General features: G+C 46.6%; 2 protein-coding genes across 2 annotated transcripts; both read right to left on the bottom strand.

The window, feature by feature from the left end:
* Positions 1 to 50,679: 50,679 nt before the first annotated feature.
* On the bottom strand, positions 50,680 to 96,991 carry LOC149362474 (scoloptoxin SSD14-like). The gene is made up of 12 exons (XM_089569721.1): positions 96,885 to 96,991; positions 95,117 to 95,335; positions 79,962 to 80,084; positions 79,026 to 79,123; positions 76,003 to 76,198; positions 73,022 to 73,185; positions 65,251 to 65,455; positions 64,904 to 64,982; positions 62,979 to 63,169; positions 62,109 to 62,349; positions 51,787 to 51,900; positions 50,680 to 50,826 (listed from the first exon to the last, which is right to left on the bottom strand). Exons 1-12 carry the CDS (start codon positions 96,989 to 96,991, stop codon positions 50,680 to 50,682), a joined length of 1,884 nt encoding a protein of 627 aa, XP_089425847.1.
* A 12,616-nt stretch (positions 96,992 to 109,607) lies between these two features.
* Positions 109,608 to 134,294, bottom strand: LOC149362473 (high-affinity choline transporter 1-like). Its single transcript, XM_089568308.1, has 9 exons — positions 134,045 to 134,294; positions 133,324 to 133,431; positions 132,421 to 132,576; positions 127,538 to 127,686; positions 121,714 to 121,863; positions 118,551 to 118,680; positions 116,114 to 116,331; positions 111,270 to 111,471; positions 109,608 to 110,671 (listed from the first exon to the last, which is right to left on the bottom strand). The coding sequence occupies exons 1-9, from the start codon at positions 134,292 to 134,294 to the stop codon at positions 110,040 to 110,042; spliced, it is 1,995 nt and encodes a 664-aa protein (XP_089424434.1). The 3' UTR covers positions 109,608 to 110,039.
* Positions 134,295 to 144,179: the final 9,885 nt, after the last annotated feature.

Here is a 144,179-nt window from a genome sequence, read left to right as displayed (position 1 = left end):
AGTCGGGCCACTAGCAACGTTGTCGTTGTTGCTAAGAAAACTCGGGCCACTAGCAACGGCGTACGCCGTCGTTAGCGTCGTTGTTGCTAGGGGCCCGAGTGTTTCTCGGTGGCTGTGGACGGGCTTTCGGCACGGTGGGCTCGGCCTTGCGTGTTAAAGTCTACATGCCTGGCGTCGTGACGTTACGCACGTATCTTTTAAATGCAGCAAATAACCGCTTATTTGATATTTTGTTCGTCAAACTTGGTGTCGTTCCGCGGAGCGATCGATACATTGAAATGAATCTCGCGAAAAGGTGCCACTCCGGAACCGCGCTTCGACACGCGAAGAAGCGTTGATTGTTTTGATCAGCGAACTTTCGCACCTCACCAAACAGCACAGAAACGTGAAGCCGCTCTCGTCGATGCTGAGCTGCGTTTCGAAAGCCACACGGTGGGTGTACGGTAGCCCGAGGAGGATGGTGAGCTGAGCTATAAGCGGCGCGCAATGTCGTCTTTCTTCGCCTGGCGTCGGAAAAGCTTCACCGCACCTGTGCGCCGGTCTGTGTCTAGGTGTTGTTGGGTTTGGGATGCCCCCCCCCCCCCCCACCCTCTTGCCTAAGTGGATTAAGGCAGCGGACCCTGACCGGCGAAGGCCGAAGATGCGGCGGGGGCTGGCAAAGACGGCAGCAGCAGCAGAAGCAGCGGCGAAGGTCAAAGAGGGGTGCTGTAGCGCCTGTGATGCCTCCCCTCCTGCCTAAGTGGATTAAGGCAGCGAACTTCCAGGACCGTGGGATCTTGGTGGCAGCGGCGAAGGTCAAAGACCGCCGAAGGCCGAAGATGCGGCGACGATGGCGGCGTCCCGTGACCGAGTCGACCCTCGGGTCAACGGACATAGTGGTGGTGGGTGTGCTGAGTGAAAGACAGCAGTGTTTAATTACTGAGCCTCTACCCTCTCCCATCAACCGAGCTGCGAGGGAGCGGGACAGCCAGCACCGCCCAGCCGTGGGTGGTACCCCCGGAGTCCACGTCTGCCCGTGCGATTGGACGTCATTCTTCGAACTATTTCCCCAGACAGGGATCTGGGGAATCCGTGCGCTATTTAACGATGTTGTTTTGAGGACTCGAGGGCACTCCTGTTGACTCCTGAAGACGTTCTCTTTCACTGAGAATCCCTCTCAATTACCATTTTGTAAATAATGTAAATATCCCTGCATAAAGTCCTCCTTCCTTGTTTTATCTCGTCGTAACCCCGTCTCCCGCCTTCCTCGTCCCTTCTCCGGCCCGACCACGCGCACCCGATCCTAATAGTGTCTAGGTGCGTGTTTGCGGGGAGGGAGGTGTAGGAGTGTAGCGGCGAGCGGCGCGGTTTTTTTTTTATACCTTTCTTTTACGAAGCGCTTGCGAGCCGCACTCGATCCCCGCCTCGTAGCTCGGTGGAGAAGGAAGATAGTGAGGAGAGCCGAGCCAACTTCCGGTTGCGGGGCGGCTTCACAAAAAGTGACGTCAGGGCCTCTCCTTAGTTGTTGTTGTTGTTGTTGTAGCCTACGACAGAATGGCACATACCCACTCTGGGGGATCGGCCAAGAATCGGGCTCCTCCATGTCTCTTCCCGTCTTCTTCCTTCCCTGCACTCCGCGCTCAGTTACGCCGAGGCCGGGGTACACCGCTCAAAATAGGAACGGGCGTCTAAGAGCTGCGGTCTCACAATTCGGATTGTATACTTTTTTTCTCAAGGCTGATCAATGTTAGTCAAATGTGTTTCAATTATTCTCTCTCCGTATGTGCAGTACCCTACTAAAGTCCGTGAAGGAAGACTGTATTTAGATTATGATAATGATGACACCTATGCCTTCTTGTGCATTATTACTAGCGATGGAGCAGTATGCTGTAGAGGAGAGTACACATGGCAAACAAGAAGCACTACGATGCGCACTGACTGGTCGTAACGCTGGACTGAATTCCAGTATTTCACCCTAGTACCCTTGTCACATTGTAATTGTATGTTTTAAAGAATTCTGAATACGCAGTATTAGTCCTTTCTTTTATAAGAGCACTTTCTGCTTTCAAACCAAATAATACATTTTTTGTTACAAAGAAAACAAAATACGGTCTCACAAACGCGTAAATAGGAAGAACGTTCATGAGAGTGTTTAATCCCCAGCGACTCGGTCAGGGGTTAACAAAGAAAAAGACGGTCGCCACGTAGCACACTTGACCGTTAGCGTTCACCCATGAAGTGGAGTGGGTAGACAGAAATGTAAGTGCGTCCACTAACAGCTCTATTGAAAGTGTTGTTTAATCTTGACTGCTGCTCTTAACGTGGGTGTCTTATCCTTGTTGCATTTAATGGAATAATGCCGCGTCAACGCGTTCTCCGTCCACACAAAGGGTTGCTGCAAACTGGTAACAACTTAAAGCTCGTTATTTCAGAAAGAGATCTTTAGTACGATGCTGGCCGTAATCGATTACATGTTCTCAACACTTTTCCTTAGGTATTGGCAATAATAGAGAACGTCCAAAAAATGCTAACAAGCCGTTTTTTACGCGGCTGGCGTACGCAGCCGAGCAGTCTTCTGTTTCAGGAGATATGTAAACTATTACATACTGTAAGTCCCTCAGACATTAATAGCTTCTTTATGCCTAGGCAGAGGCACGTAATATAGATAAAAATTATGAAAATGGCGCCTGTTTTGTTCTTCCTCTGCTAAGTTAGTGAATGAGTTATTGCTGAAATGAATTCCCCTCCAGGAACTACTTCATTACACTGCCCCTTCCTTTGTGACACTTGGAAAGCAAGAACCTTTTTCCATGAACAAGAATTTTTTAAAGATAATTGTAGCTTGCGTCTTCCCAACCAACCCGGGCCAATCTTGTTTGGTTTAGTTTGGTTTATGGGGTTTAACGTCTCAAAGCGACTAAAGGCTAAGAGAGACGCCGTAGTGGAGGGCTCCGGAAATTTCGACCACCTGGGGTTCTTTAACGTGCACTGACATCGCACAGTACACGGGCCTCAAGAATTTCTCCTCCAAAGAAATTCTAGCCGCCGCGGCCGGGATCGAACCCGCGTCTTTCGGGTCAGCAGTCGAGCACCATAACCGCTGAGCCACAGCGGCGGCAATCTTGTACTGGCTGGTTTTGTCCGCGTATTAAAAGGTCTTGGGTATCACTACCATTGTGGCTAGAAGAAAGCCCTGTCAATGGTAACCTCATCGTGCTGATTACGCTTAGGCAAAATATTGCCAAGAAAGTTAAGAGAGCTACGGTTAGGTCAGAGTTAGTTTAGAGAACCATCACTTCGGTGGGCATGCCCCACAGTCTCTCTTTTTTTGCCAGGTTTTGGAAGCACGTTTATGTCTACCGTGTTGTCGACTGTTCCTGGCCGTGGTACTAAGGTACTGAGCAGAGAGCAATAAGGGTGGGCCTATTGAGTGGCATCTGTAAGGCCACTACTACTGCCGCGAGCAAATGGTAGATGGAGAGGAGAATTGCCGAGTTTAAACAAATAACGGTAAACTAGAATCAGCTTTATTTATGCGCACTCCTTTGTATTAGGAGAAACGAGGGTTCTTCAAGGCAGACAAAGGTCGAAAATACTTGAGACCGCGAACTTCAAATGCCCATTGCTGTAAAGTGTTAAGCGAGATTTTAGGTTTCAGGGTAGTTTATCACCCAGAAACGATCAGAATAAGCTGCAGAAATCCGAGAGCCCGAGTAAGTTTATATATGTTACGGCATGCACACTCACACACAGTAGCTAGTGAAGAGAAACCGTAAATGGAGCCAATATAACGTTACCATCACAAAATAATCAAAACGTCAAGTCGGTGGTGAGGTACTCCCGATAGTATTTGCACGGCCTGAAGCAATCTGAAGAGCCAAGTCTGCTTTAGTCTGATTTTACAGAAAAGTGGCCATTTTTCTTTGATTCCAGCCGGGTATTTTATGCGGCACCCACCACCTCCTGGCTTTCGACCTCCTCAAGGGCCACCAAAGAGTGTACGGTTCGCCGTTGCGGAATCTGCTACCACTCGCACAAGCGAAGTGAGCCCAGGTCCACAAATTCCCGCAGCGCCCGTGACTGTGCCATCTCCAGCAATGAACCCATTTGAGCGCACACCAGGTTCCATCGCTTCTCCGTATTCCCCAACAGGTACGATTTATGCTTGCGCCACTTTATGTAGCTCCGCCTCATGCACAAACACTCTTCAGACCTGACCGAAGGTTCGGTTAGTCAGTTTTAAAAAAAAGCGTAATTCTCAAGACAAAGTGCTCGTACGAACCTATAAAACCATTCTTCAGTTACACGCCCAACAGTTGTTTCTCTAAGATTTTTCTATGAATTAGAAACATGCAAGAACATCTTATGACACAGATTTAGTTAAACAGATACACGGCAGAACACGCTAATCATTACAAGTAATTTCGTTAATAGACAAATTTTGGGAATTAAGATAATTATGAATCCGAAACTTGGCTGATACTGAGGCGCTAATAGCAAGCTGCTGATTTCGCAAACCGATCAACAGTGAAGGCTTCTGAGATGGCTTGAATCGCTACACAGTGTACTTATTAATATATTTTATTCTCCTGAGAAAGCATTACAGAGGATAGTAGGTAGTACATAAAAACACTGGAAAATACACAGCAAGTGCAGAGAACATAAATCACAAAGACAAAGAAGACAGTCCGATTAAGTGTGTAACACAATATTGCAGAGTATAAATGGCAGCAGCAGAAGTGAAAATTCAGATATTCTCGCAGTGGAAGGAGGAAGGCCGTTCAAAACATTTGACGTACGAGGAATTAAAGACTCTTAGACAGCTTTATATATTGTGGAAGCCAACAATCAGCGAACCCGAGGAAAGCATAAGGGAATGTTTCTGTCTTACGTTTTTGTGCTTAGTACCTTAATCAACGGGAAATTAGTAATATAAATATTTTCTGGCGGAAAAACAATTCATTAGTAAGTGCAGTGCCCTGACAACTCACCTAAGTCGGCGGCTGTCCAATCTTCTATTTTGGGGGGTATTTATGTTCCGTGTAACCTAACCTTGTGTTCACCAGCGCCACCCTCCTATTACCGTATTATCGCTAGTGTGACGTGGGACGTGGTCGAACGGTGAAGGCGGAAGCTGTACGCGAACATTCGTATGCTACCTATTGCATCAAGACTGCCAGAACGAAGGCTCGTATTCAGCAGACGACAGAAGGGAAATGAGAGCTCGTTACGATATATATATTAAAGAAGCTAACAGTCATCGATACGAAGGAAAGCAAATGGGATTCTTAGTACCTGTTGTTCTTTAATATGTACTAATAATAAACGGGAAACTAATAATCAAATTGCTGTCTACTGAAAAATAATGGATAAGAAAATGAAAATAGAAGACAAAAACGGCGACATGCCGCAACCTACGACCTCTGAATGCCTTATTTACGTGTGCAATTTATAAAATTATGATAGGAGAGAAGCTAACTTTTAGCGAATGGACTCGTCACCATACATTTTTTTAATCATCATGGGGGGTACAACGCGAAGAAGAAGGACGAAGAAAGAAGACACACAGACGAGCACTGACTCGAAACTAACTTCTTTATTGAAAGGAGCAAACATATATACACAAAAAATCACGCGGAAAAACAGAGCAAAGAGCATTGGTCCAGCAAAATCAAGATCAAAACAATCACAACTCATCCGAACACGTGCCGACGTCCGCTCAAAGGCCCCCTGAAAACCCAAGTGAAAATGTCAAGAATTATCTAAAAATGCAGGGGGCACTTTGGCTCTCTAAAGTGCTGCAAGGCAAAAGCGTTTCCTGGCGCACTGTTTGTTTGTATTTATTATTTTTCGTATTTTGTTTTTCGCTTTTTTCTCTTATTTTTATTGTTTTATTTATATTTTCATTTGTTATTATTATTTTGTTTTTATTTTTGTTTATTTTCTTATTTTTATTCTTATTTTCCCTTTCCTTCACTTTATTACTTTTATTTTATTTATGAAACCCATGCATTCACTAGATGCGCCTTTATTCATGCTCGAACCTTGAGCCTTCGTGGCGCAGTGGTAGTGTCTTCGCTTCAAATGCCAAAGGCCCTGGTTCGATTCCCACCCTCGGCGCAGTTTCTTTTTAAGCAGTGACGCCGAAAGGCGGAGAAATCTGCCGACGCGCCTGTCCACACGGCTGCCGACAGCGTCAGCTAACGAAAATATGAGGCATTAAAGGCTTTGGCCTTAAAAATGAAGCCTCCTTACCAACTAATGCCAGTGAAGGCTGGCTGACACACTGTGACTGCTTCATTCTGATGGAATAAGCTTCCAATATTTTCCTGGTCATTTTATCCCGGTGGCGAAACAAAATTTTAGTTTTCGTGACCATGGGGCGGCACTTTTTATGTTTCTTTCTATCGTTTTCTTTTCCACAATCGCGGCAGTGATCTTTAAGATGTGAATGTCTGGAGTCTGAAAGTGAGTTAAGGTGTTCCCGCAGGCAAACATTAATACAGCGACCGGTTTGACCAATGGAGACTGTTTTGCATGATAGTGGATAGTGGAAGTTTGAGCGGACGTCGCCTCGTGTCGGATGAGTTGCGATTGTTCGATCTTGATTTTGCTGGACCAATGCTCTTTGCTCTGTTTTTCCACGTGATTTTTTGTGTATATATGTTTGCTCCTTTCAATAGAAAAGTTAGTTTCGAGTCAGCGCTCGACTGTGTAGTCTTCTTGCTTCATACTTCGTCTTCTTCGCGCTGTACCCCCCATGACGAATTATTACAAACTCACCCAGCTTTCCATCCTTCTTCAATACATTTTGTTGATAAGACAGGCGTCCTATTTTGCTTCGTGATGCAAACCAAATTTGGCCCAAGGCAGACTTTACGCTTGAATTACGCTGATAGGCAGAGTGGATAAAGTGCGCTGATTTGTGCAGTGCCTTTGCAGACAGGTCAGTCAAACCTTTAACGCAAGGTTGAAGGGTCCCAGTCTGATGAAGTCTATTCTAGCGCTTCAGCGTAGAAGTATGTTAGGTGTAAGAAGTTTGATGTTAGTATCGGCTGCGCGAAATCTGCGTCTGAAACATCCGAGCTTGCGATTGGATTCTTTAGTAAAGACCGTTGTGCCTGTGCGCCAGCTAAGATTAAAGATAATTCGACTTCCAAAACACTTGTATGTTTTCACAGGTTCAAGCAACACACCACTAAGAGTTTATGCGCAGAAATCAATAGTAACTCGATTAATACGCATACGTTTTACACTTGTCAGCATTCAACGCCATAAGCCATGTTTTGGACCGGGAGGAATAGCGTTAATGTTAGATTATATCGTGTGCTTGTCTCTCTCTCCTGTATATATTTTTCGCCACCTGGTGACTATGCGACTTTCTTTAAATGCCGGAAAAAAGAACTAACACAAGGCATGTCACTGCAATAAGCCGATTAAGCCCGATTAAGTGTCTCAAATAAAAAAGAAAGAAAGAAAGAAAGAAAGAGAGAAAGAAAGAAAGAAAGAAAGAAAGAAAGAAAGAAAGAAAGGAAGAAAGAAAGAAAGAAAGAAAGAAAGAAGGAAGGAAGAAAGAAAGAAAGAAAGAAAGAAAGAAAGAAAGAAAGAAAGAAAGAAAGAAAGAAAGAAAGAAAGAAAGAAAGAAAGAAAGAAAGAAAGAAAGAAAGAAAGAAAGAAAGAAAGAAAGAAAGAAAGAAAGAAAGAAAGAAAGAAAGAAAGAAAGAAAGAAAGAAAGAAAGAAAGAAAGAAAGAAAGAAAGAAAGAAAGAAAGAAAGAAAGAAAGAAAGAAAGAAAGAAAGAAAGAAAGAAAGAAAGAAAGAAAGAAAGAAAGAAAGAAAGAAAGAAAGAAAGAAAGAAAGAAAGAAAGAAAGAAAGAAAGAAAGAAAGAAAGAAAGAAAGAAAGAAAGAAAGAAAGAAAGAAAGAGCCCTCTTTCAAACCGAAATAATTTTTTTCTGGCCTGAAATTTGAATTCAAAATCATATAAGTGATCATTATCAGGTACTAAGAAAAATATTTAAATTACTCATAATTAAATTAGAATTAAGCAGTTTTAGTTCATCTCCAGTGCAAAAGTTTGTCGCAAGTCTTCGTTCAAGTTACCTAACCAAAAGTCATTTGTTTGATCCCGCCTGCGCCGGCTGCATTTCGATAGCAGCAAAATAAAAAAAAAACTCCCATGTGCTGCGCGACATTAGGTGACGTTAAACAGCCCAAGGTGGTCCAAAATATTTCGAAGCTTTCCGCTATGGCTTCTCTCATGGTTCATGTGTCGCATTCGAATGTTTTACCCCATACCAGTCCCTCCTTTATTCCTTCCCTTTCTGCGCGATACAGGTGTCCACAGAGAAGTGAGACACTTACTCCGCCGTTCCCTTTAATAACTAAAAAAAAGCACTAGCGAAAGCAAGGACTTTACCCAGGGGTTCTTGTGAACATCACTGCCAAAAAAAAAAAGAAACAAATCCAGTCGCCGTAGTTGGGCTGCGCTTACTTTGCAGTCGTCGATCTGTTAGTTATTGTGCATAATGTGCACTTGTCAAAGCTGGCAGTTGTGATGATGCGCTTGGTGTGTGGTGCCATATCTATAAAACGACTCCCGTTTCTCGACCCATTCTGCGGAATAGTACGGCAACATTGCTTCTCCGAGCATTTCGAAGCAGACAGCGACCGCATGTAAGACAACGGCGACTACACTGGTGTTGACCTGCTTCTGTCCCCGCTGTGAAAGTGCGGTTGAGTAAACCAACGATACTCTCATGCAATAACTACAATCGCATTCAAATCCGCGTCATCTGTCGCTCTGAATATTGATTTAATCGATACAAAGTAGCGCTGTCAGTGCTCTACACCGATTACAACACAACGCAAGGAGTTGCGGCGGTGGCCCATAGTTGCGTCGCCGGGAGTCAAATATACCCGATTTTAGAAACCGTTGGGTCGAATGCCGCTCAGCGTGCTGGAAAGAATTCTTTTTGCTGGTCACAGTAATGACGGAAATATCGGCTATTCATGTCTTTCAATTCGACATCACTTTTCGCGCTAACTTCGAGCCAACTTTGGGATGATGTTAACTGAGTTTGTGAAGTATGCTAGCTAAAATATTTTGCTCTGTTTCATGCCCCACTTTCTGCAATACGGCTGGGTCAAGCTTTCAATCTGTAGAGTGTGATATGTTAATTGTGAGAAACATTTTTCGCTTACTCTGCACAGAAGAATTTTTTCTCGTTATTCCTTGCACTCCCTCCTGCAGGTTTTCGAAAATGTTCCCCAGACTAACACATTCTCTTTGTTCCCACCTGAATATACTGTTTAGGCATAAAAAAAGCTTATTTTCAATGCGAACAAAAAATAGCTTGTCAAATGGTTAACGTGCACTGACATCGCACAGAACATGAGCCTCTATCATTTCGCCTCCATCGATGTTCGAGAACCGCCGCCGCGCTTCGATTCCGCATCTTTCCGGTCAGCAGCCGAGTACCACAAACACGGAGTCACCTAGGCGGCTATCTACTAAAGAATCTCGCTACCGTTTTGCGCTATGTTCTCAGCAGCACAGTTTTCCTGGCCAGCTGTACACGTGCTGTTAATCATACAACGTTGACATTGTGGCTTTCCGGGGTTGTCACTGATATATTCTGAATGTTGACTAACAAGTAATAAATAGTTCAGATCCCGTGAATGCCACAACATTAGAGCGACGGCTGTTGGCCCCGCTCACCCAGCTGGCGAATTATTGCTGCACATACTGCTTAACTGCAAAAATTACTTACGTAAATCCCAGGGGACACTCGAGCTACACCTTAATGATATGACGCGATAGCTTTAATGGCTCCCTTGAGTAGAATGGTGTCGCCTTAGCATAATCGTTCGCAGAAAAGCAAAAGGACACAAGAAGACACGCAAGGATTCCCTTCAACCAAATCGACCGCAACGTGCCTCAGGGGCCCAGGGGTATTGTGTCTGACTACTTCAAACGTAAGGGGCACGGGTTCGATTCCCATCTCACCAGAATTTTCTTTTCACTGCGCTAATCTTATTTACATTTTGCATTTGATAATGGCGTTTCAGTCATGTCGCGACCTTATTCTCACAATTTATCTGATGTCTTACACATTTTTCAAATACTTCGCTCCACTTGTAATGTCACTGCCTTTTCAACCAATCCGCATCCCCTCGCCTCGCCGCTAGGTTCTCCGCTGAGAAGGAGCCTTAACGCTCTTGCGTTAATAAGCTGTGTAAGTTCACAACTGGCCAATGAGACAGTAACACTTTATAATTCACTTCGAACGAATAACTAAGAATTGCAAAGGACCTTACGAAATCCACGACCATGGACACAAAAGTAACGCGGAACGGGCACAGGCGCTGTTTCTTTTCATTTTTATCACACACTGGTCATCAGTTGGTGGCAACTTTGAATGAGTTAGCAGTACAATCATCTTTCCGCGAAGAAGCCACCGTGTTTGTGAGGGCTCCCTCTCCAAACAAGAAATCTCCATCCTCCAGGAACTCACCCACCCCCATCCTCCGCTCATCTCCGGAGGCACCCGTACATTGTAAAACATAACACTATAGAATACAACATAATGCAATGCACCCTCTAAGATGACAGGGTTAATAATTAGAGAGGGATGGGAGAGGCCTTTGTCCTGAAGTGGGCACAGTAAGGCCCAAGATGATGATGATCTGTAGCCCACCTAATGCAGGAAAAGATAACGGAGAGTTGAGCTGCGCACCAGGAAGAAAAAACCAATACCAAAGCCTCCTCAATTTTCTGCGCTGCTAGTGCGTGCCTGTTACACAGATATAATGTCTGAGAATGACTATCCTATTTCCTGCAGGTACAAACCAAGACTTTTACCTGGACAGCAGCTCTCGGATTCCCATGCAGGGAGCAGTTGCGGCACCAGGCTTTCTCACTACAGATGAGAGAAGTAAGTCTAGCCATACTCATCGCCTTCAGGTCATTCTGAGATACAGGTAGCTCCAACATGAAAGCGAACACAATACCTGAATTCAGCCAGTCACTGCTGCGTACGTATGGCAGAAAAGGACGTTTATTCTCCTACGCAAAGTCACTGTTCTGTTTCATGCTGGAGCTACCTCTGCAACGTGCGAAAGTTAGGACTGATCACTCAATCTTATCCTGAAATTGGGCGCACTTTTTCTTTCATAATAGCTTTGTCACCACCGCCAAGTACCCTTGGAACGGAACGGAATGGATACCAAGACACATCAACGGACCCCTCACTTCACTCACAGGGAAGTTACGGTGGTAGTGGGATGCCACTACCAGCGTCTGCTACTGCCTTTCCCGCACCATCCTCTGGAATTGTGCATGCTACTTCTGGCGCGCAAGACTTCCCGCCGCCTCCAACAGATACCTTTGGACATGAACGAAGTGGATATTATCCTGCATCAGCAATTTATCCACCAGTGCATGATCAGCTGAGAGAGATCAATGCTGTGATTTCCTCACCAGGAGTCAAAAGCGGTTGTCCCTCAGCACCTCCTGGCCCTGTGCATGCTGTTTCTTCCGCGGCAACTCTACACCTGCCGTCTCCGCCACTGCTAGGTGCCTTTGCATCGGAACGAAGTGGATATTATCCTACATCGTCGATTTTCCCACCCGTGCATATTGAGCCAAGGGACATCACTGCTGCGATGCCTTCACCAGGAGACGCCAGCGGCTGTCCCTCACCATTTCCTGCACCTGTGCATGCTGTTTCTTCCTCGGCTGCTATAGAGCTGCGGCCTCCGTCACCGCCAGGTACCTTTGAAGCGGAACAAAGTGGATATTATTCCACATCGTCAGTTTTCCCACCAGCCCAAGATGAGCACAGGCAGCTCATTACTACGATGCCGTTGCCAGGACCTCCCGCACCCTCTCCGTCACGATCTCCTGAACTTCCGTATGCTGTTCCTCCGGCGGAAGCTCTGCCACTGCAGCCGCCGCCACTGCCAGGTATATTTGGATCAGAGCCAAGTGGCTATTACCCTACATCCTCGATTTTCCCGCCCGTCCATCATGAGTCAATGCAGGTCACTAGTGCCATGCCGTTACCAGGAGCTGCCAAAGGCTCTCCGTCACCACATCCTGCATTTCCGCATTCTGTTTCTTCCTCGAAAAATCTGCCACTGCCGCCACTACCAGGTGAGACGGGATTGGAACAAAGTGGATATTATCCTGCATCGTCGATTTACCCTCCAGTGCATGACCAACAAACGCAGCTAACTTCGGCGAAGCCGTTACCAGTTCTAGCCACAGGCTCTCATTTTCCATCGCCTGGATTAGTGCACGGATTTTCTTCCACGAAAGTTTCGCCGCCAAGTGCATTTGAACCTGAACGCAGCAGATACTCTCCTACGTCGCCAAACCACCCTGCACAACATGATCGGCCGACAGAGGGCGCATGTGCAATGCCGCTACCAAAGTTTTCCACCGGCTGTCCTTCCTTAGGCAGCGATGTATCCCGAGTTCAACCAGCAAACCGAGTGGGAACTGTTCCGGCATCGAAAACAGTATCAGCTAGAGATATTCTGGATACTCCTAAACCTCGTGCGATACCAAGCACTGCTCAAAGAAGCAGCATAGAAGAAAAGATGGAACACACTTCGAAGATGAAGCAAAGCACTCATGAGCGTACAGGCACAAAACAGGGCTCTTCAGCTGAACAACCAGACGAAAACTATCTCCTCGAAGCAATGAAGAAGTTGGATGAGCTCCTCTGTGATGATGATTTAGGGGTAGTCAAAAAAGAGTGGAGCAAGAAGCTTAATTGAAGACTTTTCTTTCGATCATTTATTTTCTTCTTTTGCACCACGGCAGTAACGGTAGCGAAGAATCTTGTATGCGGCTTTGCATGGGGTGACACGACAGAGCAATAAAACACACTGTTCACTTCAACTCACTGTATATTCCTCAAAGGGATCAGACAATAACTTTTACGAATTTTAGTTCATAGTAAAAATCGATAGCTTCGCTTTGTGTCAGTTTAAATGTTTCTATCACAGCAAATTAAAAACGCATCTTCTTCTGAGAAAGTGGGACTTGAAAACGATACTTTTTTGTCAATCGATTAAGTCTGGGCGTTAGTAACGGTAACAACTCGCGGATTACCGTTTGCAGTTGAGTTATAGGTTAACCTCGCTACAAAAAGAAATTGCTGCCGTTGTATATGCTACTCTAGAACGGCATGTTTATATATAATAAAGCCATGTTTATCCTACCTTCTTTCCGATCATATTTCTTTTTGGTACATTTTTTATTTTGCACTCTATTTACAAACTTATGGGTATACAGAAATTCTGCTCATGTATTATTTTTTCCCCTGAGTCGAGTATCAACGTTTTTCTGCTATGTTTTGATTATCCTTTTTTGGTACGTGTGATACTCCACTAAAGGTCGTGATAGGAAAATACAGTTCATCTGCGATAACATAACTCATGGCTTCTTGTGCATTAGAACATGCCAATTAGTAGTATATTCTAGAGCATAGGGTACATGGAAAACAGACTAGTATGCGGATTGACTGTTTGCAATGCAGGTCCCAATTATAGTATTTTAGCCTAGTTCCCCTGTCTCAATGTCATTGCGATTCTAACGAATTTTCATTCCTCAGTGTCTTTCCCTACATTTCGAAAAGCAGTGCAGGGTTTTAAACAAACGAATATGATTTATTGCTATAAAGAGAACAATTTTTCTTCAATAAATCATTAAATTCTATTCTTATTTCCTTTTATCATTTTTATTTTTTCCTTTCTAGTGACACACCTACCAATTAGCGTATAGTCTTAAGTCAACTAATGTACTATGTTCACCTGTGTAGTCTAGAACGAACGCGGCTTTGATGCGAAAGGATTTCTTCGCTCTTCAGTGGCGCTCATCCGACAAGACCGATCCATCGCCAATTCAACACCAGCCACATAAAAATCCATACATTAGCTAAACTGCCTAAACAGTCCTTTCATGGCTCGTAAAAACTAATAAGCATTAAATAAGAGAAAATAAAAGCAAAATAATGGTAAAAACTAAAATAAATACAAAAATATGAAAACAAAACAGCGAAATCCACAGAAAACAGCAAAAATAAAAACAAAAAACGATAAAAATTCAAAACAAGAACAATGACCAAAAAAAGAAAAATTGAGGGAGAACGAGAGGACAGGGAAAGGCTTTCGCGTTTTCGCTCTTAAGCAGACTTAAGTGGAATCCTGTAATTTTTGTGGCCTGTGTGTTGTGTGCTCGCCTCGCAGTCTAAAAGTCCTGAATTCAATCTTCCGGACATTCGGAAGAAATTTCATGGTTTATGGGGGTTTAACGTCCCAAAGCGACTCAGGCTACGATGGACGCCGTAGTGAAGGGCTCCGGAAATTTCGACCACATGGGGTTCTTTAACGTGCACTGACATCACACAGTACACGGGTCTCTAAAATTTTGCATCTATCAAAATTCGAGCGTCGCGGCCGGGCTCGAACCCATGTCTTTCGTGTCAGCAACCGAGCGCCATAACCACTGAGCCACCACGGCGGACAGGCAGAAATTTTATTTTTCTTTCCCTCTTACATGCGTTTACGGAATGCACTGTTTCTGGACGTTGGGTTTCGTTGCTGATGATTCATATAATGCTCTCGCAATCAAAACAGGCCTCACAGACACCTTAGTTGGATAAACGCTCGGGACAGTATATGAGCCAGAGCCTGGTCACGTTTCTTGAAGACAATCTCCTCAACCACCTACTCCAGCTTACCTACAGCCTTTCTATGCCATATATCACAAGTGTTCGAAATAAAAAAAACCCTAGCGCTTCGGTCAGTGCTTAACAAAGAAGAGAAAGACGGTTTTCACATAGCACACTTGCCTGTTATCGTCTTAGGTGAATTCTGCCCAGCTACATCAAAACAAGTAGCTTAAATTGCACAAGACATCTGTCATCCATGAAATCGAACTCGTAGACGGAAATGTAAGTGAATTCATTGAAAACGCTATTGCAGGGACTATTTTTTCTTTACTCGCTGTTCTGATCGTACATACGTTATTATAGTTGCAGTTCATAAAACACACCGCTACAATACGTTCTGCGGGAAGGCAGAGGAGCATACAGACTGGTAACTGCTTAAACTTCGGCTGCGCCGAAGTTACGCTTGCTTGTTCTCAACACTGATCAGTATATATTAGTATAATACTTTTTCGGTGCTTTCTTGTTATGAAACTTCCCTGTAACGCTAACAAATGGGTTTGCACATGGGTGGAGAACGCAGCCGCGCAGTGTCTTCTCTTTCAGGAGATATATGTACTACAGTATTCTATACAATGTGTACCCTGGCCATCCTCGACTTCTTTTTGCCTAAAGCCGCAACCCCAACGACACTTACTGTGCGTACGCGCTCAGCTTCGGCGCTCTTGGCGTACGCCCGAACAGGCGTCTAAAAGGGGCATGCATCTCCATGTCCCTGGTGCTGGCTCGCTCCCCATCTCGAGTCGAGGGAAAGGATATCAAGCCGTGAAGAAACGGGATTAGGGGGTGCTGGAAATACCAATTAAGCCACGAAGAAACGTTCAGGGGACCCGAAAGAGTTTCAAGCCATGTAAGAAATAGTCACCGAGACTTCCGCGGTCCTCCGATTGTTGTAAACAGGACCCGGCTTCCGACGCGTACGCGAGCGCCCGTGCGCTGGCGCTGATATCTAGCACGGGCAGATATCGGCGCATCTCCGAGGTTCGCTGGCGTCTCCTGCAGTGCGCATGCGTAGATCGGTTCTGGCGTACACCAAGAGCGCCGACGCTGAGCGCGTACGCCCAGGAAGGGCTCTTGAGTTGGCCTTTAAGACTAGATGCGTAAAAGCACTAAGAGATCGTAAAACTTGCGCCTAAATTGTCTTTTCTCTGTTAAGATAATAAATTTGTTGTTGTTGAAGTGAATCCCACTCCTGTTCGACTCAATTACGCTGTCCCTTCTGTTATGACACTACGAAAGCAACGACCTTTTCCCATGGGCAAGAGCTCTTTCATGACACAACGGCAGCTTGTGTCCTCCCTACTAACGTGGGCGACTGACGTACTCGCTGAAGGTGTCTCTGTATTGAAGGATGTTTGGTCTCACAACTAGTAAAGCTAGCAAAAGACTCTGTGACAGCCTCATCGTACACCCTACTCTTCCACAAAGCCACGAAGAGAAGGCTAAGAAAGCTACGGTTAGCTCAGAACGCGTCCGATTACCGTTAATGAGGTGGACACGTTCCACAGCCGACCTTTTTCCGTGAGGCTTTAGAAGCAAGTTTTGCGTTTTCGTTGTTGGCGAGAATTCCTGGTAGTTGCACTCAGGTAATCTTGCTAAACAGACAAAAATGAGGACGGGACGAGTCTACTCAGTGGCATCAATTTGGCCACTATTCTTTTCGCGAGAGAATAGCAGATAGAGAGGAAGATTGAGAGATTGAAAAAATAAATATAAATTAGAATCCGCTTGGTTTGCGCGCAATTTTATATCATGTGAAATTAGTCGCGTCCTTCAAGGTGCCAAAAGCTCCAACTAGTTTAGTTAGCTCAGAACGCGTCCGATTACCATTACCATTAACATTACATTAACATTAAATGTCAATTGTTCTATATGAACGTTCCCAAAGGGCTTCAGAATTACGTGTATTTATTGTCACCCAAACAAGGTCAGAGTTATGAGCACCATTCCAACAGTCCGAGTAATTTATACATGTTATCGCATACACACCTTATCTGCGTCGTTCAACCAACTTACGTATAAATAAGACTACGACGCTGGTGCGAGCGACTGTTTTTCGCACCTCGCGAAGAGAAACCGCAAATGCACACACTGTGTCATGCCCATAAGGCACTCAAAGCAATACTGCATGTTGCCCAAGTAGAAGTGAATTTATGACGATGTCAAGTGGGGGGTGAGAAACCCCTCAAAACATTTACACGGCCTAAAGCTTTCCGTAGAACGAAGTGTACTTTAGTCTCATATTCAAAGAGAAGTGCGCGATTCTCTGATTCCAGACTCGCATTCGATGCGGTACCCGCCTCCTCCTGGCTTTCGTCCTCCACAAGGGCCACCAAAGAGTGTACGGTTCGTCGCTTCGGGATCAGATTGCACTGGCACAAACGAAGTGCGTCCAGACCCACAAACTGCGTCAGCGCCTCTGAGTGTGCCAACACCACTGATGAAACCTGTGCGATTGCCAGGATCTGCCGCTTCTCCGTATCTACCAACAGGTACGCTTTGAAAGTACGTTTGCGCTGCTTTAATGGAGCTTGATCTTGAAAATATTATTCGACAGACTGGACCGAAAGTTGGGTTTGTCACCTTTAATCAATATATTTTTCTATGATCTTGGTGTTATATGAACTCATAGAACCATTCTGCAGCCAGCCGTCCAAGATTTCTTTCTCTGTGGCCACTGTATGAATTAAAAAACGTACAAGAACGTCTTATGAAGCAGATGTAGTTAAACAGAGACACAAGTACAAATAACCTCATACCTAAAACCATAGTGAAATGAGGTGCTCGTTAGACTCATGTTAAAGTACACGAAACTTGCCTTATACTGAGGCGTTAATAGCAGGAAGTTGATTTCACAAACCGATCAACAATTAAGGCTGCTCAGAAGGCCCCAATCGGCACTCAGTTTGCTCATTTATGTTGCCCTCGGGTCAAATCATTTTAAAGCAGTGTGGGTGACATAAATACACTGAAAAATACGCAGCAAGAGCAGAGAACTGTAAACCACAAAATCAAGGAAAACAGCCCGAAGGAGTAACCATCATGATATCAGACACTGAAAATGGCAAGAGCAGTACGTAAAAGAAAGGATCAGAAATTCTCGAAAAAAGAAAGGGGCTCGTTCCAGACATAACACGTACGAGGAATAAAAGAATCTAGGACGGTTTTTTATATGGAGGAAGCCAACACTCATCGAAACCAAGGAAAGCATAGTGGATTGCTTCTGTCTTTTCGTTTTGTACTCAACGATCGTAAATTGATAGTTTAATTGTAATATGGCCGAAATATAATTGATTAGCAAGTAGAAAAGAAACCGCACGTCGCCGGTGGAATCCGAATATACAGCTTACAAATGCCACGTACGGCGCTCTACCCAGTGAGCAACGCGGCCCCTGTCTAGCCTTCAGTTTCCAGGGATATTTATGTTGCGGTTCACCTAACTTTCAGTCTCCCTGGCGGCGGACGTCGTGCGTCCTGTATTACCGCGAGTCTGACGCTGAACGTGCGTGCAGAGTGAGGGTCGAAGCTGTGCGAGAACTCTCTAATGCTACCTATGGCACCAAGACTGCCAGAACCGAGGCCCCCGTAAAGGTATTCAGCAGACAGTGGTATGAAATGAGGGCTCATTATGACATAGGTAAAACGAAGCAAACGGTTACCGAAATCAATGAAAGCATAGGGGAATCTTTCTATCTGTTTTTTTTTCTTCTTCATTCGTTGCTGTTAATCAATGGTAAAAACAAACAAATCAATTTATGGGTGAAAAACCGCAGATTAGAAAGTAGAATAACCGCATGCCGCTTGTGGCGCCAGGACCCACGAGCACCGGATGCCTGTGTTAAGTATTTAATCTGTGGTAGGTGAAATGTTGAAAGGGAAAAAATAAATCATAGCGAATGGACTCGGACTGAAATATTTCGTGGATAAGACCCAGGCCTTCAATTTTCGCCTTCTCGCCCCTTCCTCAGGGGCCGATGTATCCCGTGGTCAACCAGCAAGCCGAATGGGAACTGTTCCACCACTGCCAAGTACCTTTGAAGCGGAACGGAGCGGATACTCTCCTACGTCATCAAATTACCCACTACTACACGGCCAGCCAGTACAGAGCGCCTATGCAATGCCAAAACCAAGATTTTCCGCCGGCTGTGCTTCTCCCTCAGGCACCGATGTACACCGAGTTCAACCAGCAAGCCTAGCGGGAACTTTTCCACTGCCGCCGAGTCCCTTTGGACCCGAACGGAGCGAATACCCTCCTACGTCATCAAATAACCCGCCACTGCATGAGCAGCCAACACAGAGCGCCACTGCAATGCCGCAACCAAGGTTTTACTCCAGCTGTCCTCCTTCCTCAGGCCCCGATGTATCCCGTGTTCAACAAGCAAGCCGAGTGGGAACTTTGCCACTGCCGCCAAGTCCCTTTGACCCAGAGCGTAATGAATACCTTCGTACGTCATCAAATTCCCCGCCACTACATGGACAACCAACACAGAGCGCCCATGCAATGCCGCAGCCAAGTTTTTACTCCAACTGTCCTCCTTTCTCAGGCCCCGATGTATCTCGCGTTCAACCAGCAAGGCCGGTAGGAGTTTTGCCATCGCCGCAGAGTACGTTTGAACTGGAACGGAGTGCATACTCTCCTACGTCACTAAACTGCCTGCCACTTCATGACCAGCCAACACAGGGTGCCTATGCAATGCCGCAACCAAGATTTTACCCCAGCTGTCCTCCCTCTTCTGGCACCGATGTATCCCGAGTTCAGCCAGGAAGCCGCGTGGGAACTTTGCTACCGTCGCCAAGCAACTTTGAACCGGAACAGAGCGGATACTCTCCTACGTCACCAAATGACCCGTCATTACATGACCAGCCAACACAGTGCACCTATGCAATGACGCTACCAAGGTTTTCCACCACCTTCCCTTCTTCCTCAGGCACCGATGTATCCCCAGTTCAATTAGCAAGTCGAATGGGAAGTGTTCCTTCATCGAAAATAGTATCAGATAGAGGTATTCCTAATCCTCCTAAAACTCGCAATATACCCAGCAGTGCAGAACGAAGCGTCTTGGAAGAAAATATGGGACACACTTCAAAGACGAAGACACGCACGGACGAGCCCGCTGGCACAAGCCAGCGCTCTTCAGCCGACCAAGCAGAAGAAAAACTCCTCGAAGCAATGAAGAAGTTCGATGAGCTGGTCTATGATGATGATTTAGGGGCAGTCAAGAAAGAGTGGAGCAAGAAGCCTAATTGAAGACTTTTTTCTACCATCTCATATTCTTATCACGACAGTAGTTATGAGGAGCGAGAATCTTGAATACGAAAGCCAAAAATAAATATTATTCGATTCCACGGGGTTTGCAGGTGGCAGCAATATAAACACCCTTTTTTCTCACTTCACATGATTTTATATTCTTCAAAAAAGCCCAGAAAATAATTTTTGCAATTTTTTTTCTTCTTAGTAACAACCTGTTGCTTCCCTCTTTGTGTCCGCACTAATGTTTCCACATATTAAGCCGTATTTGTTTCTGAGAAAGCAGGATTAAGAAAATGAAACATTTTCGTCACGCCATTTTTTCGATTTAATTTGTATGCCCTTCCCTCCACCCATGTACCGCTCTGTGTATTTTGGTTTATAGGAACATGTCGTTCCCAAACGAGCACGTTTGGGATAATCCCTGATTCACACTTGTAATTATGCGCTTTCCTACTACTTTATCTATATGTTCCGTCCTCTCTACCACTCCTGCAATGTCCCAATTCATGGGACAGCAGTATTTGTAAATAAATAAATATAACGTAAAATTCTACTCCCACCGTGTAGCAAGAATAAGTTACATAGTGAGGCATTGCTGGTTAAAACATGGTTAGGAAAAAAAGCGCATTTTTGTGACCAAGGTAAATAGCAGCCTTCTTGATGTTCCAGAAATGATTGAGCATTGTATCATCGATTGCAAAGGTTCAATACTCTTTTGGGATATTTATCAACCGTCATTACGCTGCACTGCCATTTGTTGACGAACTGTAGGCGTGTTCTTTCTGATCTGACTACGTAGCGTCTGGAAAATGCGCATGATGGACCGACATTGTGGATATGTTGTTTCTTCAAAAGTCCACTTCAGCACAATCATTGTTGATCTAAAAGAACTGTATGTTCATATCGAGTCTGAACCGGAATGGCAACCACTCCTAGTGCTATGCTCTCCATTGCATTTTTTCTAGTGCATTATTGCTTAGGTGTGTCGTATTACTCATGTTATTAATTTGTGATTGTTTTCTTCATGGTTCTCCATAGTTCATCAACACAGACCATTGCTTCACTGCAATAAATGCCATGTTAAAAAAAAAACGTCGATAGCAAGTGGTCTCGTGCAGACGCCAGCGAAGGTGATCTGTTCGCGCCACTGCGAGTTCAAATCCTAGTCACCCTAATATTCATTTATTTATTTATTACTTATTCATTTATTCTATGTCAAGTGAAGGCTTCAGCGATAGTCCGGCTATTGCAGCTTTGGTCACAAAGTAGAGCTTTCGTTTAAAAAGAGCTACCCGCTGTAGAAGTGCAGAAGAAGCGGTTGCAAGATTTTTGTTGGAAAGATGGAAAGATACGAAATCAAAAAAGATTCAAGAGCGAAATTTAGTGTAGCTAAACCGCTGCCAGAATGAATATTTCACAGAATGATGAATACTAAGATAGTTTCTATTTAGTTCAACTGCTCAAAATGTAGAAAAAAAAAACGAATGTTTCACTTAACTCTCATTTTTTTAAACCACCACAGGTGCAGAGGAACGTAAACAAAAATCCGCTAAATGGGCCTGAGTACTCGCGGCAAACGGCAATACAAACACTTGGAAAAAAGACATACAGGGAAGGGGCAGAGTTTTGAAACATCGGGTGTGAACTACATGTAGAAGAGGAAGAAGGAGCTTTTATTTAAAGGTACTACGTTCGGCCACAAATGTTTACGGCATGCGTGTTCTCGGCGAAAAAAAAAATTGTTGCGCGTTCTCACGATCCAGCCGCCTGATAATGTTAGCAGCCGATCCAGCATGTTGGTGCCCATCGACCTTCACGCGGTTCAAGCGATTGCCTTGCGTGCCTGGTTGGGAATCTTCTTACTCCCATATACGACATCCAGTAAGCGTGTGGTTGGTGGTATTCTAAGATGAATTACCAAAAAAAGTATGACAAAAGGGGGGAAAATAAAGTATAGTGCTGCGATTACGTAGCATCTTGCTTGCTAAGAATCAATAGGAGCATACTGTTTAGCATCTAGCATCCATAGTTAGTGTGTGCCAGTGGTATTTGCTAGGGTTTAAAATTGGAGGTGTGTGAGCGTAGTAACGAATCAGATTTCCACTAGAGCGAGGGAGGTGTCGGTCTGGTTGTACTGTAGGGAGTGAAACAGTGGGAGAACAGGAACAAAAAGAAAAGATGAGACGAACACGAGCGCTAACTACGAACTAACACTATTTCGGAACAAACCGTTTAAATAGGTGCAGGAAGAAATGGAAAAGGATGTGTTGCTGCACGATGGCCCCAAGTAGTTCCACCGAGTCAGAGGTAAAAAAAAATTATTTAAAATCCAGCGTAGCCTGTCTCTTTCCCGCGCAGCTTCTTTGTTAGCCAGGTCCCTGCGTTGCTTTTCAACCTGGCTGCTTCCAATTGCGTACTCACTGTAGCATTGCTGCCCGTGTGCCAAAATGGACTTAAAGGCGATAAAAACAGACGGCGTGAAAAGACCGGACAGAATAACAAAAGACAAACAAAATAAAAATGCGGCGAAAAGGCATGTGTCAAAGGGAAATAAACCATAGATGACACATAGCAGAATAAAAGCTTGAAGATTTCTTTAAAGCATTCATAAAGAAGAAAATGCAATAGCGTTTGGAAGGTAGCCCACCTTCCAAAGTTCCAAAGAACATCCAATGTTCTAGAGGTAGGCCCACCACAGAAAACCAAATACTGCGGATTTGTGGGTGGATTAAGGCGAATTTCTGGATGGTTAAGGTGTATTAGTTGAGATTAGTGGGTGGATTAAGGTGGTTTCCTGGGTGGCGAAGGTGTATTACTGGTGATTAGTAGGTGGATTAGGGCCGATCAATGGTTCGGTAGTGTAATGATAGTCCAATGGAAAGTTCTCGAACAATCTAGTCCTTAGATTTTCAAATTTGGCAGTGTTGATTACGTCGCGACTCTGTCGACCAATCAGGGAATTTCGTTACCCAGAAACAGGAAATTTTTCGCAGGACCACCACCAACCTTATTAAACAAGGTCAAAGAAGTGGTTAAAAACTTGTAAAAACAAGAGGCCAGTGATTCATCCAAACATGAATGTGCATGTGGAGAATACTGCATTTACCGCGCCATCGAGAAATCTCGGCTCCTTCGTAGGCAATACATAGTTTCTGTGCTTATGCATTCATCATTGGCATGATAAATTTGGAGTGCTTCTATGATTTCCCTTGGTAACCTGTCTCGATCTTTGGCATTAATAATGCCGCTATTTAAATTAGGAAGGAAATTCTCACTTATGCACTTCTTGCAATGCTTGACGAGATGCCCGGAAATCGCTACACTGCTGGCATTATTCTCATGTTCTTTATGTCTGACCCAGGGACTGGCGGCTAAGAGGAGCGCGCTAAATGTGAATACGTGTAATGTTATTTTGAATTAATACTGCATGAATTCACGAATTCTTGAGCGAGCGCAAAAGCACTTGGAAAAGTCCACTTCCTCAAAATGATTCGAAAAAGAAACAGAAACAAGACTTACGGAAGACGAGCCAAGCCAAGCAAGGTACAGTAGGGCCCGGTGATCCCATACAAAAAAAAATTGACTGTGGTTTAGCTCTGGTTAAACCTGGAGGATTGCGAAAGCAACATCTGCGCGTAGCCATATATTGTTGCGTGAGCTACACAGCCCACAGTCTCGCCGTTTCGCGTGCTCTTGCACGACCATACTGCGCATGCGCGAGGAGCAAGTGATATCACTACGCACAGCTGGCGTGCGTCGCCACGCGCGCTCGCCTTCGTTTCCTTAAAATGATCGGAGTGTAAAACGTTGACAACGCTAACGCCAATCAACACAATGAACGCCGATGGCTTATGGCTTCAGCGCCGCGTTTCTAGCATAACCTTGTAATGCTGCAGCTCATATCTCTCTCTCATCACTACACGTACCTACAAGCACGATTCAGGCGTCCACTGACCCAGTGAGTCATTATGCACACTCCCTTTCCTTAAAATGATCGGAGTGTAAAACGTTGACAACGCTAACGCCAATCAACACAATGAACGCCGATGGCTTATGGCTTCAGCGCCGCGTTTCTAGCATAACCTTGTAATGCTGCAGCTCATATCTCTCTCTCATCACTACACGTACCTACAAGCACGATTCAGGCGTCCACTGGCCCAGTGAGTCATTATGCACACTCCCTTTCCTTAAAATGATCGGAGTGTAAAACGTTGACAACGCTAACGCCAATCAACACAATGAACGCCGATGGCTTATGGCTTCAGCGCCGCGTTTCTAGCATAACCTTGTAATGCTGCAGCTCATATCTCTCTCTCATCACTACACGTACCTACAAGCACGATTCAGGCGTCCACTGACCCAGTGAGTCATTATGCACACTCCCTTTCCTTAAAATGATCGGAGTGTAAAACGTTGACAACGCTAACGCCAATCAACACAATGAACGCCGATGGCTTATGGCTTCAGCGCCGCGTTTCTAGCATAACCTTGTAATGCTGCAGCTCATATCTCTCTCTCATCACTACACGTACCTACAAGCACGATTCAGGCGTCCACTGGCCCAGTGAGTCATTATGCACACTCCCTTTCCTTAAAATGATCGGAGTGTAAAACGTTGACAACGCTAACGCCAATCAACACAATGAACGCCGATGGCTTATGGCTTCAGCGCCGCGTTTCTAGCATAACCTTGTAATGCTGCAGCTCATATCTCTCTCTCATCACTACACGTACCTACAAGCACGATTCAGGCGTCCACTGACCCAGTGAGTCATTATGCACACTCCCTTTCCTTAAAATGATCGGAGTGTAAAACGTTGACAACGCTAACGCCAATCAACACAATGAACGCCGATGGCTTATGGCTTCAGCGCCGCGTTTCTAGCATAACCTTGTAATGCTGCAGCTCATATCTCTCTCTCATCACTACACGTACCTACAAGCACGATTCAGGCGTCCACTGGCCCAGTGAGTCATTATGCACACTCCCTTTCCTTAAAATGATCGGAGTGTAAAACGTTGACAACGCTAACGCCAATCAACACAATGAACGCCGATGGCTTATGGCTTCAGCGCCGCGTTTCTAGCATAACCTTGTAATGCTGCAGCTCATATCTCTCTCTCATCACTACACGTACCTACAAGCACGATTCAGGCGTCCACTGGCCCAGTGAGTCATTATGCACACTCCCTTTCCTTAAAATGATCGGAGTGTAGAACGTTGACAACGCTAACGCCAATCAACACAATGAACGCCGATGGCTTATGGCTTCAGCGCCGCGTTTCTAGCATAACCTTGTAATGCTGCAGCTCATATCTCTCTCTCATCACTACACGTACCTACAAGCACGATTCAGGCGTCCACTGACCCAGTGAGTCATTATGCACACTCCCTTTCCTTAAAATGATCGGAGTGTAAAACGTTGACAACGCTAACGCCAATCAACACAATGAACGCCGATGGCTTATGGCTTCAGCGCCGCGTTTCTAGCATAACCTTGTAATGCTGCAGCTCATATCTCTCTCTCATCACTACACGTACCTACAAGCACGATTCAGGCGTCCACTGACCCAGTGAGTCATTATGCACACTCCCTTTCCTTAAAATGATCGGAGTGTAAAACGTTGACAACGCTAACGCCAATCAACACAATGAACGCCGATGGCTTATGGCTTCAGCGCCGCGTTTCTAGCATAACCTTGTAATGCTGCAGCTCATATCTCTCTCTCATCACTCCACGTACCTACAAGCACGATTCAGGCGTCCACTGACCCAGTGAGTCATTATGCACACTTCCTTTCCTTAAAATGATCGGAGTGTAAAACGTTGACAACGCTAACGCCAATCAACACAATGAACGCCGATGGCTTATGGCTTCAGCGCCGCGTTTCTAGCATAACCTTGTAATGCTGCAGCTCATATCTCTCTCTCATCACTACACGTACCTACAAGCACGATTCAGGCGTCCACTGACCCAGTGAGTCATTATGCACACTCCCTTTCCTTAAAATGATCGGAGTGTAAAACGTTGACAACGCTAACGCCAATCAACACAATGAACGCCGATGGCTTATGGCTTCAGCGCCGCGTTTCTAGCATAACCTTGTAATGCTGCAGCTCATATCTCTCTCTCATCACTACACGTACCTACAAGCACGATTCAGGCGTCCACTGACCCAGTGAGTCATTATGCGCACTCCCTTTCCTTAAAATGATCGGAGTGTAAAACGTTGACAACGCTAACGCCAATCAACACAATGAACGCCGATGGCTTATGGCTTCAGCGCCGCGTTTCTAGCATAACCTTGTAATGCTGCAGCTCATATCTCTCTCTCATCACTACACGTACCTACAAGCACGATTCAGGCGTCCACTGGCCCAGTGAGTCATTATGCACACTCCCTTTCCTTAAAATGATCGGAGTGTAGAACGTTGACAACGCTAACGCCAATCAACACAATGAACGCCGATGGCTTATGGCTTCAGCGCCGCGTTTCTAGCATAACCTTGTAATGCTGCAGCTCATATCTCTCTCTCATCACTCCACGTACCTACAAGCACGATTCAGGCGTCCACTGACCCAGTGAGTCATTATGCACACTTCCTTTCCTTAAAATGATCGGAGTGTAAAACGTTGACAACGCTAACGCCAATCAACACAATGAACGCCGATGGCTTATGGCTTCAGCGCCGCGTTTCTAGCATAACCTTGTAATGCTGCAGCTCATATCTCTCTCTCATCACTACACGTACCTACAAGCACGATTCAGGCGTCCACTGACCCAGTGAGTCATTATGCACACTCCCTTTCCTTAAAATGATCGGAGTGTAAAACGTTGACAACGCTAACGCCAATCAACACAATGAACGCCGATGGCTTATGGCTTCAGCGCCGCGTTTCTAGCATAACCTTGTAATGCTGCAGCTCATATCTCTCTCTGATCACTCCACGTACCTACAAGCACGATTCAGGCGTCCACTGACCCAGTCAGTCATTATGCACACTTCCTTTCCTTAAAATTATCGGATTGTAAAACGTTGACAACGCTAACGCCAATCAACACAATGAACGCCGATGGCTTATGGCTTCAGCGCCGCGTTTCTAGCATAACCTTGTAATGCTGCAGCTCATATCTCTCTCTCATCACTCCACGTACCTACAAGCACGATTCAGGCGTCCACTGACCCAGTGAGTCATTATGCACACTTCCTTTCCTTAAAATGATCGGAGTGTAAAACGTTGACAACGCTAACGCCAATCAACACAATGAACGCCGATGGCTTATGGCTTCAGCGCCGCGTTTCTAGCATAACCTTGTAATGCTGCAGCTCATATCTCTCTCTCATCACTCCACGTACCTACAAGCACGATTCAGGCGTCCACTGACCCAGTGAGTCATTATGCACACTTCCTTTCCTTAAAATGATCGGAGTGTAAAACGTTGACAACGCTAACGCCAATCAACACAATGAACGCCGATGGCTTATGGCTTCAGCGCCGCGTTTCTAGCATAACCTTGTAATGCTGCAGCTCATATCTCTCTCTCATCACTCCACGTACCTACAAGCACGATTCAGGCGTCCACTGACCCAGTGAGTCATTATGCACACTTCCTTTCCTTAAAATGATCGGAGTGTAAAACGTTGACAACGCTAACGCCAATCAACACAATGAACGCCGATGGCTTATGGCTTCAGCGCCGCGTTTCTAGCATAACCTTGTAATGCTGCAGCTCATATCTCTCTCTCATCACTCCACGTACCTACAAGCACGATTCAGGCGTCCACTGACCCAGTGAGTCATTATGCACACTTCCTTTCCTTAAAATGATCGGAGTGTAAAACGTTGACAACGCTAACGCCAATCAACACAATGAACGCCGATGGCTTATGGCTTCAGCGCCGCGTTTCTAGCATAACCTTGTAATGCTGCAGCTCATATCTCTCTCTGATCACTCCACGTACCTACAAGCACGATTCAGGCGTCCACTGACCCAGTGAGTCATTATGCACACTTCCTTTCCTTAAAATGATCGGAGTGTAAAACGTTGACAACGCTAACGCCAATCAACACAATGAACGCCGATGGCTTATGGCTTCAGCGCCGCGTTTCTAGCATAACCTTGTAATGCTGCAGCTCATATCTCTCTCTCATCACCCACGTACCTACAAGCACGATTCAGGCGTCCACTGACCCAGTGAGTCATTATGCACACTTCCTTTCCTTAAAATGATCGGAGTGTAAAACGTTGACAACGCTAACGCCAATCAACACAATGAACGCCGATGGCTTATGGCTTCAGCGCCGCGTTTCTAGCATAACCTTGTAATGCTGCAGCTCATATCTCTCTCTCATCACTCCACGTGCCTACAAGCACGATTCAGGCGTCCACTGACCCAGTGAGTCATTATGCACACTTCCTTTCCTTAAAATGATCGGAGTGTAAAACGTTGACAACGCTAACGCCAATCAACACAATGAACGCCGATGGCTTATGGCTTCAGCGCCGCGTTTCTAGCATAACCTTGTAATGCTGCAGCTCATATCTCTCTCTGATCACTCCACGTACCTACAAGCACGATTCAGGCGTCCACTGACCCAGTGAGTCATTATGCACACTTCCTTTCCTTAAAATGATCGGAGTGTAAAACGTTGACAACGCTAACGCCAATCAACACAATGAACGCCGATGGCTTATGGCTTCAGCGCCGCGTTTCTAGCATAACCTTGTAATGCTGCAGCTCATATCTCTCTCTCATCACTCCACGTACCTACAAGCACGATTCAGGCGTCCACTGACCCAGTCAGTCATTATGCACACTTCCTTTCCTTAAAATGATCGGAGTGTAAAACGTTGACAACGCTAACGCCAATCAACACAATGAACGCCGATGGCTTATGGCTTCAGCGCCGCGTTTCTAGCATAACCTTGTAATGCTGCAGCTCATATCTCTCTCTCATCACTCCACGTACCTACAAGCACGATTCAGGCGTCCACTGACCCAGTGAGTCATTATGCACACTTCCTTTCCTTAAAATGATCGGAGTGTAAAACGTTGACAACGCTAACGCCAATCAACACAATGAACGCCGATGGCTTATGGCTTCAGCGCCGCGTTTCTAGCATAACCTTGTAATGCTGCAGCTCATATCTCTCTCTGATCACTCCACGTACCTACAAGCACGATTCAGGCGTCCACTGACCCAGTGAGTCATTATGCACACTTCCTTTCCTTAAAATGATCGGAGTGTAAAACGTTGACAACGCTAACGCCAATCAACACAATGAACGCCGATGGCTTATGGCTTCAGCGCCGCGTTTCTAGCATAACCTTGTAATGCTGCAGCTCATATCTCTCTCTCATCACTCCACGTACCTACAAGCACGATTCAGGCGTCCACTGACCCAGTCAGTCATTATGCACACTCCCTTTCCTTAAAATGATCGGAGTGTAAAACGTTGACAACGCTAACGCCAATCAACACAATGAACGCCGATGGCTTATGGCTTCAGCGCCGCGTTTCTAGCATAACCTTGTAATGCTGCAGCTCATATCTCTCTCTCATCACTCCACGTACCTACAAGCACGATTCAGGCGTCCACTGACCCAGTCAGTCATTATGCACACTCCCTTTCCTTAAAATGATCGGAGTGTAAAACGTTGACAACGCTAACGCCAATCAACACAATGAACGCCGATGGCTTATGGCTTCAGCGCCGCGTTTCTAGCATAACCTTGTAATGCTGCAGCTCATATCTCTCTCTCATCACTCCACGTACCTACAAGCACGATTCAGGCGTCCACTGACCCAGTCAGTCATTATGCACACTCCCTTTCCTTAAAATGATCGGAGTGTAAAACGTTGACAACGCTAACGCCAATCAACACAATGAACGCCGATGGCTTATGGCTTCAGCGCCGCGTTTCTAGCATAACCTTGTAATGCTGCAGCTCATATCTCTCTCTCATCACTCCACGTACCTACAAGCACGATTCAGGCGTCCACTGACCCAGTCAGTCATTATGCACACTCCCTTTCCTTAAAATGATCGGAGTGTAAAACGTTGACAACGCTAACGCCAATCAACACAATGAACGCCGATGGCTTATGGCTTCAGCGCCGCGTTTCTAGCATAACCTTGTAATGCTGCAGCTCATATCTCTCTCTCATCACTCCACGTACCTACAAGCACGATTCAGGCGTCCACTGACCCAGTCAGTCATTATGCACACTCCCTTTCCTTAAAATGATCGGAGTGTAAAACGTTGACAACGCTAACGCCAATCAACACAATGAACGCCGATGGCTTATGGCTTCAGCGCCGCGTTTCTAGCATAACCTTGTAATGCTGCAGCTCATATCTCTCTCTCATCACTCCACGTACCTACAAGCACGATTCAGGCGTCCACTGACCCAGTCAGTCATTATGCACACTCCCTTTCCTTAAAATGATCGGAGTGTAAAACGTTGACAACGCTAACGCCAATCAACACAATGAACGCCGATGGCTTATGGCTTCAGCGCCGCGTTTCTAGCATAACCTTGTAATGCTGCAGCTCATATCTCTCTCTCATCACTCCACGTACCTACAAGCACGATTCAGGCGTCCACTGACCCAGTCAGTCATTATGCACACTCCCTTTCCTTAAAATGATCGGAGTGTAAAACGTTGACAACGCTAACGCCAATCAACACAATGAACGCCGATGGCTTATGGCTTCAGCGCCGCGTTTCTAGCATAACCTTGTAATGCTGCAGCTCATATCTCTCTCTCATCACTCCACGTACCTACAAGCACGATTCAGGCGTCCACTGACCCAGTCAGTCATTATGCACACTCCCTTTCCTTAAAATGATCGGAGTGTAAAACGTTGACAACGCTAACGCCAATCAACACAATGAACGCCGATGGCTTATGGCTTCAGCGCCGCGTTTCTAGCATAACCTTGTAATGCTGCAGCTCATATCTCTCTCTCATCACTCCACGTACCTACAAGCACGATTCAGGCGTCCACTGACCCAGTCAGTCATTATGCACACTCCCTTTCCTTAAAATGATCGGAGTGTAAAACGTTGACAACGCTAACGCCAATCAACACAATGAACGCCGATGGCTTATGGCTTCAGCGCCGCGTTTCTAGCATAACCTTGTAATGCTGCAGCTCATATCTCTCTCTCATCACTCCACGTACCTACAAGCACGATTCAGGCGTCCACTGACCCAGTCAGTCATTATGCACACTCCCTTTCCTTAAAATGATCGGAGTGTAGAACGTTGACAACGCTAACGCCAATCAACACAATGAACGCCGATGGCTTATGGCTTCAGCGCCGCGTTTCTAGCATAACCTTGTAATGCTGCAGCTCATATCTCTCTCTCATCACTCCACGTACCTACAAGCACGATTCAGGCGTCCACTGACCCAGTCAGTCATTATGCACACTCCCTTTCCTTAAAATGATCGGAGTGTAAAACGTTGACAACGCTAACGCCAATCAACACAATGAACGCCGATGGCTTATGGCTTCAGCGCCGCGTTTCTAGCATAACCTTGTAATGCTGCAGCTCATATCTCTCTCTCATCACTCCACGTACCTACAAGCACGATTCAGGCGTCCACTGACCCAGTGAGTCATTATGCACACTTCCTTTCCTTAAAATTATCGGATTGTAAAACGTTGACAACGCCAATGAACACAATGAACGCCAATGGCCTATGGTAAAATTGGCAAATTCGTTTTTGAGGAAAGAAAATTTCACAGTATCTGTCTCACATCTGTCTCACAATATCTGTCTCACGCAGTATCTGTCACAACGCAGTTGGCATCCTTTCGCAGGATTTCGCATGGAGCTATTCTGTCCGCATCCCAGATTATATTCCTATATTCTTTGCGGAATTTTCGGTTCTTGGAATGACCCTGCACAAAATTCCATGTCATGTATCTCATGTTGTTATCCTGGGTGATTGTTTGTCAGCTTTAGTCTCCCTTGAAACTTCACAGAAAGATTTTTGAGCCGTTTCCTGCGATTTTTGTCTCGTCAACTTTAAAGGAGGTCCGTTTTGTCTGGGTGCCTGGTCATGCAGGCATTCTTTCAAACGAGGTGGCTGATTACTTAGCAAGGTCAGCTCTTGACGGGTCAGTGACACATCCCGTCCCGAATTTCAGTCTGCTGGCGACTACCACGTTTCAACGGTTCCAACACATATGAGCCATGTTAGGCGATCTCTTACTAAATACCACTGATATCAGCACATAGCATATAAATGGAATGTCCGTGTGAGGTATCAATGACGCGGTTGCGGTCCAGGATTCCCAGTTTAAATTTATATCTATGCAGATGTGGGTGGCCACCGACAAGCCTATGTGACTCATGCGGGGACGTTGAATATGTAGACCATTTTCTCCTCTACTGTCCAAAGTTCGCACTTCAGAGAAAGATTTACCTGGAGGTCCCTCTCGCCAGGTTAGGGCTCCCGCTATTTCTGCCAGTGTTGTTATCGTTTTGTGCAGTTCAATTTGTGTGATTTCCCATGATTACATAATTGCAACTGGTAGGTTGATTTACTAACTACTTTAAGAGTCTTGAAGTTTTTCTTATTTTTTCACCAAAATTTTTTTATTTATTTAACTTTAAATATTCTTCTGTCGATTTTCATCGATACATTTTTTCAAAATTCACGCTTGCCTCCTATATTCTGTCGTAATCCTGCGGAAATTTTTTTGTTTACGTCCCTACACGTTGGCCAAGCCCCCTTTTGGGTATGTGCCATTATAAAGAGGATGAAGAAGAAGAAGAACATATGGTGAAGAAGAAGAAAAATACCCGTGTCGATTAGAGAGTTAATGATGAAATGTGAAATTGTCCTCAAAAGATCCGAACGCGTAGGTTAAATTTCACGGTGTGATATCTGGTACTAGTGAAGCGGAGGCCATTGACGAAAATGTAAGTGCGACCGTACATAGCGCTGCGGCAACAAGTATTTTCTACTTTTGGACATTCTGTTAGCTGTAAGCTCATTGAATATACCGCGGAAGTGCATATTGCGTTGACATAAAGGTGGGCTCGAAACTGGAAGCCAGTAAAAGAAAATTAGAAGTGGATAAATATTAGTGTACTTGCCGTAATCACATATACGTTCTTAGTATAGCTAAGTACATATCGACAGCGACGGGCAGTCAAGTACTTTCTTTCTGGTCACGACGCATCTCGGAAGGCAAATAGATTTTTACGCCATGCAGATCTACCGCAGCGCGGAGCCACATTAGTCAGGAATAATGTCTTCTGTTTACGAACAATATGTACCCTTATATAAACTTAGCTTCTCAGAGATTACAGTCTCCTTATTGGTACAGTAGTAAACGGGCAAAATCATCCCGAAAGCACACAGCTTGTCCCTAAACTAGGTGTTGCAAATGACTAAATGAGATTTTGGTTATATCCATTACATTAAAACATCCTTAAACTAGCGCTTTCTTTGTAGCACTCCTGAAGCAGCAACCTTTCTCCGTGCGCTAGAATCATTTCCTGACAGAATCAGCAGCTTTTTGTTCTCCTATCGGCGACGGCACCTCATCCGCGCATCGATTCTTTCGCTGCATTAGGCGTTTTGGGTTCTCATTGCCCGTGAAGCTAACAAAGGAAGCTGACAACACTAGTCTTATCATGACGCCTACACCTAGGCAAAAGCATGGAGAGAGTTCAAAGGATGATACAGTTCGATAAGTGCATGCCTCACAACCATCAATGCTTGGGCGCACGCCCTCTATTTGGCGTTTTGCCTTGAAGCTTCGATCGCATGGACGCTTCTGTCTTTTTACCGGCTGAGCCTAATAGTAGTGGCACCGTGCTGTAAGAAAGGGGAAAGAGGATGCCCGGATCGACTGACATTACTGTGGCCACTTTACCGCCTCGTGCGAAAAGTATACAGAAAGGCGGATTGTGACAAGAATACAATGAACAAATAAAATGAACTAAACTAACAGTGCCCGGCCTGCATCGCCAGACACACTGCGATAATTGAAACTAAAAAAAATAGGAATGTTCGATTGGATTGGTTAGGAGGAAATGCAATAGCATTTTTTCTCACTCACCAATCGATTCCAATTATGATTCATTTCCGATTTAGATTATATTCCAATTCTGATTCTGTTCTGATTCTGCTTTTATTCCATTGCCATTCGTTATCGATTTTTGTATTCATTTTTACTAAGTCATTTGTATTAATTTTCATCTTTGCTGACTCATTATTAGTCCGGCGTCTCCCTCCTCTACAAATGAGGAGCAGGGAGAGAGAGAGCAGGCAGAAAGAGGAAAATTCTCCCAAACACCACCCGCCATCTGCCAAGGTTGGCACGTAAAGGCATTAAACAGAGGCCGACATCGGACATGCTTTGGCTTCATGAAACTCCTAGTTCTATCGCATTGAAAAAGAATCGCCCTATTTCCGTGCAACGTTTCTTATCGAAATAAGAGATGTTCTTTTCAAACCGCAAAATATTGATGCATGTTTCGCAGCCGGAGCTTTACTGGCCGATTGTTAACCATGAACATGCACTGCGGCGTGCTTTCATCTAAGCATTTTATACACCCCAAACAAGACCTGAATTGTTGCGCTGCCATCCAAGAATCGGAGCGGATCGATACCGTATTGCATTTAAGCTTTCTCAAAGTTATATCTAAAAGCGTAGGTCTCAACGAGATTAACTATTTATTAGCCAGCTACCGTTTATTAGAGCATACGAAGACGAGGTAATACTGAAGACGGTGCGATGCCGTTCATCACCATGATAAAGGCAGGGAGAAAAATTATACTGACAAAGTTTAAGCGACCTGATTGCGGCAGCTGGGTGTCTAGCTTCGGATATATTTACGCGGCCTGTAGCACTGCGAAGCAAGAAGGCGTATTCCACGGTCAGACCTACCAAAAATCTCGCATTTTCTATAATTCCAGCGAAACCTGTCAACGTATGGCGTATCCACCACCTTTCGGGCTTGGTTCTCCTCAAGGTCCACCAAGGAATTTAGGGTTCGGCGCGTCGGAATCAGGTTACACACCCACAAACGAAGCGCGTCTGGGGCCACCGACACCCGGAGCTCCCCAGGCTTTGTCTCCACCTGGGATGAATCCACTTGCCTGCTTACCAAGTGGCGCCGCTGCTCCGTACCCTCCTGCAGGTACGCTCTCAAAGAACGCAAGCGATACTTCATGAACTTTTTTCTCATGCATATATTCTCATCAAACAAAGAACAAATTTTTTTGCTCGGTCTCAGTCAGAGCATAATTCCGAAGTCTTGGATTTTAAGTGAACGAGCAGGGTTGTTCGGGCGGGAACGCCTAGTTCAGTGGTTCGCGCCATGCCATATATAGTTTTATTGCACAGCTGACGTATCGTCACATGCTCTGGGCCCAGTTATCCTGTGTCCTCGATGGCCCCGCCAGGAGCCCGTAGCTGACGCAGTGCGCGCAGCAAATCTACGCACTTAAGCATTCCCGTTATGAGTGTTCACTCCTCAATACTATTTCGCACGATGAGCTACCCAGATACGAGTGGAACAAACTTGCGCAAGTAGGTAAAAATCGTTTATTCTGTAACTTTTCTGGGTGACCTTTCCTACAGGGGTTTGTGTCACTTTCATAAATATACTACAACGTCTCATGACGTGGGAATACATGTCCAAATAAAATGGCCAGCGAACACACGGCGAAGCGCGAATAACTTGGTGAGATTTCCGGCTGCCAGAAGCAGGATTCTGATTTAAAGAAAGCAATCAGCACAGAATGGCGCTAAGAGCGCCCTTACTGCTGCATTATATAAGGAAGTGACAATGCGGGAACACGATGAATACTGCCAAACTTCCATTGGTATTTGGGTTGTATGGTGGCTTCATTAAAACATTATGCAGCACATACTGCGTGCATTGCAGCGGCCACTGGGCTCGACAAGAATAGACTGAGTGGCTTCCGACTTCCTCAGCTTCAGTTACTTTCGTAATGCTCTCACGATTCATTACCCAAGACGAAAGTGCACACATTACAAACGACGTTTACGCGCATTTACAAAAGATATGTTACGGTTAGTAAGGCTCGCGATACCAAGGTGACTGTATGTAATCCGCAGCTACAATAGCTGCATTACGTTTCGCAAGGTGGGAGCTTTCTGGCTGTAGACGAGGGTAGAAATTCGAGCAAGTTGGTTGTTCATGATAGGGGCGTGTGTGTCCAGTTCTTGTGTTCGTCTCTCTTTTTCGCGCTATGAATATCCTTACCATGGTTCTACACTCACGACAGAGAAGAAAATCTCACGTGATGCGGCGGTGTTTAGGCAAGAATCATTAGGTTCATAGGAAGGCGCTAAAGGAACAAACACTTCTAGGACCGATGGGTGCCCTGAATGAACTCCTGGATTCTCGGAAGGAACTCCACATCCCAAAAATAAGTCAGCATAATTCAATACGCTCTGAATTCACGACAAACGCATCAACAAATACTGGAGGAAATAACCCAGTGCTGGTTGAAGAAAGAAAGAAAAGCGCTTGAAATTTACAGCGGTTGTGAAGTGTGCTGCAATATCAGAGGCATATTGACTAAGCATTCTTCCGTTCTTCTTCCTCAGGTGCAAATCAAGATATATACCTGGAGAACAATTCTCGGATTTCCTCGCCGGGAGCAAATATGTCACCAGGCTTGCTCACTACGGATTACAGAAGTAAGCGAAGCTAGGCTCATCGCAATAAGATGCCATTATGACTTGCAAGCAGCTCCAATATGAAACAAAACTTATTATCCGCAGTCCATCATTGATTCCTCCACAAATATGAGAGAACATTATACATATTCCTGTGTTCTAAATATTTTTTTCCTGCATGATTGTTACCAACGATAAATTTTAACTTCACTGCTGGAGTAAGATAATTTTTTTTTCATAGCAAGCTCACTCTTTCGTTTTATATTATAGCTACCTGTCCAGCGTAGGAACGTTCATCGTGGTTGAATAAACCTTACCCTCAAACTGCGCCCTCTTTTTCTTCCACGGAAGATTCGCCGCCACCGCCAGTTGCCCCTGGGCCGGAACGTAATCAGTACTGGTCTACATCACCGAATTCCCCACCAGTAAATTATCAGCGAACGCACGAATCTACTCCGATGCTAATGCCTGGGTCTACCACCAGCTACCGCACTTCTCCAGGAATGGTGCATGCTTCTTCCGCGGAAGCTCTGTCGCCGCCAGGTGGCTTTGGACCGGAACAGAGTGGATACTATTCCGGCTCGTCGAATTACCCACCAGTACACCATCAGCCAAGGTTTGGCGTTTCTGTGACGCCGCTACCAGGGCTCTCCACTGGCGGTCCTACAGCATTTCCTGGATTGGGTCACACTGTTTCTTCCGAAGAAAATATGCCGCCGCCGTCTCTGCCAGGTACCTTTGGACCGGAACAGAATGGATACTATCCTGGATCTTCGAAGTACCCAGCCGTGCAAAATCAGCCAAGGCACGGAGTTTATGCGAATCCTGCACCAGGGCTCGGCACGGGCTCTTCAACGCCCTCCCTTGGAATGCTGGATACCGCTCCTTCCGCGGAAAATCTATCGCCACCTCAACCACTGCCAGGTACCATTGGACAGGAACGGAGTGGATACTATCCCGGATCCTCGAAGTACCCGGCCGCGCAAAATCAGCCAGGGCACGGAAATTATGCGATGTTTGCACCAGGCCTTGCCATGAGCTCTCCCACGCCCTCCCTTGGATTGCTAAATGCCTTTCCGTCCACGGAAGTTTTGTCGCCACCACAACCACCGCCAGGTGGAATTAGACCGGAACAAAGCGGCTACTCTCCTCCATCATCGAATTACCTCCTTGTTCCTGATCAGCCAAGGCAGAGCGCTTCTGCGAAGCCTGGAAAGAAACTTTCTACCGCTTGTCGCTCCTCTTCAGACACCAATACATCGCGTGCTCAACCAAGAAGTTCCCAGAGGGACATCAGCAGTCAGCCCTCAGTTAGCGATGCGGCTGCTTATCCTGATTTGAAAATATTATCTGACGACGATATTTCAAATGCGCTTAAAGCTCAAAGAACTGCCAGTAATGTCAAGCGCAGCAGGTCGGGGGGAAGATAAAGCAGAGTTCATAAACGAAGCAGCGGATTCACGAATGTACTGGCACAAAACTGCGCTCCTCTACAGATGAAGTGGAGGAAAACTAATTCCCGAAAGCAATGGAGAAGTTGAATGAGGTCGCGCATGATGATCAACTATGAACAGTTAGTAATAATTGCGGGATGAAAGCTTGAAGCATTTCTTCAAAACCTTTTGTTGGCGTTTATTTTGCAACACGGCAAATAACGACAGCGCAAAAACTTCGATACGAGTAGCAATAATAAATATTTTGAACTGTCGCAAAGGTCCACGAGAGTCCACTAAAGCTGAACGAGGATTTTTCACAGCGAGATGTAAACACTCTATTTGTTTGGTTCATTATCTCCGATTTTTCTTCACAGCAAAAATCGATTGCTTTTTTCTTCACATCTCTGTCGATATTTGTTCGGCCGCCCATTAAAGCATTTATTGTCAGGAAATACGATTTAAAGCTGAATATTTTTTCCGCGACTTCATTCAAACTCGTGGAGTCAACAACGAAAAGGACTGTGTGAGCACCGTTTGGAAGTGAGTGGCAAAGTGACCTAGGGACTTCTCTTCAAAAATGTGCATCTAGGAAATAAGTACTCGTGTGAACGCAGTACGCTTGTGAAAATAACCAGAAGCGGCAATATCCGTATTTCAGTTTTTAACCTTATTCTAGGTTATAGACGCTCACGTTTCACTGAAATGCACTTCTTTATCCTCAGCACGTGGAAGTCTATTGATACAGGCTGACTGACTTTGTCGTCAGTGATCCTTTTAGAACCTTCCCTAAAAAAATGGTCTTAGCTTCCTATAAGCTCTTTTCCGTTCCTGCAGACATTTCCTTTTGTATGTTTATATCCTGTAGACTGGTTTGGTTTGGTTTATGGGGTTTAACGTCCCAAAGCGACTAAGGCTATGAGAGACGCAATATCCTGTAGACTGTCTATAGAGAAAAGTCTACTGAACGTGTGTGTCCTGTGTATAGAATATAGATTGCCTATAGACAGTCTAAAGGATTAATATTTTCTATATTGACTCGTCTACAGATTTATCTAGAGAAAGTATATTCACTTCATTGACAAAAGCTTATGGGGAGTATACAGACTGTAAAAGTTGTGTAACGATTATTTTGCTATTACACAAGGAATAATTTTAAATATGAGAACTTCCTAATGTTTTTACAAACCACGATGCCACAGCAGCCACGAAATTCGATTAGAGGATTGCAGCAGCAGTCAAGCCCAAAGATCATCCGATCCGTAGGGTAAATTGGCAAATTGGTTTTTGAAGAAAGGAAATGGCGCAATATCTGCCTCACATATCTCGATGGACACCTGAACCGCGCCGTAAGGGAAGGCAGGAAGGTGGTAGTGAAAGAAGAAAGAGAGAAAGAGATGCCGTAGTGTTTTCTAAACAACTTTAAGAACCTGCTGCCAGAGAAAGTGAAATTACAAACTTATTGGTCACTTTTTCATTCCTACATGAATTTTGGCTTACTTGTACACGGATTTGGATTTGTTTTGCCTGTGTACCAGCACAAATCAGAAAAAATGCACACTTTGCAGAAGAGAGCTGTTTATGCAATAACCAACCTTTCTTTTCGTAAGTGCACGTCCGACCCATTTTTAAAATATAACTTGTTGATAAATGAGAATAGTTATAGGAAGAAACTAGCTATACGCAGTAAAAATCTAAATGAACTGAAAGGGGGTTCACGTACTAGTGAACTCAGCAATACAGTTCACCAAACAGCTGAGCGGATGGCAGCAAAATCACAGTCAGTCTACACAGCCAGAGAGCTGGAGCCGCGCGCCGGCACACTTCGTCGTCAACTTCTTCGTCTGCCATCGAGGCAACCTGAGGCGCATTCATAATAGTTCAGGCGCGTTCATTGTAATTCACTACAATGGCCCCGGGATGGAAGAGGAGCCATCCTGGCGACCTATGGTGATGGCAAGAGGAGCGGGTCGTAATAAGTCTTGAGGCGACTGACATGGACAAGCTCACGGCCGCGACGACGCAAGTCCGAAGACGGTGTAAGCGGCTCTACAATATAGTTAACAGGGGACGTTGATTCGACGACGCGGTAAGGGCCATGATGTTCTCGGCGAAATTTCGAAGACTGTCCTGGTGTAGTGGAGGGGACCCAAAGCCAAACTAATGAACCTGGAGAGAAAGCGTGCGCGGTTTGATGGGCATCGTGTTCATGCTTTCGGCGACCTTGGGAGTCCGAGGTGAAAGAACGGGCCAGTTGGCGACATTCCTCGGCGTGCTTAGCGAGTTCAGAAAGGGGCGTGCATTCAGAGGCGTCCGGAGTGTACGGCAAAACCGTGTCCATTGTGGAGGACGGCTCACGGCCATACAACAGGTAGAAAGGGGAAAATCCGGTGGTTGACTGAGTGGCGGTATTGTACGCGTACATCACAAAAGGCAGGACAGCGTCCCAGTTAGACTGATCAGACGAGACGTACATGGTGAGCATATCGCCGAGAGTGCGATTAAAGCGCTCAGTCAGCCCGTTAGTTTGAGGATGGTAGGCAGTGGTGGTCCGATGAATGATGCGACACTCTCTGAGGAGGGCTTCCACCACCTCCGAAAGAAAGACACGGCCTCGATCACTGAGCAACTCGCGCGGCGCACCATGGCGAAGAACAAAATTGTGCAGCAGGAAGCGGGCAACGTCACGAGCAGTCGCAGCGGGTAGTGCGGCGGTCTCGGCATACCGGGTTAGGTGGTCGACGCCAACAATTATCCAGCGGTTCCCAGATAACGTGTACGGCAGCGGGCCGTAGAGGTCGACGCCAAAACGATCGAATGGGCGAGCCGGGCACGGCAATGGCTGCAAGGGGCCGCTCGTACGGGGCGCGGGAGACTTGCGTCGCTGACAGGCGATGCAGGAGCGGACGTATTGGCGAATGTACCCGTACATGCCCCGCCAATAATAACGTTGAGATATTCTTTGAAACGTCTTCAACACACCGGCGTGGGCACATTGTGGGTCAGCGTGAAACGAGGCACAGATCTCAGAACGTAAATGGCGAGGTATCGCGAGGAGCCACCGTCGACCATCTTGCGTGTAGTTACGGCGGTAGAGCAGGCCATCACGGAAGGCAAAATGGGGTGCCTGGCGGCGGAGAGTGCGCGAAGGCACAGCAGTGTGAGCGTTGGTCACGAAGTCGATGATCGACGCAAGCCACGGGTCTTTGCGCTGTTCCCCAAGCATATCAGAGGTGGTAAGAGGCGAGAGGACGGGTTCTGGCACGGATGAGCATGCGGCGGCGGTGGGCAGAGGAGATCGAGATAGAGCGTCGGCGTCCATGTGCCTGCGGCCAGAGCGATATACAACGCGGATGTCGAACTCCTGAAGGCGGAGAGCCCATCTGGCGAGGCGGCCGGCCGGGTCTTTAAGAGACGACAACCAGCAAAGCGCGTGATGGTCCGTGACGACATCAAACTGGCGGCCGTACAGATAGGGTCGAAATTTCATGAGTGCCCAGACGATCGCTAAACATTCCTTCTCCGTAAAGGAATAGTTGCATTCAGCCTTGCTGAGCACCCGACTCGCATACGCCACGACGTATTCCTCATAACCATATTTCCGCTGAGTCAGGACAGCTCCGAGGCCGACGCCACTTGCATCAGTATGCACCTCGGTAGGGGCTCTCGGATCGTAGTGGCGAAGTATGGGCGGCGAGGTAAGAAGACGGCGCAGTGTGGTGAACGCGTCGTCGCATTCGGGGGACCAAGCGGACAGGTGGTTGTCGGTTCCAAGCAGTTTCGTGAGTGGCGCAATGATCGACGCAAAATTGCGGACGAAGCGCCGAAAATAGGAGCACAGACCGATAAAGCTCCGAAGCTGCTTCATTGTTGTCGGCTTGGGAAACTCCGCAACAGCGCGAAGTTTGGCCGGGTCGGGGAGAACGCCTTCCTTAGATACAATGTGACCCAAGATGGTTAGCTGCCGGGCGCCGAAGTGGCAATTCTTCAGATTAAGCTGTAGGCCAGCGTCGGTGAGGCAAGTCAGAACCTGCTGCAGGCGCGTGAGGTGAGTGGAAAAATCTACCGAAAAGACAACGATATCGTCCAAGTAACAGAGGCACGTATGCCACTTCAGCTTGCGTAAGACGTTATCCATCATTCTTTCGAATGTAGCTGGCGCGTTGCACAGGCCGAATGGCATAACGGTGAACTCGTAAAGGCCGTCGGGGGTAACGAATGCGGTCTTCTCACGGTCAGCGGCAGCCATCGGGACCAGCCAGTAGCCCGAACGCAAGTCAAGAGAGGAGAAGTATTCGGCGCCTTGGAGACAGTCAAGAGCGTCATCGATGCGGGGAAGCGGATAATTGTCTTTGTGGGTAATTTTGTTCAGTCGCCGGTAATCGACACAAAATCTGATAGAACCGTCTTTCTTCTTGACCAGCACCACCGGAGAAGACCAAGGGCTGTGAGAGGGACGGATGACGCCACGGTGCAGCATGTCTTCAACGTGCTCACTTATCACTCGACGCTCAGCCGCAGACACGCGATAGGGGCGCTGCCGAAAAGGCGGGTGGGAGCCGGTCTCAATGCGATGAGCCACGGTTGATGTACGGCCTAAAGGCTGTTGGGCTGCATCGAAAGCGAAGCGGAAAGTGTGGAGAAGGGCTGAAAGCTGCTGACGGTAGTTGGACGGAAGAGTATCGTCGATGGCGGCGCGGAAAAGTTCGTCAGGCGCAGGTTCAGTAGCGAGCTCGGAATGCATGGCGTTTAGAGAGGGACCGCTGGCTGCCTCGTGGACATTAAGGGCAGAGAGAAGGCAGACAGGTTGAATGCAGCCAGGGGACTCACCAGGTAGCAGGGTAGCAGGTAGCAGGGTATTTTTGAGGAACAATACCTCATTTCACGTTCAGCTCATAATTTCGGGCTTCACAACGAGGAAGTTGATAAGCCCCGTACAAATTACGGTTTTCAACAGCTCACCTACCTGATACCGAATTTATTAAACACTTAAGGCGGAGTTCTAGATTTAGTGCTTGAAAATAATACGCAAAATGAATTTCAAAATGACGTTGTTGTATTCGTTGGTTTCGCTCCAGCAAAGCTGCTGGGAGCTCATCTCCATATTGGACTTATCCCGCATTCCCCCTCTCCCCTGGTTGTGCCCTCTCAGCACGCGACGATATTTAAGCGCTGTTCTCATGAATAAACGGGTTGTTCACTGCCAACCATCGTCCCTGCTGCTTCGCAGTTTGCGCGGGCTTTACTACAGACGTTCACGCTGTACTGGATTTCCAAGAGAACTAAACAGAACTAAAGTGGCTGCCGGGGCTTGTTGGTCGGTGATCATGGTTAAAGAATGCAGCTCAAAAAGACAAGGACAAAAGAAGAAGTGGACAGCGCCAGTCCTGTCCACATCTTCATTTCTCCTTGTCTTTTCTCTTTGCTTTCTTTAACCAGGAACTAAGCAGAGCCCGCCATTATGCTTTTTGTACTCATTGTCTTCCCTCTTGCTGCGTTAGTTGTCTTGTGGGTATTGGCTTTGAACTGTCCTCTACGTTTTTTTTTCATTGACTACAGAGGGTTTCTGTGCAGTATTATAGAACTATTCTCATATGTGTCTGAGCGACCCCATTGTCTCAACCACCTGTGACAATACTGCCACTTGCTCCTGAATGGCTTCGTCCAGGACGACAGACCTTTGTCAGGCGTTTTTTAAACACCTTCACCCTGTACGTCCTCGGTTTTTGTCTAGCGTAAACCGAAATAAACAAATATTATTATTAATATGGTGAATCAGGTCGGTGAGAAAGTTGCAGCTCCAAAAATAAAATTACAAGGTCGCACTGCGGAAAGTGGGCTCTGTGCTGACTGCTGCGGTTAGGCATCATGGACATCCAGGTCGCTGACCCATTCTACTGCCGTGTCCTTTTTCCCAGCTCCCGCCACGTAGACAAAGTGGTCTTGGGAAATTTTGCCGCACTTCGCGAAGCTCGTGACTGATTTTTACGCAGCTAGGGCTACCACCCATGTCGTCCGCTAGGCACACGTACATGGACACATGGGCCAAAGCATCAGACATCAGGCATTGCTAGCATTCATTAATGAATCCAGACTCTACCTTTTCTGTCATTTATGCGATAAAAAGAAAGCATTAGTTCTGGCCACGCGCTAAAACTGCTGCGAACGACAGCGGCCGCGGGAACTGTGTGTGGAGGAGTGTAGATGCGTGAGTGATTTGCAGGGTTAAGTGCGACCAGCTATTCCGAAGACTAGCGTTGCACGTTGTTTAAGTAATCGAAAAGGAAATGTACGCCGCAAGGGTTGATCAGAAAAATATAAATTAAGCAGAAGTTAGCCAGTAAATTAGGGACCGTGGAGTAAATTTTGTGGGAAGCATGGCTTTCGGGCAGTTTCGAATTTTTTTCATTTATCCGTGCGCCCACAGCGCCAGTACCCCATTGCAGGGTGGTAGGGGGGTGGAATAATTAAAGGCAAAAAATTAATGCAGGTGGATAGCAAAACATTCTGACAGAACAAAATCAAACAATTCAACACAGAAACAAAAACAAACCAATTACTCGACATGACAATAGCCGCACCACAATTTAGTCTATAGCTCTCCCTTACTGTGCGGGAAAAAAATAGTCATTTTAATCGATCTGTTCTGCAATGTTTCTTTCACCTTGGTTGTGTGATCCAGACGTGATGAATTATTTTGGGTCTGAGCATGCACTGACTGGGTTCTATACCTGTTTTATAATGAAATATGTTCTGGATCAGTTTCAAGTGAAGGCTTTTTCTCCATTTTTAATGTGCCTCCCAGCCAAGACTGTCTTTTGCAGCTGTTACACGAAAATTTCTCGAGAAGTACCTGCCTAGAGAACCCACACTCTCACGGATATTCAAGTAGGGGACCCACAGAAGCCTTGTATACTGATGCTAGCACCACGCTACCACATGTCTACTTCCAGAATATATATAAAGTGCATTTTAGTGGTGGCAGCGCTGCATCACTTAAGGCGCAATATTAGCGAAGGGCGACCACGACGAGTCAAGCCCACTGAATCCTTTCCTTTCCATGACAAATAATCCGAATACAGGCGGATATAGATTGGGAAAATTCGAATAAGGAAGAAATGGTTTGATGGTATTTGAAGTTGCAGTACCGTGCGCTTTGAAGGAAGACGAGTTAATGTGTGCCAGTGGCGGTCCCAGCGATTGGTTCGATTGGTTTTAGGGAGGCGGGGGGGGGGGGGGAGCAGCAGCTGAGCACCATAACCGCTGAGCCACCGCGGCGGTTAATTATAGGTCACACAAACAAAATAAAGACAGCTTCTGTCACCAGCTAGCCCACCAAAATGCCACGATGGACTGCGAGTCTATATGCCACCTTTGCTTAACGACAAATTGATTATTTGCCTTTTCTATTCGCAACGGTAGGCATGGTAGTGATGAATATCTGTGCACATCCAGAACACGTGTCGGGTTTTTTTTTTCCTACACCATGCGTCCACTTATTATGTTCAAAGAACACCGGCATAAACAGGGCTGTTAAATAAACAGTGAAGCACGCAGCGAAAACCACAAAATTTCCAAGATTCTCCGCACCGAATGAACAGAGGGTATAGGCAACGAAAAAATGGCGGTCGCTTAGCTCAGCTAGACCACGACATACGTAGCGAAAGCAGTTTCGTCTACTGACATTTCGGTAGCGACACACCATCTCTGTCGTTCAGCAGCTTGGCGGCGTCTCTTCACGAGACGTTACGCCCCTCGCTCTTTGGGCGTCTCGGCCGCCCGCTTATCCTTTCTCGCCTCGTTTTCACGCTGTCGGCCGGCCTTGTACCCTGCGATGACTTCTGGATCGGAAGACACAATTTCACGCAGCCTATACTGCTGCCGTGACGGTCACGGCCGCTCTCCTTTTTCCATGGTGCGCGTCTGAGGAGCGAGCGCATCGCTTCCGGCTTATGCCCCAGCTGCGCGGCACAACTCTGCGCATGTGCAGTGCTGCGCAGTGACTGCGGCGCCATGGTTGCCATGGTAATGGGCATGTGCAGTAGTGGCCTTTGGCAGGCACCGCGAAATATGCTTCTGCTAGCCTAGTGTAGCCTTCGCGACATAAGGAATTACAACCTATGTTCCGCGCCTACAATTACAACTAAGCTTAAACCATACATACCAAGCGTCGTACATGTAGGACGCCGCATTTTTAACGAGTAACTCTGTCGGCTCTAAAGCAAAGCTTGCGCTTGCTAGCGGAGGAGCAAGAGGGACTAAACGTTTCCTGAGCAAAGGTTGTTTTGTGTGCGTTCAGTTTTATGTGTTATGTTCAGAATAATCCGCCAAGCTCCTTTAGCCGGCGTCTTTGAAACTCGACCCCATCGAAAACATTTCTATTCTGCAAGAACAAAAAATAATAAACGCGCATAGTCACAAGGAAACGGCCGCGCGGGATGAGGAATTCATTTTTATAGCTGATATAGACCAGATTTTTGAGCCTCTCCTGGGCGCGGCCATTTTGCACCGACTGGCGCGCCGCGGTGCGGGCGTTTCTTAGGGGACTGCGGGGCTGCGGCAGTTCCGCGGCCGCGCCTGCATATAGCCGCGCTTCGGGCGCTAAAAAAACATTGTCGAGCATACTTCCGCTGCGTGTCTGTGTTGCAGGAAGTATTTACGTTATCAAAGCGATAACATTGACGCGTTTTAATGACATTTAGTTTGACATTCAGGTTAATTGTGCCGGCGCTTAGAACGCGCTCGTGCTTATATCGAATTCCGTCTTGGTGCTCCACCGCAAAGAAACTTTTTATTCAATATCAAGAATTAGGTGTGCGGCTAGTATGCAGTTCCAATTCCCATGCACTCTTATTCCTTCCTGCCGGCCATAAAGCCCCCCCCCCCCCCCTTCCACAAACAGGGCTTTCTTGTCGCCGCGCCAGTTTATCAACAAATTATCGCTGTGAGCTCAACTGAGTCGCAGCGCCAACAGAAAACAAATTTTGTCATGGTTTATGCAACCTGGTGCATAAAAACGTACTTTCGCTTAATTTATAAAAGCTTGAATAGATATGAGCAGCTAATCCAGCTTTCACTAATTCTGAGGTCCGAAGTCGCGTTATGTTATTCAGGAGCTCTCGCCGCGTGTGAGAGCGTTGCGTAGGCGTTTGGCTAAGTGTGGAAAATGTAATGAAATCGCGCATATTTTCCTATGAATAATGTAGATACCGCACCGCTGCGGTGGCTCAGTGGTTACGGCTCTCTGCTCTGGCCCAAAAGACGCGGGTTCGATCCCGGCCGCGGCGGCCGAATTTCGAAGGAGGCGAAATTCTAGAGGCGCGTGTACTGTGCGATGTCAGTGCACGTTAAAGAACCCCAGGTGGTCGAAATTTCCGGAGCCCTTCACTACGGCGTCCCTCATAGCCTGAGTCGCTTTGGAACGTAAAACCTTAATAAACCAAACCAAGCTAAGGTAGATACCAACAGCAGAAAGATACTATAGATAAACATTTACCCCCCAGATACCTCTGACATGTGTGCGGAAAAAGCAGCTGAAATCGGTAGCGGTCGTGCTTACAATCCTGCGCATGAAATGTTCTGAATGGGAACAAGAGCAAGCTCAGCGCAAGGATGCTGAACACGTACTGGTGATCGAAAACACGCGCTCCGTCGGGACAACCTTCAGTCTGCAGCTCGCCTATCCAGTTACTACTCCACTGAGTCAAGTCAATAGATCTACATTCTAATGCATAATATTATCATAGATGATATCGCACGTAAAAGGCGACAACAAACGACACGACAGCGCAGAAATCTGCTTCGAAGTGCCGGTTTCCAGTCCGTACACTACCTGGTCGACTACCCTCGGATGTCACGTTAACGAGTAACTGCGCACAAGATAACCGCAGCACTGTCTGGAAGAGGGCAAATGTGAGTAGTGACGCACAGCACACACCCTCATACGTTAGCTGATGGAGCACAAAACGGCAGAAGCGAACACGTAAACATGCGTTCTATGCGCGGCGCCGGCGCGACCCGCAGTCCCTCGGGCCGCGCGCGCCGACAGATGGCGACTGGCGTCGAGAGTAGGCGCGCGTCCGCAGCCTGCGTGCGAGGGTAAAAAAATCTGGTCTATACGTAACAGGTAGCGAATTTTCCTAGTATCCTTCATAATAGGACGGCTCAAAAGTCGGAGTTGAGAAACAGATTCTACTTATAAAGAATGATACTGAATTTCGAACGTAAATAAACATTTCAAACCAAAAATATCTTAATTTTTTCAAATTTCGGACGTTTCGGCATATATGACTTAAGACCAGTAAAAGTGCCTGTCCAGCCGCTATCAGCAACGTGTGTTGCGCAGCCAGATTCTGCTCTGCATTGCTCCAGAAGATGCTCGAGACAGAAAGCTTGCCTGGATGGTATGAAATAAACATGATATGCCTGCACAAGTTCTTGAAGGCAGTGCAAGAAAACTTACTCGCACAGTTGAGCCTTGCCTCACCTTCCGAGGTGAAGAATTTACTTTGTCAGTAGTACTGTATCGCCCCGCCCCTCGCGAATTCCTTTGGCAAGCAACATAAAAGCTAGTCCGCAGCTCACCTAAGCTATAACGGGCATCATCACATCAACGGACAGGACACTTTCCTTATTTCACACAGAATATGAAGAACATTCGAAATGTACATAAAAAGAGCGATGAGGTTCTGAGCTACAGTCTGATGCTACGCCGAGGCTGTTCCCCTCAATTAATCTCTAATTTTTCAACGTACAAAGAGGTCACAATACCGCTACACTCGTGTCTAATCTTTCGCAAGAAAAACTTAGTTCCCAGCGTGGAGCTTTCTGTACATGCCTCTGTCTTCTCCAACTAACAGGCGTAAGAAGGAAGGAAAAGGAAAGCAGAGAGATCACCTTTGCCTATCAACGGCATCGTGGGTATGTGCCATTCAGTCTGAGGACATCATCATCATCATCAACAGCATCCAGAGCCTATGACACGTGCTTCGGCGAGCTTTCTGCGGCCGTCAGCGAAAAAGTAGTTCTCATTAGTAGATAAGATACGCACTAAGCCTGAGGACATCATCATCATATCGCGTGTAGTACAAGTACGAGGGGGTACCCAAAATAAACCGGACTTATTTTTGTTTGAACTTATTTGTTCACATTTTAAGCACAGACCTTCAATCTCCTTCAAAGTATTCCCCACTTGCAATGATACGCTTGCCGAATCTTTCATTCAATTTTTCAAAACATTGCTTAAATTCATCTTGTATGATGCTTGACAGTGCCTCCGTCGTTTTTTTCTTCACCTCAGCAACATCAGCGAAACGCTTTCCATTCACCTATTTTTTCATTCTAGGAAACAAAGAAAGTAGCACGGGGCAAGGTCGGGAGAGTATGAGGGTTGAGGAATAGGGGTCATGCCATTTTTGGTCCGAAATTGTCGTAGAGACAGGGCTGTGTGAGCAGGGGCATTGCCATGATGGAAAAACCAGTCACCCGACCGCCACAAATCTGGCCGCTTCCACCGCTCACTGTTGCCCAATCTTTTCAAAACATCCAAGTAGAAAGCCTGGCTAACTGTCTGACCCTGCGTAACAAATTCTCAATGGACGACTCCTCTCACGTCGAAAAAACAAATCAGCATTATTTTGAGGTTTGGTTTCACCTGACGAGCTTTCTTGAGGCAAGGTGAATTTGAAGTTTTCCATTGACATGATTGTTGCTTTGATTCAGGATTCGATTCAGGAACAGTTGAGTTGTCCCCATTGCATCGTCCTTGTACGTCTTTCTTAATATTTCAAGAGTTTCCATTCAACTTTTTCCGAGCAAAAATCAGAATTTCACCGGCCTACGCTGTTCACGAAAATCAGCCATTGCAAAAACGAAGTTCACACAAAACAGTCGTCACTCTAAAACTCTGCCTAAACTATTCTGACCTCCTTCAACGACGGCAGTCGGCTTACTGACTCTGGAATGTTCGTTCTATGCGCTCCTAGTGGCAAAACGCGGTACCACAGAAGCTTTGCCGACCAAAAAATTTAGTCCGGTTTCTTTTGGGTACCCCCTCGTACAATTGCCCTCAAGATTATTGTCTTCACGTGGACTATATGCTTTCTATTTAGAATATATTTTCCAAAATAATCCAATCCCTTGTAAGCGCCAGTCTTGGGTTTGTGCATTTGTTTCCTTAATCTTCTTGTCCCATTACGAAGTAACAAACAATCAAAGACCAACTAGCCCACCAAACTGCCACGTTGAAACCACTAAAAACGTCAGATTCGTCATGCATACGCAGGCGTGGAGTGAACCGTCGATGAAAAGGAATACAAACGAGCGATCCATCATCCGATTCGCGGCTCGGCTCGTACAACGAAGTGCTGATTCGTCCGCCCAGTGCCGTCTCTTCGCAACGCAAACGCCGGCATATTATTACTGCGCCTTGCAATAATAAGACACACAGCCGAGAAGGTCTCCCTGTTAATAGAAGTAAGTTTAGTAGAAATACTTTTGAAACATATTCTCAACAAAAAAGTGGCATGGCGAGATTTTATTTCGTTAATTGCGAGAAATGGAAGTGCCTCCAGGGCGACCCACTTCACTCTCCGTCGACAGTGCCTCCTTTTCTGAAGTCGGTGTTTGCGTAGAGACGGTTGCCTTGCCTGTGGATGCCGGAGATGCAGTTCGGCATGACTTCCTGAACTTTGATCTTGTGCCCCTTCTCCTCCAGCATGCTTGCATATTCCTAAAAACATGCACCAAAAAGTAATATTGAATATCTTGGGAGCAAATGATCAATTTCATTTTCAAAAGGCGATATTGTGATGGTTAATCTCCCCTCAAACAGGCTGCAGCTAGTTTTTAGGCCCCGTTAAGTGCCAAGACTTGTGGGCCGTTTCAAAGTATGCTTAACAGTTACATGCAAGAGGCCACGTGATTGACTTATGTCATACGTATGTTGTCAAGTGAAGGTTTAGAAACAGGTATGCTAAGTTTCCTGCACAAACCATGCGGGCCTTATGGTTCTCGGATGCAACGAGGATTTCAAGCTTACAGCAGGAAACCATAATTTCTTACTTATCATTTTAAGTGCACTTTGTGATCGACACGGCTGGAGAAGTACTTTAGCTCAATGTTCTGCAATTAAAAATCAAATAAAAACAAAAAAACATTTAATGGGTGAATACGTGCCAGAATTGTCTTACCAGTTTAGATCAACACCGCTATCGTCTAAGAAAACTTCCCGAGTTCAAATGCGGTTCCTACACCGTTAAAATAGCGTTGCGCCAAGCAACCCCCCTTTTTTTACCCTTTTTTTTTTCCTTTCCACTAACAAGGGAAATATACTATATCTTCCTTCTTGTTCGGCTCAATATAGCCACAAAGACATCGTACCTTCTTTCACATCAAACACTTTCAGTGGGATTTTTAAGTAACTTATGTTTTGCCTTTATTTCTTTCAGCACCCAACTCTTCATGCATGGGCCTGAGATGAGCATTCAATTTCTACAAGTCAAATATTATAAAGACGGAAAACGTAGCCGAACATAAGGTCATGAAAAAGTGAATATAGAGAGGCTAGGACATTAGCATGAGCATTTAACTTCTTAAGTGTATGACTGCTAATAAAAAATAATAATTTTTTTCCAAAAATATGTACGCGCATCCCGAGTATGCATTCGAAAATAAGCTTAGATGATACCACCTTCGGGAAATTGGCTTCTACTTCCAGCTCAGGCGGCATCAGTTGATGGTGCACCCTCGTTTGATCAATCGCTTCCTTGATAGTCTTTCCTTGCCACAGGGTACGCATGGTCACCTGCATAAGAGTGGAAAGTGTTGGCATTTCATCGCGGCTCAGATGTCACGTTTTCTCGGAAATACGGTTTGGCTGCGTCATCTCGGCGTTAATACACAAAAACTATTGCATCGCTAATATGTCCTATGATTACGGATGGAAACTAATGTGGGAAAAAACTGTTGGCTGCAGAGTAAAAGTAAGGCTAAAAGACTGGACGGCAGATCCCTAACTTAGTTACAAAACCTGTCGGAGAAGGAAAGAAATATACTTGATCCAAGTGGTTTGGTTTCTGGGTTGTGGGGGTTTAACGTCTAAAAGCTACTCAGGCTATGAGGGACGCCATAGTGAAGGGCTCCGGAAATTTCGACCACCCGAGATTCTCTAACGTGCACTGACATCGCACAGTATACACGGGCCTCTAGCATTTCGCTTCCATCGAAATTCGACCATAGCGGCCGGCATGAAAATATCGCTACACAAGGTTAAGCACAACATGATGCAAAGCACGAATCTATTTTTTTTTATTTTCCTTAAAGTGACATCGCGTACAGGGGTACAGTACCACGCTTGTTAGGGCGAATCCCGCTGGTCCTCTCCACGATCGCTGATTCCTTCAGCCCTCTCTCAGGTATCTTACAGACCTTGCCGCAAGCTCATCAGATCCGCAAGCAACAGTTTCTACAGCGTGTCGATGAGCGACCACTGACCGGAAAACAAAGATGAAAGCTTTGGAAAAGGAACTGGTCAAGAATGACTTTGTGCCAACAGGTTGACGCTAGGGTTAACAGAAAGCCTCCTATACACTGTATACCTCGCGCCACTGATAAAACGCTGCAAGTCTCTGTGACGGCGTTAGCCTGTGTGTGCATCGATGTAATGAAGGCACCATTGCCGGGAACTGATAAAAGTGCCTTGCATGGAGGTTTACGTTGAGGTGTCTGCTCTAGGGCAGACCCAGTCTCTTTTTACATCCTTTAAAAACCACTGAGACCAGCAGTATGTTCACGTAGTTCACTAACAAAAAAACTCCCAGAGATTTTCATTCCCACTTCACGCCTAAAACTTCATTACGAACTATCGTACCTTACTTTGAGTATCGTTGTGCGATAAAAAAGAACGATGTTTCTACCTCATTCTTTCCATTTTTCCACGCCCAGAGACAATGAGTATCATCTTCAAATAATATTGTACCATTGCGCACATGTCAACGCCGAGCTCATTAAACACAGGACTCTTGCTTCGTTCACAGCAGCGTTTCTCAACAGCAGAGAGTAAATCTTAGTTAGAACACACTATGCCAACGACATTAACCTTAAAATACTTCCTTCTTACAACCATTTCGGTGAAATGGTCGAGTATTGTATCTGGAACACAATGGCCGAAAGCATGCGTAGAAAACAGCCTACTTATCCAGTGGCTGACCTTTGAACAGTTTTTTTCTCGACGTTTTTTTCTTCATTCGCCGAAGAGTTAACCATTCTTAAACTCATTTAGCAGACATCATACCTGCAATGTTTAATAAGACCGGCACCAAAATCTGCGTCCATGTCCCGGATAACCTGAAGTGAGAAGCGAAAATGCTGTAGAATTTAGCTTTCGCATTGGAACTCTTCGTAGCTATGGCCATTATGATATCCTGGCGTGGTAGTCCTTTGGGACGAGCTTAATTTTTTGCTTATCGTCCAAAGACCGGGTAAGCGAGTGCAAAGGGATAGAATACTTGGAACAAACTGTCCAATACTCCTTCAGTGTCTTCTGAACCTTCCGCTATTTTTCCCAGTTCGAAAGCGATGCACTAATAACTCACCCGGCTCTCCATCCTACCGACCAATCATCAGAACATGTACGCCCCCAGAACCACGCCCGAAGTACACACAGTTCGTCGTTGCCGTGCCCTCATTACGTGTCGGACGGGCCAGTGCCTCAGTGAGAGGCTTCATAAGGCCAAGAAAATTTGTTAAGAAGTCTTGTTAAGCACTCGTTACGGCAGAGAAATATGTACTGAACTTCCAGGAGGTTCTCGTGAAGGGCTTTGTGCATTGCAGAAGTGTAAAATAGTTGTAGATTTATCAGGAAAAACCACAGCACCCCACAGTTATAATGAGCAAAAAGAGATACTTTACGACGAATTAATATTTATAATATCCCCTTCTGACGCAGCAGTACCGTTGTAGCAATTTTAGACGTTTTGGGAGGATGTAAGATTCTAAAGTGAGTTAAAGCAGGTCTTGTACATTTATTGATGCTGAAGCTTTTAGTGGAAATGTATTTTCGGCAGGTTTTGGTGCAGTGAAGCTAGAAGTTGTGTTTTGCAAACATAGACAAGAATTATTGTCTTTTGTGGGGTGTGTAACGTGCGTGATGCGTCGTGAATTACAGCGTGCAATGCTAAAGCGGCCTACTGAGTTAAACCAAAACCCAAGAGCAACCGTGGAAGCTTCAGACATTGGGAACAACGATTATGACTCTACCGTAACCGAGGCCTCGGTCTGAGAGATGCGGCGGCGATTTTTACTACGACTATGTGGCGGAATGAAACATTTGTATGCACGCTTCCGACAGGCCTACTAATTTGCTATGCACCATGGTGAAACCCTTTTATTCATGACGATACAAAACAGTAGCACACAGGCGCTGTCACTTCTGTCTGTCGTTCTGTCTTCGCGCAGTTTCACTCTTTCCGTTATGCACCAGCCAGTACAAGCCAGCACTTTATTGCAGTTCTTTAGACGCTTATGTCGCGCTTCACATGTTTCAGTTCCAACGCAACTAGGTTAGTTTATATTTTACAGCGAGATCTCGGCGTACCTTTCACAGCAACTGTATGTTAGAGCATTGTGTCGGCCCTCATAAGGTTATAATAATTATGAACAACCCTTTCTAGGCAGCCCCATATCAGAACCCAGCAGTGTGTGTTTTTGCCGTGAACATAACGAGAAAAGAATGGTACAGGCAATATGCAGCGTGAAGAGTAGTTTAAATTCACTTTTATTCATATCGCACTCAGGTAATGATAACTGCACTCTTGTCAAGTAGTTTGCAGATAAACTAAAACAATCTACGAGGGCTGCTATACTAAGGCTCGCTAAAAACTCGCTTTCTGACTCCTGATGTGTTGCGGCTCGGGCAGTTACACAGCCTACGACTACTCTTCGCGATGGATCCGAATTTCCCGTTATTCCCACCAAAAAGTGAGTACGCCACCGGCTTCATGCACTCTGCTCGTATTTTTGTTTCAACGGTCCCACTTATTCAGTGACAAGCGAACTGCTTTGCTGATAATTAGAAAGAAGAGAGAACACGCAAGGAGTACCTTTCTCAGTCAAACTTTATCTAATGTGTCAAGAGCAGCTGCCCACGGGATCTGTGTTCCTTCTTGTTTGTGCCAATGTACTTCAATAAGGCACTGGCTACATAATGTCTGCGAGCGTGTTTAGGTCCAAAACAGCCGATCTCAGCCTACAGGAAGAAAAAGGCTACAAATTATTTTCAAAATATTCCTGCAATCTAACAGCTGCGACCACTTTACGGAGCAAAATCAAGGACTTACTCTCTAACTACTTTTAGTAACTGATAGCTTCTCGCAAATTGCTGCTCCTTCGCCAGGCGGCCCGAAACGCTCTTAATACATTCAAAACTAGCTCATGCCTACGACTGCGCTTCACTAGAAAGTCCCATCAATCTATAACTATATTCCAGACATGGTCAGAATACAGTCAGTTAAGGTTGCTGAGGTAAGTATTCACCGTTAGTCCTTGCACCTAATCTTTTCGGATATAATGCTCTCGCTACTTTTCCAGACGTGCAGCGAATACCAATATATCGAGTGCGTCCCCTCGCTTGGCACCCCTTTCTTCAAGTGTTTCTCATCATGCTTTCAGTTGTCTACTTTCGATAAGCAGTGCTTTCAAATGTTTTCAAAGAATTAACGCACGTCGTCTCGAGACCTTTATTGCCGAAATCATTGCCCGTGTCTGTTTCATCATCTTGTTTCGAGCTATTGTATTATAAACGCGTTTTTTTCTTCCCGCACACAGTTATGACACTCAACCCCATTCTTTTTACTTCCATTCGTCCCTTTGCTGCCCGTAATTTGATTACAATCCTTTCCAATGGCCGTCATGTTTCTGCGTGACTGCTGAATACTGGTAAATAAGATACAACTAAATACTTTCCTGCGGAGGTGTACTGGTAAGCGGCAATTATTCGTGATCGGAGAGCTCCTGCAGAGTCCAGTCCTCCCTATTCTCATTCTCCAAATTATTTCACCTCTGGTGTGTGGGGTGTTTTACGGCACATAGGCGGCTACGGCCATCATGCGCCAAACGCATGGCATAGAAAATTGTCTTGTGCCGAATTTTATATAAAAGAAAAAACAAAACAGTGGTGTAAAGGACCTAAAATGCTATTTCAAACCACCTAGTGAAGGTAAAGGGCAGAAAAGTTTTTTAAGTGGCTAACGGTAAAAGCTGTAAAAAAGGTCACGTAACCTCAGGGGGCATCCTCTGCAGGGCAGGGATGTTGAGGACCGCAACCAATGAAATAAACAAGTCAGCCTTCTTCCCAGGAAGGAGAAAGTGGCTGAAGTTTATCAAAGAAAAGTGAGGCATTCACAGTTCATTAAGACAACCACCCTCTCGTAAAAAAGTCAAAAACATGAGAAGTGTCAACAATTGCATTATCACTCAAAAGTAGAGCTGGGTGAAATGAAATGTATTGATTATACTTTCTTAGTTTTTCTAGGTTTCAGCATGCAAATAAGATATGGTTCAGTGTGAGCTCGTCTCCGCATCTTTCACAAACAGGTTTGTCTTCTTTTGTAAGTAGTTGTGTGTCAGGTATGTGTGTCCTATGCGAAGGCGACATAAGATTATTTCAGTGAAATGCTCTTGTGTCTCCATGACTTCCATTCCCTCAAGGTGGGCTTTATGAAGTGTAGTTTGTTGTTCTGTTCATTATCCCACTGCTTCTGCCATTTGTTCTTTAATTTGTTATTTATCATCTTCATGCAGTCTTTAATAGGTATGATCACATTTTTTATTTCACCATTTTAAGCGCGTACTGCTGCTGCGTCTGCTCTCTCGTTACCCTCTATGCCGACGTGGCCTCGGGACCCAGCAGAACCTTAGCATATGTCCTTGTGTTATGACTTTTTCTATGTTATGTATGATGCTGCCTAGTAAGGGTTCAACCGCATTTCTTGACTGCAGCGCTGTGAGTAGGCTCAAAGAGTTGGTGTATATTATACTGTTTTCTATGTTCTCATCTACTATTTTCCCCACAGCCATACACACTGCATAACATTCGGCAGCAAAAATTGATACATAACTTGGCAATCTTACTATTTTTTCCCATTTCCCTTGTATTACTGCACTTCTAACGTGTGTTGTTTTGGAGCCATCTTTGTAAAATTCCATGTAGCTGGAATATATCTTTCAAAGCCAAGTATTCTGGTAGTAGATGTTCATGTGGCGTTTGTTTTTTTACGAAACTGTGTTAGCGTGAGGTCGCACGCAGAGGGAAGGCAGTACCATGGCGGAAATGGATCATGTCTCGAGGCAATTCTAGGTAGATAATCTAGTATTCCCAGTTCATGACATGCATCTTCAAAGCGCAATAACAAAGGTTTGATTGATTGTGGTTTATTATTGAACAGCCTTCTAGATGTGCACTTGGTAACTATGGGGTAACAAAGGTGTTTTGGTAGGGATCTTATTTTCAGTACCAATGCACAGGTAAACATTCCTCTTCTGTTTGCAAGAGATGGTTCCTTTGTTTCTACATATAGACTGTCTATGGGGGTTGATCTGTATGCACCAGTTGATAGACGGAGACCAAGGTTTTGTACGGGATCTAGTTTTTTGAGGTATGATGGCCTTGAAGACCCATACACAATGCATCCATAGTACAAAGTGGACCGTACTACAGAGTGGTAGATTTGTAAAAGGCATAACCTATCGGACCCCCAGTGTTTCCGTGAGAGTACCTTCCGTATATTTAGAGATCGGGAAGCTTTCTTTTTGAGGGTGTTTATGTGGGGTAAGAATGTAAGCTTTCTGTCAAAAGTTATGCCTAGGAATTTATGCTCTTGTTTTACTTGCAGAACAATTTCATTCAGGTGCAGGGTGCGATCAATCTACACGCCTCTTTTCAGCGAGAAAAGGATGGCAACTGTTTTTTGCGGAGAGAACTAAAATCCATTTTGGTCTGCCCAAGTTGCTACTTTGTTCAGTGCAAGCTGTATCTCTCTTTCGCATGTTAATAAGCTGGAAGATCTGCATGAAATTTGGAGGTCGTCAACATATACCGAGTACATGATGGACTTTGGAATAATTTGCGATATTAAGTTCATTTTTACAATAAAGAGTGTGGTACTCACAATACACCCCTGCGGTATGCCATTTTCTTGGTTGAATTTTTTCGAGAGCGTGCAACCTAGACGCACACGAAATGAAGGGTCAGCAAGAAAGTCTTTTAAACAGTTCAGCATCCTACCATGGATACCTAGATATGTGAGGTCACGAAGAATCCCAAACCTCCAGGTAGTATCATAAGCCTTTTCCAAGTCAAAAAATACTGCCAGACAGTGCTGTTTGTGTATGAATGCTTCACGGACTGTGTTTTCAACACGGACGAGATGGTCATTTGTAGAACATGCTTTTTTCAATCCACATTGGTGTATATCAAGAAGCTGGCGCGATTCAAGGATGAACATTAACCTTATATTTAGCACACTTTCAAAACTTTTAGCAAGGCAACTCGTAAGTGCTATTGGCCTGTAACTACCAGCCGAGGTTGGTGGCTTCCCAGATTTGAGGAATGGCACAACCACGGCCTTTTTCCACGCCTGTGGCATTTTCCAGACTGCCATATTTTATTAAACAATTTCACAAGATCTTCTATAGTATCTTCAGAGAGGTGAGCAAGCATTTCATAATGGATTTCACCTGGGCCTCGCGCTGTCTTTTTGCCGGCTGACAGTACTCTGTGGATTTCCTGTAGTGTAATTAAATTATTGTAATGTTCATTTGTGCCGCCACTTGTCGGTAGTCATTGTTTTTCGGCTCTATTTATATATTTTAAGAATGACTGTGTGTAATGTGAGGAGCTGGAAATTGTACAGGAATGTTCTCCTAGTATGTCTGCCTGTTCCTCAATACTTGTATGTCTATCCGGGGCTGTTAGAAAGACATTGTGAACGGAGAAAAGCTTGCATTAAGTTTGCGGACTTGTTCCCACATTTGTTTCGATGTAACTGAACTATTTATAGATGATAAGTAGTTTTTCCATGATAATCTTTCGGCATTGCGACAGATGTACGGTGCTTTTGCTCTCGCGTTTTTAAAATTTATGAGGTTGTCGTGTGTGGGGTATCTTCGGAAAGTTCCCCAGGCTTTATTCTCTTTCTTTTTTGCTTCTCTGCAATCTTTGTTATACCAAACCTTGTGGTCTTGGCGCACTACTCCTGACGACTGGGTATTAGATAGACGTGCCGCCGCATTGACACACGTAAAAATTTCATTCAGTTCCTCAACACTAAGATTATCAGAAAATATTTTCTCCAGACAGGCCTTTTCTTGAAATAGTGGCCAGTCCGCTAAGTGTAGCTTCCAACGGCATGGTTTAGTTGGAATGATTGGTGGTGGTGATGAAAGGTTAATTAAAACTGGAAAGTGATCACTTCCGCACGGGTTATTCTGGCATTTGAAACTGCGTCTAGGGTTTGGAATATGCGGGCGAACTGAGATTTTTGCATAGCGTACCTCGATTGACTCGGGTAGGGTGCAGGAGGCAAATATCAGGACAAGGTATTTTGTCGTGATCTCTTTGTTGTCTTTGCGGATTGTAATTCTATCGACACTGGTTACATTTTCAGGAGACAGTCCAAGCATTTCTTCTTCTGCTAGGAGCAGAAAGTCATTGTCTGATATGACACCACGTACTGTGTTTATTGATCTGTGTGGTGCGACAGAAACAGGAATATCGCCAAAGGTTTCAATGTTTGCAAGCTTTGATATCTGAGTTATGTCGAGCAGTTCGAGCAGGAGGTTACCACTAGCCAATTTTGTGATTTTGTACTGAGGGCCGAAGGAATCGGTAAGAACTCTTGAAACAAGGAACGGGGATATTTGTCTGGCTGGCTTTTCTGTTCCTTTACTGCGGTACTTCGGGAAAGTTGTCTTATTTTTGTTGAAAAACTGAGAGGTGACATCGGTCCGGCGCCTTTTCAGAGGGCGATCATTTGAAAACAGGAAGAAAGCCATAAAGAAGTATGTTCTTCGGCCATGGTGCCAGCCACCCCCCATGGAGTCCACCAAGGGGACGGGACAGGAACTTGAAAAACAAGCCCTGCCCACGCCAGCTGTACACCACTGCTATAACCAAATATGACGAAACCCAGGGTAGTTCGCCAAACAAGGTTAACCCTAGCCGCCCGGAGAAAAGGAAAAAATCAAGAAGGGAGGCGGAGACAGGAGAGTTTCAAAAAAGAGATAGGAAAGTGAAAGATGGAGGGGAGGACAGAAAATGCGACTGCCGATTTACTCCGGTCGGGTCAGGCTGGAGGTGCCGTCTACAGGAGCTGGGGCCAAAGTGGTGTGTTGCCTCCGCCGAGGGGCCTTACGGGTCCAAACTCTTGGCATCAGCTCAACATCAGCTCAACCATCACGATCCCCTTTTCCCCGGACACGACGATGCCACGCGCGGCTAAGCGCGGGTGCTCGGGTCCGTGGTGGCACACTGCTCACCATCATCCCCCTGCGGGGATGTCCCAGCGGATGCTCAGGTACCCGTGGTGTCGCAACTCACCAACGTCTGCATGAATCAGACGCCCCTGCGGGGAAAATTATTTCCCTCTGAAGGTCTAGATATGTGTTATTAATTGCCTAAAATATCTATTCCTCTACGGTTTCTAATCTCTGGCTGCCTAATATAAGCCACTAATCCTTTACCAGACTGTCCTAAATTACTTGAGTTGCTTTGATATTATTTCTATTTATGTTAGTTTCCTTCTACGTTGCGGATTTTGTTTCATTTGATCATAAAATGCATGTTAAGAATAATTACGATCAGAGGTCCCGAAGCACAGGGTAGCAATGGAAATTATTATGATCACGTTAAAACAAAATTAAGGCGTGAGCAAGGGATATAAAGAAAGGACGCGTATAAATTGAAAACTCGAAACCAAAGAAGAATTATCGAACAGCTATATAAACGAAACAAGAATAGATGTTCATTAGCGCTAAAGAGGTAATAAGCATAAGTGCCTTGAACTGCACAGAACCTTTCTCTAAATACCAGCAATCGATAAAGTACACCAAACGATAGCGGCAAATGATAGCGGCAAATGTTAGTGGCAAATAAAATATCGGACGGGAAGTAATTGTGCAGTCAATAATATGGACAATAATTTGGCACACTACCTCAATGTGATCACCGTTCAGTCTCGTTTTAGAAACCAAGGGCGTTCTTAACACGACTGAAGTCCAATTCCGCCCCATATACACCTTGTAGGTCACGGACAGTGAAACAAACACTAAGTAGCTGTTCAGGTCTTTGTAATCATGCTTCCCACAGATATATTATGTAAACAATCTTTTTGGCTGCCTCCGGATGTCGCAGTGTATTGTGTATGGAGGCAGCTACCTTTCTCTGGAGGTTATCGGAGCAACCTGCAGACCCATTGTAATAACTTGATCATCTCTTCTGCCGCCTTCCTTCGCATTTCTTGCAAGGTGTTCCATATATCTTTGCTTAAATTCTGAATTTACATGCGTTCATTGGTTTCACTACTGCACAGTTACCCTTCCTTTGCTGATCGATCTCGACCATTCTACCACACTTCACTACAGATCTAGAACGAAGCGCCAAGTTGCCCTCTAAGAATGCCCTCCAACCATTGGGGACGATCTATAGTCATTGGAACCGCGATCAACCATCTTGTACCTGCCTGCCACTGTGAGACGTGCATGGCCCTCGACGGCGACTTTATTAAATTGGACGGAGGGCCTCCTTTGATGACCGCCTTCTGTTTCGTTCATCAGCAGTATCCGACTCGAACTTTGTTTTGTCTCTGGGGGTCCAGAGTTTCATTACATGGCGTTGAGTTCAAACACTGTTTTGTCTAAAGGAATAAACTGTCATAGTCCTGCCGAAGGTAATAACCAGCTAATAGTAGAGTAAAAGTTTACTGAAAATCTAATAATAAAGATAATCTCCCGGCTCACCAGACCAACGCCGGTGGTAATGCGGGATCCTCCAGATCCGCCGACACACATCTCTGGTTTGCCGTCCTTGTCCATCACAATAGTGGGCGCCATTGAAGACTGCGGAATTTTGTTTGGCTTGATAAAGTTGACGGGCGATGGGCTGAATCCAAAAACGTTCACTTGCTTGGGCGTGGAGAAGTCGTCCATCTCGTCGTTGAGCAGAAACCCAGTACCTTCTGGTATCACGTGACTGCCGAAACTGCGCGCAAGAGAGGAACTAAGCTTGAAAAACTTGTAGCGTCAACTTCCAGAAGCCAAAAAAAAAACGATCTTAATTACACAAACATAGCGCGGATAGTCACCGACAAAAAAAAAATTCAGACCATCAGGACGATGACAGCATAACAGATTGCTTGATGTAAAATTACTGCACTTCTTGGCCCCGCCTCGGTCTGAAGAAGCAGCACCTAAAGATTTTTTGTACCTGGCCCAGTCATCCTTAAGTGCATAAATTCCTTTACCCACGTATATCAAGGGCAGACAAATAGCAGTTTCTAGAAACCGCACACGCTCTTCATGGTGAACATGACACTTGCCTCTTTGTTAATCTCAATATGTTACGCCCGTGGAAAATATGCACTCTCTGACCTGCAAGTGGACGCTAAATTATTCTGTTCGATTTGAGAAGCCACCGATCTTAAAACAGGAAAAAGCACTCTGTCCATGAATATATTGCTCAAGAAGCAATATAACACGCCTATAATATCTGCCTCTCTTTCTGCTCTCGGCCGGTACGCACACCGGCCGGCATTCCCCTCCCGGAAACAGCGGCTACCACTTCGTTCAAAATATAATGTGAATTATGTATTATTTGTAGAGTTGACTCACTAGTAGTTGATGGTACTTGTTATGGCCACTACGTTGCCTTTTGCGTCCCAGTAGCACGAGTGGGACGTGCCGCCGAGCTCTTTTTTGGTGCCGACGAAGCCGTAATAACCCAAGTCATCGTGAGTCTTCGAGTCGGTGATCTTGCTTCTGGATGTCTTAGCTGCCTCCTCTGAAATCAGCTCTTTGGCCACCTGCGATGACCGTAAGTTCAGACTGCACATGTGATTGGGTCTTTACAAGCCAAAGAGCTCCTGTATAAAACTAACATTACACCAGTACTTGAATATGCTTGTTGTGTCTGGGACCCTTGGCTGCTGGTAGATATTCACAAGATTGAAAGGATCCAGAACTTGGCCGAGCGATTTGTTAATGCCAACTACTACAGAAATTTTAGCGTCTCCGCTGCAAAGAATGACCTTGGATGGGAATCACTCCAGCAGCGAAGGAAACTTCTTAGACTAAAATTTCTCCAGTGTCTTTCACAATAAGACTGGTATTAACAGGGAACATTATTTGCGACATCCCGATTATGTCTCACCGCGTCTTGATCATGCCTTTAAAATTAAAGAGATCAGGTGTAAGACGAACTTCTTCAAGATGTCCTTCTTCCCCCAAACAATTCGAGAATGGAATAAACTCCCCCATGATATTGCTACCATTACCTCCACTGATGTTTTTTTTTCCTCACTGCGAACTATGCATTGTAATTAAGCCCTTGTTTCTTCAATGATTGTAAAACTGTTACCTGTCTGCTTGTTTGATTGTAAATTCAGTTGCTTGCCTCTCTTCTTTTTATCTGCATTTCCTGCTTTTTCGACTGTGTTTGAGTCGTCTTCCCCCCCACTGTAATGCCTCACGGCGCTGTGGGTACTGTAATAAATAAATAAATAAAAAGAGCGATGCGAATTTACACTGCGCGGCGTCTCGACAAACGAATGCAGCACAACACTATTTCTGCGCTCCTTATCATATACCTTCATTATCATACTCAGCAGAAATAGACACACAAAGAAAAAATTCAGATGTTATCGGAGAGTTTACTACAGTTTTAGATGTTTTAGAAAACATATTGTTCACACAAAGTGTAAGCATGAAAGTACGAAGAATCGTTATTGAAAATCATTGCGCCCAGGTTTAAAGCCAATTCTTCTTACCCAAATTCATCATGTGCCAGCCACAACTCCCCGTTTAACCGCTGCACACACGTTTTACTACAGGTGCCAAATATAGACAAGCGTAGTTCGTCAGCATGTAAACATTCGAAAACGCAGCCAGAAAGAAAAATAACCACAGTGCGTTAAGGCATTTTTCTGGAGCCCTTCAGTACGGCACCTCTTCCTTTCTTCTTTCACTCTCTATCCCTACCCTTACGGCGCGGTTCAGGTGTCCGCCGAGATGTTATAGAGATACTGCGCCTTTTTGCTTTCATAAAAAACCAATTGTCCAATTTTCCACCTCAACGCCTGCCGATAGGTCTGGTTGAACTGCATACGCTTCAAGGGTGCAAAGAACTTTTTGAGCCACTGGAGCTTGTCTCGGCGCTCTATGATTATCAGTGACGAAATGCATTTCAAAGCGGCACTTCCTATTAAGAGAATAATAAAAGGGCTCTTATGTATACTCAATTCCACAAGTACTTCTAGCAGAGCGTTGCCTAGCTAGCTGTGCCAGGCAACAGCTTGAACTCCAGAACAGCAAACCTGTGGAAGCTTTTCGTCGTGCTCCTTGCTTGCACTTCAGGGTAGGAAGTACTGCTTCCATCTTTAGTCCTAAATAAAAGGTTCCTTCCTGTTTTTTGAAGTATTCGAAAAGAACGAGTGGGCTGCGTGAAGCAGCTAATAAAACTCACCACATGCGTTAATTTGCACCTTCTTTTTGGCCAAACGATTCAACAAAATGGTCAAAAAATGATCCTTATAGCTGACCTTTTCTACGCTGTCTTCAAGCTTTCGGTCACCGAGGAGCGCCCTCTTGGCGTAAGCAAACTTTAGAGCTTCAACAAACCTGCGACCAGCAAAACAAAAGCATTTTAATCACGTGTAATCTCGTTATGCATCGCGATAAGAAACTGTACCTTCGCAATAAAATCTTCACAAGGAAAACTGGCGGTACTAACTCCACCTCGGGTAACTAAGACTTCCGAAACCACCAGCCCCTTTAAACATTTGTGCCCTCTCTGTACTGAGTGATTTTGTATGTTTTAATGTAAAACAAAGAAGTGGCACTTCCTTTCAGCCCACGTGGTCTTACACAATACGACCGGCCAACAAACCTGTGGTAGGTCAGGAGACTGTCCTCAATTAGGTCCGAAGCCTTCTGTCTCAGCAAGTCCACGATGCCCAACATGTAAGCGAGAACGACGCCGCTAGCTGGTGGAGGGACTGAGTACATCGTGCGGCCGTCCTGGAACTTTCTCTCAACCGGGTCCTCCCAGCGCACTTTATAATTTGCAAGGTCATCTTTCGTTAAAATTCCCCCTGAAAAAATAAAAGGTTATTTCAGGTCCTCATTTTTACTCTGATACTCATCCCTCTGATAAAAAAGACGTCTACCGCGTTATTCTTCTTTATGGATTGTAAATTGTGCACTTTCAGCGTTTTGTATTGACCGCATGCTGTTGTGACTGCCGCGGTCCGCCCACAAGCGCTTGCGCTTCTGCGGGCACACGCTATGTACTGTGTATATATATCTTGCAATAAAATTCATGTATGTATGTATGTATGTATGTATGTATGTATGTATGTATGTATGTATGTATGTATGTATGTATGTATGTATGTATGTATGTATGTATGTATGTATGTATGTATGTATGTATGTATGTATGTATGTATGTATGTATGTATGTATGTATGTATGTATGTATGTATGTATGTATGTATGTATGTATGTATGTATGTATGTATGTATGTATGTATGTATGTATGTATGTATGTATGTATGTATGTATGTATGTATGTATGTATGTATGTATGTATGTATGTATTACAAGAAGTGGTGGCATGGGGACAGACCATCCGCCACGTGCACCGTAAGTAAGAAGTTCCCTTTTCGATATAACTTGGAACACCTCCGGCTTTTTTTTAACGCGCAGTACTATCCCGCAACCCAGTGTCTGATTTCCACAGAGGCGGTACCACTTGGAAAATATGCCATCGTGTCTCTGGCCGTTGTGTCTACAAATCATAGGTTCGCGCTTCTATTCAAAAACGTATGTCCATCCCCCACGCTACATATACCAGAGGCGAAACGATATAGTAGACACAAGAGCACTTACTAAATCTAAAACAGAATGAAGCCGAAATTGACAGTTATCCATCAAGGCCAGCACATTTTTTTTTCTTTGTAAAAGGACGGTGAAGGCGAACCGCCCATTTTGAAAAAAAAAACAACTTGCTGCTTGAAGCCTGGAGGTCACAAATTTCCCTTCGTAGGCTCTATATTGACGGAACAATCATAACTGGAAGAAAATCTTTTTTTGCTTTTAGTGACATGTCCTATCCGGTTTGTCCCTTTTGTTCAAGAAAATATACGCTACATAAACCCTACATGACCATATTCAATTTTCTTAGACCCTTGAACCGAGAGAACCTTACAGAGAAATTACAAAATGATAAACAATAATTCATGTGAATTTGTTGAGATGTAAGTTCGTCCAGTTAAGTTTGCAGCAGAGACTATTGGCGGTACTCTCACATGTCGGCAGCCCTCGTTTTGCCAAAGAATTTTTTCTCTTCATTTGGAGATTTCGAATCTAAACATTATTTTTCAAAAAAGCTGACAATAATTACTTAGACAGCTTCCAGTCAATTTTAATTTTTCAAATTTTATAAAAAAGTTCCAAAGGCCTTCGATTTCACGACTTTGTGTCACTTGCCCACCACCGCGGTGTACTAACTTTCACAGAGTTTGGATTTAGAATGCTTCTACCAAGCTTAGCTGTACTCAGCGAATAAGATGGTTTGGTTTTATGAGGTTTGACGCCCCAAAGCGACTCAGACTTTGAGGGACGCCCTGATGAAGGGCTTCAGATAACTTCTACCACCTCGGGTTCTTTAACATGCACAAACATCGCACAGTACACGAGACTCTGGCATTTCGCCTCCGTCGAAATTTGACCGCCGCGGCTGGGATCGAACGCGCGTCTTTCTGGTGAGCAGCCGAGCGCAACAAAAAACTGACCCACCGCGGCGGAACAGTAAAAAAAGCATATCATAGAACTTTTAACGCAATGAATTCGTGTATGCAATATTAACTGATTTCAGTGAAGGCAATGATTATTTCAAAATAAGCTGTAAGAGCTAGAATTAAATGGCGCAAGTGGTTTTGCGCTTAATATAATGAAGTAGTATTCTGATAATCCTAAACACTACGCTACCATAAAATTATATGCAGTTTTATATGGTGTAATGCAGCAGGCCAGCGCGTGCCTTAGTCAAGGCATCCGCCCAAGACGAGGAGGAACTTTTCTGACCAATGCGCGAGACCTGCCTGCTGGACAGCCGCTTGAACTAACTCGACATCCGTGCGCGAACGTGTGTGCGCGCCCTGTGTGCGGCTTTAGCTGCTCGGCTGCAGAGGTGGGATAAGGCCGCCCGTGTACACCGAGGAAGGCAGGAACCACAGCCGACCCCCATCCTGGATTCGTCCGGACCTCGGGAACAGCTGATTGCTTCGCCGCCGTCTGCATCGGGGACGCTCTTCACCGTCGTGCAAGGGTGTCAGTATACCAAAGTCTTGATCTCACAGAGCCCATCACCGGCCTAACCTGCGCTACTCTCAGAGCCCCACCATGCTCCCGATCCGCCTCTATCTCTCTATACTTTTATTTCCCTTCCCAGCAAAGCCCGGTTGCGCTCACCCCCTCGAGGGAGGCAATTACCAGGCTGAGCTCTCCCCCTTTCTTGCCTCATATTCCACCGCTCCCTCATCCATGATAATCACAATCCGACATCGTGCGGCCGCCGCCGTGATCCCTGACTTGCCGCTGCCTTCCGCTCTTAACACAGAGCTCCCTGGTCCTGCCAGTACATCGACGGGTTGGGATGGTTGCGAAGTTCCACAACGTCCTGAATGTAATGAGTGAATGTCACGCCGCTTTGATGAGCGCAACCATACAGTCGCGGTTCTGCGCGAAGCTTGCGCACGGCAGGCCAGCCGAAACCTTCCGCGAAGATCGTGTTGAACGACGACCAAGTCGGAAGAACGGCTTCGTGGTTCCGGAACCATTGAAAGGCAACGTACGCCTAGTAGGTCGCGGCCGACAGTTTGACGGCTCGTCCTGCGTTTTATAGCGGCTGACACGGTCATACGTAAATAGCCAGTCGTCGACGTCGTCGTCGGCGTGGCCGCGGAAGATATGGGGGTCGCAACGCCAAATGGTACCGGAACAGAGGAAGGCAGCGCGAAGGAAGGGGCTGGTCTGATCGGGTTCTACTACGAAGTTCCAGGATGGGGATCAAGTCGCACTTCCACCAAATGAAAGGGAGCTAGGGTGTTCTGGGTCAACAGCAGTAGGCGGCGGCAGCCCGACGCCGAGTTCCTTCAAGCGGCGATTCAGTAGGCAGGTCGCACGTGATGGTCACAAACGTCTTCCTCCTGTTCGGCCGATGCCTGACTGTGTCCTCGCTGGCTTCCTGCCTTGCAGTGAAAACTCCCCAGGGCAAAATTTCGTGATCTTATCTCTTAAAGTATTGTGATCAATGTTATACAAATTACTCAACAATGACGGCTACCCTGCAAGGAAACCAACCCGCAGTTCTGTCCCTCAGAGCACCCCGACGCGCAACGCGGTGGCGAGAACACCATTCGAAATTCGGTTGATATTCATGTAGGGGCAGTCTCAGGGCGTTTACACTAATTGCGTTCTTTGCATGTGTCAGTGCCAGATTTTTGTGTTGATGTAATTTGTTGCGTGTGAACGAGTCTTCCCAGAGTTTTTTTTTTTATTTCAAACGAAAATCCATTTACAACGGTACAGTACGCACAATGCTCTAGGACCAATAGCCAGAGGCTAGTTTCGGGTCCATCACAATAATGAACAATTAAATGCGAAGACGACACGCGAAGACGACACGTGCGTCATAAAGTAAAAGTCACATTTCAACAATTTAGAGATAAACAAGAACAAGCGTACACAATACACACATCCTCACAAAAAGAAAGACAGTACACCATAACTTTACATATTCATACGAACGTTCTCAAAGATTGCACAAAGCTTCTTTTCAGTTTAATATCGTCAGGTATGGTTTGGTTTGGTTTATGGGGTTTAACGGCCGAAAGCGACTCAGGCTATGAGAGGCGCCGTATTGAAGGGCTTCGGAAATTTCGACCCCCTGGGGTTCTTTAACGTGCACTGACATCGCACAGTACACGGACCTCTAGAATTTCTCTTCCAAAGAAATTCTAGCCGCCGCGGCCGGGATCGAACCCGAGTCTTTCGGGTCAGCAGCCGAGCACCATAACCACTGAGCCACCGCGGCGCCGTCAGGTATACCATTCCAAATCAAAACTCCACTGAACTCTATTAGTCTTTGGCCGTAACTATTGCGACACACTAGTAAGTTGAAATGTTTGGCACTAGCCGCCCTAGTTTCCCTTTTAGGTCCGATAAATATGCTATGCGGAAGTGGGTCATTAATTTGTAAGATTTGGTGAATTGTCTGCGCTACCTTTAAAGTGAATATGGAATGAAAAGTCAGAATACGGGTTGTCTTAAAAAGTCTTGCTAGACTAAGATAATTTTCAAGAAGTAATAATCTTTACCGCCCTCTTCTGTAATCGGATTACAGGTTCGAGATATGTAGGATACGTGTTACCCCATGACTCTATGCACTACATTAGTTGGCTCTGTATAAAAGCAAAGTAGAGTATGCGAAGGATTGAAAAATCGAAACATTCTCGCGCTTGCAAAAAAACATGACCTCCATAAGCTAACTTTGAGCAAATCTGTTTTACTTGATTTTTCCAGTGCATGTCAAAGTCAAAATGTACACCAAGATATTTGAAATTATTTACTCTTTGTAGTGGCACGCTATTTAAATACAATGCAACATCCTTGCAGTTTAACTTTTTTCCCCTTGAACTAAATACAGTGTATTTAGTTGTCTGAATATTGGCGGAGAGATTATTGTTAGTGAACCAGTTAAGGATAATTTCTAATTCTTCATTTATTTTATTGTTTAGTTCGTTTATCGTGTCTCCTATAAATATTAAAGCTGTGTCATCGACGTACATTAATGCTTGGGAATATTTTAATATGGTTGGAAAATCATTCACGTATAACGCGAATAAAATTGGTAACAAAACCGAGTTAACGTTATTCATTACCGCATGTTGTATTCTGTTTGAAAGATAACTATTGAAGAATTCTGATATTTTCCCTCTAAACAAATACTTAAAGAGTTTATCTACAAGAATTGCATGATTAACTATATCAAATGACTTTTTTAAAAAACATCTAAGTACAAAACTATAACAATCTTCTTGTCGTGGAGCGCTCTGTGTATAGTTTCTGTTAGCACAAGAACGGCGGATCCTGTTGATCTGTTCTGTGTAAAACCATGCTGACTAGGGGATATAATCTTGTATTTGGCGATAAACTTCTTTATTTGTGTACACAATATTTTTCAAAAACTGTATTGATAATACTGAGGAATGAAATTGGCCTATAATTACTTGGATCGGCCCGTTCTGCTTCTTTATATATCGGTACGATTTTAGCGACCTTTAAGTTGGCAGGATATGTTGAGCTCTCGATAGAGTGCATATATAGGTGTAATAGGTGGACTGCTAATATGTCAATGTTGTCCTTAAATAATTTTACAGGGATCGCGTCCAGCCCTGAGACTTTGCTGACTTGAAGTGTACCAACTACTCGTATAATTTCTTTTGACTCAAGGTCACTCATTACAAAGCGATTTATAACTGGGCAGACCGAACTACCAGGGTCAGATGTGGGGGTGAGCTGCTGCGCTAAAGAAGGCCCTATATTGACACAATAGTTGTTTGTCCACTACATTCTGGTCAATCACATCAGGTTGCACGTGCTGCTTGGAGCGAAGGCAGACAGCATCATTTTCAACATTCCACATTTTTGCTGTATTGCCGTTTGCTTGCTGGATGAGAAATAAATAATATTCCTTTTTCCTTTTCCTCCTTATGTATACTGTGCTATTCCTAAGACGCTTAAATTGGATCAGGTAGTAGTCATTAGTTTTATTCTGTTTCCATTTCTTATACCAGTACTCTTTTTTTCTTTAAGTCATCCAGAATGGATAGTGTCATCAATGGGCAAACAGGTTTCTTTTATTTTTTTACACTCGTACTTTCACTACTTTTTGTTATTATGCTTTGAAGAGCATTAATACAACTGTTGAATTCTGTGTCTACATTACTGTCATATAAAGCAGAAAAATCAGTTTGTTCTAGCAGGCTACGAAGAAGAGCGTGGTATATTTTTTACGCTGTTTATTGGAGTTATGATCCGGCACTTTAGGATCTCTTGTCTGCACGGCAACAAATATGGGCAAGTGGTCAGCAATCGGGCCACAGCATACACCAGCAGAAACACTGTCATCTACGTAACAAAGCGCATGATCAATCATTGTACTTGTGTTGGTGGTAATACGGGTACGTTAAGTAATCAAATTATGCATGTGGAAAAACTGCAACAGGAGTGTGTAATCACTTTGTGTGTCTGAGGTCAAGTGAATACTAAAGTCACCGACAATAACCATTCTACTCATTTTCCCACGTGACCGAAGGGCAAGGGATGTTTCCAACTTCTCAGTGAAACACGTCAGTGATGAACTTGGGGGGCGATACACAACGCCCATTATTAAGCCACTTGCAAGTTTGATAGAGAGCGCTTCTATAGCATTGTCCCTGACAGAGGCTGCAGACAAAACCTGAAATGGGATGCTATCTTTGACACACATTGCTACTACGCCTCCCCTAGCAGGTGAATCACGTGGGAGAAAGGGTAATATATACCCTGCGATGGAGATAGCCTCGTTTTTTCTCAGCCATGTCTCGCTCACAGCAATTAAAACAAAAGTGCAACTATGGCGCGAAATATATGAAGTCAACTCATTAAGATTTTTTTCGTAAACTTCGGACGTTACAGTGAAGAATCGAAACGGTTTTCCCATTATTTATGAGTTGGTCTATTTGAGAAATACTGTGTCATTTCCTGTTCCAGAACGATACTTTTTTTATTTACTTAATCAACTGTTGCTAAGTCTTCCTGTGAAGCGATGTGTAGGACCGACGACTTCTCAAATTTCCTCATCAGGATTTTGCCTTGACCTACCCAGATGTATTTCTAATCTTTGTCTTTCTTGAGCTTTCGGGCTCTACTCTGTAAGAGCTTTGTTTCTGCCCTATCTGTGTCTTCACCCTATCTGTGTCTTGCGGCGAGGGTGTTAAAGAGCTATGAGCTTTAATTAATGCCGGTTTGCTTCTGTAAGCTCGTCAGCCTTGGTAACCATTTTTAAAAGCGAGTACAAACGCTAACGCAACAACGTAAATATAAGACTAGTGGCCAGCAGGTAAGAATTTTTCAGGCACCATCAAAACGACGGGCGTAAAGTGTTGGTCTGCACTCTTGTGATTTCCACCCTTTCGATTTTTACAGTACGTGTCATGAATTTCATTACTGTGAAAGCTGCTTCAGTGCCCTGTGGGCACCGCGCATAATAATTCTTCAGCCAAAAGCGATACGATCTAACGAGGAACCAAATTATGCGTTTAGCTTTCCACAGACTGAAACAATTTGTTTCTTTCGGTGCTTAATAGAGCACTGGCGCAGACACACTAATGTTCACGTTCCTTCATTCCTGTAAATAGAGTATAAAATCCTTGCACTGTTCATCGCAAAGCTCGTCTAGTACACTGCTTCTCTTGCCAACGGCCAGCTCAACGCAGAGTCGTCGTTGCCGCCGCTATGGAAGAACTATTAAACGGAAAAACAAATTACCCGCTTTCTACGACTTCGTAATGAACGACCCAAACAAAAGGTGAGCAGTTTAGAGGCTTACCTGATTTCGTGACGGCTTCTACGATCTTTGTTGCCAAATCACCTTTGTAAAAGTCATCAACACCTTTAGTCTTCAGCTCTTCAAAGGTACCTGCAAGCTCCTTGTTAACCAACAGTTCACCTTGAAGGAGAGGTTGTTCAGTATTAGGCTTGAAATAAATCTTCCTGCGCAGCAAAAAATACAAAAAGCAGCAGATGACATACAGTGGCGCATTGCGACAAGTGGTTCATCGATCGTCGCGCAATGAGTTTCAGTTTCACCCGATTGGCACAAAAACGCGGTATTTCTGATCTCCCAGCGCACGTAATTTTAACGGTATTCGCTGGGCGTTTAACATTCGTTAGCATCACGAGTTTGTCAATAATGCAGAAGCATTAGATGACTGATCGACACGTAAACTTGGCGTCGCTTAAAAAGTGGCGGCGGTACAGGTTACAGGGTATACGATTGGAAAAAACCATGTGACGTTATCAAAAGCGGCAAAATACGAAATGTTAACCAGTAAACGTCAGTACTAGTAGTTACAACTCCACCAACTACAAAGGAATAGAATAGAATTTTGAATAGAATTGAAAGAGAACTGAAATATAATTGAAGTAGAATTACAACGCTTTCTCATTACCCGCATCTGAGTTCCTTTAGTGTCCCCGGAAATTTTTCGGTCATTTTCTTCTTTTTCATTTACGACGTGATATAAATAGAGAAAATAGATGGAGACAAATAAGAAAATGAAAAATTCTCCGAAGATGTTCTCAGTGGATACAAAATATACACTAGTTCAATCATGGAAAAGTTGGCTGCCGTGTGTGACCTTTCAGTGTACTCGTTTTAGATCAAGCGACTGTGTATGACGACGTCAATATTTTTTGTTTGTTTTTTACCGCGGTCCTCTTCTACTGTTCCATGCTATAAGCAGGACTGTAGCCCTTTTCAGATAACAACATGTGTAACCCCTTTGCATCGCTGGAATCGAGCGCAGAACTTCCCCTATTGTACGCTTCCTAATCGCAAGCGTCGAACCGCGTTGTGGGTGGAGAAGTCTCGATCCATTTGAACAGCGGACAACGTCCGCGTGAGCGTCACTTTATTGCTGTCTTAACCATGTATGAGTAGATGCCACCGGCACCGGGACAGGCTGGCCGAACAAGGGTTCACTAGTACATGTTCCATGTATAAAAAGAAAATTCGGGGGGGGGGGGGGGGGGGGGCACTTTATTGAGCTAAAGTGCGGTGAGTCGAAAGCCTTTCGCATGGTGCTGCTGCGAGGGTCACTGATGTGTGGTTAAGAAGTTAAGTACACAATTGTTTTTGAATCTTGAATGCTGGAAACACTGGAGGCCATTTGGGAGGCATCCGTCTGATTCGACTCCTTTCTCCAAATACTCTCCAGCGTCCTAGACAAGGAGAACAGCGTATGCGTTGGCAGCAAGTAGCGTAGCCATTAGCACGCTCGGCTGCGGAACGGAAGGATGGTGGTTCGAGTCTCATCGTGCACAAAGATTTCTTTTCTGGTCTGACTAGAAAAAGAAGCGTGACACCTCTGCTGACAACCTTCTGTGGACAACGATGAGGCATTAGAGGCTTTCGCCTTAAAACAGAATAACGAGTATGAATAAATACCCTATAGGTGGCCCGCCTTAGGCTTGCTCTTTCAATAGTCAATCTGCTTCTTGCTCTGCAAAATGCTTAAGTTTAGTTTATAATTTATGGGGGTTTAACGCTCCAGAGTGACTCAGGCTATGAGGAACGCCGTAGTGAAAGGCTCCGCATAATTTCGACCACCTGGCGTTCTCCTAAACTGACATCGCACAGTGCACGGGCCTCTAGAATTTCGCCTCCATCAAAATTCGACCGCCGCGGCCGGGATCTAACCCTCGTCTTTAGGGTCAGCAGCCGAGTGCCATAACCACATAGCCAACGCGGCGACCCCAGAACACTTTAAGACTACAGCACAAATTTATGCTCGTCTTCAGAATACTTTAACATGGGCATGAATTATTCTAATACCAGTATACGCAAGGTATATCTGGTATTTATTTACAGAGATAGCCACGTGAAGTGATACGGCTATTGAATGAGCCCTAGGGGCACTATCTCTAGGAGCCATCGTAACTAAAAGACAATCCTTACGGTCAATTTTTCGTCAAAAGCCCGCCGTACCCAGACACGAAAGCAAACACAGCTAGTTCAATGTGGTCAGAATGTTAAGTGTATGACAACGAAGACAGGCAAACTTTGCGAGAGAGTCACAATAGATGGCTAACGAACATCTTCGAAGAACGTGCATTGGCGAAAGCATTTTCAAATTTTTTTCTTCTACTAGTATCTCGTGTTGCCTGCAGGTCTTGTCACCGCTCTTGAAAAGCGGATTAACAGCATTTAAAAACTTGCTCTGCTGTGTTCTCTCCCAGATCAAAAACTCTAGATGAATGCTTCTCTACGAAGATTTTTATCTGGATCTACCAATAGCCTGTTTAAAAGATATCAATGAGCGGCTAAATTTACGCCCTAGCAGCTTTCTAGAGAGAAGTAATAATCTAAATTGAAAACAACGCTTCACATCATAGGCATAACATGTGACAATAAACTTCTCCATGCACTTGGACAAAAATTGGCTCATAGATTTGTTGAGAACACCAGTCGCATGCGCCTGGCTTTTCTGCCCATTTGGCTTTATGTAATACTGCAACGCGAAACCCAAGAAACTCAACTTTAAAACGGCTACAATAAAAACAAAACGTTCCCGCTAAGTGTCATGTTTTTGCCTTGATTGCAATTACTCTAATGCGTCATTAAACTGTGCTTTTCCTAGTGCTCAAGCCTACAGTGCATTTAAGTACGTCTGTAAATTCCCGATCACTGTGGTATGCGAAAAAGCAAATGACCATTGAAAGGATGCGCAATGAACAACAAATGAGACGGCGCAACCACAGAAAGGCTGATGGGGTGCTGTGTAAGTTTATAAAACGAAAGGCGCTTACTTCATCTCAGGGTTTTTCTTGATGTACTCCTGCTGATCTTGAAGCGCTGCAGCAAGGAAAGGTCCGACGGCGATACCGTTCTTGGCGACGTTAATTGCGTAATCGAAGTGGTCGGTGAATTTTTTCTGTGACCCGAATTGCGTCACAAGCGCTTCGTACCCGCGAAGTTCTCCCGGCACAGCCACTGAGAGCCCACCTGCAAATTAAAAATTAGACGTTGGTGGTACCTAGAGGCTAACGAAAAGGGCTCAGCTTAAGTTACGGAAAACACAGCGAGCTATCGAAAGAAAAAAATTATGGCTGAGGCTTAGCTAAGGTTAAGCCTAGTCAGATGCGAAGCATATTGGTGGCTAGGCTTGGTAATACATGGCTTTCCTTGGTTGCATACTTGGTCATTTTAATACAACCACTAGAAGCCTTCGTCGTGGGGGAAGCCAACGGCATGGCTACAGCGGAACGCCGACTAACCCCGAGACGCGCGTTGGGTGAGCGCCTGGATTGCCACGGAAGCCGCGTCTGCCTGCCCGGTGGAGCGAGCGTTTCACCTACACCGAGTGTGAACGCGCGTTCGAAATGCGCGGGAATGCCGCTCGAGGACACTCCGGCGTCTGTGCGATGGCATCGTCACGACGACGTCACGGTGTCACGTGGCGTGACGGCTAGGGGTCCCACGGCGACGGCGCGAGGTGGAGGCCGCCTCTCTCATCCGATGTCACGTTGTGTGACGTCACGGTGTCACGTGGTGTGACGTCACGGTGTCACGTGGTGTGACTTCTAGGGGTCCCACGCCGACGGCGTGAGTGGTAGCTCTAGCAATATGCTTTGCATAAAATATAGGTGCAACGTAAGAGATCGGAAGCGGGCGAAGTGGGTGAGGGAACAAATGCTAGTCAGTAGCATCCTAATCTGAATCAAGAGGAAGAAATAGGTTGGTCAGGGCATGTAATGCGAAGACAAGATAACCGTTGGTCCTAAGAGTAACGGTGTTGATTCCAAGAGAAGACAAGCGTAACAGGGGGCGGCATAAACTTAGTTGGGGGGATGAGATTAAGAACTTTGCGGGGATACAGTGGCTGCAGCTGGCAGAGGACAGGGTTAATTGGAGAAACATGGGAGAGGCCTTTGCCCTGCAGTCAGGCTGATGATAATGATGATGATTACAGGCGAAGGGATGTTAAGGTGCGGCTTCAAGAGTGTTATAAGAGTCAATTTCCCTCGACTCCGTTCGACCCTTACCTGCTGTACAGCTAGTTCGTTTCAATCCAACCGGACCATTTTTTTTTCTTTGCTAGAATCTGCACATAGGAAACGCTTCGAACGCACAGTCTTTGTCAAAAATTTAGAGCCCAGGGGGTTTGCTTCTAAGCCTTGCAGTGGGACTCCTGTAACATTCGTGGTAGTCCGACCCATTGAAGCAGGCAGGACCAGAAATCTTCTTACCTTGAGCAGATTTGGAGCGCTGGAGATGCATTACGAACCAGAGAGTGTGCTTCAGAAGCAAACCCCCTGGGCTCCAAACTTTTGACAGAGGCTGTACATTTATAGCGCCGCTTTCTCTCTTGCTTCTTCCACTCCCTCTTTCATCTCTTCAATCACAGCGCGTTTGATTTGTGTTGATATTTCCAGCGGAAGCGAGTCAACTGTGCGCCTTTCTTTCGTAACAATCAATTTTTTTTTTTCAAAGTTAACGGCTGAATGCTCGACAGTCCGGGGAACATATGCTTTTCTATAATATTTGGTTTCCAGCGTTAAAGATGTAGTTAAATCTGACAATAATGAGTTAAACACTCCTGCACATTTTTTTATTATCGCTAGAAAGTACTCCTTCTTGCCTCAAATGTTTCTTTTGTTGTCATTTTTCACTACCTATTTAAGCTGTACCGGCCTTTGTATGCGATAACTATGATATCAGTATTCGTCACTAACAAGCAAACCGAAGACACCGTAGTGAATAATAACAGCATTTATTAAAAGAGTTCTCAATAATCTTTTCAACGAAGGATACGTTTCACCCGCAAAAACGCACGTGAACAGAAAAATTGGAGGCGAACTTAAGCTCCCGCTTGAGGGTATGACGCGAAAGCGTAATGGGTTAATTTCCCAGTATGGTGAAGGTCATTCTGCACTTTACGCTCACAGGTCCCTAGGAGCCATCATACCCCTCCTGGCGCAGTGGTGAAGCAGTTAAGCAATGCGCCACTGCCCTGCGATGGCAGGTGCTCCCAACGGTGGGCCTTGTGCGGCCCAGGTTGCCCTTTCCGAGCGACCAATCATTAACTGCCGTCTGCCACGGTGGGCAGCTTACTCGCTGTCCGATGGGCAGGTTATGATGACGCCGCACGGTCACGTGACAATGCTGGCCCACCTAGGTTGCTCTCTGGAGACCACCTGCCAGAGTCATGCTCGTGATTTTCCGCTCATAACGCCGACAACGCCGACACCGGATTTTCTGGACAACTGGGCTTTTAACGCTATCACGTTATTACGGCGTACCAGAGTTTTCTCATTTTGTAGTTAAGCCTCCTCCAGACACATGTCATACGGCTTAAACGAATGAGGTTTTTACATTCATTAAGAAATTACGTTTGAAGCAAAAGTGCAGCAAAATATGCAATGAACAAGCCTGACCTATAGCTTTAATTTTGGCTTGGGTATACCAGGCGGCCACGCGAAAGTATACTTTCGCGCTCTCGTAGTTTCATAAATTTCAGACTTTTTCCACTGTGTATGCTTGGCCGGCAGGCAAAATAAATTATGTGTGAAAACAGTGCGCTCGTACATGTAATAGCATATATTCGTGGTGGCTATTGGGTCTTGTGAGGGGTTCGTATTGACGTGAAAGGCTTACGTGTCAGGATTACTTTTACGCACATATGTCAGGATACGTTAGCACCAAATTGCGTAAAACGTGGCGTGAAAATGCATAAAATATAGTTTTTTCTTGTCCTGCTCTATGCTCTGTGATCAGGAGGCTCCCCACCCCCCTGAGCCTGCCGACTTGGATTCTAAAGTGCATCACCCACCTCGGAGGGACTTATCCGGCTTCCCGACGAACATGTCTTCTGTGGCCTTTGAGGGAGCAGCCTCACGGGCAATCAGTGTTTTCACCTTTTTCGTGTCCCTTCATGTGGGAAACACAACAGGAAATGAGTGACTGTTTGAAGGCAGGGTCGTTGCAACAAAGAAAAAATCGCTTCAAAACTCTGTCGTATCAGCAAAGAACGCGACAGGTAATAGCCAGCATATATCCTGTACCCGTTCAACAAACTCTTAAAAGGCACTCTGCGCTTCAGCCCGACAAGCCTGCTCCGTTGATCTACAATTCGCCAAATGCGTCTACCGCGCCACTCCTAAGCGTCGCAAGAGTGACATGACTGGCGTCCAGTACGAGTAAAGTTAACACACAGAACTGCACTGCAGACGCATTACAGGCCCGAGTAAGTCAGGCGCGCTCGGCGCCGCACCTTATGCGTACCGAGGTATAGAGTAAGACACCGGGGACATGCCGAGCTTTGTGCGATTCTCAGAGCGAATGCAAGTGGAACTGTTGGAAATTAGCCAACCGTAGATCTGTCTTACGGCAAATTAACACTGCCTGTGGAATCTTTTGACAGTTTTGGAAGCTAACGTGTATCTAGAACCGTCATTTCCGCGCTAACGTGAGAGCGGGCTTGGTGTTTTGTGCGGGCATCGACTACAGGTATTAATCCGAAAAGAAGGGGTGAGCTAAGCGAAGCGTAGTTTGAAGATGCAAGCCTGCCCGTCCCAATCCTTCGTCTACACTTCTGGCCTGCCAAGAGCGATACCAGTGGTTGAATGGCGCGCACCTGTCTCTGCATAAGACTGTGCAAGCCGCAGAGCTGTGTGGCAGGTTTACTACTGCCCGGTCCACTGCAGTGCATGCATTTTAGCGTGTTTCAGATTCATTTAAAAGCCGCAAGGAAAGCCTCTGTACGTACGCCAGGTAGATCGTAGCGACGAAGCCGCCACCAATGCCATTTGACTCGGGAATTGCGACGCCGTGGCACAGGAGAGTTGCTACGGCTGCATCGATGGCGTTCCCGCCTTTGGAGTACATGTACCTGCGGAGAGGAAGACGGAGGTGGCAGTCACTTTATTTTGGCATAAATTAAGTGGCGCCAGTGAGGTACTCGAGGTAGAGGTGAATTAAGGCTAGCTGGTCTTCCCTTCAACCCGGCTCAAGCTCCGTACGTGTGATCTCGTCCCTAAGGCTGAAGGGAGGCTGAAGCGCAAGGGGACACTGACGCACAGCACCCGACATCACACGGAACGATGTTACTATCGCAACTTTGCTGAACTTATCTTTGCTGCCTAGTTCCAGCCCAGAACCACAATTATACTGGTTTAGTTTGGTTTATGGGGTTTAACGTCCCAAAGCGACTAAGGCTCTGAGAGATGCCGTAGTGGAGAGCTCCCGAAATTTCGACCACCTGGGGTTCTTTAACCTGCTCTGACATCGCACAGTACACGGGCCTCTAGAATTTCTCCTCCAAAGAAATTCAACCAACCACCGCTGCCAAAATCGAACCCGCGTCTTTCGGGCCAGCAGCCGAGCACCATAACCACTGAGCCAGTGTCGTATATCCGCAAGTTGTCGTAATCCCTCAGGAAGGTCGGTTCTTGGTTGGGAGAAAGAATGTGACGTCCGCACCAAAACATTATTCAGTCTATGCAAGGTCACGTGCCCGTTTGGCGAGGAGGAGAACCCCTTCTCGATAAAGCGCCACACCCCACCTGTCACCTCCTCCAGGAAAGTCACCCACCAATTCCGCTTTCTAGCGAGAATGTGTTCATAGGACAAACAGGCCGATGCTCAAATAATCACTTCGGAAGCAAGCAGTTATTAGTAGGTAATTGTCTTTCCCACGACTGTACAGCCCTTTTCGAAAACTACGCCGTGCTAGGCCGAAACGCGCATCAAAGGACTGGAGGAACTATCGATGCTGGAGAAATGACGCAGATCGAGATTAAAATACGCGTGAGTGCTCCGACTGTATATCTGGCAAGGAAGAATCGACTTACTTGGACGCGGTGCGGAGTGTGCACATGCTGTTTACTGCTAAAGTGTGAGTGCAATGAGGCGAAAATGCCGGCGTGTTTCTGCGTGGCCACCGAGTGAAGCCTTCAGCGTCTGCTGCGAGCAAAGCGTGAGAACGGTCCCCCCCCCCCCCCCCTGGCCCCGACAAGAGGAGGAGGGAAAATTAGGGGGAAGAGGAGACGCGGGCGCAGCGAGCGGCGAATGCATTGAGAGGACACGGGACGCTGAAACCGAGTACGCATCAACGGGTCGCCAGCGAGCACACGTCATCATACAGCGCCAAGTAAAGCAAATATGCACAATTAAACAAATGTAGAAGCAGAAAAAAATCATCAGCCAACCTTAAAGCGAGCGATGTAAAGCGAAAGTAATTGGCGCAACAGTCAGACAACTTATTTATTTGTTGTTTGCTTGTTTGTTTGTTTGTTTGTTTGTTTGTTTGTTTGTTTGTTTGTTTGTTTGTTTGTTTGTTTGTTTGTTTGTTTGTTTGTTTGTTTGTTTGTTTGTTTGTTTGTTTGTTTGTTCATACTATTGGTCCTAACTCGGACCAAGATAAAAGAGGCGCTTAAGGAAGGAACGACAGGGCTCAATACGGACAAAGCTGCACATCTCAACATCATGTGCGCTGTTCTGGGCAAAGCTCAGCAAAATGATGCACTCAACAATAACAACATCAACTTTAATTTGTTTTTGTACGCTTCTTCTAGACGGGATCAAAACCGTTTGCAATTTTCCGATGTAACACCGTACTGAGGAAGTTTATTTCACTGTCATGCTGCAGGTAGACAGTAGTAATCTTTGAAGCAGCCTTTACGAACTTTCAGCTCTGTAACGCATCTCCTGTGCTTATTACGAGTAATTCGCAATGGATCATCCTGTAATATAGTTTGTCAATATGTATAAGACCGTTCATTATGTCATAGAACGAGTGTAACCGCTTCTCTTCCCTTCTAAGCTGAAAGAAAGACAAGTTCTCTCGTGCGTAAATCGGCGAAACGTAATCTATCCTGCGTTAGCATTAATACACGAAACGCAAAACACGCCGCTGAACTTGTTACATTTTCAAAGTTAGAATTTTGATATGCGGATGCCATGCTTCACATGAGTATTCCGATATGAGACAGACCAGGACCTTCTATGCAGATAACTTTGTCTGAGAGGAGGCATGTTTAAGCATTCGCCTGATGTATCCCAATTTTTTGTTGACTTTGCCTACTACTTCATAAATATGTGCTGTTCGTGCGAGGTTCGGGGTTACTGTGAAGATTAGACATATGCACTCAATTACTCGGTTTTGCGTATTTCCATGTAGGCTATATAAAAAGTCTAAAGGCTGACTTTTATAGGACATAAATACGGTTTTGTTTTTGCCATTTCCATTCGGCATTTTGCACACATTCATCCATGCTGGACACTGATTTAACGTTATTTGATCGTCAGCAGATTTCACTTCCGTACAAATAAGGAGTCATCCGCGTGTAGTCTAGCTTTAATGGGACAGTGTTCGATCATATCACTGATCGTGTCATAATAAGAGTGGCCCCAGGATGGAAGTCATCGGGGCGAAGTGGACGGTGGACGGAGGAGGTGACAGAAAAATGCGCGGGATATAACAAACCCGCATATATAGCGTTCATTTATTAAGAGAAAGCATTTGACTTAGTGGAAGCCTCAGCACTCACGCAAGCATGGAGGAAACGGGGTGCAGAAGAGTCTGATGTGAAAATACTGGAAGATATACATAACGACTGCACAGCTACCATAGTTCTTCATAAGGTAAGCAATAAAATTCCAATAAGGAAGAGTGTCAGGCAGGGAGACACGATCTCACCAATGCTATTCACCCCCTGGTCAGTTACACAGGCAGAGCAGAACGGTAGGCCTTAAAATTAACATGGAGAAAACCAAACTAATGTTCAACAGTCTCAAAATGGAACAGCAGTTCACAATTGGTAGCAAGGTGCTGAAAGCGGTAAGGGAATACGCCTACTTAGGGCAGGGAGTGACCGCTGATCCGTATCACGAGGGGGAAATAACTAGAAGAATAAGAATAGGGTGGAGCGCATATGGCAGGTTCTCTGAAATCATGAATGGCAGTTTACCAATATCCCTCGGGAGAATACAACAGGTGTATCTTGCCGGTACTCACCTAGGTGGCAGAAATATAGAGGCTAACGAAAAGGGTTCAGCTTAAATTAAGGACAACGCAGCCAGCTATGCAAAGAAAAATGATAGATGTAACGTTAAGAGACTGAAAGCGGGAACAAACGCGTGTCAATAACATCCTACTCAAAATCAAAAGGAAGAAATAGGCTTCGGCGTTGCAAGTATTGCGAAGGCAAGATAACCGCTGGTCCTCAAGGGTTACGGAGTGGATTCCAAGAGAAGGCAAGCGTAGCAGGGGGCGACAGAAAAATATGATGGGTGGATGAGATTAAAAAGTTTGCAGTTATACAGCGGCCGCAGCTGGAGAAGAACATGGTTAATTGGAGAGACATGGGAGAGCCCTTTACCCTGCAGTTGGCGTAGTCAGGCTGATGATGATGATGAGGACGGAGCCCTGTGGCATACCTTAAATAGCTTGTCCTGTCTCGGACTGCTGGCCATCAATGCTCACAACCTGACCGCGGTTACTTAAGAGTGCTGCTTTCTAATCAACAATATTCGTGCAGGCCTTTGTCACCAGCAGGATGACCTACACCCTCCTTCATCTACAATTATACAACGCCCAGAAACTCAAAATTGAACGCCTCATCAGGCAGGCCTACAAGACAGCCCTCAGTCTACCCATCAAAACCTCCACCGACAGGCTACTGCAACTCGGCCTACACAACACGGTAGAGGAATTGACTGATGCCCATAGGAGAATGCAAGGGCTCATACTCGCTTTAACCGGGGCAGGTAGAGCTACCTTAGAAAGGCTCAGAATAAACGCGGACACCCGCCCAATCCAGATCATCATCAGATAGGCAATCACGGTAAAACCATTACCGAAAAACATGCACCCCGTCCACCTCGAATGAAGACGCAAGGCCAGTATGCAAGCCATAGCCAAGAAACTCGAGGGCTGGCCGTACATAGTATGCGTAGACGCGGCCGTTAACCGAACATCTTATAAAGCGTACGCGATAACCACGGAAACCGGGGAAGGCCAATTCGTAGCAAAATGTGACTGTACGCGCAAACTCTTCAGAAGTAGCCGAAGAAGCGGCAATTGCCTTGGCTATTCAAGAGCAGTCACTGGAAATTTTACCCATGGCAGAACATCTCCCGTCTCTTTGCGAATTCTCAATGATTACTCGAAATTCCCAAAGACGTGGAATTGTCTGAGTACCGGCTCGCTCGTCCAACCCGGGTGTAAGGGATCGGTAGTGTACGCGGGGTCATCGGAATGCGTCTGGGGGCGCTCAAAGCGAAGCGTCTCCTTTCTTGGAACGCGGCCGCTCGCGAACGCGCCAGGAAATACGGATGTCCCCCCGCCCCGCGGAACCGATTCGCGCACGTGCTGGCACGAATGTGTATTTGTGTTTGTTTTTATCTTGATTTTAATGTTCTACTCCGCACATGCTGGCACGACCGTGCGTTTGTGTTTGTGGAAAGGGCGTTTTGTCCTAAGGAAGGTGGAGAGCTGGCCATGCTCTCGATAAACCAATCATGTGAGCAGTGCAACATGATTGGAAGCTACCAAGTGTGAACGGGCCTTTAGGGCTTTAAAACCGGGCACCGGAGCCGGAAGCGGGGTTCTGCGCTAAGGTGAGATGATATGCATCTTCGGCTATGCCGAGTAGGGGCCTCCCCTAGTGTTAGCCAGTTCCACCTTTTTGTTGTTGTGTGTCTCTTTGCTGTTTAATGTCTGTATTGTCTAAACTTGCATATGCTGTAAATATCTGTATATAAACATTCAAGTATTCGCCTTATCCCTGCGTCTCATCGCAAGACCGTCTCTGACGGGGCAACCCTGGTGCGAAGATCAAGCTTCAGTCTCCGAGTTAAACCAACCGTCTCTGGCGGGGCACTCCTGGTGCAAGGAAGATAGAAGAACCTGAAATTTACTGGCGCAGTGAAGAAGACTGAAGGCAGGGAGAAAGGCGACGATCAGGCAACAGCAGCGTTCGAGAAAGGACCTGCGGAGAGACGGCGGCAAGGACGCAAGGACCACGGCAGTAGTCCAGCGACGCGGGACTACGTCCGGTCAAGGAAGGCAGCGCGTCGAGAACTCGACGGTCACCGGCGGGTCGCAGCAAGTGACGACAACGTGCACAGGACCAGCGGCGTGCGACAGCTCATCGCAGCGTCCGGTGAAAGTGGCGGTGGACTGCGACGCCAAGGAGCTGGCAATGCGGATCGACGCATCGAAACTGTGAGTTTCCTTCGTCGCATTGTTCACGTCCCTGTGCATGTGTTCGAGCCGGTAGGACAGTTCAGGGGTACAGACGGTGCGGTATGGAGAGTTATCCATGCCGGCCCTCACTCGATGTGAGGTACCAGGTTCAGTTAACGAAGGCGCGCTTAGCGGACCTTCAGGCTCAACTTGCGAAAGTAAACGGAGGAAAGGCGCTGCTTCGCGAGGAAGAACCTCAGGATGTTAAGTATGTCTTGAAGGTAATAGAAGCAAGACGCCAGCAGGTAGAGCTCGAGATCTCTCAGATCAAGGAGAGTAGAAGAGCCAGTGAATCAGCCAGGGAGAACTGCTCCGAGTCCCGAGAGGTGAGGCCGCCTGTGCTGGAAGACAAAGGATTATGCTTGTCATGCACAGGTCAGGGAAACAGCAGAGAGGACGCTGAAAGCAATCACTCGGTATGCGGGAACGCATATTTGTTAGGAAAGGCCGCAAAACGTTCAGGAAGTGAAAACAGGATTCCTGAAGGACGCGGAAATATCACAGCTTTTCCGCCTCCGCGGGCGGCTAGCAAAGAACAGGAGCAGCCCAATTCTCATGATCTAGGGCCAATCGAGGCCAAGGTGTCCGATAACAAACAGGACAGCGGTGGAATGCCTGCAGGCTCTATGAATGAGAGTGTGACCTCCGACGCGGAGCTAGTGTCAGGAGGAAGTCTAACGTTGCCGCAACGGCAGACGGTGTCGGGCAGGTGGCAGGAAGTTCCTCGCAGCGTTAGTGATGGCAGGAGCGTTCCATCCTATAAAGGCTCCTATAAAGTAGGGAGCGGCAATTTCAATGTTTGCCCGAGCAGGAACGGGGCAAATGGCTCTAAGCGAGGCGAAGTGCCAGGAGGCAGGTGCGCGGCTTTCATGTTGAAAGTCGGTTCGTGGAACATTACGTTCCGTGCTGCAGGTCGCCGAATCAAGCGTAGCGAGACCGGCCGCATTGGTATGCTTAGACGGGGCAAGGGCTATGCTCCTTACGCAGCACGCGGTTCGTACCGGCGCGCCAGAGAGCGGGCCCTCAGGTGCGTCGTGTGGTCAGGGGTTTGGACCCATCGAGGACCGGGACGTGTTTGATCCTGGAGGGCACCAGCTGTTGAGTTCTTGCCCCGCTGTGGCACCAGTCTAATGAGCATAGCGGCCATTAGGCGTTAATCGTGTCGTTTGAGACACGTGTTGGCTCGAACGCACACAGGGACACTCGGTGCGACTAAGGAGGCTCACGTGGCTGCTTACGGACCCCATATAAAGTGCGAATGAACGCTCCGGTTGCGAGTGTCTGTGTGCATGTGTGCTCGTTCGCGAGGACGAGTGTGTGCATGTAGGTGCAACTGGTCGCAACGCGACAACGTGGGCTTCAGTCAAGGCGCTGTATTTGATTGTGTGAAACGCGTACTTGAATTTGTGCATTTCGCTTGTTTTGTTGGAGCGCGTGTGCATTTTGCGTCAGGTTTTGTTTGCCTGTGATGACACGATATGTGACTGCTCTATGTACGTCGCCCTCGCGGCGATTTCATGAGTTGGACCGATCCCTTGTAGCTGTAATTCTAAAAGTAGCATTTGGGCCCTTTGTAGAATCTTGGGAAGGGCGTGTAAGGGATCGGTAGTGCACGCGGTGTCATCGGAATGCGGCTGGGGGTGCTCAAAGCGAAGCGTCTCCTTTCTTGGAACGCGGCTGCTCGCGAACGCGCCAGGAAATACGGGTGTCCCCCCGCCCCGCGGAACCGATTCGCGCACGTGCTGGCACGAATGTGTATTTGTGTTTGTTTTTATTTTGATTTTAATGTTCTACTCCGCACATGCTGGCACGACCGTGCGTTTGTGTTTGTGGAAAGGGCGTTTTGTCCTACGGAAGCTGGAGGGCTGGCCATGCTCTCGGTAAACCAATCATGTGAGCAGTGCAACATGATTGGAAGCTACCAAGTGTGGGACGGGCCTTTAGGGCTTTAAAACCGGGCCCCGGAGCCGGGAGCGGGGTTCTGCGCTAACGTGAGATGCTATGCACCTTCGGCCATGCCGAAGGGGCCTCCCCTAGTGTTAGCCAGTTTCACCTTTTTGTTGTTGTGTATCTCTTTGCTGTTTAATGTCTGTATTGTCTAAACTTGTATATGCTGTAAATATCTGTATATAAACCTTCAAGTATTCGCCTTATCCCTGCGTCTCATCGCAAGAACGTCTCTGACGGGGCACCCCTGGTGCGAAGGAACGCTTCAGTCTTCGAGTTAAACCGTCTCTGGCGGGGCACCTCTGGTGCAAGGAAGATAGAAGAGCCTGAAATTTACTCCGGGGAACGAGGCAACCTATCGGCGGAGCTTTGGATGCTAACTGGGACGTCGGAATGACAAGAGACGGCCTTAGTACCAATCGCGAGATCGCTGAGCATTACAGGCTAGAACGGCTAATCTTCCCATCTCCGCATAGAAACCGAACCAAAGATAGATAAAAAATGATAGATGTAACGTTAAGAGACGGAAAGTAGGCAGAGTCGGTGAGGGAACAAACGCGTGTTAATGGCATCCTAGTCAAAATCAAACAGAAGAAATAGGCTTCGGCGTTGCAAGTAATGCGAAGGCAAGATAACCGCTGGTCCTCAAGGGTTACTGAGTGGATTCCAAGAGAAGGCAAGCTTAGCAGGGTGCGGCAGGAAAATTTGATGGGCGAATGAGATTAGACTAATTCGCCAGTCTTTAGGAACAGCATTTTCTCAAAACGATTTCTCAAGAATTGACAACAAATAGAACAACGCATTCAGAATTTCATCGGGACCCAGAGTAGAGCGAACTCGAAATAAAGCACTTCCTAACCCCGCCGCTCTAAGCCATGTGTACCCGGAAATATTTAAACCGGAGTGCCGCAGAGGCGGCGAAAAAACCACCGTAAACCCCATCCTCTGGGACTGTCCGACAGATCACCCGCCATTATCGCTTCAGAGGATCGCGCACGCAGACCCGTGGGAGACTTTGGTGCTCAGCTCAGACCTGGAACCACAAGTACAGGGAGTGACAAAAGCCCAAGAGGTCGCCTAGTCTCCAATGACGGCCATCTAGCAAGATAAACTAATACACTTGTTACTCAAGCCGATAATAAAAGTTTTCAATCCAGTATCACCTAGAAATTGTTTTAGCTTGAGCAGTAATTTTTATGGCGCACTTTATCGAAAGCCTTTGCGGGACCCAAAAAAAATCATGTCTGTTTGCTCTCCATGATCCAAAATCTAGCACAAGTCGAGTGTGATTTCTCGCATTTGTGTAACCGTTGAAAGGCCCTGTCGAAATCCATGCTGAGACTAGCTGCGAATGTTATTCTCGGATAATAACCCGCGGATGTATTCAGAAACAGCATGCTATAGGACTTTATACTCGGTCAATATGAGTGCAACTGGCTTGTAATCTCCTATCGTGAGCCCCCTGCCCCCCTCCCCCACATCCTTTTAATACCCGAATCAACTGATAATTCTCCAGTCTTTAGGAAAAGCATTTTCTCAAAACGATTTCTCAAGAATTGAGAACAAATATAACAACGCCTTCAGAATTTCACCGGGACCCTCAACGGAGAGAGATAGGTCCCCCGTCTATGAGGTCTCTTGAGCTGCTGCAAACTGTACCGGCTTTTGCATCGTATTTAGCGTGGACATTAACAAAAAATTCTTGCAGGTATTACCAATTAAAGACTTCCCGTGAGTCCCACCATGCTCTGAATGTAGTGTGACATTGTTCTTACTCTTTGGTTCCAAATACCTCGAAAACCAGAGTGGCGGCTGTTGTAGAAAATTTTGCCGTATGACATTATACAACTTGTGATTTCATCCCCTAACACAAGTGCACAACTCTGTACTCAGTTTGTGAATGTCACAACATATCGACGAATTTGATGTTCGCCTGTTTCTTTATCTAAGACGTACTTTTTCTTTTGAGGCGGATTATTACCGGTTGTATAACGGTAAAGAACACGTCTATGCTTTGCCTTCAACAGTGCAAAGTTCTTCATACATTTACAGCAACCTTTCTGAACTCTAGCCAGAGGTCACTGACACTCACATGAGTACTGTGAGCGTGTGCCTAGAGGGAACCAAAGTAAAAGTCTTGTTCAGCAGCTGCAGCAGTGCCGTCGGCTGCACTATATCCCAACCTTCATTATTTCAGTCAGCCATACGCAATATCTAGCTACTAACAAGTTTTGTACTGTATAACAGATCACCTTCCTAGTTTCTTTCATTTGTATTTTTGCTGTTTTTTGTGTACTGACATGTGATATTATAATTAGAAACTGTCTGTTAGGTTGTAATCATTCATCCTGTTGTATACCCGCACACTTAACATTGTTGCAGTTATATTCCAGACATTCACGTTATTTGTTTTGTTACTTATATTGTGAAATGTTTGCTGTGTTCGTATATATCATTGCATTAACCCACTCCCCTCTGTGATGTTTCCACCCTGAGGGTATGAATACATACATAATAAATAAATAAAGTCTCTGCTCATTGTTACACTCTTCGTCAATTTTGGGAAAGGTGCTAGTCACAGCCATTACAACTACGAAATGATCAGAAATGCCTGGCAACGCATAAACGTCATATCGCCATTCAGAAACACCTTCCGTTAGAAAAAAATATAAGATCCACAGCAGGACTGAGTACTTTCCTGTGCGCGTGTTGCTCCCGAACCACTTGTTTCAAACTGTGAGTGAACACGAGTGAATTATAGCAGCAGCAGCGTCTTGATCACGCACACCAGGCAGCATCTCGTCCCATCTTACATCAGCAACATTGAAATCTCCAGCAATGATAACATTTCGGTTTTGCACATGCAAATCTCGTAAAAAGTAAATTTTGTTGAACCTAGTAGAATCTTGTCCACAATGATGACATTTCGGTTTTGCACGTGCAAATCCCGCAAAAAGTATTTAATTTTGTTGAACCTAGTAGCCTCTCGTCCACGAGGCTGGCACACTGCGCGAATGATCCTTTGAATGTCACTCAAATAAATTTTACCCTACACAGTTTGCGCTGCAGCGAAAGCGAAAAATATAAAACCGGAAGCTATCATCCTGAAAGCGCATTTTGCTAGCGCATTCATCGCATCATAACACCTGAGCGTCTCTCAATTTTCTTATATTTGTGGAGCGCTAGCTCCTAATGTCTAGCTAATGTGGTTTCCCGATATCCACGACCGCGTCTGCACCAGCGCATCAGTGCTCACGTCACCACCATCACAGGTGGGAAGGCGAGGGGTAGCCGGAAGAGCAAAATACTCGCAAGCGAGCCGAATCTACAGGGCGAGACATCGTGGGGCATCATACGCATGAAACGTGTCGACGCCTAATCACAGGAGTGTTGCGATGGTGCATAAAGACGAGCTCGTGCCCGGCGCACCGGTTCAGTCGATCTCAGCAAAAAGACCCAGTGCTTAAAAGGGAACAGCGCAAACGCATGACAAAAAGGGGAACATGAGACGGAATAATCTCGCGAATAAACGTGAGCTCGGCTCGGGACGCGGCACATAAGCGGCATCCATCTTGAACATGCGCATGCGTGTGTGAAGAAGATTCGCTGCCAGCCCGTTCGTTACCACTGTAAGGGATCGGTAGCGTTCGCGAGGGTCATTGGAACGCGGCTGGGGGCACTCAAAGCGGAGCGTCTCCTTTCTTGGAACGCGGCCGCTCGCGAACGCGCCGGGAAGTACGGGTGTCCACCCGCCCCGCGGAACCGATTCGCGCACGTTCTGGCACGAATGTGTATTTGTGTTTGTTTTTATTTTGTGGGGGAGGGAATGTTTTCTGCACGTAGTGGCACGACCGTGCGTTTGTGTTTGTGGAAAGGGCGTTTTGCCCTACATAAGCTGGAGGGCTGGCTAGGCTCTTGATAAACCAATCATGTGAACATTGTAACATGATTGGAAGCTAAGAAATGTGGGCCGGGCATTTAGGGCTTTAAAACCGGGCCCCGGAGCTGGAAGCGAGGTTCTGCGCTAAGGTGAGATGCTACGCATCTTCGGCAACGCCGAGTAGGGGCCTCCCCTAGTGTTAGCCAGATCCACCTTTTTGTTGTTCTGTTTGTCTTTTTGCCGTTTAATGTCTCTAGTGCCTTAACTTGTATCTATTGTAAATTGCTGTACATAAACTGTACATAAGTATTCCCTTCATCCCTGCATCTCTACTCATCGAGAGACCGTCTCTGACGGGGCACCCCTGGTGCGAAGATCAAGCTTCAGTCTTGAGAGTTAAACAAACCGTCTCTGGCGGGGGCACCTCTGGTGCGAGGAAGATAAAGAACCTGTGAAATTCACTGGCGCAGTCGACGAGGATTCTGCGGCCATCGGAAGAAGGCGCAGGAAGAAGATTGAAGGCAGAGAGAAAGGCGACGGTCAGGCAACAGCCGCGTTCGAGAAAGGACCTGCGGAGAGACGGCGGCAAGGACGCAAGGACCACGGCAGTAGTCCAGCGATGCGGGACTGCATCCGGTCAAGGAAAGCAGCGCGTCGAGAACTTGAAGGTCACCGGCGGGTCGCAGCGAGTGACAACGTGCACAGGACCAGCGGCGTGCGACAGCTCATCGCAGCGTCTGGTGAAAGTGGCGGTGGACTGCGACGCTAAGGAGCTGGCAATGCGGATCGACGCATCGAAACTGTGAGTTTCCTTCGTCGCATTGTTCACGTCCCTGTGTTCGAGCCGGTAGGACAGCTGAGGGGTACGGAAGGCGGTATGGAGAGTTATCCAAGCCGGCCCTCACTTGATGTGAGGTATCGAGTGGAATTGGCGAAAGCGCGCTTAGCTTATTATCAGGCTGAGCTTGCAAAAGTGAATGGAGGAAAGGCGCCGCAATGCGAGGAAAAACCTCCGGATTTGCAGGCGTTAGAAGCAAGGCGCCGGCAGCTAGAGCTCGAGCTCGCTCAGCTCAAAGAGTCTAGGGGAGCTAGTCAACTAGCCAGAGAGAACTGCTCCGAGTCCCGAGCGGAGAGGCCACCAGTGCTGGAAGGCAAAGGCACATGCCTGTCAAGCACAGGTCAAGAAAACAGCTAGGCAGAAGTAAAAAGTGAGCCAGATTTCTGCGAAGCTGGAATCGCAGTTGAAAGTATCGTGACGGAACGCAGCGTCGCGGTATTGCAGGCGGTGAACGCGCACTCCGACGATCCAGCTACACAGGTTAGCTCTACCCCAAATGACAACAGGGACGCGGACGCGAGTTCAGGATTGTTGGAGGTCACTCTGACAATTCCAAAAACGATGTCTCAAGGAAGCCGCGGAAAAGGGCCGTTCGTTCAGCATGAAGCGGCCAGTGACTATAGATGTAAGATCGGCGAGCATGTGACAGGAGAAAGTGTAACGTTGCTGGAACGGCACACTGTGTCGGGCATGGGGCATGAAGAGCCTCGTACCGTTATTGATGGAAAGTGCCTTTCATCCGAGGCAGAGAACGGAGGTGAGCCTGTTGCGCCAACCGGGCAGAGTGCCGCGCAATGGTCGAACGCACCCGATGGGCGTCCGGGCAGGTCCTTCGAGGAGAAGGAAATGCGTGACGACTTGCCAGAAGGCAAGCTCGGGTCAAACGACGACGAGTCAGCTCGTACAGCAGACGATGCCACGAGGCCGGCCAGCGCCTATCAAGCAGGGAGCGGCGATTTCAATGCTTGCCCGTGCAGGAACGGGACAAATGGCTCCAAGCGAGGCAGAGTAGCTGGCGGCAGGTGCGTGGCCTTCACGTTGAAAGTCAGCGCGTGGAGCAGTACGTTCCGTGCTGCAGTACACCAAATCCCGTGTGGCAAAAGCAGCCGCACTGATATGATTAGACTGGCCAGGAGCTACGCTCCTTACGCAGGACACGGCTTGTACTGGCGCGCCGGAGAGAGCGTGCCCTCAAGGGCGTCGCGTGGTCAGGGATTTGGACCCATCGAGTACCGCGACGTTTTTGATCCTGGAGGGCACTGGCTTTTGAGCTCTCGCCCCGCTGTGGCACCGGTCTAATGAGCGTAGTAGCCATTGGGCGTTGATCGTATCGATTGAGACGCGTTGTGGCTCGAAACGCACACAGGGACGCTCGGTGCGACTAAGGAGGCTCACGTGGCCACTTACGGACGTCGTGCGAGTGCTACTGAACGCTCAAGTTGCGAGTGTCTGTGTGTGTATGTGTGCTCATTCGCGAGCAGGACGACGGCGTGCATGCAGGTGAACTGGGTGCAACCCACCAACTTGGACGCTGTGTTACGGCGCACGGCAGGCATGCCACTGTGTGTATTTAAGTGTGCATTTTGAGTAATGTTGTGTTGGTGCGCGTGTGCATTTTGCGTCAGGTTTTGTTTGCCTGAGATGACACGATATGCGACTGCTCTGTGTACGTCGCCCTCGCGGCAATTTCATGAGTTGTACCGATTCCTTGTTGCTGTAATTCTAAAAGTGGCATTTGAGCCCTTTGTAGAATCTTGGGAAGGGCGTGTAAGGGATCGGTAGCGTTCGCGGGGGTCATTGGAACGCGGCTGGGGGCACTCAAAGCGGAGCGTCTCCTTTCTTGGAACGCGGCCGCTCGCGAACGCGCCGGGAAGTACGGGTGTCCACCCGCCCCGCGGAACCGATTCGCGCACGTTCTGGCACGAATGTGTATTTGTGTTTGTTTTTATTTTGTGGTGGAGGGAATGTTCTCTGCACGTAGTGGCACGACCGTGCGTTTGTGTTTGTGGAAAGGGCGTTTTGCCCTACAGAAGCTGGAGGGCTGGCTAGGCTCTTGATAAACCAATCATGTGAACATTGTAACATGATTGGAAGCTAAGAAATGTGGGCCCGGCCTTTAGGGCTTTAAAACCGGGCCCCGGAGCTGGAAGCGAGGTTCTGCGCTAAGGTGAGACGCTACGCATCTTCGGCAACGCCGAGTAGGGGCCTCCCCTAGTATTAGCCAGTTCCGCCCTTTTGTTGTGTTGTATCTTTGTGCCGTTAATTTGTCTCGAGTGCCTTTAACTTGTTTATGCTGTAAATATCTGTATATAAACCTTCAAGAATTTCCTTTATCCCTGCATCTCAACTGATCACAAGACCGTCTCTGACGGGGCACCCCTGGTGCAGAGATCAAGCTTCAGTCTTCGAGATAAACCAACCGTCTCTGGCGGAGCACCTCTGGTGCGAGGAAAGAGAAGAACCTGTGAAAATTTACTACGACATTCTTGGCTAGCAGCGTTAAGTGCAAGGCAATCGAAACGCAATGCCCTCCCGGACCTCCGGACCTCAGAGTTCGCACTCGCGACGCGGAGCAACGAAGTGCGAGTTCAGGTGCAAGTTCAGAAAGGTGATTCAATAAAGCCGGCTATTAAGTATTTCAGACAACCAGATGGTGCTCGAATTCGGCGCGTTAGAGGCTTAGCATCACTTAATTTTGCGTGTGTGTTTTTCCAAGGCTTCGCTTCTCATAGTTTTTTCGGTCACATTATTCGTGATAACTTTTGTGACATCCTTCCTTCATTCCACTTTTTCTTTAAAGTCTAGTGGGCGCAGAAGAGTGCAGTACAAGCTAGAGCAGGTATCCTATGCATCCACTGCTTCTTCCACGTGCCTTTTTTGCGCTTTGATCGTTCACATGGGGCAACCGCAAACCTGAACCCTCAAGCTGCTAACATGAGATGAACCTATTTTCTAGCTGAGGTTTAGAGGAATTGCGCTCAAAACTATCCATGCGTTCTCCCCGCTCACCTGGAAGCTCCCGCGCATGGCGCCGCGTCCGTGGCTGCTGCCCATTTCGTGTAGTTGCCCAGCTTCGAGATGGACGGTGAATAGCTGACCACAACCACATTCTCCCCCGCCGTCTTTTCCTCTTCAGGGGCTCCTCTCAGGAGGAGGACGCCGGCTACCACAGCGACTGTTGTCACGACCGCCAGAACGCACAGAAGGGCCAGATGCTTGGGGTCTCCGCTGCAGTGCGCCAGACACATGCAGGGAACTCAATCGGCTCACTCGGGTAAAATACCAAGTTGCGTTCACTTTTGGCGAACGAACGAACGGAAAGCTCTGTTCAATGCTTTAAGCGCCAAAATGTGGTCAATACTCTGCCTCAGAGTTTGCATGCATTGGTATGAAATCTACGCGGTAATGCTTCCACGCCTGTAGAGGGCCTATTAAGGCATTATGCACATCGCAAAACAAAAATCGTGGCTTGTCGAGCTACCCTGTCCTGCACTCTTTTCATAGTTCAGCCATTAATGAAGACGCTAAAGTCCTACTATCTCTTTCTGAGCAAGCTAAATGCCATATTTATCCGTGACGACACTCTACCGGAGATGGGGATGCTGTGCAAGGACACAAAGCGTAATATCCATCGCGCTCCTGATCTGTTAGCAGCAGATGCTCCCCTCAATTCTCTCCAAGCGCAATGTACGGCAGTACAGGCATGGGCTCTACAAAGGTTGCATGGTCGCCCGCTGTGGGGCGCGGGACTAACGAGACATACTCCGTGCTCCGCAGTACTATGCATCTAGCCAGTACATACGCACAAAAACACAAAAAAGTCAAGAAAGCATACACAAGTGTACAGCGATTTGTACCTTAGCCGAAACGACACAGCAAAATCATGCAATCTTGCACGTTTCTCATCCCGCGATTACTGTTGCAACGGGGTTGCTGCTGGTTTGACACCGCCTTTGGACCATTTCCCGTAGTGCAGCATGAAGGTGCCTTTTCCTTTTCTGCAGGCGAATCATTCTGGCGAAATAAGAAACTACTGCGACTGACGCGGCGTTCATAATCCGCTGCTGGCTACTCTTCCCGCCTGAAGACGAAAAAAAAAGGATCAGGCTCACGAATGCAGTCCAACGGGATAAGTTCGAATGCGCACTTCTGATCTGAACCCTCTATACACTTTCGCATTTTCAAAATTTCAACAAGCATTTCTGTTTAGAATGGCATCTAATAACTATCCTGCAATTAGTCGCATTTCAAATGTTTTTATTGCAGCAGTTGACAGCCAACAACACTGCCTGTGCAAGAGATACAACCACCTTTAAGGTTCGTCCTACGCAAACCTGCAATTCTTGGTACATCACGGGTACCGTGAGCAGAAACTATCAGAGCCTTATACCAAAGTGAAGTGCTCAATTCCTCACCACTTTGAGTTGGTAGCAAGGAACTTAATCTCCGTGGTGACAGACAACTATAAACACATTGTTATTTATTACAGCTTATTTGCAAGCATTTAGTGGCATGTAAATACAAGCAGCTTGTATTTAGCTGCTCATATTTCGCACGTGATGCTAACTTCGTGCCATTCGAAGAAATGGTGCCACGCAGGTACCGCTCTATCCGAAAGCAACTTTCGTTCACAAGCTGAAGTTACAATCGGGCATACAAAGAAAGCGATATCAAAAATGAAGGCCCGTTGTCTGCAGGGGTGTATATGTGGCCCTCCAAATTTACCATGTATCAGTTCTCGCAATACTGGATACGTAACGCCCAACACCGCACTCACCTAGCAGGCGGAGCGGGAACACCGCTAGTGCTGCTCACGACAGACGGGTGTGGACCAGCCGATGCCTGCTTTTTGGACTCTTGCAACGACTTCGATGCGGCCTCCATGACGGATTATATTTGCTGCGAAGGAAGTGAAGCGCCATTCCAGCAAACAGTCAAAGCTGCAAGTTTTTATTCCCTGTACTCGACACCCCAAGTCGGATAAGAGAGCAACATATAGCAACATATTGCCTACGCTGTAGTTGCACATTTCGACAGTTGCTGCTGCCTCGCCCGCAAGAAATTATCACAGGACCTTCGGCCGCATCGTAATGAAGGTGGAACTGCATGAAGGACATGGAATACAGCGAACAATTACTACGTGGGAACGACGCTCACCACTGTTCACAAACCGTTCGCATTAATCCAGTACCTGTCGCTAAATCTTGTTGTTCCTGGTACGAGCTAGCTTCAATTCGTGAAGTCCTCGCTTATTTGTGGTAAAACGCCGGTGGGTGCCTGTTGTACTTAACCTCTAAGATTACCAGGCTAAGGTCTCCGTTCAGCTCAGACCACTGCAGTAAACTCGGGCGGTCTCCACAAATTGACTGGCTCGAGGTCGTCACTGCGGAAGTCATGGTAGCCTGGCGTAAGATACAGAAAACTTACGGGCCTGGGAAATGGCCGACATAACTACAGTCCAATGAAATTGCGAGGCAGAAGAAAGGTTACAATCAAAAATTCATACTGACTGTGCTGCCTTCGAAGTAACCTCTATTAAGGAAGCGCAATGCTTTTTGCATGGTGTCATTGTTATCTGTAGTTAATTACCTTAGCTTTTCGGTGGCGGCGGGTAAGCTGAGCGTCCGTAACGTGAACCGAGTTTTATATTCGCATAACTACTCCTTCTATAGTCCACAAATCACAGGAACAATGTTGAAATTGAAAGCCCTGCCCACATTACAATTAGAAACACCGCACTTGGGCTCCCACTAATCACCGGCTCCAGCCTGCATTTATTCTTCCTCTCTGGCTCGTGACGTCAAATGAACAATGGCGGCGATGGACAAGTGCAGCAAGACAGAAAATCACTCTGACCTGCGCTGCGGGCACTAATATGCTCTCCCTGCGGTACAGTTAAATACATTTTTATGGCGAAAATTGCTGCCAGCACTGTTTTCTCCAGCCACTCTGAATTAGAGTCATTCAGAATAATGTTGGTAAATACCAAAATCTCTTTCTATCCCACCTTCAAACTAAAACCAGGTGGGCGGAGTTATCATGTGTTATTTGTTGACGTCGGTGCCAGGATGCCCTGGTCCATGTTGTATTGCATTTGGTCTAATCGCGCACGACTATCCTCAAGGTACTCAGTATGCAGGTAGTGTGTCAAGGTTAAGAACAACGACTGCATAGTTCTAACAGTGGCAGCAATCGACACGCACGACTATGAGCATACTGTCAGCCATCGCGAGCTTATAGGTTAACATGGGGATAAAACGATATAACAATAAGTTGTTGATATCTCTGATTTGCGCTAAATAATACACCAGAAATGATGCATATGATGCGCAATATGTCGTAGCCCTGAAGCCAATTGTGTTCTACGCCTAACACCCCAGAACACGTCACTAACTGGCCTAACCTGCGGAGCATTTATCTGATTTATCTGACCCAAAAAGTGGACCCCGGCCATGCAGCAATTGTGGCCACTGTCTCAAAATTTGACGCATATTCGGAAAAACGAGCGCAGCGCGGAAGCAATTTCGCCAGTACGCGCCGTAGAGAAATCTAGAACAGTGGAGAAAGAAACCCGGGAGAGCGCCTAACCTTGTGTTTGTTGCTGCCCTCTCCATTTCGCTCGCCGGCGCGGCGCTGAAGGAAACATATCCGCACGAGACGTCGAAGAATCGAGAAGGTTGAAGTAAATTCAACTCATTGCCGACGGAGAGGGCGTAGCCTAAAGCGTGCTGAGTGACACCCTCTCCACTATTCTCGCGCGCCTCGGCGCATCGCAACAAAGAACTCGAATTTCCTGGTAGCCGGTATCCACGCCTGACCAATGGGGACGCCCGCCCGACGCGAGAATGAGAAGGAAATTGCACAGTTAATACTGTGCAGCACAGCGATATTGTGAGGTACCGCGCTGAAGCGGTTAGAGAGGTTCACCTAGTGTAGGCATTCGTTGCCTTGAATATAGAGTTCGGTATCCAAATATCAGCTTCAAGGAGCTAGTTAAGGTTGACATCCAGATGGGGATGTCCGGAGCTGAACTGCGCAAATGGATGAACCAGGAGGGATAGAGGGCTGAAAAAGAAAGACAGAAGGCTCGAGAAAAAGCCTAAAAATAAAGGCACAAAGCTTGAGAAGAAGCCCAGCAGGAGAGAGAGAGAGAATCTGAACGCGAAAAGCACCTGCTTGCCAGGAAGCTTGAACTCCAACGTTTTGCGAACCCCTTGCCGAAAGTTCATAGCACTCGAGAAGGAGGCAGCGGGTTCCGCATAGAAGCCAGCAGGTTGTTTCCCATGTTTGATGAAAAAACTCGACGCTAATTTCAGGCAATCTGAAGGGATCGCGGGAAGCCAGCATTCGTCAGACGGTGAATGCTCTACAGTTCTTAGCACATGTCTTAGCGATGAAGCTTTAAGTGTAGTCCGGCGACTGTCTCCTGAAGATGCAGTAAGTTACAGCAACGTAATGACCGCCTTGCTTAAACTATTTCGGCTCACCATCTATGGATTTCGAGTTAAACTAAGGACAGGGAAGCCCACAGACGGCGAAAGGGCAACCCAATATGTAGCACGATCAAGTCATTACTTCGATCGGCGGACGGAACTTTCGGAAATTGCACAGTTGTACAGAGCAGTTCGTGAGCTGCTTATAAAGGGGCAACTCCTGAGTAGCTGATACCCAATCTGGCCACCCTGAGTAGAGGGCATATCCTTTGAGAAAGAGACCGCAACCCCACACTCTCTAAGCGTGTCTGGGTGTGCACACACAAGTTCTCGAAAGGTGACAGCCACCGCGAACCGTTGCGATTAATTCCATCGACATTGATCTTCACAGCAGCTTCAGCTTCATTGCAATCACCTTGTTACAATCACGCCCTTCGTTGCAATTTAGGCCCCTACAGATGCACTCTGTCCTTCATTTCAGATTGGACTTTGCAGCCGCTCCGGAGTGGAATGACACGGCTTCAGGTACGTATGCTTCCTCGACAATGCCAGGGAGTAAAACCGCAAGCTCTCCTGTCCGTAATGAAACTACTACTTGTTCACGCCGTTTCCGATAATAGGCAAAGAGGTGCAGGCTTCTCAGCGCTGCGAATGGCGAGTAAGTCACAAAGAACATGCTTGCCTTTTAATACTGTTTCCAGAGCCATAATATTGATTTACAGAGGTTAATCACACACCAACATTTTCTGTGGCATTAAAGTATTTATGGGCTTTTTTTCGTCCCTCTGCCTGGCAAACAGCACGCACTCCAATGATAACATTCCAACAGTGGTCAAACTAGCAAGGAAGGTTTTTAAGCTCAGACCTTGGGGGCGACATTTTTTCTCAGGTTAGCGCAGCTGAATTCACAAAAAATCAAACTAGTAGACAGGTTTTGTGTCCAACACGTAGATGCGTTAAAGCGAAAGCTCCTTTGCTGTGAAGGCTCCGCGATTGACGGGGAATATTAGGGCCTGGTGTTGCGCAAGGCATTTCCATTATCAGGTACAGTAGTAAATATACCAGGAGCTCACAGAAGCCGGGTGAAGGATACAATGGTGCTGTTCTGGGCATGCCTGCCACTTTAAGGGATAGGCGGGGCGCTCAGCGAGGCTTTCACACGAATAAAAGTCTGACATTTCTTCAATCTGCTTTTAACTAAGGCAGTGATCGCTGCATGATAATGTTTCCTGTCAAGGCAGGCTGCATCTGTCCTAGGGGGAGCTTAGAACTATCACCATCGCTGTGGTTCAGTCGTTACGGTGCTCGGCCGCTGTTCCCTAAGACGCGGGTTCGATCCCCGCCGCGGCAGTCGAATTTTGATGGAGGCGAAGTTTTATAGGCCCGTGAACTGTGGGATATCAGTGCACGTTAAAGAACTGCAGGTGGTCGAAATTACCGGAGTCCTCTACTATGGCGTCCCTCATAGCCTGAGTCGCTTTGGAACGTTAACAACATAAACCGAACCAAACTACACAACCAGTGAAACAAAATTTAATTGCGAATCCAATGAAATGGTCTGGGCATGAGGTAAGCGCGCTGAAAAATAATTACATTGCCTCTTGTCAGGTATTCGGATTCAGGGTTCCAGCAGATTCATTTAAAACGCCTAGACCTACGCTCCATACGAAGGTTCTATGGGCCACGCAAGTCTTTTCACTTACCTGATGTTGCATAGCGTCATAAAAGCTAAAAACATATTTCGCACAACCACATTAAGCAGTGCGTCTGTTACATAGAACTGCATGCCGGTCGCATTTCGATGAACTTCGCATGCTGTGCGACGTTGGTGTGTTGTCCACTCCCTGGAAGACACTAAATTCGAGCCGACTGGATTGAAGAGTTCCTTGCGCATGGTTCAAAAAGTGAACTGGACAGGACATTCTGCGCTGTGCATACTTTTCATAAATGTGGCCGGAAGGTCAAAATGAGTCAGTGGTAACAGCTCCTTTGGAAGGAGCTACCGCCGTTCCGATTTAAACGACAATTTTAAGCAGTATGTGCACTACAACGGGTCATTGTTTGTGGTCTCATTGGAATTACGATGCTTCCTGTGATGACCCTACACGCATGTCGCGAAATGCCGTTGGTCGTCTGAAATAAACGTCAAGGTTGCGAAATACTCCTACAATAGGCCGGTTCTTCATATGGGTGTAACGTCTATTGCTAAGAAAAGAATCCGCATTGACTGCGGTCGCCGCGCAACTGATTTGGAAGCAATAAAGTCGTTTTTCTTACCCTGTAGATGCAGAGGTGTAACGGACACTGGACAAGTGGAGCGAGGTTTCTTTTTCCACGGCGCGAGTTCGAAAGAGCGCGTTCTCCCAGTTACGATGGTTGCATGTGTGGCTTTGTCGCGCATGGTGCATATATTTAAAAATGCTGAAGCAAACTCTCTGTACATTAGCAAGCAAGTTAAGTTTAAAGATAAATGAATATTTTGAAATAAGTAGTTATTGCAGGAACTAACGAACGCCACAGAAAATTACGGCATGCCTTCAGCTGCAAAACGAAAACTAGAAGAAGACGACGTAGAAGCTTCTTTACTTAGGAGTTCAAATGTGTGTGTACTGTGCGATGTCAGTGCACGTTAAAGAACCCCAGGTGCTCGAAATTTCCGGAGCCCTCCACTACGACGTCTCTCATAGCCTGAGTCGCTTTGGGACGTTAAACCCCATAAACCAAACCAAACCAAATGTGCCATTATAAAGGGGAAGGAGAAGGAGAAGAAGAAGAAGGAGTTCAAAAAATCCTATGGTAGTCCCACGAATTGAGTGTTAAACTTGCACTGTTACCTTTTCCGTCTGTGCTTAAGTCATTCGACCCCTCAAACTTTAAAGGCACTCAGGGGATGAACTGCAAAGCCCGATCAATGACATAGAGAGACAGGTGGGTGCAAAAATAATAAACAAAAAACGAAAGTAATATGGTTTGCAAGGGTTCAACTTAAATTTAGGACAGCACAGCGAGTTATAGAAAGGAAGACGATAGGTGTACCGTTCAGGGAACGGAAGAGGGAATATTGAGTCAGAAAACAAACGCGGGTTAGTATCTCAGTCGAAGTGAAGATGGGCTTGGGCGGGACATGTTATGCGAAGGCAAGCTAATCAGTGGTCCTTAAGGGTAGGTGACTGGTTCTTAAGAGAAAGCAAGCCTAGCAGGGGGCAGCAGAAAGTTAGGTGGGCGGATGAGATTAAGAAGTTTGCGAGGATACGGTGCCTGAAGCTTTCAACTGTTGAAAGCTTTCTGCCACGTCTAGAATTTTATCTCAGCGCGACGATTGTTACCCTTGAAGGCAAAACACATGTGGAAAAAAATGGCATATGTATCGGTTCTTGCGTGGTGACTATCTTGTGAAAAATTTTCCTCTGTTCCTTTGACAGAGTTTTAAGTGAGGCGTTCGGCAAGAACAAAGTAATCAAAGTTTTTATGAATGCAGATGATTTTGGGGTGATTGTAAGAAAAGGTGATAACTTGACCTACCATAACACTGTGGTGGAAGTTTTAAACAATTTTACAAAGTTTGGAAGAGGGTTAAATTTTGCGCATCAGGTTTAAAGGATAAGTTACAATTCTCGTTCCTTCAGATCGCGGTTCTAGAAGGGCTGGTTAGGTGGTGCTATAAGCCTCGCGCGCGAAAGGAAATTACGCCCTGTGATTCAGCACAGTCCAAGACGGCGAAAAGGGCTGTTGCAACCATGTGTTTACTAGAAGCTATTAATAAGTCGTGTTTTCATGCTGCTCAAAAAAGTTTCCACTCACAAATTTCTAGGCTGCTATCAGCTGGCTTTCCTTTAACCCTTTTACCTGCAGTGGCGGAAACAATGTTGCCAAAAATTAAGAACAACGAACCAGCAGTGGAAGCAGTAGGTAAGAATGGAAATGAAAGGAGAACCAAGAAAAAGCCTCGAGTAATTCCGCACTCTTACCGTGTGGCCCACACTTTAACAAATGTGGCCAACAAATACCAAATTCCAGTTGTTTTTTCAGCACTCTGCAAGCTGAAAAGCCTATGCCCTAGGGTAAATGGTGAAGTAAGTACGAGAGGATGCCTAACGAAGCACAAATTCAGATATGTTGGTTGCATGTTTGGAATAATTTATGAAGTACCTCTCACTTGCGGGAGAGTATGTTGGGCAATCTGGACGTTGTTCAAATACCCGCCGCGGTGGCTCAGTGGTTACGGCGCTCGGCTGCTGACCCGAAAAACGCGGGTTCGATCCCGGCCGCGGCGGCCGAATTTCGATGAAGGCGAAATTCTAGAGGCCCGTGTGCTGTGTGATGTCAGTGCACGGTAAAGAACCCCAGGTGGTCGTAATTTCCGGAGCCCTTCACTACGTCGTCGCTCATAGCCTGAGTCGCTTCCGGACGTTAAACCCCAATAAACCAAACCGTTGTTTAAATAAGCGCTTATGGGAACATGAAAGATGCCTTGAGCAAAGGAATGGACCAAACTTGGTTGTTCAATGTAGGTCTTCTAATCAGCCGGGGACTTGCGCGTCGTTACTAAAACAGACACGGGTAATCGGAAGGAAAATAGCGAGTCCACGCGGGTGTTGATTTAGCGTTCCACATCAGGAAGAAGGGGCCTGATTGTGTCAGTAGCCCCTCCGCGAAACTGTACTCTAACGAGTGCAAGTTTTAGATAGGCTTATCTGACGAGGGAGTGTGATCGACAGCCTCTTAGCATGTGCGATGTAGGCAGCCTTTGGCATGTGCGCAGTTTCTGTACATAGAATCAGTGTATAAAATGACTGTTTCTTCTGCCAAATAAAAATTAGTTGAGATGCAGCGCTCTTTTGTGTCTGTGTTCTGTCCTCGTCTTTTTCTAGTTGTTTCGCGTTAAAAGTATTCCTTTTCCGCGATGAACCAACTCGCCCGACAGAAAGTTTTATTGGCAGTTCAGTGCGTAGGATGTTGTGCTGCGGTGAAGTGGTACATCTCGAACCCAATGGCCAGAGAAGCTGCTCTGTTCGCGCCGCCCAAATGGAAGTTGATGAAGACAATAGCCAAACCCAGCGCGAGAGACAGGCAGTTTATCCCGCGGGGTGTTGTGCTGCCGTGGTCGCGTACTACTTTAAAGCAGCGGCCAGCAAAGCTAATCTGTTCGCGCCGGTCTGGGTTCGAAACTCACTCCTATAGAAATTTTATCTTTCCTGATGATGAAGGCACTGCCAATGGTAACGTGGGGTCACTTCGGTTTTTGAACAACTCACGTGGACAACTACGACCCGCACGATTTTCCGCCTCATGAGCCATATAATGCTTCTGCATTCTCATTAAAAAGAAGCCGAATATTTTTTCCCGCCTCCTGGTCACGTATTGGTGCGTTCGGTGGCGTTTCTGCGCCCGGCAGCCAACGAGAGAGCAGAAAGACGGGTTTAGTTCAGTACAGAGTTACAGCATAGCGCGATCTGCTTCCCACTGCACATGTGCAGATCGCCTTGAGAGCGCCATGTGCCTATACTCTCTTTCATACATAGCAGGCAACGCTGCGGAGGCTGCTGAAGTAGTTCGTCCGCGAAGCCATATTACTCCGCCACACATAATTTATTTTTCTCGTCGCTTCGCTCAGTATTTGAAAGAAAATGAAGAACAGTGTAAAACGAAGCGGTAGCGCTGAAGGTCACGGTCAAAGCTTTGAGGTGCTGAGAGTTCGGACCCTCTGGCTATAATTTCTACCAAGGTGGGACTACCAGCCGAGTATCATACCGCCACGTGCCTTTCTTGATTCTCGAAGTCTCGATGAGACAGGACGAATATGTGGCAAGTGGCAAAACGAAGTCAGGAGGTTCTCATTCACGGCACTTGATATTTGCTGCAACGAAATATGTCTGTGCTCAAGGTGGTTCTATGGCAAACTACTTTTTTCGGCGCGGGCTTAGCCCGTGTGAACAGGCAGGCTGGCTTTGGCAGCGTTGACTGCTATGTATGAAACAGAGTATAGCCAGCTGCGTGCATGTCTGTCGCGTGGGGTCCAATCAGCGCATTCTCACTGCCGAGGCGCAGAAGTGCCTCACGATAGCGGATTCCGGTATGCTATACAGAATTTCACAACTGGTTTGCAGCGTTCTGAAGGCCGCGGCAGTCCGAGCTAGCCAGAACGGCGTAAGCTGCAAATCGTGTTCTTCCACGCCCCGCTACTCGCGGCTGGTAGCGCCGTCATGTGGGAGGAAAGGGGACAGGTGTCCAGATGAAAGAGTACAGTAACCAGGTGTTGCGCGCAGGAGGCTCGACCGACTCGACGGAAGCAATATTTACGGGTGGCGGCGTACCACCTCGCTTCGCAGAGCTGTGTTAGTGCGGACGCTTTCTGCAAATTTATCCAGGCAATGAAACGCTCGCTGCAGTTTCCAAGCGTCACTGTCAACTACCTTTCAATCACTGCAATAACTGTTTGAAAAATAGCTACAGCACTGCTCAAACTGCTCAAATACTTGAGGGACTATTTGTTCTCTTTCCTGGCCCTGGCTGGAAGAAAGAGCTCTATCTTCCACAGCGTAGGACACGATTCCTACTACTGTCTCAAAATATAGGCGGCACAGTTTTCAGATGGCTAAATGCATTAAGCAATGTATGTTTTTGAATGATGCCAGAGTTTCCAAGCTAAATTTAGCCAGGGTTCAAAAATATGCCGCGGCACTCTAAGACGACGCGACCACATGCATGTTGCTGGCTATAGTATGGAGCAAGTCACACTATTTTTTGTCTGCCAGGGGGCAAGTTATGCACCTTTCCTTTCCTTTGGTTAATATGTTTGCAACGTGGCATGAGCTTTGGTTGTGAAGGTTATTTGAAGGTCAAACTTGCGGTCACGGCAAAACTGGCTTTACCTAGCCTAGTGAAGCTTTCTCTTCTAAAATGCCACGTGACATGTCCGCTTGCGCGCCGCGGTTGCAGTGCTCTCAAACGTTCCGCTTAAAAACGAGCAGCTTATTTAGCCGGGTATGCTGCCACTTAAAAGGTAACGAGGCAGCGACAGAGTTCCTGTGTGTGAGCTTATCGCAATCATGAACTGTCGCGAGGCAACCATACAGCTGGCGTGAATCGCGCAGAAAGCTGCATCGTTGCTCACCTGTCTCCTTTTAAGCGGCAGCACATCGGACTAAATGATCTGTTCGTTCCTCCGCGGAATGTTTCAGAGCACTGCAACTGCGGCGCCTAAGCCGACATCTCGGGTGGTGTTTTTTTTGTGTGTATTTCGCGGGCATCTGCAATGAGCGACGAAAGCTAATGCGTAATGGATGGAAAGTTAGAAATTGTTCATTCGGACGTTTTGAGGACCGTTCTAAAATTTTCTCATTGGAATTTTGCGCCTATCTTCAATACTCGCGAAGTTGTTTAGTCAATATCGACTAATTATGCAATTAAGCACAATACAGAAAATCGTGTGGCTTGCTTCATACAATATTCAGCAACAAGCATATTTTTAAACCCTGGCTAAAGTTACCTGGGACACCATGTATATAACTCTCTAGTTTCTAAAGAGGTCGGCGCAGGGTGAGGCAAACGCTGTTGATCTCAGAATGACGCCACTTTCCGCAGAGGTTTTTCTATCGGAGATGACCTTGCGCAGACGGAGTGAAAGTGAGGGCGAACCCGACGACGCTAAAACGTACCACATGTAGATAATGGTCTGCACGAGGCAAAAAAAAAAACTCCAGCCCCTCCATTGGTCCTGGCGGGGAGGCCCTTTGGAAGGCGTCATATGTGGCTTTGGGGCACGGCACTTTCGGATGCGAAGGCTCCTTCCTCTCTGACAGCGGCAAGTAAGGGAAGGAGCGACCGGTGAACGCCGTGCGGATCCCGGTAAGCGCGATGCGCAGCGCGTACACATGCGATAGAGCGAGCGGTGTGGCAGGGAGAAAGCTACATGTAGGCGGATGAGACTGCGAAGTCTGGGCGGATAAGGTGGCTGTGGCTGGCATAGGACAGTGTTCACTAAGAGATATGGGAGAGTCCTTTGACATACAGCGGGCTTAAACAGGCTGATGATGATGATGCAGCACGGAGCTCCGCAAACACCATCGCCAGGATCTAGAAGTGCAAGTGGAGTTGTGTTTTAATGGTGATGCACAGCCAACGGCAGATACACATCGAAATCGTTGAGAGCGCGTGATAAACTACACACGTTCTCGCTCCAATACTAAAATCGTTGAACTGGAACACATTGTTCAACAATCAAAACCTCTGACCAGTATATCGTGAAACCAAGCGAAAGCTGTGCCCGATGTGGTGTCATAAACGTTACATATCGCATTGCGTTTAAGGCGTAAGCCTTTCTTGGCTCATGAGTGGCGCGGTCTAAAGTTGCGGACGGTAGTTGTCGGCACGAACTGTCAATTATAAGTTGTATGGTAAATAAAATAAAATGTACAAATTGATTAAGCAACAGTTGATAAACAACATGTATGCAAAGAAATAAAAGAGCTAAAATGAAAAAGAAGATAAAAAAAACAAAAGAAATTAAACAAAAATAAAAACTCAAACAAATTGAAATGAAAATAACTAAAAACAAGCAAAATAAAACAAAACAAAAAATTAAAAATGAAGGAAGTAAAAGGGAACAGGAAAAGGCTTTCCCATTTCCACTGTGCAATCCTATGATTTTTTTCATTGCACACTGCGTGGAGTTGACAGCGGTTTAGGCGGAACGATGATTTCTTTGATCGACTGACTGTGCAACGAAAGCCTCGGCGAAAAATTAACAGAAAAAATCACTTCTGTTATCCCACGCGCTGGGTTATGAAAGCAGGGAAGTCAAAAATCGTTTATTACGGTGACTCTAGTATTTCCTACTACTGTCACACAATATAGGCGGCACATTTTTCAGATAGCTAAATGCATTAGGCAATGTATGCTTTTGAATGGTGCCAGACGAGGCGTGATGTGATAGCGCTTCCGGCAGACAAAACATTATCTATCCGCTTTATCAAAAGTAACCAGGCTACGCGGCTTGCTTCTCATTCACACAGTGGACCCTTTATGGTTTCCCAAAAGTTAAAAGGTCTTGAAAGGTGAAGATAGGGGTCCTCAGATTTAGAGCTTCAGGGGCGGCAAAAGTGTGCCACTATACGACTATGAAAACATGAGGAATTGCAGTGCCACATAGAAAAAAAGATTTGGAGACTAGCTTACACACAAGCGCTGACTTCCACCCGACTTTTATTAGATGAGAACTAGTTATATACTGCTTCCAAAAATCAACCAACAAAAGGACGTTACATGGTGCATCACCTCGTCACGAAACACAACTGTGCTTTTGTCATGGGGACGAAAGGCGCACAAGCACAATTCCGTCGCCCTGACAAATGCAGAGTTGAGTTTCCTGATAAGGTGATGCACCATGTAACTTTCTTTTCCTGATTGTTTTTTGACAGTATATAACTAGTATTCATCTAATAAGTCGGTTGGAAGTCAGAGCTTGTGTGTTGTCTCTTCAAGCTTTTTTCTCTTGTGTTGTACTGCAATGCTTTATGGAACACCAACTAGCCGGCACAATCACCTTAGTGACTATAGGATTGACGAGCAAACAATGCAATCTGGTTACTTTTGGCAAAGCTAGTGAGTTATCTTGTTTTACAACGCAATAAGATTTTAGACTGCGCAGGAACAATCGAAGCAAGGATGACGTATTGGAGCAAATAGTATGAATAGCTCACCATAATGAAGGCTTACCCTGAAATCCTACTTGTATATAAGGTGTGGTGCCGATTGTAAATTACTTCAGCCGACAGGTGTAGTAAATTATACATTTGCTAGGAATACTGGTTGGCATTGTTTTAGACTCAGGAGAATGTGTCATTTATCGCACCTCACTTCAATACGTGCTTATGTCCTGTTGGAGGCTGGAACCGAGCTGAAGATGTGGGCACAAATGACAGTCATCTATATAGAGGACTGTCACCTGTTACAGGTTTCAGTGATGAGACAGACTGACAGGGATAGGGGCGTGTCATTTACTGACAACTGTAAATGCTTGCATTCATGTGGTTTTCTATTAATTACTTCAAGTGGCGTGAAAGCAATGTATCATCTAAAAAAACAGCATCAAAAGAGCATCCAAACATAAGTAGAAGAAAAAGATATGTCAGTCACTGCAGCAAGCTCTACACTTACATTGCCGTACATAGATTTCTCGCGAAAAGAAAGTGGCACACTATCTACAGAAGGAAGCACTCAAACATAGTGCGAATTCACTACGAAGTACCACGCAAATATTCTCCAGGCCACGAAGAAGTGTCACATAAAACACACGATTGTCAAGCTTTTGTTTTTCGCGAAAGCAGCCATCAGTTCACAACAATAACTGTCTCTCCAAACAAGTGAGTCAGCAAGTGCATCTCAGAGTTTGCAGCAAGCAATGGACGCACTAGAGCGCAGCCAAATAAAATGCAGGCACATTGCAAAATTTAAAGTGCGTGGCCTGATGCGCGTCTCTTTCTCCGCTGCATCTTCAGTCACGGTGAGCCGTCTGTAGCCGCCTGTTTGGTTGGGGACCGGTCTTTTTTTCTTTTCGTCTTCTTTTGTTCCTTTTTGGTACCGGAGGACCGTGATTTCCTTTTAACGGCACGCTCAGCGTCGGCCACCGCAGCTGACAAGGCGGCGTCGGGCGACGTGACGCTGCCCGGCGTTGTGATGGAACCAGGCGAGCTAAGGACTGCAGGCGAGAAGGCGCTAGACCGTGACTGCAGGCTGGAGGGAGAAAGAGCGTCTGTGGGCGACGTGTAATCGGCATGTTGTGCTGCTGAAGAACGTCGCCGCTCGCCTGACGAGAGTGCTTTGATGCCCTCCCCCCTGCTCGTGTGAATCTCAGAGCTGTGCGCTGGGGTGCTGTCACCGCGCTCGTCACGCTTTGTGAGGCAGCAGCAGCGACAGATGTCCCTCTCCGGCGCCAGCCAACCACGGTCGAAGCACACCTGCGCCACGTGCGAGCCCAGCAGCAGCGTGAAGAGGCTGGCCAGCATGCACGCCGTGCGGAAGGGAAACCGCTGGCCCTCGTCGCTGTCGTACAGGGGAAGACGGATGACCACGGGTATGCCCATGGATGGCTCACCGCACAGGCACCGCAGCACAACGCCCACCACGAAGCCTGCGGGCAATCGCAAGGTCGACAGAAGAGAACATAAGAAGAGAATCACATCTGTTATCATAGCTGCCCTCACGCTCTGACCTTTCCAAAAACCCATTTAGTGCAACATTCATTTGCCCGATTTGCCCCAGCTTTTCAGGGCCACCGGCTGCACGCTGGATGTTGTCTTTAGCATTGCGCCTCAAGCAAAACATTCAAACCAACGTTTATTACAAACGTTGATTCAAAACAGTACGGACACTCCGTATCCAATCGCAGCCAGTGCCCTTTCACGAGGACTGCACCAAATGTATAAGAATAGCAAATGCGTTCAAAGAAAAATACAAAAGACCCTTCGTGCCCTTGATTGTCTCGATATGTCATTGCAGCAAACCGCGAAGCCACAGCTGCACACAATCGAATGTAAGCGGACCGTCAACATTCTTCCTCAAATCCTGTATTAGAATCCTAAGATTAATATTCCATATCGTTAGACCGCAACAAGCATGCACATGCTCTCGCCTGCCCGTGCTGACAATGGCCTGCTGAAACGTTGTAACGGCTGTTCATTATCTGAGCAAGCTTCAGATGTGGGACCACTCACGGGAACGTAACTCACCAGCGAGCGCCCCGTACGCGTTGGTCTTCTCCCTCAGGTAGAACAGCGACAGCAGCTGTGGGAAGAGCAGCACGAAGACCACGTCCGAGGCGACCGTCCACAGGGCGAACACCGACGTCACGGACAGCGCCAGCAACGCCGACATGCTGCCTAGCAGGCAGATCAGGGAGCGCAGCACCAAGGCGATCTCCATATCCGTCGCCTGCAGGCGGACAGATGCGGAACGTTGGGCGTCACGTCAGCAGTAAAGACGAGCAAGAGAAGACATAAACAAAAAATAAAGTTTAAAACATAGAAATAGCTTAGAGTGGGGGTAAAATACACAGAGTAGGATTCAAAGTAAGAAAAAAAGAAAGTGAAAAGTCTATGTTTTAGCCTTGAAGAGATGGAAGCCAACAGCATTTCGGATATCATATCGCTTGAGACAAAAACACGTTCATTCTAACAATGTTCAGTGCTGTGTCCGCGATCAGCATGAAGGTTGCCTTCTATATACTCACGCGCCTGCACTCTCTCGTCTAAGTAGTGAACAGCGCAAAGCGACAGAGGGCAGAACTTGTTAAGCTGGCAGGAGTGGGTGAAGTCTGTGGAACTCAGTTCGACCAAGGCATCTTTTTCTAGCAAATACACGCAACCGTTGCATATAAAACCATGTTCTATTCATCTCCAACGGATTCAGACTTCTCACATGCTTGTGTGAGCTGCAGCGACCTTAGATGCTAGCCAGCCACATATACCGCGAAATTTTATAAGAAGACAATGACTGTCTTCCTTTCGTAAATATCTCACATAATAATATACATCAGCGGGCCCGAATAACCTTAGAAACCTATATGCCGTGAGGAGCAACTACCGCCTGGGCTGCTAAGAGCGAGCGCTATCATCATACCCGCATGCGAAGTGAAGGGAGCGGAAGCGTCATCTGTCGATGCCTCCGTAATGCGCCTCAGCCCGCAGCCTTCCCCTCCCCCACCACTTTTATTCTAGTACACTACAGTGAGACACCGCACAAGGAGGCATCATAAATATACTCTGCAAAGGTAAACACCATGTCTGGTAGAAATGAGATGAATGCAATATAGCTTTTGCCGACTGTTTAAGGCAAGTAACAAGTAGTAACTACATTAGCGGACCCCACACCATATGTAATACACATTTTTTGAAAGTGTATCGATGCCTCTTGCTTCGCTATTTTTTTCGTTTGAGGGAGGAAAACATCCAGCTATACAATAACACGCCCTTTACTGAAAAATAACCTAAAGTAACGTAGCAATTTTCACCAGCATGCCTCGCAACTTCTGTACTATTGTGAACAAAAGCATGCCGGATTGTATGCGGTCGCCAACTCACGAAGCACTGCTGGTGTTGAGACCAGCGCTGGGTACGATGTCACAAAATATAATGTCATGCGCAACAATTCCGATATAATCTATGCTTTTACGTCTTCCGCCATCAGTCTCTTACGCGGAACTAGAGCATTTAAATCGACTATACTTGGGCGAAAAAGGGAAGAGAAGAGACATGACTACAGGACAGAGCGCAATCTTCCAACTGGTTTTGTTTTTGAGACACATCTGCATTTATACAAGGGATAAATTACAGTCATCTAAGGGCATCAGCAATGTACACATGCGCACACAATCGGCGTCACTGCTGCCCAGCAAGATACGATATGGCCAAGCTGACAATGTAGCGAAGAAGAGCAAACGAAAGGTTCATCTGCAGCATTCAAAAGGCCGCCATAGAGAAAGAAGAAAGAACTACACTCACAAAAAACAAACATACGGCAGCACGACTGCGCGCGCGTAGGCTCTACCCATACACACACACATGCACAAATCCAGACGTAAGAACGTATCTTCATAGCAAAGCCAAGTACGTTTATACGTCTGCGTGTGTGCATGTGTGTGTGTGTATGGGTGACTGTGCGCGCGCAGTCGTGCTTACGTATGTTTGTGTGTATGTATTTTTGAGTGCAGTTCTTTCATCCTCCTCTACAGCGGCCTTTTTAATAGTGCAAATGAACCTTTCGTTTGCTCTTATTTGCTGCGTTGGAAGCTTGGCCATATATCTTTCTGGGCGGCGGTGATGCTGATTGAGGGCGCATGTGTACATTGCTGATACCCTTCAATGACGGTCATTTATCCCGGGTATAAATGCAGATGTGTCTCAAAAATAAAAGCAGTTGGAAGTTTGCGCTCCGTCCTATAGTCACGTCTCTTCTCTATTTTTCGCGCAAGTGTAATCGATTTAAAGCACAATGAACCAACTCGTCCAAATGAAATTACTTATTGAACTAAAGCAGAAATCATCGGAAATTTGTAAAAACTATCATAGCGTACATGCCTCGAGTGATCGCAGTCTGCCTGTGGCACGTGTGTCCTTCAAATACCGAAACTTAAATCAAAGTGGAGAAAAAATGAGCCAGAAATTATTTAGCAGTGCTTCGCGACATTCCAGTGGTGGCCCATCTAAACCGTTTTACACTCCATTCTAAAGACAAAAGCAACGAAAAGTCTTATGTCCCAACAGCTTTAAATACCGCAGAGTTCGGTGACCCATCGAAAAAGTTTATAAAAAAATATTTGCGTCAAATATAAAAGTATAGTGTACTTCGCAGCAAAATTTATTCGTAGCCCTGAACTTTTTTTAAAGCCTGCACTAATTAGATATCCACTTCACAAGCAGTGAACTTTCGTTCTTGCTCATAATGCAAATCCTGTCGGTACATATATACTTTCAGTGCTACTTTAACTTGCATCACGAAATCTTATGCGTCCCAAATGCCTAAAAGTTTTGCTTCCGAAGAAACGTATCGGCTTTGGAGTTTGCCGACACATCAGTACCAATTTCTTCACTCAATCGACCCAAATCTTAGATCAAGACTCAGCCAGAATTCCTCGACATCTGGAAACAATTTATCACCGACTTCGCCTGAATGTTGCATATACAAACGGCTTGCGATACCGTTTTGGACAAATGAACATTCCGCATTGTGACAACTGTGCCTCGATAGAAACTGTGGAACATATCCTGCTTAAGTGCCCTGCGTATGCTAACGAGCGTACGTACTATGAACATTGCATGCAGAAGCTGTGCTCAGTGCCCCTAACAATGGACAAAGTTTTAGGTCCTTTAGCCTGCCTTAGGCAAAAGAGACTTGCAATGAACTTTCTATTTACATATTTAAAAGATATTGCACATCTCGATAAGCGTTAAATTCCCTTGCACGTTACCTTCATGCATTCTTCATGCAGTGAACTTCATCAGCCCATTTGTCGGACAATGCACTCCATCATTCCATAGGTTACATCAATACCCGCCGTTGCATCCTTAGTACCCATTTCATGGCCGCATTTTATCTTCGTTTTTTTTACCTCTTCCACACTGCTCTTCTTTCTGTCTTTATCTCCCAAATTCCCCTCTCTATGCAGAGTAGCATGCCAGCGATTTTTAAACGCCGGCTAAATTCTCTGTATTTCATTAAAGAGTCTCTCTCTCTCACGGAGACATCTAAACAAGTCGCTCCTGTTTTAGTGAGAAGCGCGAATTGCGGGTCGAGTTGGTTGTTAATGTCCTACCAAAAAACCAGCGAAACCTAAGACGCAGGACAAGAAGAAGGCACACACACACGCACACACACTGTCGCCGGACTTCAAAAGCAACCTTTTTCATGTGCACATAAATGAGATACGCGATATTTATTGCAAGCATTTTATTCCGAAAAATACGCAGTGACATTAAGAACCATTAAGTGGCTTTCAACATCGGTGTCCAAAGACGGTCTCATGCACTTTAAATGCGACGCTCCTATCAAATTTTATATGGAGTCTGTGGTTAAATGTGTTGGTGAGCCGAGAACCGATTAAGTTTGAAACTGCAATGAGTTGCCGGAAAGAGCGGGGATCGAATGCAACTGCGTAAGGGTTCCCAGAGCGTAAAGTCAGCATTGCACTGCAGAGGTGCAGTGTGAAGGGCGACAGATCTGGCAGCTGCGGCGCGTGAGGCGAGAGTGAGGCAATACTGAGCCATAGTGCAGAAGGCAAGGGTTGGCAGCTACAACGCAGGATGACACCGCGCACGACACAAGAAAAGCACTCTACTGGTGGTGTGGTTAAAGCCCCTTAACCTACAAGGACCTTAGGCGTAATGTCGAAATAAGGAAGAGGGTGATCTTAGCACAGCGTGACCTCTTTTGCTGGGTTTCCGCAATACGCAGCATAGCCGGACGCTTGTCATTTTTCATCCCTATTGGCATCAGAGTTCAGATGTCTACCATATAATATATCGTGTAGAAATAAAAAAATTACGCCCGGTTTAGCTCTGGCTAAGCCTGGTCAGCTGCATTAGCTGCGACGCTTTTCGAGTCGTGCAGCGCGTTCTTCTGCTGTCGCTCGAGCGCGTTGTCTCTTTCTAGCTTGGTCCTGTCGCCGTTGCTTCTCTTTAGCGCTCTCCATAACGACAAGATTCCACCGAGGTGAAGCGCGCATACATTCCCGCGAAGCGCCACCTCCGCACCCCCTACCTCGGCGGAGAGCACGCATCTGGCGGGAGCGAGCGGCTACGCGCGGGCAGCGGCGCGGCGCCGACGACGGCGACGCCACCTGGCGGAGCTCGGCTGAAACGGTTGCTAGGCAACAGCTGTGCCAGGCCATTCGGGCCTACCGGCCGCCGGCTACGCGACGAGGCGAAAACCTGGCGTAGTGTTGCTAACGCAACAGAACTAAAATTACTCGTAACAAAACAAATGTCAATATAAAGTAGTCCCCATTCCTATGGATGTCGTCCGGCGTAGTAGACGTGGTCAATTTGGCCCCCGTACGCACGGGCGTCGCACAACGTACCGTGGGCCTGATGACGAAGTGGTAGAAGTTGCGGGTGACGATGGTGGACGCGCTGAGCATGGACGAGTCTACCGACGACATTATGGCGCCCAGCAGCGCGCTCACCCCCACCACTGCTACGACGCCCGGGCAGAGGAAGCGCAGAGAGTACGCCAGCACTAGCGGCTGGTGCTCTTCACGCAGGTTATACGGCCCGTCGTAGCCGGCAGCGGTGAAGTCTGCGACGCAAGCATTCCAGAAGATTGACGACGTTTACTTTTGGTGCGTAAGTGAACTCGCACTGGCCATTGCAAAGTATTCTCCGCGAAACCGACACAGTGGCTTAGTGTTTATGGTGCACGGCTGGTGACCGTAAAGACGCGGGCTCGATTCCGGTCGCGGCGGTCGTATTTAGATGAAGGAGAAACGGTAGTGGTTCATGTACTGTGCAATGTCAGTGCACGTTAAAGAACCCCAGATGGTCGACATTATATGCAGCCCTTTACTAGGGCGCCCCTCATAGCCTCCCAGTCAAAAAAAAAGCAATTGACTCCAATTGGGAAATTTCTAGTTCGTACCAATTGCAATTTCCGATCGTAAATTAGCACAAAATTGGATCACTTGGGCCAATTTGGCGAACTGGAACCGCCCAATTAATTAAGCTATGTACAGTACACATTGTGAGAGATACCAAGGCGCAAAAGAAAAACTGATATGCATGCTGAGAGAGCTCTACCTTATACCAAGTTTTTATAAAGGAATTAAAATTATGACTATACACGCTATTTTAGAAGACAATCTAATATCATATATTACACTAAAGGAACAGTGTAGTCACACGGCTAACACAAGCCCAACACATATCCACAATTCAATTTTGCTGCCGCTCATATATCCCTTATGTGGGACTCTCATCATGGAGCTAATAGATGTTACTATAGTTAGGCGCAGTCATTTCATTAATTTTTGACTGAAGAGGTAGCACGAATGATGTGAATTCAGCAGATTAAGCTGTGGATAGTTCTTATTATAATCTAATTATTTTGCCCTGGTTGTCAATACGCAGGTAGAGTAATATATTGGGTACATTTGGTCATACCAATTGGGCTCACCAGTTGGCAAAGACTGATTCAATTGGAACGTTACCTACCAATTATAAACCACTGTTGTGTCCAACTGGCACTCTATTTAAACTGCCCAACTGGGGCGACAATTCCAATTGTAACCAGTTGCAAACTCAATTGGTCCAGTTGGGAACCCGTTTGAAATATCCGACTGGAACCAGTTGAAAACTCAATAGGTCGAATTGGGAGTACATTTGGACTATCCAGTAGGACAACATTATAACTGGAACCAGCCGAAACTCATTCAGTCTAATTGGAACCAACTGAAACAAGTTGGGAACCCAATTGGTTCCAATTATTTTTTTTGGCTAGGCTGGGAAGCTTTGGGACGTTAAGCCCCATAAAACCAAACCACTCTCCGCGGTACACTTTTAAGGATTCGCATGCGACAGTCACGTTTCCGCTCCCGGGCGCATGCGCAACGGAAAGCTGCAGTGTCCTCTCCTTCCATGTCGAACAGCAGAACGACAAAAGACTTCCGTCGTCAATTATACATACAGCCAACTGTTATGTCGACACGAGCAGGCGCGATTCAACCGCATATAACTCCACGCATTCCTTTGCCTGCCCACGCCATGACACAACAGCGCCCGCGGAATGAGTTGAGCGAACCTTTATGCACGTCGCCGGTGGAGAGCACGGGCTGCGCGCGGCCCGCTTTTCCAGCTTTGATGACGTCATGGAGTGTGACGTCCTGCCCTGGCTAGGTTTTGAGGGTGATGATAAAAGCTGTCGCTATAACCAATCAGGTCGCTTTATCACTGGGACAAGTTGCAACAACCACCCTCTGCATTTTCGTTCTCAGTATAGCCAGAAATTTAATTGGCGTGAAATACACTCAGTCTAAATAACAAACTGCAATCTATCTCGTAGTCAAGAGTTTGTGCAAGCATGAGATGGAAACGCCGACGAAGGCGGGTTTTCCGCTAAACGGGACGCTTAACGTTATAGCGTCACAAATGCTAATAGCCCTGGATCGTGGGATGCAATGGTACTTCCAGCAATGCGAAGCAGCATCTGAAGCAAGCCCCTTGATAGAACTGACGTATTTAATTCCTAAGTCGAACGCACACGCAACTATACCGTTTAGGAAGCTTTTCATCGGCGAGTACACTAGTAAGCAATTGTACTTCAATACACTGCATATAGGTTACAGCTACAGTTGAAACAAAGCATGAAATGCTATTACTGGAGAATGGGGCCCTGTACTCCAATCTGCCGTAGAAGAGTGCGCGCAATGCGGGATGGACTTTTCTCCCTAGAAGCTCTGCAAGAAGAGGCGAAAAGCTTGAGGTTCAAAACAGCCCTGCGCGAAGTGAGTCAGCGGAGCTCACTTGCGTTCTTGGCGATGGAGCCGATGACGACGGCTGGGACGGACACCACGAGGCTGGCCACGGCAGTCAAGAAGGATAACATCTTGGCGTCGAACACGCTTCTGCTAGCGAGGACTCGCTGGAAGTACACCTGCTTGCACAAGACACAAAAGACGCGATCGCAATCGATCACGCCGATCTAAGTGCGAGGCCGGGCGTGATTACTGTCCCGGCATATTGCCGCGAATCTTTGTAGCGTTCGTTGCAACGTGACAATATGGTGAAGGGAGGGGCGCTTCCATAGCTGCAGCTTCTCCGTAAACGTCTGTCACAAAGGTACTTCACTGGATGAAGTAAGCTATGCAAAATAAAGTGTTTTTAGGGGTGACCTCGTGGCTCCATATTGATAAATTAGCGGAACATGTTTTCCTCTCCTCGCATCACCTATTACCGGGGAAGGTGTCGAGGGTGTGTCCCGTGACAAGCCCGAAACTGAAATTCGGGCGTGCGGCGCGGGCACTCCCTAGGTAAGGTAAGTGAACATTATTCCAAACGATGCGTAATATAAAAGAGCTGCTCCGCATTTCAGACCACACGTACAACCAACTTCTCAAGTGATAACTCTAAAGGGACTTCGCCTACTCTACTGTATCTTGACCCTTTTTATAAAATTCACTATCATGTCTCTTTCCCCAGGTGGTCGAAATTTCTGGAGCCCTTCACTAGGCTTTCCTCCAAGCCTGAGTCGCTTTGGGGCGTTAAACCCCAATAAACCAATCGTTCCAACCTTCCACGGCTACACACAATTCCCGTCTTGGCGATACCAGTCAGCACCCCCATTTGCATGCAGAGGAAATGCTAGGAGCTTAACCAGAAGTCTGTTCCGGCTGGCTATCCTGCTTTAGGAGAGAGGGTGTGCGAACAGGAAGGAGGGATTCCGTAAGGAGCCAGTTAATTTTTATGATCTTGAACTCTTCTAATGGTTCGGTGATCCGGCGACACGTTGCGGAACAGACAGGACACTTCTTCGGGACTATGTAGTTTATTCACGAGCGCTCATCAGCGACTTCTCTCCGAACCCTCTCTCGGACCTCCGACCGGTCTCTCCGGACTGCCTCGAGCTCCGATTTCCAAGTCCCCCCCCCCCCTGGTCCGATCTCCCCGATCTCTCTCCGGCCGGTCTCCAATCCCACCTTTTCGCGCCAAAAACTCGCCCTTAAATGCACTTTCCCAGCATTCTGGGAGTCATTTTTGTAACCAATAGGAAATGCGCTTGTCAGAGCCAATCAGGACAATTTGTTCAAACTGAAGGAGCCAATAGCACGCCAGTGCTCACGGAGTTGTTGTTTACGCGAGCACCGCGCGAATTCCACGAAGACGTTACGCATTTCCGCTTGGTTACAGCACCGACACACACAAACACATAAACACACAAAAACACCAGCGGCGGCACAAGGAAGGCAAACACTCAGCCCGAACCGCGCGCTCTTCCCCTTCGTCGCTCGTCTCTGAGGCACCCCGTCCGTCACGCGGTCCGCAGTCAAAAGCAATAAATTTGCACGCGACCCCCTCTCGAAGCCCCAGGGGTCCGCGCATCGGCCGCGTCTTGCGGCCAGAACGCGGCCTTGCAAGGCCGGGCCTCCTCCTTGCGGTTAACCGTCGTTGCCGCCATCTGCCGCGTTTGCCTCAAAACAAACCCATTTCGGCGGCGCCAGGATGGCGGCTGCTCAAGGAGCCCCGACAAACACCCAACAAACGCAAAACCAAGGGGGCCAGGCTAACGGCTTCGGGGTGCGTGCGCGATGGGTCCCTGAGCCGCAACCCGGCAATTGAACTGAGCCCAACCAAATTCTTTCACACAAGCATAATGCGCCAAGGTAACAGAATAGTATTCCTAGGTCTTGGGGGCCGTCGTTTGCTGCGGCCACAGTCCAAGGATTTTGGCCTCGGTCAGAGGGCGAGGATCCAGGCGGTCGAGAGCACAGTACAGCATGCCTTTTATGCTGAAAACAGGGCACTAACACAGTAGTCACTCAATGTTCAATTGTCTCTTCACTTTCGCATGTATCAGAAGCAAGCCTGTCAGCCATGCCAATGCGGAAGGAGTACTGCTTTGTAAAAACAACATCGATCTTCTTCCTTTCGGCAAAGACGATGCAGCAACTACTGGCTCCTGCTCCACTTAGTTTATAGTAAGGATCCATAGAGGAAGCCGTTCCGTGACCTCTCACTATCCTGGAGTTCGCGAATGCTCACCATTCTTGCACCTTCGAGGACAGTGACTTCTAAAGTTAAGACTGCTTCTCTCACGTCTGAAATTTTCAGGCGTACATTTAAGTGCCCTCTCGTGAGCCGCGGTCACTACTGTCGTCGCATTCAGCTTTCTGGCATCGGTGGCTTTTCCCCTCTTTTCTGAAAGGAGGGGATTCTTCATGCTAAATGCGTTTCACGAGCTTGGCAGCTTTGGGAAGAGGAAAAGGGAACGGTGAACAAAACTGGAAAATATCTACGCTGTTCATTTCAATTTGTGCCAGACTCCTAACGTGACAACCTTAGCACCCCTCCATTATTATCATGGGCTTTTTTTTTCACTTATTTCAAATGAGGGCTAGAGGCAATTTGCATAACATGCATATAATAGCGTTGATCTGATCGCTTAATTTCATCACCGAAGACTGTTCGGGTAGAAAAACTGAGTAGGAAAGTTGAGCAGGCCATTACTTTTCTGTCTGTTTTGTTTTAACACACCCTAGGAGTTTGACCAAATGTTTAGGGGAATCCCCAAGGTGGAGTAGATTTGTAATAAGGGAGTAATTACTCATTGACGTCCACCCTAGGCGTATCCACACGGCTACAAAGGAAAGCTATACGGCTGCATAGCTTTCCTTTGTAGCCGTATGGATGCGCTCGGGTGGACGTCAGTGAGTAATTACTCCCTTATTAACCTAGGAGTTAGCAACTCCTCTTCGTACGACTTCATTGCATCGTAATTATAACCCGCAAAACAAAGTATCACGTTTACGTAGCTGTGCCCGAGAAATTATTCATATCGTAAAGTATAAATTTCGAACAGACGGTAGAATTCGCCGATAGTAGCGTACAGGCGATCCCGTAGCCCTTGGTCAAGAGCGACGGAGGCCAAAAGCGCAATGCTATATTTATATTCATGATCCTGCGCGCTCACCTGCCACGGGATGCCGCCGCACACAGCCATGATGAAGTAGTCGACGAGCTGGAGTGCGCTCACGTCACGCGACGGCCCAATCCACTCATTCTTGGGCGGTCCGATCAGGCCCGACGCCCTGTTAGACGCGATGAAGGGCACGCACGCCCACTGCGGTGGAAAAGAACGCGACTGGCTGAGCAGGTTAAGCGCTAGAGATTGAGTATTTAACCATTGAAGGATATGCGTAGGAAGGTTTCACGCGCGCTCAGTTGTCACCTCGCGGTGTTTCCAGTCCTGAAGTGCAAGAGAAAGAACGGGGTGTGATATCCGAGCAGTGCAAGTAAGTGCACGGCACTAGAAAATGGTTGGTTGGTTTATGGGGTTTAACGTCCCAAAGGCTATGAGAGACGCCGTAGTGAAGGGCTCCGGAAATTTCGACCACCTGGGGTTCTTTCGTGTCGAGGAATACGACTCTAACAAATTGTCCAAAAATAATGTGCAATTGCTCAATTATGACCATGGAGAGAAACCTCTGCTTGTGTGCGTGTGTTCCTCGTTTCCGTTGGCCACCAGAGCGCAAACCATTCGAAAAGACCTTCAGCCTAAAGGCCTTTGAAGTGAAGATTTTTACCCTCGTCTAAAGGTCTTTAGCCTACAGGCCTTAACCTTAGAGGTTTTTGGCCTAAAGGCCTTCAACTTGAAGATCTTTACCTGAAAAGCCTTCAACGTAAGTATTTCACCCGAAGGTCTTCAACCTAAAGGCCGTTATGGTTTACTGCCAACGTCATGCGAGACCATAGTGACGTCACGAGGGTTTTCTGTCCACTGCTGCTAGACAACGCTGACAAAACCGCGTTTCGTTGACGATGAGCAATTAATGCTTCAGCAATAAAAGACGGACGCCGGGTGGCCCATGGTCACACACCATGGTAGACGACAGCTTGCTGCCGCGCAGGTTACGTGGTTGCAGCTACTGCTTCGGCGCGAAACTGCTTTCTTCTGCACTCAACCGCAGCGGCTTGGAAGCAGCAAGCAAAACCTCCTCGTTTATTAATCTCCTGCACACTTCAAGCAGCACTAGATAGTGTAAACTGACCCAAATTCCTCCATTGCTGCGCACCTCATAGGATAGCTGGGTCGGTATAATATACCAGGTATTTCAAGGAAGACAAAAGTTTTCAAAGATAGGCTTTTCGAGGTAAAATATAGCTTTTAAGGCATAATAGTACCAGTGTCGGCGGGCACCGAAAAGGCGGTGAATTATCTGAAGTACTGAGACTTTTATTTAATTCTGAATAATTAACTTTTTAACTATTAGAGTAACGCACCTAGCTGCAATAAGAGGTTTTTAGCCGGTTGTTAGTAACAGCCATACCAGTTTTTAGAATTTGCAAGAACTCGATTTTCCTCGTTCCTATAGCTCAACAAAATTTGGTTACGTTGTGCCAAAATATGTGCTTTCGAAAAGCATGCAGGCAAAGCAACCTATCCATTGTTTAAGTAGTCATAGAAGCCAAATTTTGTCGATCCACAGCACCAAGGTTAATCGCATTTTCGAAATTATAAAAACTGATATGACTACAATTAACAACCGGCTATAGATCTGCAATCGCAACTAGGCGCCGAACTCTATCAGTTAAAACGTTATTTATTAAAAATTAGTTAACCAGCTTACTACTTAAGACGATTCACCAGTTTTCTAGTGTCCGCCAAAATCGGTAATACTATGCGTCGAAAGCCATATTCTCCCCAAAAAGCCCAATATTGAAAACTTCTGAGTCTCCCCTGAAAGGCCTAGTACAATGATTCCTTCTCAAATCGATGTCATTTTTCAATTAACCGCCCTTCACTACTGGCTGAATCGACGTCATGCGCTAGGCTTTAGCCAATAACGAAAAGCGTCACTTCAGCTACACTACAGACATAGTTCAGAGCTCCATACAGAATCATCTGTGTTTTATCACTTACAGATCAAACAAGCAGTCGTCCTTAAAAATATTGGTAAGGAAGAAATTAAAATTTCACTCCTAAATTAAGCTGGAAAGCAGTCAAATGCCTAAATTTAATGAAAACAACACACCGAAGTAAATGTAAGCAAATGCATTTTAAGACAGCGCATTCTTTTTTCTTTCAAGAAAGCGTGCCGCTCAAGAATACAGACCTCAATTGTTCAATGAGTGCGACAACTTGGCAAGAAAAAATCGACAGCACTTGATACCACTGTGTTCAAAAATACGCTACTTATTAGCTCTGCCCGCTGTATGCAAGTACTTCACTCAGTTAACATGCAGCACAACTACGACACCCTCTCATTACAAGCAATTTAAGGATCAAGCTTTGTTTTCAGAAGGTGCCTTCCGTATTAGGGCCCTGCGACGTAGATAAAACACGAGGCGATTATTCTTTGTATGCAGAGTAAGGGACGTTGTGACGCCTGAACACCCAAAGAGATCGCCGAAATGTTGATGCTGTCAGATGCTATTTATTATTAATAAAAAATAAAAATGGAAGGAAAAGAAAGATGCTGCTAGCAGCGGCATCTGCCATCAAACCTGAAGCACCTGAGCTGCAGCTAGCGGGAATAAAAGGACAGGGAGAGGGAAAAGGATACAGGATATTGAAATGGACGGCAGGCGGTCGCGGCTCACGCGATGTCTTTCAGGCCGGCACAGATGGGTTGCCCTGCGCCAGTCAGAGCATCGCGCAGGGCCATTGTTCGTGCGGGGGCATAGACGCGTGCGCACACACTCATTTGGTCAACACGCAGCGGCCGGTCAAGGTAAATTCGCCGAAATCGTAATATTTAATATTCCAATCTTCTCCAGAATGCTCGTTTCGAGCCAATATTGTCGCAACGCAGCGGCCATTGTCGACAGCGGAATTGAGGTGGCATCCAGATTGAGCGCTGCCTTTCTGATTGGGTGGCGACCAGTTTAAATATTGTTCCTTTATACTCAAGAAATAGATCCAAAATATTAGGTTCCTGAGCACTGAAAGCTTTGCGCATGCCACAAAAACTAGAAATAAGCAGTGAAAGGGGGGAAAAAAACTAGTATAAGAGTAATGTTAGGGGCGAAACTTTCCATTCCGCTTCAAACCTTCGTGGTGGCCAGCACTATTCAAACTACACTAAGAAGGCTGTGAAGAAAAAAAAAACGCCAGTCCACACATCTTGAACACAAATGTGAAGAACGGCCGGACAGGAGACAGAAGGCGAGGCGAGGTTGGGAAAGACGGGGAGGGGGGTAAAACCGAACCTTCGAATAATACCAACAAAGAAACATCGGGAAGCTTCCTATGTAGTTAGTCACCCCTGACCTGTCTACAGCATTGGGCACACGGGGGATGAAGTCGTCAAAATGCGCAACTGTGAACTGCCCCGACAAAGCAACAACTGCATGCAAGCTTTCGCTGTGTATGTGCGGTTCTGATTGGTTGTGCCCAATCTCAGTACTGGGTGAGTGAAGCGCGTTTCGTCTGATCTTTTATTGCGAAAGCAATACTAGTTGCACTTTCAGCCCGTCGCGTAGAGAGGCCGGTAGCTACCATATTGGCATATTGGATTGGATTAGATTGGATTGTATAACCGATGCATCACCACAAGTCTAACCACAAGCACCACCACCAGCTACACAACCAGCTGAACCATGGCGTAGCTACGCATATTGCTTTCGCAATTACCGGGCTTAACCAAGCTAAGCCACAGCCATTTTTTATTTTCAATTTTGGAAGTGGAATAACTTTTGTTTGCATGGTCCGATTTCAATCATTCTTTTTGCACTGATCTCTGGAATGCATGGTAATTCTATTCAATGATATTAATCGGCACTGAGGAAAGCATCGTGGTGCCCCTTTAAGACTGATGCTGTCAAGCAGGTTAATGGAAATCTTGCGAAAAGAGTGTGCCCGTAATCGTACACTGCGGAAAAAAAAATTCAGGGGGCACTTAAGACTGCTGACCTGTTGTGAAAGCGAAAGCATTATTGTGTCACCGTGAGCGTTCGACCGCGAAGCAGGTTGCGCACTGAGAAATGAAACGAGGACGCGCCTCCGGACGCTGAATCCACAAAGTGCGAGTTAAACACTCGGACACTGGGTTCGGATACCTGTCTTCAGCTAGCTTGCAACCTAAGAGACAAATGTCATATGCAACAAGAAATCGTATAACGCCACCCGCAACGGCTTACGACGAACAGTTGCGTTACAGTTTTAATACGAAAACTGGTTTTTGGGGAACGGAAATGGCACAGTAGCTGTCTCACATTCCAGCGGACGCCTCAGCCGTGCCTTACGGCAGAGGTACACGTTCTGGGAATGCATACAATTGCAAGTGCATATGCCGTCGATTCGAATCCCTGTCGCAAGCTAGCCTCCAACTTCACTGGAAAATGTAAGCTATACGCAATAATAATTCCTATGGCACCACCCGAAACGCTGTACGACTAAAGGTAGCTCAGAATTTTCGGTACGAATGTAGTCGAGAAAACTGACGCAACATTGAGGTCAGCCAGTAGGGGGTGCATACAGACGAACGAAATACATACGATTGAAATGGCGCTGCATGGCTTGCTTTTGCGTCCCACGTCCGCTTGATGACGTCACCCTATTTTTTCTTGCATCGCTGGGATTTTCGGTACCATCTGCAAGTCCACAAGCTAACACATGCCGCCGACTTTTCTCGTAATGGGCCTTAAAAGAATTTGAGTCTCTGAATCATCGGCAATCTTGCAGGCGTTAATGGAAGCGAAGCCTAGAAGAATTATGTGCGAACGGGCTTTTCTGTAGAAATCAGCACAGGCGCAGGGCACCTGTTCATGAAGGCATTAAACATCTTAGGTGGCGTTAAGTAGAGGAAAACAACTCTGGTAGCTATCACTTCATATCTACAAGGACTGCCCGTAACGTTAAATTAGGAACAGAAGTACAGCAGGAAACTAGGGAGAGTATTGACTTGCGTGTAAGGACGCGTTTTTCATGTGTGATTTAGAAGAATAAATGTGTGTATGTATGTGTAATTACCTCAGGTAAGTTACACTACGGAAACTGCAGGATACAGAAAGGAATGGTAAAATGATACATTTGGAAAACTACGTTAAAGAATCCAATAATGAACAGGTGTGGTGAATGAGCATGAGTTTCTGACTAGTACTTCAGAGAGGAAGTAACGCCTGAGCAGAGTAGTAACAGACCATTAGGAATATGCGAAAAAGGTAACGCACGATAACAGGAAAGAGATTGACTGCATTCTGCCGACACGCTGAAATTATGAAAACCAGAACAGCAATTTTCTCAAGAGAACATGCAGCAAACGGACTATGAAGACGGTGAACGAGGACAGAGGCAAGAGCGAAGCGCTCGCGCTAGGTCCATAGCCATTAAATCATATCGCCATCCATCATCACGTCTCGTATTTCAACTTGCCGCCACATGGAGTTGGTGGCGTTACTACCGCCAGTCACTATCCTAGCCCTGCAGCTTCCACCCCCTGTGTGTCTGGCGAAGCACTCGTATAGGCCCGCAGCCATCCACTAGGCGTCACTCAACGCGTGGTTCTTCAGTTTACAGCCACGGACTAACATCCTGTGCGAATCATGTTTCAACATTGTGCCGCACACTACAAAGCAGTGCGCGGTCACCAGCCTTTTCCAACGCCAGTCTGGTTCGCCTGCTTTCTTACCTTGTGAAGACTCTTCCAAGAGCGAAAATGACCCCCTACGTGGTGATATCACCCCATGGGTATCAGGCAGTTAACTTAAGGACATGGCCCCATCATTCAAGAGCCACTTGAAAGAACCATCAAATACAACGATGACTAACAGCCGAGAAAAATGCTCTGTCTCACCAGACCGCAGAAGGTGACCGTCAGCTGAAGCACGTCTGTGTAGGCGACGGAATAGAGGCTGCCGAGGGTGGTGTACACGAATGTGGCGGTCGCCGACGCTATGATGCTCGCCGCGCCGTCGACGCCCAGAGTCAACTGTGCCACCTGGCCTGCAAGCAGCACAAAGCAACGAAAGTAGAAATTTGTGAATGCTTACAAACTGGGAGAATGGAAACAGCGGGCAAGTCGACCAATATGGTGATATACGTCCTTCACAAATGATGGTATTGCATCCTGAGCGTGGAATAAAACTTATTACACACAAGTATTGCGTAATTTACTGGGTCGAGGCCTGTAGGTATTAAACACGACTAGTAACATTCGGTTATGGTACAAGCACTAATGTTAGTCATTACAAGATTGTTCAAAAACACAGTATAACAGACGTCATGGGCTAGGGTACAGCAGGCTACACGAAGAAGGCTGAGCAATAGACTCCGATAAGGCCGACCCACATGGAGCGAACCTACACGACGAACTTCGCGCGCAGAGCCCCATCGCCGCGGAATGCCGGCGTACCGTCACCGAGCTGGGAAAAGGGGACGGCTGCCGCCTGATTTCAGTATAGCTAGAAACGACGTGATTCTAAGTACTCAGTAAAACGTTGAAAAATAAAAATTTATATTTACACTTAAGCAATTATTTAGTCAATGGCGACAAAGACGACGAATTATTCTTTTTGACTTCTTTCTGAACTCACTCATTAACCTCTTTGAACCTCCTACGCTCTTTGATGTAAAAATCACGTACTGGCTAAGCCTAGCAGTTGTGAAAATCCGGACAAAATGTGACCATATTGCGCGTTTCATCGCTAAAATTTTGTGGTTCGGGAATCTTCACACAAAGCGAAAGCTTCGTGCGCCTTTCATTTGCCGTGAATGTGAGGCACAGTGTAGCGGGAAACGGCAAACAAGCGGTGAAGCGAGCGCCCCGCTTTAACGGGCGCCGCCGTGTTGCTCGAACGTATACGGTCGAGCCCTGATTGTTCTGCGCTGACAAACCCAAATTGGCCGCTTGCGGCGAGAAGCTGACAGCCCCGTGAACATATCTCGCCCGGCTTGACGGACGATGAACAGCCGCCGGCCGTTCGCCAGTTTTATTGCGAAAGCAATACTACTTTCACTTTCAGCTCCTCGCGTGGCGAGGCCGCGGTAGCTGCCATTGACCTTTAGATTGACCTATGCTATGACGTCATACCATCTGCCGCAAAAACCAGGGGCCCAACTTGTGCCGTCGCGAGGCGAGGCCGCGCTTGGTAGCTGCTGCCTACTCCTGCGCCCACCGCGCGTGGCGCGCCTACCAGTGTAACGTCACAGCTGCAAGAGCAGGGCTCCAACTTGTGCCGTCGCGAGACGAGGCCGCGCGTGGTAGCTCAGAAGAATCGATTGGTGGGAAAGTTGGTAGATGACTAGATGACGCCTAACTCCTGCGCCCGCCGCGCGCGGCGCGCCTAGCGGTGTGACGTCACAGCTGCAAGAGCAGGGCTCCAACTTGTGCCGTCGCGAGGCGAGGCCACGCGTGATGGCTGCTGCCTAACTCCTGCGCTCGCCGCGCGCGGCGCTCCCAGCGGTGTGGGTGGATTGGATGGGAATGGAATGGATTGGATTGCATTGGATTGCATTATATTGCATTGGATTGGATTGTATAACCGATGCATCACCACAAGTCTAACCACAAGCACCACCACCAGCTATACTACCCGCTGAACCATGGCGTAGCTACGGATATTGCTTTCGCAATTACCGGGCTTAACCAAGCTGAGCCACAGCCATTTTTTCGCGGGGAAATCGCTATATGTGGGTCGGCCTTTAACGACTTTCCTCCCGCGAATAAAGCAGCTGACAAGAGAGACAACAAATAACTTTCATTAGACGTGGCCACACACGTCCTACATTCGGCAATGGCGCATTCGCATTTTCTCCTGGGGGGGGGGGGGGGGGGGGACGCAGGTAGGTGCAACGTAGCATACCTCAGCAACGGCGTAAACCACATGCTGAGAACGCAAGGCTACTATGCCATGCACCGGTCAGAGACACATGAATCTCATCACCCGAGACCTTTGCCTACTGCTCTCTCCCAGTTACCAGCGCTAAACAAACCACACATCATTTCTCGAAAAGCATACCACACCGAGAACGAAGCCTGCAGGACCCAGAGCAACTCCCCCGGTAAGTAAGGAGATTTATCTTTGTAAAAAGAGAATGTTGACGATATTCAATTCAGTGCGAAAGGATGGTCTTTAGGTCTTGTCAGCTATTTTTTTAACTTAGCCTAACTACTTTGTTCACACGAGACTTATCTGATTGTTTGGCACTTTCTGGGGGTGGGTGGGCCAAATGTGGCGGCCACCATCGTGTTGGCCACACTCAAATTATTTTCGACACCAATTTTGGCCCAAATCGGCCAAGGTCAAATTTCGAATGTGGGCCATATTTTGGGGTGTTTGGGACAAATTTGGAGGCATCTATCATATAATGGCCACTCGAAGTAGTTTGGGCACCAATTTCGGTTAAAATTGGCCGAAGTAAATTTTGGGGGTGGGTGCGCCGAATTTAGTGGTCGCCATCATATTGGGCACATTCAAAGTAGGTTGAACACCAGTTTTGGTCCAAAATGGCCGAGGTCAAATTTGGTAGATGAGTTGGGCGAAATTTTAGGGACGAATGGGCCAAATTTGCGGGCTATCATTGTGTTGGCCACAATTTTGGTTATAGACCAATTTTGGTCCAAATCAGCCGAGGTCAAATTTTGAGGTGAGCGGGCCCAATTTGGTGGCCACCATCGTGCCAGGCACACTAAAGTATGGAGGTATCCGTTTTCCTTTCTTTTTAGTTTTCTGGTGTTCTCTCGTATGCTGCCGTGTTGCACGTACAAGATACGATTTTGCTCGGGTCTGAATTAGGGTATTAGTGCTTTCGCACAAAAACTTGTGATCAGAATATCACAGCATCAAAGTCAGAAGTCCGTTCGGCCTGCATCTCCTCCTCCGTCACAGCTGCTCGCCGCATACGCCGAGCTTCTGCAGCCGCCCGCACTCCATATTCAGCGACGTGCTTCTTTGGTCGCCTTCTCCGCTTGCCGGCATTTCCCACGATACCAGGTGTTTAAGCGAACACAAATTTTAGAAGCAAGCTTTTTTGGGTAAAAAATTGGCAGTGGCTTAGCTCTGGTTAAGCCTGGATATACAAGCGAAAAGCTGCAGTTATGCTTTGTTTGACGTCATGGCTGTCGCAGTTCGCGCACAATGCACTGGGAGCACCACGGTAGCGGTGTAGATATTGAGCCAACTCCCTCGCTACCACTTCTGGGTCTTCATTTCTTCCTTCCATGGCGAATGTCTGCGCCTCTTCTACGGCCGCCGCCGCTCACGCGTGCGTTTTCACAACACCTTGCGAAAGAACCGTCTCTTGGGGCGGAGACCGCCGTCCCAACTGTCCCAAGCGGTTAACCGATGGCGAGGAGGAGAAGTAACGACGGAGCGCGCGCCGCGGCGCGCGGCCTCTTTTATGTCCGCCGCCGCCGCTCGGGCGTTATCGCAACGCCTTGCGATAACGCGATAAGAACCGCTAGCAGGGGCGAGGGGTTAACAGGTGGTGAGGAGGACATGGGAGGGGGTGGCGAGGAGGAGGAAGGGTGCGCCGCGGCGGCGCCCAGGGGTGGCCCACGCGAAGCGCGGTGTTGACGAGCCTAGTGAAGCTTTTCGCTTCAAAATATGGCTTCTGTGGCCCAGTGTTACCAGTGTTGGTGGACACCAGAAAGGCGGTGTATTGCTTCAGTAGTGCGCCGGTAAACTGATCTTTAATAATTAACTTCTTAACTAGGAGACTTAGACACCTAGTTGCAATTAGAGATTTGTAGCCGGTCGTTAGTAATAGCCATATCAGTTTTTAGAATTTCGAAAGCGCGGTTACCCCCGCTGCTGTGATCTGAAAATCTCTGGCTGCATCGTGCGAAAATACATGGCCTTTCGAAAGCATGCAGGCAAATCAATCTCTACAGTGCATGTAACTAGCCGAAAAAGCCAAGTTTTGTGGAGCCACAGTGCCAAGGGTAATCGTGTTTTCTAATTTCCAAAAACTGATATGGCTTTTACTAAAGACCGGCTACAAATCTCTAATTGGAACTAGGCGCCTCAGTCAGCTAATTAGGAAGTTAATTGTTAAAAGTTGGTTAACCAGCTTACTACTAAAAACAATTCACCAGTTTTCTGGTGTCCGCCAACACCGGCAATACTGTATCGCAAAGGCCATATTTTTACCCCAAAAAGCCTATATATGAAAATTTTTGAAAGTGTTCGCTGAAACACCCGATATAGTAAACATGCGTGGCGTTTTTTACTGCATTCCAATCTAATGCGCAGAGCTGTTTAGCCATGTCTGCACACACCCAAGCGCGCCTGCCCACTGACACTAAGCCCGCCACCGCGATCGGCCATGTCACTTAGTCTCGCGACGTCACTCACCCCGTCGACCAATCAGTGAATTTTAAGGATGAATTTTTATCGCGCAAGGGCAGCTTCGGCCGAACAGCGGCATGGCAAAGGTATTTCCCGTGTACATAAGATTAGGCAAAAGACCCATATCTAAACATGTCGCCCCAGATAAGCCGACCACAAGGCCAGGATAAAGCTTGTACTCATTGCATCACCGGTGGGCACCGAGCGGCACTAGCCCTGATCGAGCCCTGTACTTCCCGCATACGAGACACGTGCTCAGACCACCAGGCAACCGCTGCGGTAACCAGCGGATTTTGACACACGCAGCCGTACACAACCGGGTTTTCAGGCTTTTAATGCTCTCGAATTAATGTGAAACTCCCTCGGCTGACTCAAGCGCGGCGCTCACCGAGCGTCGTAAAAGTAGCGGCCGTCCAGAAGACGTCGGCGCATACAGCAGGTAGCGACAGCACGACGCCCATCCAGCGACCGTAGCGCTGCTGAAACGGGTCGATCATGGTAAGGGACTTGGTGTCTCGCATCTTCTGCGCGAAGAACAGGCCGCCTGCGACGAGGTGGCAGCGCGGGCATCTTCAATGGCAGCCAAGCACAGCAGCATTCTCGGACCTCTCGCGTTGCGGACAAAAGAGTTCGCGTTCTCAACTCGCTCATGCACGCATGGTTCTCGGAGACGAGCTTACTGCTCTCAGTACATAGCCCCCTCGTTTTCAGGGGGAGCTACCTGTCCGTACTCTCTGCAAGCAAGTGTCCCAACGAGGTTATATAGAAACCACTAAGATCATTGTCACGACATGTGGCGGTGTGCACGGAAGTCAACGGCACACGATATGCTGGTCTAACCCCATTACGCGTTGCCTAATGAAACGTGGGAGGTATGATGTGTGCGGGCCAGTAGTATCCCTCGTGTGGTTCTTCACGGCCTACATTGCTTTATAAATTGCTTGATAAAAAGAAGAGGCCAGATTGCGCTTAGAACAGGTTGCGTTTACCTATGTCCGCAACTGTGCGAAAGTCTCTCCTTGGCTAAGTGCGCCTCTCGCTATTCCGTGTCCGCCGTTAATAGACGTTTTTAGCTAACTGGACATGCATTAGCGGAGACGCATCGTACGGGTTTACCGGACACGTCATGCGCACGCGCATTGACATGACTGCGGCCAGGCGGGGCCACTGCGTGTGCGTAGTTGCCGCCCGGTGAACGGGTATATGTGTAGGCTATAGTGTATACGCTAATACGTCTCCGGTACGCTAAAGAAGTCTAATGAACGGACGCACGCCACGAACGTCTCCTCACCAATAAGCAGGCTGATGGCATAGCCGATTGGAGCCTGGACGTAGAGGAGGCCGTAACGGTAGATGGCCTCGGCGCTTCCCAGCAGGAAGCCAGCGCCAACCCACGTCGCTGCATGCCGCGGGTAGCGAAAGGTAAAGATGAAGTTATTGTGCGGGGGGAAGTACAGGTGTGTCGCTTTTAGGCGATTCGTTCATAGACTGATGCCGCGCGAAGGATATAAAAGGAAGCAGGTACATGGTCAGTGAAATAAATGCGCAGGAAGGACGAAGTAAAGTTCTGTGTTCGTATTTCTGGGCACGAGTTTACAGCGACTGCTGAGTTGGGGGCTTTCTGCAAGGTAACAGGGATGGCGTTGGAATCTTCCTTAACGAAAAACTACTGCGTTAAACTTCGTGCGGCGCTGCAACACAGTCGAGCTAGCCCAGTGCCCTTCTTTGTACTGTAGTGGGAGTACTGATGTTGATGATGGTGGAACTATGATCGCTTAAAATTGCTGAGAGATACGCCTAAGACCGTTTTACGCTTTAAGAAAAAATAATAGGCAACCAATTCTTTCCTTTACAAGGGCAAGAAAGTGATAATAAAAAATGATGGTCGATTAGCGTAGTTGGGCCTTTGAACGCGGAGTTGCTAGTGGCAATGTACAGAGAACGACTGCCGACGACTCGCATATCCGCCATTTAGCTGGTGGCTGATGCCAGGGCCAGCGGCGCGCGCTCACCGGTCATGGAGAAGAATCCAACAAAGAGCGGAATGTCGCGGTTGGCGACGAACAGCTTGAGCAGATAGACGTTCTTCTCCTCGGTCGTGCGCGAGTCCAGGCGGCTGACGCGCAGGACCGAGCCACGGCTGATGCGTCGCAGGCCGGCGGGCCACTGGTGCATCTTGCGGCCCGACCAGACGCCCACGAAGACGACCGCCACGTAGTACAGAAGCACTGTCATCGTAGCTGGGATGTTCACCACGGGCATCGCTCGCTAGAGGAATCCTGCGAACTGCGAGAAGGAGAACTGCGGGCTTCGCGGTAGACATCTTCTTCCTCCTTGCAAGCTCTCGGCACGCAATCACGAGACCAGTTGATGACGATGATGATGATGTCCTCAGGCTGAATGGCACATACCCACGGCGGGGGATTGGTTTGGTTTGGTTTATGGGGTTTAACGTTCCAAAGCGACTAAGTCTATGAGAGACGCCGTAGTGGAGGGCTCCGGAAATTTCGACCACCTGGGGTTCTTTAACGTGCACTGACATCGCACAGTACACGGGCCTCGAATTTCTCCTCCAAAGAAATTCAGCCGCCGCGGCCGGGAGGGGGATTGGCCAGGGTGCCAGTTGGTCCCATTACACAGCATGAGACGCCACGTTTTTCCAAGAAGCGTTAGCAGAAAACTAGACCCTCAGAGAGTGGCGTAGCCAGAAATATCGTTCGGGGGTGTTACACGCCGGCGCTAAAAAATAAAAAGAGAGAGAGAGAGAGCCTGCGTCTAAGCAATATCTTAGTCATTTTTCTGCTTTAATAGAGCCGAAGGGTCACTGGTTTCGTTCATTGTAATATCTACATAAAAAACACTCGTACGAAAAATCGCGGCAATTTAAAGTATTTTCATATGATATAGAAGAACAAAAACTTTTGGTGTGTAATGAAGTCAGCAACTGCAAACGAATTGCATTTTGAAACTTCTAGCCCATCCGCGTAAACCTGCGCCCGGTCGCAGAGGCGTCTTAAATTTTAAAAAAGCACGTATTTTCGCGATTAAAATACGCGCCCTACTTCATGCGGTAGCGGAGTGTCTCTTTTCAGTAATAAGTTCCGCTTCCTGCTATACAGCCGCGACAACGTATAACAATCTTCAAGAAAAAACCGACACTCTTCTTATTTTGTGTTTACATTTTAGGTTGGTTTGGTTTGGTTAATGGGGTTTAACGTCCCAAAGCGACTAAGGCTATGAGAGACGCCGTAGTGGAGGGCTCCGGAGATTTCGACGACCTGGAGTTTTTTAACGTGCACTGACATCGCACAGTACACAGGCCTCTAGAATTTCTCCTCCAAAGAAATTCAACCGCCGCGGCCGGGATCGAACCCGCGTCTTTCGGGTAAGCAGCCGAGCACCATAACCACTGAGCCACCGCGGCGGTTGTTTACATTTTAATATATCGATGCGGTGTGTAAATAGCATCGGCGAAAAAAAGGCCGAAAGAAGCGGGAGATGGGGGGATGCAGCGCTCACAAAATTTCTGGGGTGTTCTGACATAGAACTCCTCCCCTGTCTACAAACCTTTCCCTCAGCATCAACTATGAACAGATACCGGCATTCGCTGTAGAAAAAAAATGTAGAATACCTGTGCAGAACCAAAGATTTTCTATTTTTGGCACCGAAAATTTCTTCAATAACCGAATAATGGAGATTTTTTTCTTGGGAAGGCCAGCTTTTTCAGTTTGCGCTATATACAGGGTTTGTTCCGAAAGTAGTAGGACTCATTTTTTTTATTTTATTCATGAGGACACTAAACGATTAGAATTTTTGAAAGTAGCACACTTCCGCATATACACACTCCTGCCAACGAGTTTTGCAGTTTTAATACGCCTCCAAGAACGCCTGGACCGGAATGCTCTTTAGCTCCCTCGTCAAGGCCTGTTGAACCACCTCTACTGATCCGTGATGCTACCCCTTGAGCGTTGATTTTATTTTCTGGAATAAAAAAATGTCTGGCGGGGACAAGCCGGCGCTGTAGGGGGGCTGAGGCAGCGTTGCCACCTTGTGCTGGGCAAGATACTCCACTACGCGGAACGCTGTGTGGCTCGGCGATGGCTAGGCGGACACGAACAATGTGTTTTCGCAGTCTTTTGAGGACTTCCACGCAAAAAACTGCATTAACTGTTTGTCCGGGTGCTACGAACTCTTTGTGGATGACCTCGTGCCGATAAAAAAAGCAAGTGAGCATGGACTTTCGCTTGAATTTGCTCATTCGCGCTTTCTTGGGGCGTGGAGAAGAAGGGGTGTGCCATTGTGAGCTCTGCCGCTTGCTCTCCGGGTCGTATTCAGACACCCGGGTCTCGTCAGAGGTTTCAGTTTCAGTTTCAGTTTGTTTATTTCCCACAACAAGTACAGGGCATGTACGAGGTGTGGCGGGGGTGACGGGATAGAAGCTGCGTCAAGGGCAGCTTGACTGGCCCCGTCTCCCCGAACAACATGGCAGCAAGCACGACAGTTCAGAAGGACATAAAATATATATGATGGGAAGAATAACAAGGAACAAATGGAAAAAAATATACGAACAAGATAAGTGCAAAAACAGTGAATGAGTGCATTAGTTAAAAAATACAATCAAATCTTACAGTATAGGTTAGTTAATAATGTCCAATAATTTTTTCTTGGTTAGAACCCGCAGCTGCTCTTCCGTTAGCTTATATTTGTTAAGTGTACTAGGTGGCCTGTTTCGAAGCATCTGGAGACCGTAGTTAGTACGTGATCGCGGAACGTGCCAGTGTTCATGTCACTACATTGTCCAAAAAATCGGGAGCCTCATTCAGACGATGAAGAAGATCCTGGTAGATTGCTTTCTGGTAGACCTTTTGCTCCTCTGACAACACTCGCGGCATGCAGTACACCACACCTATTGCACATTTGGCGTAGGCGATCCCATGTTTTTTGTTGTAGCCCCTGCCGGCACAACCAGTGATGCGAGGGCATAGCTTGGACAGCTTCTTTGGCGCTGAGAACACCAATGGCACGTGGTGCATGCCAGAACGTGCCCTTAGTGTTCTCAGCGCCAAACAAGCTGTCCAAGCTATGCCCTCGCATCGCTGGTTGTGCCGGCAGGGGCTGCAACAAAAAACATGGGATCGCCTACGCCAAATGTGCAACAGGTGTATGTGCTGCATCCCCCTCTCATGTGGGGCTTCATACGTTGGCCAAACTGGCCGCTGTATTAATGACCGGCTACGGGAGCATGCCAAAAACAAAAAAAATAACGACACGAATGTGAATCTTGTGCGGCACCTTGCTTCGTGTAAATGTAGGGCGGGATTAGAGCAGACCACGATTCTTGGCAAGAGCGGCAATGATAAGGCAAGGCTCGTTTTAGAATCTTATTACATCAAAAATCAGTCCGAACGTTGTGTCAGTGACACGTCGGTACACATATACTCAGCTGAATGTGCTTTTTTAGATTCGTTTTTTGATTAACTCGTTTGCTTGACGGATGTGCATTATCTGTACCTCTCTACGCGCATGCTCTTCATTCCCTTCCTATATATCCCCTGTACTTCAGCATGAATAAAGAGTTGGTAGTTAGCGCTCGTGAACGTCTCTGTGTCTCTTTCTTCGTCCCTTGTCTCCTTTTTTTTGCGCTGAATTCTATTTAACATACTTTTTGGTCAGCGCCTGTCATAAGCCTGCTTCGGACCCCACCATTTTTATTCCTTAAAGTGCGACTATATTAACTGCCTCTGGTATAAACATCTTGTGGTACCAAGTATAAGAATATTTTTCAGGCAATTACGCTTACGCTACGTACATCATCGCCATTGCAGGATGACAGCATGGGTGTAGTGCACTGGAAGAGACGACCTTCTGAGAAAGCCAGCCACCCTACTGTATGCCACATACAGGGTTTGCAGTGACCATTTCACTGCAAAAGATTTCATGGACTCTGGCCACACGAAGCTCATAAAGCTGGCCTTGCCTTGTGTCTACTGTGACTACCTTTCTTTTGTCTTCTCTGTTAATACTTTCAGATTTGCCTATATTAAGAAACGGTGTTATATTTCTATCTGAATTTTCTGTACCATACTGGCCTCGATTTGTGTGCAGCCTTTATGTGCTCATTCTTTTTATTGCTCTGGTATAAACAGTTTCCTCGACACTCCGTCTCTTTAATAAATAGTGCATGTTAAACTACCACTTGCTCCGAACAGGAGACAAGCCCGCCAGACAGAAAGAGCCCCTGTTGGTTTATTAATCCAAAGCTACTTGTTTTATAGTCCTGTTGTCTGTACAACTTACGCTCAAATAATTTCGGTACGACGCAATAGACGACATGCGAAATGCGCAGAGCCATCTCTCGGCGCTCCGAGAACTAAGTCCTCCATGTTGGTACGGTACAGAAAACGAAACCGCGGCCCTGCGTTGGGTTAAAACGGCTGCGCTTCGTTTGAAAAGTGGAATGACGATGCGCTCTTACGCAATGCTGTCCACTATGCAAAGAAACTACGATGCGTGCCAGAACTAGGTGCATTCCAGCTTTTCGCTTTTCTATTTTTTCTTTACTCTGTCCCAACGTTTTAGTAACAGCAAATGCCATGTGAGGTATCGTGTGTCAGCAAGCTATTCAGTGCACAGCTTGCGCTTTCTGCGCTGATTTTTCACAAAGCTTTCTAGGCGATTTGCGTTTACATTAAGATACTGACCACATCCTTTGCTGCCTCTGATCAAAATTAGAAGACGATTTAGTGCGTTTATTAACTCTCCGGTTGGGCGTGAATATATGTAGACGCATACTTGAGCAACGTAATAGAGAATGTAATATTTTTGAGCGAGCCTACGCCTGTGTTCCTCAAGCGTGTATTCCAGTCGCGAAGAAGCACGTTCATTAATGTGCACGTAAATCGCGGCCATGGGCACTCAATGCGCTCCATCTAAAAACCTCGATTGATCATGCCGTGGCGTATTAAGCGCACTCGAAGAACCACACGCACATTACTGCTTTTTTTACGTGTTCAATTAAGTTTTTCCCGTGTTCTATTAGTTTTGGAAGGGCTAGTAATCTCTCTGGACCATGGGGTTGTTGCAAGATCCCACACATTGTGTTCTTATAATGTCGTACATGATCGCGCCCGCATATGTTATGCGCGTTAACGCGTCTTTGTGAGGCAATACATCCTACATATAAAAACTGAGGTGCGAATGCTTTATTTTTTGAGGATTCTTATACATTCGATATCTCCGGCGGCGAAAGTCTGAAAAAAAAAGCTACTTTATTGTGAAGGCGGGACGCATTTCCAAGCTAGAAAGTACGTGCAACATTGTACTGAAAACTCTTCAGGCAATCAGATTTTATCGTTGTGGCAAGCTGCAACAGCTTGCTTCGCAACAAAGAAATTTGTGTAGGTTTGGGAGGAAGCGAATTAAGTGTCGCAGGCAACCGAACATGCGAATTTCAGCCCCGCATACACAGCTTGACCAGCGTATCGAGTCCGTACAGGCACCTACAGCTGTACTCTTTTTCTGTAATCAAGCCGCCGCGGTAGCTCAGTGCTTATCTGAAAAAAAAACTGCGTCTTTGCTTAGAATATTTTGAATTATACGTGCCCACTTTACTCTTGTTAATATCGACTGACAACGTCGCAATACTCCCTTCAACTGCGTCTTAAGCAAGACGCGGTTTCAACGAATTGCGGCGAAAACCAGCCGGCGCCGGGCTGCGTGTTTATTTTTCAGCGCAAGCCCAGCCAGGCCACTGCTCATTGGCTCGCTCTACTGTTTACGTCACTTCCGCTCCAATTAGTACGCAAGCATTAAAAGTAAATGGCTGTTCTAAAGAACTATCTAAACAAACGTTTCATATGCATACAAAATATAATGAATCTTTGAGAAACTAGATTTGAACGTTTAGTTTGGTCACGTGACATGACGTCACTTTTGTCAACAGTCAAAATGGCCGCTTTAAAGGTCGTCGCGGCAAGTCACGGTAGAGTGTCATGGTTACAGATTCTAGAGCACTGTATCAAGGTGTTTTCGGGCAGTTGTACGCAAGTGGTTCCAAGACCAGTGCAAGCCGCCTAGTTGGATCCAGGATACTTGCCTCTGAATGGTTAAAGTGCGCCGATTCCAAGGTGCTTTGCAAGCCGCGCGGTTGCATGCTAGATATGCGTATTGCAAACCGACGTGGACCTACGCGGTGGCGATGTAACGAAGCGTTTGTGGCCGCGTTGCAAGCGTTTCTAATTCCTGTGAGGATCACCACGGACAGCGACGAGTAACACCTCACCTTGCTCATCTTGGAGAAAGGATGCTACTCATGGTGAATTTCCTGTGCGTGCATAAGCTACGCAGCACAGTGACAGTGTCCGAGAAGTGAAATCAGTGGTTGCGGTCGGAGCAAGTGCTTCTCCGCCGAGGCAGAGAAGTGCGCACGTGCGAAGGCTCACTACGCATGCAGTGTGTTCCGAATGCTGAAATGAACTTGGCGTTGTGCAGAATGGTGGTTGCATTGATCGCGACCGAAGCGAGCGTTGTTATACGCAGATCTCTTTTGCAATAACTGTCAGCAGGGAGGAAGCCTGTTTACATATTACAGTGACAAATACCGTGCACTGCTAGGGAAACGCTCGTCCCATCCTGTCTCTTCTCTCGTGATCGTCCTTTTTTGCGCCTTCCCTTGGCCAATTTTTTTTCTATCACAAATGTAAAACCACTGCTGTGTGCTATATTGAATAACTCACTAATAATTTAAAATATATAACCTTAGCTATTTGAAAAATGTGATTTTGTAATTATGACGGTTGTTAGCAGCTTGTACTGCAGCCTGGCTTGTTCCACTCAGTGTGTTCGACCCGATAGAGGATTCGTGTGCAGTGTGCAAGTTAGCCTGAATGCAACTACTGTGCGCATATATTTATTTATTTGGAACACTGCCAGCCTCTGGTTAAAACTTTAGCAGAGGGGCATTACATGTATCATAGTAAAGGATAACATTTCTAAAAGCAGCTGTGCAAAGGACATATTTATAAGGACATATTTATATGCCGTGATATTACTTGAAATAGAGGAAAGTTCTCGATGGCCACATTATGCATAATAGAGCATTTTATTGGTTTGCCCAAGTGAACGAGTCAGTAGGCACTTTATTTGATCAATTTATTTTAATATTTATTATACCTAAACGGTCCTAAGTGGCAATACCTGAACGGTGAACTTTGACATGGTGAGGCAAGTAGGAGCTTGATGAGTTCGCAATGTACTGATAAGGGAATAATTACTCATTAGCATCCAAGCGCAGCCATACAGCTGCAAAGAAAAGCTTTGTAGCTCTTTTTGTAGCCGTATGGCCGTGCTTGGGTGGATGCCAATGAGGAATGACTGCCTTATTAGAAATCATTTCAACCTTGAGGGATTCGCCTAAAATATTGGACCAACACCGCTCCCATTTCGAGCTCGCCCCATCATATGCTAGCCATCCCGGTTCGCGCACTTGGTAGGGCAACTGCCCCGGTGAGGCAGCAGTCCCGGGTTCGAACCCCAGACTAGGGTAACTTTTACTCTAACTACAAAGTTTCTGTGGAACCTGAGTAGCTTTCTTTTGTAGCCGTATGGCTACGCTTGGGTGGGTGATAATCAATTACTCCCTTATTACAAACGTTCTCCACACTGGGGGATTCCTCAAAAATATTGGACTTGCATTGTCATTAACTGCATGGATTTCTACAGTGACCAGTTCGAAGGACAAGAGGTTAGCAAGCATAGCCTTGCGAGATGGAAGACCATTCTAGCCATTCGTGGCAAAAACAAAATTGAATCTTGAAATGCAATGGCATAAGCTAAGGAAGGGACAGTGCTTGTACAGCTAGTGCAGAAGGAACCATGAGCAGGAAAACATTAGTTGGTTATGTGACAGTAAAGAGCAAAAAAAACCTGCAGTTTCTACATGAGACGAAGAAATTAGAAGATTCATCTTTAGTGTTGTGACGCTGGAGCTTCTACAATAGTCTGAGAGAATAAAACAAGCAGCTCAGTTCTGAATTCATCCCAGGATCTGCGAAGAATTAAATTTATGCCATATGGCATAACAATATTCTGCTGATGCCGCACAGGAGTTTTGAATGCAAGCAACATGGAAGACGGTGATAAGGACATGCTATGGTGTAAATATCCTGGGCTGTGGGTAGTTGTATAAGTTGTATAAGGTAGTTGTATCAGGAATTGCTCCAAAGCGACCTAAACAGGATTGAAAGCCGGTGTTCCACATGGCTAATGACGCTCAATGTAACAAAATGCAAATACATGCAGGTATCACGCAACCGCACTAATATCGACTACACGTATTCACTCAGTTCAACCATCCTCACTAAAGCCGAATCATACTGGTATCTTGGAATCCATATCACGAGCAACCTCACTTGGTCCGAGCACATCACGAAGATTGCTGCTGATGCATCGAAAACACTCGGCTTTATCAGACGTCACCTCAGTTTCTCCCCTTCTTCCATTCGCAGCCTAGCCTACAAAACTTTCATCCGTAGCAAACTTGAATTTGCATCCCCAATATGGAACCCACATCAAGCCTACTTAATAGCCAGCCTAGAAGCCGTCCAAAACCGTGCAGCCCGCTTTATTTCCTCCAACTATGACACCCGCTCTAGCATTACCAAAATAAAATTATCTGCCGACATCGAGCCTCTCGCACATAGGCGTAAAATTGCCCGTTTATCATTATTGCATAAATTGTACTATTGTTTTCCCTCACTTCGAGACTCCCTTCTGCTCCCTCCCCTCCGAACATCACGCCGTCTTTTCAACTCCATGAGCATCCTAAGACTCCACGGCTCCTCAAACGCATTTAACAAGTCATTTCTGCGTCTTGCCATTGAAGAATGGAATTCACTACCCGAATGTATTGTCACTGAACGCGATGCTCTTAAATTTCGCCAATTGCTGTCATTTCACTTCAAATCCCAATGTGGGTAACTGTTGCCTTTGCGTTTTATTTTTATGTTATGATTGTTTGATCTACTACTGCACCTGTCTGCCTGATTTATAAACGTGTATTTCTTTTTGTCTCTTCCCCAAGCAACGAATGTTTCACTGTATACTTTTTTATCACTGTTTCACTGTATTTTTTTTACCTAATAATGTCATTACTTGTTGCGATGTTTGCCCCCCCCCCCCCCTTCCTTATGTAATACCCCTCCAGGGGTCTTTAAGGGCCAATAAATGATGATGATGAAGGATTGTAAGGTGAGACCATGTTACATTGTCAGCCAGTTCGGGTATCTACCGAGATATGTGACAGTTACTACGTCATTTCCTTTCCTCAGAAACCAATTTTTTTTTTCAGTATGCAGTGAATATGCCTTTCTAAGTAAGGCCTTAAGTAGGCAAGATGTAGTTATCCTGAAAGTAAAAAACGTTAGTGCATTCTTAACAACATTAGCAAACAGGCTAGTCGAGAGCATCCGAAATAATGTTCTGAGAACTGAAATACTGTTATTGATTGCAGAGGGCAGACTCCATAGTCGTCAATGAAGGCATGTTAGGAAACACTGAAAGGAAGCTCATATTGTATTTAATAAAACCTCGGGCCCAAGGGCAATGCCTTGGGGACGCCCGAGATTGCAGGAAAAAAGCAGGACGCGTAAGAATTAGTATGGGAATTCTGTCGACGGCTGGCCGTTAAAGCTTGGAATCAGTTTATAGCAACTGGATTCAAGTTATAGCATGAGAAATTACGCCTATTTTATATAAATGAGGGATTTTATCACACGCTCTTTCAAAGCCCAGAAAAAAAAGCATTAAGGGGGATGTTGCCGTTGAGGGAGAATGAGAGCAAGTTGGCTATCGCAGGAATGCTTTCTAAAGCCTTGCCAATTTGGATGAAACAACTTAATTGGCCACAACATTATAGCACCAAAAGAGTATAAATTATGTTTACAATTTCGCGCACATGCCAACGGCACAAATTGGGTCATAGGTGTTGGGTGATGATTGGCAAGACACATACAGGGGCGAAGCTATGATGAGACAGGAGGCTATCTTCATGGCATGCACAAGATATATGTGCACACTGTGCCCTGTCCAGCTGTTGCATTCTCCAAGTTTCACAGGGCTTAAGTGTGCTGTCGGGTGAACTGCTGGAAA

The sequence above is a fragment of the Amblyomma mixtum genome, chromosome 2 (assembly GCF_055824585.1).
Source record: "Amblyomma mixtum isolate Tamu chromosome 2, ASM5582458v1, whole genome shotgun sequence".
In the NCBI taxonomy this organism is placed as follows: domain Eukaryota; kingdom Metazoa; phylum Arthropoda; class Arachnida; order Ixodida; family Ixodidae; genus Amblyomma; species Amblyomma mixtum.
Note: the sequence above shows the minus strand (reverse complement) of the source record. Positions and strands in the feature narration are given on the sequence as shown.

Bases quoted from the DNA above. Each gene is read 5' to 3' on its own strand.
- LOC149362474 (XM_089569721.1), bottom strand. From the start codon at position 96,991: ATGGAGGCCGCATCGAAGTCGTTGCAAGAGTCCAAAAAGCAGGCATCG. The intron at 79,124-79,961 runs GTACGTACAGAG...TCCCACATGAAG, and splicing joins GTCGCTACGATCTACCTGGC to GGACACGAAAAAGGTGAAAA. The intron at 63,170-64,903 runs GTCAGCTATAAG...CGGTCATCGCAG, and splicing joins TTGAAGACAGCGTAGAAAAG to GTGGCCAAAGAGCTGATTTC.
- LOC149362473 (XM_089568308.1), bottom strand. From the start codon at position 134,294: ATGCCCGTGGTGAACATCCCAGCTACGATGACAGTGCTTCTGTACTAC. The intron at 127,687-132,420 runs GTGAGCGCCGCG...TGCTGCTTGCAG, and splicing joins CGCTACTTTTACGACGCTCG to GCCAGGTGGCACAGTTGACT. The intron at 121,864-127,537 runs GTGAGACAGAGC...TTTCCACCGCAG, and splicing joins CGGTCACCTTCTGCGGTCTG to TGGGCGTGCGTGCCCTTCAT.